The sequence below is a fragment of the Pituophis catenifer genome, unplaced genomic scaffold, assembly GCF_029215685.1.
Source record: "Pituophis catenifer annectens isolate HBS135680 unplaced genomic scaffold, rPitCat1.0.hap2 SCAF_2, whole genome shotgun sequence".
Classification (NCBI taxonomy): domain Eukaryota; kingdom Metazoa; phylum Chordata; class Lepidosauria; order Squamata; family Colubridae; genus Pituophis; species Pituophis catenifer.
Window position 1 is genome coordinate 59,155,569 of NW_027256882.1, and position 144,179 is coordinate 59,299,747.

The 144,179-nt window shown below is 38.2% G+C and overlaps 1 protein-coding gene across 3 annotated transcripts; it reads left to right on the forward strand.

Annotated features, from left to right (window-relative positions):
• Positions 1 to 13,614: 13,614 nt before the first annotated feature.
• On the forward strand, positions 13,615 to 119,052 carry CHL1 (cell adhesion molecule L1 like). 3 transcript variants are annotated; one of them, XM_070933564.1, is made up of 26 exons: positions 13,615 to 13,705; positions 20,770 to 20,875; positions 25,342 to 25,532; positions 38,251 to 38,373; positions 40,092 to 40,262; positions 43,793 to 43,834; positions 45,059 to 45,176; positions 48,470 to 48,651; positions 68,207 to 68,338; positions 69,948 to 70,094; positions 77,262 to 77,373; positions 81,284 to 81,435; positions 82,822 to 82,987; positions 86,124 to 86,248; positions 90,842 to 90,943; positions 91,174 to 91,371; positions 94,482 to 94,552; positions 96,149 to 96,368; positions 101,241 to 101,356; positions 102,020 to 102,224; positions 103,163 to 103,285; positions 104,800 to 104,979; positions 112,740 to 112,898; positions 114,203 to 114,334; positions 116,543 to 116,615; positions 118,832 to 119,052. In XM_070933564.1, the coding sequence occupies exons 1-26, from the start codon at positions 13,615 to 13,617 to the stop codon at positions 119,046 to 119,048; spliced, it is 3,654 nt and encodes a 1,217-aa protein (XP_070789665.1). In that variant the 3' UTR covers positions 119,049 to 119,052. The 3 variants fall into 3 exon arrangements, with proteins under 3 accessions (XP_070789665.1, XP_070789667.1, XP_070789666.1); XM_070933566.1 differs by lacking the exon at positions 112,740 to 112,898; XM_070933565.1 differs by lacking the exon at positions 43,793 to 43,834.
• The last annotated feature ends 25,127 nt before the right edge of the window (positions 119,053 to 144,179 follow it).

Here is a 144,179-nt window from a genome sequence, read left to right on the forward strand (position 1 = left end):
AGGCAGTGAATAGATGGGGGTGGGGCCAGTTGGAGATGGTATTTGCCGGTTCTCTGAACTTCTCAAAATTTCCGCTACCGGTTCTCCAGCAACAACCTTGTGAGAGGAGTTGGACTGAGAGAGAGTGACTAGCTGAAAGTAATCCAAACTGGCTTTAATGGCTAAAGTGGGATTTGAACTCACAGTTTTCTGCTTTCTAGTCTGATGCCTTAACCACTAGACTGAACTGACAAACTAGGCTTTCAGTTTAGTTGTCCTTTTTTTTTTTACATTTTCTAGATTTATAATGCATATCATTTTAAAGATGTGCCAAAACTGTAAACAATGTTCCTTCATAGATTTGTGTAAAGGCGTTATGATATATACAACTCTATTTTTAGCCCCTTCGGCTGCCGACTCTAATTTCAAGATCGCTTTCCTGTCAATCATTATCACTAAAACGTCAAATTTGAAGTTTTCTGCCAAAATGCACCACTTTACACATGTCTGCGTTCACCCGTTTTTGAGATCTTTACCCGCTTATGAGATCACATTCTAACTAGTTTGGTATCATCAGCAAATATATGGTAGTTTTTCCACTGCTCATCCCTAACTCAAGTTCACTTACAGATACGTTAAAGGGCTTCAGTTTCAACAGCAATCCATGAAGGAACCTCCTTTGCATATCCTGTGTAAGCAATGTTCAATCCAATCCAATTTCCAGCTTCTGAACTTGTTCCCAATCTATAAGAACAATTTTTCATTAACCTTGTAGTATTTGTAGTAAATCTGTCTTTGGCCAAATTGTTTAATTTGGTTTTATTCTGTTTTTAAATTTTGTATTTATGTGTTTTATCTTGTGGCTGTTCACCGCCCTGAGTCCTTCGGGAGTAGGGCGGTATATAAATCAACTAAACTAAACTAAACTAAACTAAACTAAACTAAACTAAACTAAACTAAACTAAACTAAACTAAACTAAACTAAACTAAACTAAACTAAACTAACCTGAGTTTGCTCAGGAGCCCTTGGTGAAAGACTTTGCTGCAGCTTTGTAAAAATCAAGGATACAACAACCTAGTGAAACAAGAGAATAAGAACAGTGTTTTCAAATCGATAGATCAAGCTGAGAATTATAACCTGTTCTTCTTCAAAATATTTCCCAGTGCTCTGGGAAAAAAATCCAAATTAAAAAATGGGGACAGGATTCTTTATTTATTTGATAGCTGCAGTAGTAATAAATTTAAAGCCATCTCCCCTGTTTACAAGGCCAGATTTTTCTTTAAAAAAGAAAACAGAAAATATAACACTAATAATTTAATAACACTAAAGAAGAAAGCAAATTATAAATTGAATATGTCTGGCTATAGTAGCAATATGCTGTTGTTAAAGCAAATTACTCTCCTTATGTCAACAAATTTTAGTATTCCATGGCTCTCTGTCTCTATCTATCTATCTATCTATCTATCTATCTATCTATCTATCTATCTATCTATCTACCTTCCTACCTACCCACCTATCTATCTACCTTTCTATCTGTTTATCTACCTATCTACCACCTACCTACCCACCTATCTACCTTCTATCTATCTATCTATCTATCTATCTATCTATCTATCTATCTATCTATCTATCTGTCCATCTATCCATCTACCTACCTACCAGTGGTGGGTTTCAAAAAATTTTACTACTCGTTCTGTGGGTTTGGCTTAGTGGGCGTGGCATGGCTTGATGAGTGTGGCTTGGTGGGCGTGGCAGGGGAAGGTTACTGCAAAATCCCCATTTCCTCCCGATCAGCTGGGACACAAGAGGCAGAGAATAGATGGGGCCAGTCAGAGGTACCAGTCAGAGGTGGGGCCAGTCAGAGGTGGTATTTACCGGTTCTCCAAACTACTCAAAATTTCCTCTACTAGTTCTCCAGAACTGGTCAGAACCTGATGAAACCCACATCTGCTACCTACAAGCTATCTACCTATCTATCTTTCTGTCTACCTACCTACCAGCCTACCTACTATCCACCCATCATCTATCTATCTATCTATCTATCTATCTATCTATCTATCTATCATCTATCTATCTGCCTGCCTGCCTGCCTGCCTGCCTGTCTGCCTACCTACCTACCTACCTACATACCTATCTACCTACATGCTGACCCACCCATCTATTTATCTACCTACCTACCTACCCACCCACCATCCAATCTATCTATCTATTTATCTATCTATCTATCTATCTATCTACCTACATACATACCTACTCACCTATCTACTTATCTACCTACCTACCTACCTACCTACCCACCCATCCCTCCCTCCCTCCATTCATCTACCTACCTACCTATATACATACATGCATACATACATACATACATACTCACCTATCTACCTACATGCCGACCCACCATCTACTTATCTACCTACCTACCCACCCACCATCCATCCTCCATCCATTCATCTATCTATCTATCTATCTATCTATCTATCTATCTATCTATCTATCTATCTATCTATCTATCTACCTACCTACCTACCTACCTACCTACCTACATACATACCTACATACATACCTACTCATCTATCTACCTTTCTACCAACCTACCTACCTTCCGACCCACCCTTCTACTTACCTACCTACCTACCTACCCACCCATCCCTCCCTCCCTCCCTCCCTCCATCCATCCATCCATCCATCCATCCATCCATCCATCCATCTATCTATCTATCTATCTATCTATCTATCTATCTATCTCTCATCTTTCATCTCATACTTTATTGCATTGAGGCCATATACTTGGTGACATGTGCCTATAAATTGAACCATTTCTGTTAACTCATGCTCAGAACTAATTTTCAATTTAATGTATTATGGATTTAGTTCCCTTGGAAGTTTGGATTAGGAGGAGCTACTGAAATAAAACAATAATCTGATAAATGCTAATGTTATCTTACGCGATGCAGTATTAGACTCATCTATTAAAAGAACATATTTCCACTCCACTTAGATCTTAGAAAAATTACACCATTATAACTTTTAGATGAATTTACATGAAAAAAAATCAATATCATCCATTATACATATGAAACATTAATTTATGAGGCATTGCTGTCTACATTTTTCGGCTTAAACATAGTACAGATAATAAATAAAATGTGCATTCAGCATCTGATCTAATGATCAGTGATAGCATCTCTATTCAATGAAATTACATTTCTGAGGGAAAAACATTGAAGACTGTGATCTATAAAAATATAATGTAGTTCAACACTCCCCTTAAGTACCAATTAAATCAAATCTTTATTTGCTTCAATTAGTCAAGTTTTTATTACATGCTTATTCCTATCTTGTCAGATTTGATTGGCAGCCATTTCCAATTCCAGTTTTGCATTCAATTTCTTCTACTATATCAAAATAGAGTAAATAGGTAAATTTGTCTGAAGAGTTGAGTTTTAATAACAGAGTTGAGTTTTAATAACATTAATGAAAAGAAGGATCACCTTTCATCATGTTACATAATGCATATTTCTAACATTACTAATACTTTCTGTGTATTCTTCTTGTACATTGTGATGCGGTGAAGATCCTGAAGTTCTGCAGCTTTTCCAGGAAGGTGCTGGAAAAGGTTTCTAAGGAGCTGACCTAGAAACAGGAGACACTGAATTCTAGTCCCACCTTGGGCATGAAGTGGCTGGAGAACTTTGGGCTAGACATTCTCTCTCAGTCCAACCCTCCTTGCAGGATTGTTGTTCTGGGGAAAATCGGAGGGAAAGTAGTAAAGGCGGGGCGGGGGGTAATCTAATAAATAAATATATAATAAATAAATAATACCCACAGTTTCTCAAAAGAAATCCACCCCTCTACAGTATTTTACACATTTAAAAGTTAATATTATTTTGTGACACATATTTATTTGACTGCATAATTGGCTGGAAAGGAATCCAGCAAGTAAATATTCAGCTCAATCCAGTTGTTCCTGAATTAAGAGATTACAGGATGCTAAAAAAGGGGGGGCTATTTATTTATTTATTTGACTGCACTCAGAGAAAGATAAGGGAGTTATAAACTACTTAAAAAGACAACAAAGAAGCAGAAGTAATTATTTGCATCAGTCCTCACTGCAGAATATGTATGACATATGCTCATATATGAAGTGAAACCATAACAATGAAGTAAAAAAACCCTAAATGTTACAAAATACTGTAAATACAGGTGTTACCCATCTGAACATTTTTAAGAATTCCAATGTGAGATGAGTCATGTTCTAATAAAAATAAATAAGGTATTCATGAAAACCTATGTTCAAAGTGACATAGGTGCTGTTCAATGAAATGAAAGATGTATGGAAATTATCTATTTCACTTTGCTGAGTTAGCTCTATGAAACAATTTGGATAGCCTTGACCCACTTATAGCCAATAACAGAGGTAGATGGACATTATTTTACACTCAGGTCCTGCTTGTAAACTACACAAAGGCATGCATTTGACCATTATGGGATTAGAATGCTGGATTAGAAAGTTTCTTTGGTTTGATTCAATGTGACTTTTCTTAAATCTGGGGGTAGAGATTTATATACAACATAGTTGACAACCAGTTATTCTGGGTCAAAAAAACAGATTTGAAATAAAATTTTAAACAATATAAATGAGCCCTGATATAATTGCTTAAAATTTCATACAGGAAACCCTGGTTATTAGTGTGCATTCTTTTGGACTTGATCGTCTTATGCATATGGATTATATCATAAAATATAAATAGACTATACAATAGTGATTTCTGAAAGCCTTGAATTTCAAAGAGTAGGCTGGATTAATAGGGCTCAGAATTAAACCAGAAAGATTTGCAAAATGTAAGTTCAAGACTACAAGGTCATTATTTTTCCCTTTCTTTTACTGAGAATTATCATCTAATTATTCATATTTTCCTTTAACTACTTGAAAAATAAGCATATTTATATTGAAATCTATGCAAATAAAAATATAATTTATAGCAGTTTCATTTTCTGTCAAATAATGACTGTATGTATCAAGTACAAACATACAGATACGTGTGTATTGTACATGTTTATAGAGAGAGAAACCTCCTTTTTATATTCCACACTATTAACTTTTCTTAACTGAAGAATTTAGTGAATAAAACTATTAAAGAATGAGAAAGCTTTCAATATGCTGTTCTATGCATACATCTTTTAAAAATCTATGTATTACAGGATGTTTTTTATATTCTATCTGCCTTTACCTTTTGTTGTTGCTGTTATTGAGAAATTCCAATAGCTTTTTGCAGACAGCATGCTAAGTAAGTAGCATGTCAAAGTCAATTGCCGAAAAGCTAAAAACTGACATTAGTGACAATTATATATCTTATTTTCTGGGTCAGTTAACAATATTCTAAAACAAGCAAATATGCCTTGAGAAATAGCCCCTTGTAATGTCCTTTCATAGGACAGCTGTTTTGCATCAAATTAGATGCAGAATGGTAAACTGTCACATTCTTTGACAACAAAACAATGGCTTCAGAGAAAATAACAATCTTTTTAATATGCATTTTTTAGAAAAACAAAAAGCACAATTTAAAAGTCATAATAGAACAACATTTTAGATCTGCTGTAGAAAGCTTAAAATGTATACTGGAGAGAAATAAGGATAGACAATCAATTCTGTATATGAATATGCATCAAATGTGAGTTTCTGTTTCTATCCATGCTATATTGTAATTGAGAAGGTAGTTAGCAATGTTGAAGTAATGGATAAAAGGAAAACTTAATTGTGAGTGATGATAATAATATAAAATAATACTAGGCTGAATTGAAATTTTGGTAAAACAGTTTCTGTCACTTTTCTTGGGTAAGAAATTGCCCTGTTCATATCATTAAGGTATATTTGAATTCTCAAATTCTAAAATATTCAGAATTTAAACAATTTAATATGGTTGCAAAATTACAACTGCCACTGAGAAATTCCAGTCAAGTACAACCTAATTACATCTTGTACAACAAAATACTATAACTACGAAATTAATATTTTCCCCACTGATGACAGTAGCAAGACGAGCTGTATCCCAGGCCTATGATTTACTGATCTTAATTATTACAGTAAGAAATAAAACTACCCATTATATTGCACTCAAATCTATTTCAGCACCTGATCTCCAATTTTGTTGATCATGAGAGGTAAGTTAGATGAGTTATTTTTAGATAGGACATCTGGCTTCTCAGTAGGTTTGGCAGTCAGGCTAAATATAAGATATTTAGAGACCTGAAATCAGGGTGAGTGTACCTAAACAGCCACCACACATTGAGTTCAGAACATCTTAAATTGTTCCCCATGGTTGCTGCCTCTATACTGCAAGCTGTTCCTAAGCAATAGTTACACCATCAGAGATGGAAAAAGCAGAGGGAAAGAAGGTTTTTACAGTGCTGTAGAGAAAATTGTACAAGCCATTTTATGAGCCATGTTGTCCTAATGACCCGAACACACAGGAGAAGATACTCTCAGGAAATCTTGTAGTAGCTTCTCCACAGTATCTGTTTCATGTGCACAAACCCATTTTGTTATTGAAATATTGTTCTGATCTAAAATTGGTCTAATGGTCTATTAGCATTATACATTTTATTATTTAAAGACCCTATAAGATTGGAAAATAAGAGCACATCAAGTTCAACCTAGAACTAAGGAGAAATTTCCTGACAGTTAGAACAATTAATCAGTAGAACAACTTGCCTCCAGAAGTTGTGAATGCTCCAACACTGGAAGTTTTTAAGAAGAGATTGGACAACCATTTGCTTCCTGCCTGAGCAGGAGATGGGACTGGAAGTCCTCCAAGGTCCCTTCCAACTCTGTCATTCTATTCTGTTCTGTTCTGCTCTGCTCTATTTTCTGTTCTATTTTCTATTCTAATCCCTAGTTTATTATCAGCACTCTTCACATGAGCAAAAACATTTGCAGAGGAAAATGTTTCTTATCAGTTTAGGCTACCCACAGAGTTTGAATTTTTCAGGATTATAAATCTGGTAATGGGCCTCCATTAACACAACAGGTTCCTTGCTATAGTTTGTTCTGTAGCAAATCTGAGAACAGAGCCACACTTTCCATCGTGCATAATTTGGAATAGGTGATATTATCCTTTTCTACTTCCCTAGCTATTGCAAATGACCTATGTTTTCTGGATTTCATTCAGAGCTGCTGTTTCCTGGCCTGTTTTAATCACTTCAGATTAGGTGAGTCTCCAATATTTTTCTTTATTTAATTCCATCCCCAGCTTTGATTAGCTGCAATGCCTGGCATGACCCTTTCCCTGGGCAGCCATTTCATCCTGGTTTGCCAGGGAACTATGTGTTGTGCTGGTTGGCAGTTGCTTTAAAAATCACCACCACCATCATCATCCAGACAATCCAATGATGGCCTGTGAAGTCAATGAATTATCCTTCAACCAAGGGTGAAATGCTTCCGGTGAAATCGCCTGATCCGGTAGCAATGGTGGCGGGTGGTGCGGAGAACCGGTAGCAAAAATCCCTGCCCCGCCCCCATGCCCAGCTGAGCCACAGAATCATCAGAGGCTTTTTTTTTTTTACTTTTAAAAGCATTTTTTCTACAACCTCTTCTGACGAAAAAATGCTTTTAAAAGTAAAAAAAAAAGCCTCTGATGATCGTGTGGCTCATCTGGGATAGTCAGAGGCTTTTCAAAGCATTTTTTTTTTTTTGCAACCTCTTGGCCGAAGAGGTAGTAAAAAAAATGCTTTGAAAAGTCTCTGACAATCCCAGCTGAGTTGCCCGATTGGCAGAGGCTTTTCAAAGCATTAGAAAAAATGCTTTGAAAAGTTAAAAAAAAAAAGTTGGCCACGCCCACTCAGTCACATTACCCACCACCACCAAGCCACGCCCACAGAACCGGTAGTAACAAATTTTACATTTCACCCCTGCCTTCAACCTAGATTCTCCATTCATTCTCCACTCATCCCTTACATCTCCTAGTGGATATCCTTTCAATTTCTCCTCAGGTGAAATTATAATAAAATGCATAATGCTAATAGGCCAATAGACCAATTTGGACCAAGACACTATTTAAATAACAAGATGGGTTTCTGCACATGAAACAGTCTCTATGAAAAATGTAACACATGAAATTTTCTCTGTTTTCTTACCTCCTGCCCACAGTACTGGAAACCCTCACTCCCCTTTATTTTATTTTTTTAAGCTGAGTCACATTGTAATATAGCATCATTACTATATTGTCCTACAAAGTTGAACTCTCAGTTCTTTCTTTTTATAAATTTTCCATCTACAGAGGAACATGGGGGGAAAAACACCCTGTGCTCTATTGTTTGGATTAGTGTAGCACCAGAGCTTTTCTATAGAGGGAAAAAAATTAAAATAAAGAATAGAAAATATTTGCAATTGCATTAAAATAAATAATTAGGAAACAATATTGAAGGCATTCATGTGTGAGAATACTGATAAAGCAAAAGAAAATCATGGGGTCTAATGAGAAGTGAAGAAGAAAGAAAAGGCAGGATTTGTAGATCAGTCCATAGAGGAGCCTACGAGCCAATGAGGTGAGCTTTTCATGCATGGATAGGAAGGCAAGAAGCAGGGGAGTGACCAATCAGGTCTTTGGTGGTCCTCATTTGGATCAGGCATTGGCCTTGTATAGCCCAACCAAGTTGTGAAGCCACTGCAATATAGACTGCAATTTCTGAACTTAGCTCATGAAATTTAGGATAAGCAGCTTCTACAGCCCTGAAAAATTGTTCTGCAAACTACTTTTGTATCATGGCCGTTATACCACATGGATGTGTCCATGTAGATATCAAGGAGTCTTTAACTTTTAAAAATAAGGTTTATTTCAATCTCCTATTCTGCAACAAACATTTTCTTTGCATTTTTCTTAACACAGTCTCTTCCATTTTTTCATTCTAATTAACTCCCCCCCAAAAAAAATTCTAATTAGGATCACTCTGTAAACTTTTGTAACATTTGTAACATAATTATTTTTATATGTTGCAAGGAATTTCCATATGTTTTTCCATGTGTTCACTTCCTATTTATTCTGTTGCAAGATTTATCTAATACTCTTTCATAGTGAACTCATTCTTCCTCTTCCTTTTCTTCCATTTTCTATTATTCTACTTTCACCTTCATTTACTTCACTTCTTTTCTTCTTTCCCCACATTTTAACACTACTTAAAATGGCCTAACCCACCCTTTCATTAAGTTTATTTATGTATTCTTTATGGTTCTCCTAATATTTTATCATAAACTTTTTTTGCATGAAACTCACCTTTAGCTATTTCATTATCACCATTGTTCCATTTATTGGATTAATATGTGCCCCTCACTTTTCAGTCAGCTATACATAGTAAACTAATACCTTGCATTTTAAAAATCCTAAAGTAAGGACCTTAGGTCCTTCTAACTTTGCATTTGAGAAGACAATTGAAAATTTGCTGTAATGGAGACTATTAAACCATCCAACAGTATATAAAAAGAACATTGTTTCTTAGAATTCTTTACTGTTGTTTTCTATACATCAATTCTTGGCACATGTGGTTATCTTAAATAAGATAAGTATAATTGAGATCTAATGGAATTCCCATAGTTGAGATACATGATGTTTTGGTCTTTACCAATAGATGCAACATGCACTGTGAGTTATGAAGCATTATTCTGCTTTCAAATCCAGCTGGTTGCAAAACTCTATTATTTCTTGACTGGACAGAAGGCCGAGACCTGGAACAAATGAAAACCGAGCATCTACAGTAGACAAATTTAGGTGAGACTGTAGAGGACCAGGGAAGCACATATCCCAGCAAATTTTGAAAAAAGTCAAATGATCTTATTAGCCTTAAAAGAAACATTTTCCAAGCAATTGTAGGGTTATTTAAGGGGCATTTCCACTGTGTGCGTGTATTTTAGATAGGCCAACTTTCCAAAAATGTAATTAAATACAATTTAAAATTTATTACTCTTTCCGCTTCAGACTGTTACAAAATTATCACCCAGCTTTCAGATGACAATTTGAACTATCAGTAAAAGTGAACATTCTCTTTCCCCCTTTGCTTCTATCAAGAATGAAGGCCCTCCTGCTGTCATACCATGTTGCTGCTGTTAAATCACTCTGTTACATGACCTGCTACATTGACCCCTGATGTCAGTCCCGTAACTACTTACTTTCCACTATTCATTCTTACCTTGGAAGAAAGTGCAGGGAAATCATTCCTGTGAACTACTAATAGGTTAACATTTTCTTTGATCTTGTATTGTTCTAAAACTGGTCATCGGTTCTTAGAAATCAAAATAGCATTCGATTGAAGTAAATCTGATTTGAAAGGAGGTATGTTTACTGTGCTTACAAGAGACATAAAATATCTTCTATAGCCTTCTGTGAATAGAAACAGAAAGCTACAAGCCATTTGATAGAACACTATCATTTTCAAGTATGATAAATAGTAAGGCATTGTTGAAACATATTCCTGCAATATATATTTGGGTATAGTTTATCATGTGTTTTTTTGGGGGAAATAGAGGTAGATGATTAGATAGATAGATAGATAGATAGATAGATAGATAGATAGATAGATGATAGATATAGACAGACAGACAGACAGACAGACAGACAGACAGATAGATGATAGAGATAGATAGATAGATGATCGATAGATGATTGATAGATAGATGATCGATCGATCGATAGATAGATAGATAGATAGATAGATAGATAGATAGATAGATGTGTGGTGTGTGTGTGTGTGTGTGTGTGTGTGTGTGTGTGTGTGTGTGAGAGAGAGAGAGAGAGAGAGAGAGAGAGAGAGAGAGAGGGAGGGGTGGAGGGACTATAATGAGACTATGAATGATGGTGTTCAAAGCCTTTGACACCAATGGTGAATTTAGTCCAACAGGTATTAAAACTCATCTATTTGGGAAATTTTATTCTTCTTCTAGAAGAAGTAGAAGAAGAAGAGGAGGAGGAGGAGACAGAACAAAAGGAGAAGGAAAGGTTTAGAGATAAGGTATTCAAGGAACTTGATGTATTGTTATTTAAGCTCTATTTACTAAACTATAGTATTGAATTTCCCATGTGAGCTTTATTAGTAGTACTACTATTACCAGTATACTATAATCAATTTTCTCTGACAATTCAATGTGGTTTTCACTTTATACTCCCCAATGATCAGTTAAGACAGAATAAGAGGTCCAAGATCACCCACTAAGTTCAAAATTTAGGGCTGAATTTGAACCTAGGCTTTCCTAGACCTAGACTCATACCTTAACCATTGTAGCACTATGCCTTCCGGATATTAGGTATGTATCACCATTTTCCAAAGTTGCAGTTGTACTGATATCAGAATATACCACTTTTTTCTTTCTTTTGTATTTTTCATAGTTTTCTGTCATTTTATTAATTCTTATTAAAATTGTTTTTTAAAAAAGAAAAAAATCCTCTGTTTATATGGGAGAATGTGCAATCTAAAATTATATGTGTCAGTATGAATATATCAGCATTGATATAGATAGGAAGAGTGAAAGAGAGAGACAGACAGACTTAAATTCTTTGCAAGAAAAAAAATATCAGTTGTATAGGGATACATGTTAAATTTTCCTTTGGTGTCTTTGTTTAGGTTTGTTTAGGTTTCAAGGATGCTAAAATCTTTTTTAAAGATTTCAGATCAGCAGGAATTGACTCTGGCAACAAGTTCTAAATCTTTTTTTTTTTAATGCATTCTCAATATATATACATATCTCTATGTAAACAAACATTGTTTGTTGGAACCCATCTGGGGGAGGTTGCAAATTCTGATCATGTGACCACAGGATGCTGCAACAGATTGTAAATTCAATCCTGTTGCCCAATGACTGAATTGCAATCACATGACTGTGGGGGAGAAGTAGCAATAATCATAAGGATGAAGACAGGTCATAAATCACTATTTTGTGAGGCACTTGTAACTTTGAACCATCATTAAATGAACATACTGTAAGTTGAAGATTACCTCAGGTTTTCTTTCAAAATGTGTAATGATTAGTCAAAATAATGTACTGTCTTTGTTCGATGCTATAAACTTAGGTTACGACAGAAGAAACAATAATTTAAGACTGTGCACCTTCTATGCTCTTAACTTCTGGCTGCGTAGGCAGAAACTCTAAAGTCCAATGACAGTATAATGAGGATGAGGAACACAGCAACATATACATCAGTACATGGAAAAATTAGAAAATGAAGGGCAGGATGAGGTAGGGGTAGAGCATCTCACTGAATATGGGGTGAGACAACCCTAACACAACAGTTGCTATGTCAGTTGTTTATGATGGATTACATTAGTGATAGAATATAGCAATAGGCTGTGACTTTATGAAGATATCAAGAGCTACCAAAGCCTACCATATTAGCTTTGAGACTGGATGACATTTTTAATGTAACGCTTCCTAAATCTAATCATTTATAGATGTAGTTAATTTGGATTGAAATATTGCTTGAATATGCTCCATCTCCAGTTTAACTTCTATTCATTTTCAGTTTTTATTTAAGAGAGACCAGGGAAAGAAGAGCAACCCTGAATATAAATCGCCATCAAAGCCCCTCTGCTTTAATTCCTGTATTGAGTAAACAAATACACCCCCCCTCCCAAATCTCCATAATTTCTACCCAGTTATAAACCAATGGCCTGTAACACCCTCTGAATAACTGCTGGTCAGCCAGCTGTTTCTCATTGTCTCTCTGGGGTTTTCTAAGTGTCACTTCCTGGCTGACTGCCTCCGCACTGTCAGATATAACTGGAAGATAGCTGGCTTTTCTGAAGTACAAATTACAATCCAGAACATTTCTTCTGAGATAAATGGTCACCTGATTTCCATCAGTGTAGCAGCTGGTTGCCAAACTACTAGTTTCCACCTTGGTCAGTGAGCTGCGGGCAAAATGATATATAGACTTTTGGTTCTTTATTACATTTTATACGTTCCAGCTTCTGTTCTTCCAATGTCTTTTACAATAGCTATAAAAGTAATGGTGTCTTTGTATCAACCTTAAATTATTGACTCTCAGTTTAAGATAACTGTGGTAGACAACATTAACTGTGAATGTGCCTGGAGAGAAAGCACATTTTCTATCCAGAGGTGTTTAATTGTTAATAAAATTCTAAGGCGTGCCTGCCAGAATGTTGGGGGAATAGTAAAATAATTCTAGCCTGTGTTACAAAATAAAATAACTGAACTGCCATGATAAATATCTTATTTTTAAACTGTTTTCACTCTCTACATCTCTATTAAAAAGAAAACAAATAGAAGGTTAGAAGTGTGCCAAATATGTTAGCCATTTTTCCCCCTTGTATACAAGCAGGAAAGTAATTAGATTTGTTTGGGGTAATTGATTTTGTTTTTTTCCCCCTCCCTTTCTGAATATGAGAACAGGAGGCTAAAAGAATACATTACAATCTGTATATTGCTGTGATTTATGCTTCTGCTTATAAATCTTGCCTGTTTCTTCATTTTCTTAATATAATTACAGCTGAACTGTTGCCTTAAGTTTATTTTGGTGACTGTCTCTGCTTCATTTTCAGATTTTGCTCTCCGGGACTGTATTCAGTGTGCAAAACAGGAAGATTGTGAGGCATCTTTCAATCTGTTTGGACTTCATGTTTACAGAAGAGAGATGGAGATGCCATTAGAAACAAAAAGGATTTCTGTGTGCCTGATTCTCTTTGTATTAAATTTGGCAGCAGCTATTGAAATCCCTCTTACTGGTAAGTTATAGCTATTTGCTGAGTGTTCCTCTACTGGTGATTAGATTAGATCTTACAAATGTGTTGTTTCCATTTTGAGCTTTATTTTTTTTTTTCCTAGTGTGGCCTCTTGAGAATTTCTGTGTGACAGAATTGCAAGTTTTGTTTTCTTTCCTTATGATTCATGCAAAAGCATCGAATATATAGCATATAGATAGGTGACTGAAATTCCTTATGAATCAGTCACTAAAGCTGTGATTTTCAAATTTAGACAGGCGTTTCATTTATGTATCATTTGTCTGTGAAGAGAAAGAACTGCAAATAATGGAACAATACAGTTTTTTTAAAGGATTGAAGCAGATATGGGATTGGATTTTCTAAAATAGTAGTGCTTTGTTCACATTACAGATAAAGGATTTTATTTTTCTTTTCAATTATATCATTCATCTCACTTTCTCAATTTTATCTTATTAATGACAGAATATGTAGAAATTCTAGAGCTCTGTTCCATTCCCATCTATTTTTATGTGAAACCCTGCTGTTGCTTGTCATATACTGGATATCTCACAAGTTTCTCTAATGAGAACTTTTGAGATGATTTTTTTCCCCTATAGACTGATGATAAAAATAAGTCTTAATATTTCCTCAGCTTATCCTTCCTTCCTTCCTTCCTTCCTTCCTTCCTTCCTTCCTTCCTTCCTTCCTTCCTTCCTTCCTTCCCTCCCTCCCTCCCTCCCTCCCTCCCTCCTTCCTACATTCTTAATAATTGCATTGTCATTGTCAACCAAAATATGACATACTTCAGATCTGTTGTTATATACAGCCAACACTTATTAATATTTATGCTTATGGTGAAATTGACCCAATCAAAATATCCCAAATCAAGAAGTCAGTGCTGAAGAATAGAAGTTAAAAGTATCTTAGTAAGAAAAAGGTGTCAAAACAATTCTTTTGTGATCCTCATGGTTCCCATCTGTTCTGCTGAGAGAGAACTAATATGCTTAGTTTTCACTAAGCATATTATTGTACTTTTATATGTAGGATGCTTCCCCCCACCCCCAATCTCATATCAGCCAATTTTCTGTCTTAACATTAAGCATCCCATGGTAGCAGGAAACTATTTTGTCTAATTTGACTGTAGACTGCCATTATTAGACAGAGAGGACAAAATGTGAACAAAGAAGAATTATCCCATTGAGAACACTGTTATATGAAAGCTGAAAGTATACAGAAATCTTTTGCTTTGCAATGTGTAGGAGAGCATATGAAGCACCTTGCCTTGAATTGTTAAAGCAGCCATGTCTTTTTTCCAGATTTGTGGACCTTCCAGTTGATACAGCTACTTTAATCATTCATAGAGAGGTGTTTGTTTAGGATTTGCATCCTAAACAATTAGAAAAACAATTTTTTTTGGTGTTGAGTTCGCAGTAAATGAATTACCTTTTTCAGAGCTGGTGGTTGAATTCTCTTATAAATTGCAAATTTGGATTCCAGATCACCCATTATTTAGAATCATCTCCTCAAATTACATGACCTTGCTTTGACCCCATTTTTTCATCTGAATTCTTAATTTCTGTTAATGAAGGTTTTAATGGCTTTAATAAACATGAATCATATTTGGCTATAAACAAGGTAGGCAAGGTCTGGTTCCATTGGCGGTGTAGATGAAGAGGTACCATATGGTGCAGCAAGATACCGCATTCTCTTTGAGCAGTGAGTTTTCCAGTTCACTAGGTTTAAAGACTTTCTAGCCAGTTTTCTAATATTCATTCCTGTAATTTATAACAAAGTGGTAATTCTATTATGGTCAATTACTCTTCAGGGTACAATTTCCATTTTTATAGTTTGGTTATGTGAAGATTCACAACACTTTAATTTCTTCAGCATAATAAAAGAATGTAAATCTATGAAATAGATGATTTGCATAGTTGTGAGTCCATCTATTCTGCTTCTGAGGGTGTATGGTTTTGAATAAAGATGCCACCGTTTGGCCATAGCGGGTGGATTCTATGGAGATATACTAAGTCACATCAAGACTTAGATGTAACATTTCCCATTTTAAAAGTGCGCAAATGTATAATGCATATTTTAAATTTTTAAGCAGTTTAATTCCACTGACAGATTTATTCTCAGTTTCTCTGAGTTATATTACAAATCCAGCGAAAAGACTGTGTAATTTGTAGACAGTCTGAGAGGATTTTGATATATTTGATCTGATTTATACTCATTGCCCAACAGCTTTCATACTTCTGGAAGAATGATCTTTCTTCTTATATATCTTGAAAAAATTCTTGTTTTTTACAAAAATATATTAGTTTAGAAATCTGTACTTAGGGACGTAATCGGTTTTAAAATATGTACTTAAATAATATTTAAATAAAGTAGGGTTTTTTTGGATTCTAAAAATAGATATTCACAAATTAGAGCCGAGAGATGATGGGAAAGGGTTTTTTCCCCCCTCTTTTACTATAGAAATACATACAACAAGGACTTGTATTAGAGGGCATACATGCTTAGTTATGAATAATTTTTGTCTGTATCCAAAAATGCATTACCAGGATTGATCTGAGCCACTAGAAGACTGGCTGAATTTTTTTTCCTCTAGAATTTTAATGTTTATAAAATTGATAGGACATAATAATGGTCTACACCCCTCCCCCAAAGGTCACTTACTGAATGCCCCCCCCCCATAAAGAGCCCATCATCGGAGAGAGGAAGAGGGAGAGGAAGCCCCATCCAAAGTATGGTGGCATTTGGAATTATGATATGGATCATGTGGACATTACAATAATGGGTCCTATGAAACCATGGTATTGAAAACCAAAAAGACCATTGGCTTATTAAAGCTTTAACCATAGAGATCCTCAGTTGAGCTTGAACTCTGACCTCAGAAAGACAAATATAAGGAAGACTTGATAAGTTCCATAGTAATTGGATAAAGCAAGTTCAAATTATAACTTATTTAAAATCAACTTTAAGATTACTGTCCCATGCATCATAGACACCAGAACTTCCCCTGTGAACAGAAGCATAACTGTTTAGACAGCAAAAGCTGATAAAGGGCTCCCCTTCCTACTGTTAGGGTTAGGGTTAGGGTTAGAGTTAAGGTTAGGGTTAGTGTTAGGCTATCCAGAATCAAGGAGAATCCTCAGAATGCAAACTTGTTCCTTAAGGGAAAGTACAACCCTCACTCAGAAAAGGGACAACACCTGAGCCTTGGAGCCAAAACCCCTGGAATCAGCAACAACTCTGCCTTGTCCAAATTCCATTTCAGATCATGTTCTCACATCTGGTCCTTTACAATAAGGAGGCTTACGCTGTCAAAACATTCAAGAAAGGAAACATACAAGTGATTTTCATCAGTACATAGAATGCAGTTAACACCAAACCTTCCTCCAACTCATTGTTTGTGTTCATGTAACATGGGAGACAGAATACAAACTTTGAAACCCCCGAGATAAATCCCAGGAGACCAAACTTAAGTTTCTTCGTATCAACTTCTGTTAGGGCTCAAGTATATAAAAATGGAATAACTGAAAATAACTTTAAAGAAGGATTCAGAAAAACCAGAACAGTTCAGAGTAGAGCAATAAGAATGATCAAGGGACTAGAAAGCTTATTTATTGAACATCGGATATATATATATATATATATATATATATATATATATATATATAGAGAGAGAGAGAGAGAGAGGGAGGGAGGGAGGGAGGGAGGGAGGGAGGGAGGGAGGGAGGGAGGGAGAGAGAGAGAGAGAGAGAGAGAGAGAGAGAGAGAGAGAGAGAGAGAGAGAGAGAGAGTGCAATAAGAATGATCAGAATGATTAGTTGCCCAGAAACTTGTGAATGAGATTTCACAGAACCCAGGGCTGTAGAACAACTAAGTTTACATAGGTAAAACCTGGCTAGAAACAATATGCACATAAAAGCCTACGAAAAAGGAAAAAAGATACATTATACCTTTACAGAGAGGATATTTGAGAAGTGGGTGTGGCTCACCGAAGACGCCTTAAGAGGCAGAAATAGCTATCTGAGTCTCCCAGAGAGCAACACAGAGTTGCAGTTTGTCAGCAGAAAAAAGGCCCAGAAACTTGTGAATGAGATTTCACAGAACCAGGGCTGTAGAACAACTTAGTTTACGTAGGTAAAACCTGGCTAGAAAGAATATGCACATAAAAGCCTACGAAAAAGAAAAAGACACATTGTACCTTTACAGGGAGGATATCTGAGAAGAGGGTGTGGCTCACTGATGACGCCTTAAAAGGCAGAAATAGCTATCTGAGTCTCCCAGAGAGCAACACAGAGTTGCAGTTTGTCAGCAGAAAAAAGGCCCAGAAATTTTTATCTAATGCATGGGTGTCAACCTTGCAGCATCACACTGCTGTCACATGATGTCTTGTGATGTTTTTCCCATTCATGGAGCTGGGGTGGGCGTGGCCTGCACATGATGCCTCCAGCCCACAGGCTGCCAGTTTGACACCCCTGATCTAACGCAAAGGGTATAATTTCCAGAAGCCACATGAATCAATACTGTATTTTGTTTAAATTATTTGATTTAATAGCATGGACAGTCCAAAACATACTGAAATGGTGGATATACATGACCAAAAGAAGGACAAGCTAAATAGCTTGATGTTGGAATCTCTCTCTCTTTCTCTGTGTTTAAAGAATTGCAATAATGCAACACTGATAAAGTTATGGGGAGAAAATGTTGGTTGATGTGGAGTGTATCATACATCAGATCAAAGTTTAAAGCCATAGTACTAAACTCTGAAGTTGATAATTAATGTTCTTTCAGCAGAGAATGTAGTTGCAGTTGAGATATGCAATAAGACTGAATGAAAATGGAAAAGCTAAATGTATTAACCTCACAATTAATGTAAAAATTAATTTCTCAGATTAATGTCTCCATTTTTCTTTTTCTTTTCCTTTTTTCTCAGTTACAAAAGGTTAAGATATAACTCTTGAGCTCATTCCCTTCAGTGAAATTCCTTTTGAATAACACTGCTGGGGAATACTTCTGATCAAGCCCATTCCCTGAATGGAATATATGCAAGATCTCTTAGGAAGCATAGCATATTCATATCTGAAATGGTTGCCAAGAATATCTGTTTTCCAACTTTGTGTCCCTTCCTGAAAGATAATGTGATATCTTATTGTATTATATCTTCTTTTTTTGAATAGCATTGCTGTTATAGTACTTCAGATATTTTGAGCAGCGTATTTATTTCTAATTATTTCTCAGGTTTTATATTCTGTCTCCAAACTAAAAAGTACATAAAAAATCCCATTAAAAATAATGAAGTAAGGCTGCTGCGGACTTCAAATTATAAGGGAACCAACCCTACAAATTCAAATCCTAGATTGCCAGTGGTAATATTGCCATTAATTCTATATTCTACTTTTTTGCTTTATTGTAGAAGCTACAATATGAGAAGTTTAAAATGTCCGACAAAATGGTGGTTGCATTGTATAATAGGGCTACCAGATGTAGGCTGCACAAATCTGGATAACCACTAGATAGAGATTTTAGTATAGTCACTAAAGTCATTTGGGTATTTGCAGTGCTGCCCTAGAAGAACTATTATAAAGACATTTGAGCATGTGCTCATACTTAATAATAGATGATTATTGGAAGGCAGTTGAGATATTATTACAAGATTATCCATGGATATACTATGTTGTTTTTTAGTTTCTCAAAATTCTGGTGTTTACCAAGAAAACTTTTCTGTAGAATTATTTTACCAGAGAATGGAAGTTTAGATAAGTAAACAATGTAGATACTGCAGAGATACCCATCCTTCCATTATTAAACCCTGAACCCCGAGGTTTGCCATACTGGAGCAGGACGGAGCACTGGTGATGGTGGGGGGGGGGGTGTAGAGAGTCAGAAGCTGCAGCGACGGAACACCAGTGATGGGGGGTGTAGGAAGGCTGCAGCAGCATGCCAACAAATGCTGAGGACCAGCTGGTCAGCGTAGGGTGAGCCGTGTATCAGCTGTGCAGCAGGGAGGTGGAGCAATGTGAAGCAAGCGGCCTGCCAGGATTCGGTGCTCCAGCTACTGGTCAACGATCAGCTGTTCCAGCCTGATGATCAGCTGTTCTGGGTCACTGAATGGCCAGGCAGCATCCTACCAGGCAGGCTAACACACAGCTGACAATGGGGCAAAGCCAGTGCCAGTGGAAGGGTGTGAATCACCTAAATAAAATGTGCTGGGAGGCGGATACTCTCAACGCTGACTTTGCATCTTTACATTTTACTGTTTTGCTGTTAGAACTCATTGTGTGCCAGAGTCTGGCTAAATAAAGCCAGTTAGCTTCCAAGCGAGTGGCGTCTTAATACTGGTTTAGGTCTGGAGCTCGGATCCTTGGGATAAGTTCAGATAAGTAAACAATATAGATACTATAGAGATACCTATCCTTCCATTGGAGTTCAAGGCAATATATATAATGACTTCCTGTCATTTTATTTGATAGCAACAACTTTGTCAGTTCAGTTGGGCTGAGATAGAGTGACTGGCCTGAAGTTGCCCAGTGAACAATGAATAAGGTGTCTGACTACAAAGATAGATTTTATCCAGGATAATCTGTCCCCAACCTGATCTTTCAGATCTACAGCATCCACTGCTGTAATTGAGTTCATTCATCATACTGCTATCGGTCCTCTTTTTCTTGTTCTTTCCATCTTTCTTAGCAATATGATTTTCTGAAATGATCTAGGTATTCACATAATGTGCTCAAAATATGCTAATTTAAGCCAGATCATTTGTGCCTCTGGTGGAAACTCAGAATTAATTTGTTTTCTTGGTTATTCATAATGTTTTCAAGAGTCTTCTCCAGAATCAAAGTGTCCCTAGCCTTAATCCCATCTTAACCACTACAGTACCCTCACTCTCCTGTAAAATGATTGCTACTTATCTAATCAAACTTTTGGATCAGTGGAGATATTTTTTACTAGCTGCTCTTTTTCCGGGGGAATTTCCTGTTAAAGTCAGGCTGGTTTTCTCTATGATAAAAAGTCAAGGCATAAGCACATAGGGGTTTCAGGTTTCATTTGTTCAATCATTTTACCTTTGTGTATTTCAGTGCAACAGCTCCCAACAATAACAACACAGCCAACAGATCAGGTTGCTTTTCCTTTTGATGATGAATTTTCAATCAAGTGTGAAGCTAAAGGAAACCCCCAACCAATGTAAGTGTTACTGCACATTTATTTCTCTTTTAGTGCTTTTTTAACCTTTGTTTTTCATTGTTTTCTTTCAAAAAAAGTGTATCTCTCTCCCTCTTGTAATTATTTATTTATATTTATATACAGTCTTTATTTTTATAAATAAAGCAGCAAACATACCTAATACTCCTTCCTCCTCCTAAGACATGCCTCCACAACAAAACCCCTGTGAGATAACTTAGACAGAGAGAGAGTGTGTGACTGGGCCAAAGTCATCCAGCAAGTTTTCATACCTAAAATGGAAATAGAACTCATGGTCTCCCAGTCTCTAGCCTGGTGCTTTAACCATTAGACCAATCAACTACCCTGTATTACTGAATGGCCAATGTTACCTGTCACAAAATCAGCCTAAAAGGCTTTGCTCAGTGTCTTAATTTCATTATCTGTGCTTAACAACATCCATATTAACTTCAGGATTGAAGTGTGTAACAGCATGGCATCCTAATGTAGAATTCTAGTTGCTTGTAACCACTTCCAACCACTTACATTGGAAATGATCAGATTGTAATTAAGTTCCTGTAATCCAAACAATTTTCCATTTTTATCATAGAACATTTTTTCCCACATAGACCTCAAAGTGCAGAAGCAACATAAATTTGGGAAAGGGAAAAACAGTGAGAATCCCATTGTGGCCCATTCAGACCATTCTTAAATGTTCCCCATTCATTTAGGACAATTTTATCAAAACAAGAAGGAACTTGACCTGTCATGAAATGCAAGTCATTACAGGGTGAGATCATGAAATACAGGTCACTTGTTTTATTTATTTATTGGAATATGTCAAACAAAAACGAGAACAAGAATAAGAGAATAAAAATACAATGACAGGGACAATAGGCACATTAGTGCGCTTACCGACCACTTAAGTATGGAGTGAGGTCCATGGAAGTCAATTTGTGACTGAAACTGTGAAAATTTGTAGCTGAGGCAACTGAATCAGGTAGGGCATTCCGGACTTCGACAACTCTATTACAGAAATCATATTTTTTACAGTCAAGTTTAGAACGATTTACATTGAATTTAAAGTGGTTGTTTGCATGCATATTATTGCAATTAAAACAGAAAAAGTCATTTACAGGTAAAGCATTACTACATATAATTTTGTATGCAATACCTAGGTCTGACCACAAGTGATGCAGTTCTACGTTATCCAAACTGAGAATTTCGAGCCTAGTAGCATATGGAATTCTATTGTGTAGAGAAGAGTGCAAGACTTTTCTCGTGAAGTACTTCTGAACTATTGTACTGATGTCAGATATATGATGGGAATTCCAAACAGTTGAACAATACTCTAAAATTGATGTAGCATAAGTTTTATAAACTCTAATTAGCAATACAATGTTTCCAGAAAAAAAAAGCTACACAAAATTAAGTTTATAACTCTTAAAACTTTTTTAGCAACGCTGTTACAGTGAGCTTTGGAGCATAAATCATTACAGGGGTCTCTGAAAAACAGAGAACTTAGTTAGGCAAGGATGAGAATACCTAGATTCTTTGTTCCTTTAGCCTACCATGTGTATAGCTTCAAAGACAGCCCAGTACGTTCTATTTGAGAAAGAACTGATGGATAGTGCAAGACATGATTTACATTATGCAGCTGGCAAATTACATGAAATATGCAACATCTAGGAGATGTATATGTCTTTTGCATGGCTTTGCTTGCATATCCAATCCATACATAAATATAGTCATGTTTATTTTGATATGTACATTTTATTAAAACCATGAAAGGAGTATATATTTTGAATGTATCACATTTTCTAGACTATTGAATGCAGACTTTTTGGCTATCCAGATCTGATTTAAGGAGGACTCAAATTGGCAAGATTTAAGATCAAACCTTTTCATAGGCAGCGCTTTTCCAAGATTTTAATTACAGTAATACAAAATTATACAAACTAAACTCAGGGAAAGGAAGGACAATTAAAAGAGGAAGAAGGAACAAATAAAAAAGAGGGGGGGAAAAAGGATGAATGAGACAAAGAAAAAAGAAATATATAAAGAAGTTACTTCCAAATTTCATCACAAGTATAAACAAGTTTGATAGTTCTTCAGTCCCTATAAGGTATAGATATGGTATACCCCCTATACAAAGAGATATCTCTTCTTTCCATAACTCATTCCTTATCTATAAGCTAGTTCACGAAGCATTAACTTTTTCAATCCTGGTGTCAGCAAAAAGTCTGCAAAGGGTTGCCTGAACTTTATAAAAACATATTTTAATCCTGATTAGATGAACTGTCTTACATATCTTCCTTTTACTTCTGAAAACCTTAACTTATAATTCATTTAAATATTGTATTAGGATTTGATCTCTTTTCAATCGGTTTTATCATATAAGCTTCCTTGAGGCTTTAAAGAGCCTTTCTTGTAAATTCAGTAAAATAGGTAGTCCTCAACATATAAGTATACTCGACCCTGCCCATTACAGTTGTATGCCATAAGGGTCATAAAATGGAAGGTCACATGACCAGTCTGATTTTTGGCACTTTTGTAGCATTCATTAAGTGAATGTGATGATTATAAAGTGGTTGCAGCAGTAAGCAAATGCCATGATCATTAAGCAAATCAATGATTTACTACGGACACAGTTTTGTTGAAAATCAGAGGCCAAAAGCCCTGGTTTTCAATGGTTTTACAAAGCCATTATAAAACATAGTCAAATGACTGTTGGATGCAGCAAACAGCCAATTGCTGCTTTGTCCAATAGCATCTAACCATCAGAATTTTGAATCTGGGTTGTAAATCCCCTTTTTCAGATCAGTCGTAACTTCAAACACTCGCTAAGTAATCAGTTGTAAATTGAGGATTACCTATGTCCAGGTCATTCTCTTGGTTTATTTTCCCTTTAGTTTTTAAAATTTCAGCCAGTTTATTTTGAAACATTCAGTAAAAAGTTCTTATCCATGTTATGCTCTTGGCCTGAAACTTGGATTTCTAATTTAAATGCCTTCTCTATCTTACAATTATTTTTTTTAAAAAAAATCTAATATTTCTGATTCTACTATCTCTGTACCAAACAAGGTTTGCTTCACATATGACATTCTTTCAGGGATTAGGGGGTACATTGATTTGTCCATTACACTCAGTCATGCTCTTTTTCAACATAATGTATTGTTTGCAAAGTGAGGACAATTTCTGAACATTATTTGGTGTGGGTTTTTTTTCAAAAATAAAGATTTGCAAGCTTTTATAAAGAATTTCCACAATTCCCAGATAATTTGGATTAAGATAGAAGAGGAGAGAAGAGGAAGAGGTCCTTGTACAAATATATGTATAAAATTTCAGAAGAAAATAGAAAGGCTGAGATAGATTAGATAAAAAACTGACTCAAAAACTGTGAGAGGGACCTTGGAGTAGTAATTGACTATCACTTAAATATGAGCCAGCAGTGTGTGGCAGCTGTCAAAAAAGCTAATACAATCCTTGGCTGTATAAACAAGAGGCATAGAATAAAAACCATGTCAAGTATTAGTGCTATTTTACAAAGCCTTAGTAAGGCTACAACTGGAATACTGCATCCAGTTTTGGTTACCACATTACAAAAAAAATATTGAGACTTTGGAAAAAGTGCAGAGAAGAGCAACTAAGATGATTAAAGGCCTGGAGACTAAAATATATGAAGAACGATTGCAGGATTTGGGTATGGCTAGTCTAGAGAAAAGAAAGTAGGGCTGACATGATAACATTTTACAGTATTTGAGGGGCTGCCACAAAGGAGACGTATGGCCAACTTATTTTCCAAAGCAGAAGCCAAGATAAGAAACTTTCTAACAGTGAGAACAATTAACCAGTGGAACAGCTTTCCTTCAGAAGTTGTGGGTGCTTTATCACTGGAGGTTTTTAAGACAAGAGTGGACAGCCACTTTTCTGAAATGATATAGGGTCTCCTGCTTGAGAAGGGGTTGGACTAGAAGACCTTTAAAGTCCCTTCCAACTCTGACACCTGGATTTGTACATTGAAATGTTGCAAAGGTAAACAACAGTACTTCTATATTTCACATGGTCATCCAAGGACACTGAGGGAAAGTTTATGAAGGCTACTCGCTAATTCTTAATTTAAAATGTTTGCACTACATAGTCTCTAGATAAGCATCTTCTACATTCTTCTGTATTCTTAGGAATTTTTCTAAATGTTGTATTATATGTAATATGTGCCTCTCAACGCATACACTGAAGAACAACTGAGATATTTATCCTTTAACTTGAGGTTTTGAGTGGCCCAGTATAGAACGCAACATTATATTTCAGTTGATTTTATCAAAATGTATTATATGAAATATATCTAATATGCAGTCAGTCTAATTTATTCATGCATAGATGAGAAAAGGCAAGACAAAAATGATTAAGATCTCTGGTATTTAATGTATACAATATTGATACATTATAACTGTTTCAAAATTATTTAATGCTGTTTAATGTCATTTTAGCTTTAACTGGACAAAAGATGGGAAACCATTTAGTCTGTTGGGTGATTCACGGATAACTGCATTTAATAATTCAGGAACATTTGTAGTTAAAAATCGTGGCAACATAGCCTTTTTCCAAGGAAAATATCGCTGCTATGCATCCAATGAGTTGGGAACTTCTATGTCAGAGGAAATTGAGCTAATAGTTCCAGGTGAGTATTTGTGATGATAATTATTGTTATTTCAATGTACTTTCTCTAAACAGCTAAATTGTAAGATACTGAACATCTTGTTTATCACTATGGTAGTTCATTGCCTTAATTGTACCTGACTTAATGTGGGTTTTATAAGAACCACCCAAGAGATAGACAGGCCTTGAACAACACAGATGTTTTGTTTTGGAGAATTGTGACAAGCATTCCCTGTGTTCTAGTTGAGTCTAAGTATTCCTTCTGGATTCTTTCTTTTCATCCACTTTCTCAATGATACATTTAGGAATACATCAAATGGCAATAAATGTAATGAGACTCCTTCAAAGAATAAAAATAAAGATTTGGGAACGTTAATTATGAATTATTTTTCTTTGAGCAAATCTATTCAGCATTTTTAATTGGAGACGTTAGAATTTAATTTAAATGTAAACCTTAAATGTAAGAAGCCTATAATCCACATTAGTAAAATCTCCTTCAAACCCAGCTTTACTCCTGATGATTTTATGGACATACCAGCTGATGTCCCGGCGTTGTCCTGGTATTTATAGACATTGAAGTGTTCGTTTGATAGGGACCCATTGAGAGAGGCCTTTCTTTCCCCTACTCCCATGCCCATCATCCTTCCCCCTCCCTTCCCCCTCCCATGTGCTCCTATTTCTCGCCCTGTCTATAGCTGTCACAGCTGGCTTTCTAGAGGAAGCTGCAAAGGAACTGACATCACAACAATTGCCACTCTAGGACACCACACTCACTCTCCTGAACGGCCCAGGCATTCTAGAGTTATGCTGGAACACACACACACAGAGACACACCCCCAGGGGTGACTTAGCCAGGGGTGAAATGCTCCCAGTTCGGATCAGATTGCCCGATCCAGTAGCGATGGAGGCGGGTGGTTCGGAGAACTGGTAGCAAAAATCCCTGCCCCCCCCCACTCCATACCCAGCTGAGCTGCACAATCATCAGAGGCTTTTTTTTTACTTTTAAAAGCATTTTTTCTACAACCTCTTTGGCCAAAAAAATGCTTTTAAAAATAAAAAAAAAAGCCTCTGATGATCGCCCAGCTGAGCTGAGATCCTCAAAGGCTTTTAAAAGCATTTTTTTTTACAACCTCTGAAGAGGTTGTAGAAAAAAATTGTCAGAGGCATTTAAAAGAAAAAAAGCCTCTGGCGATCAGGCAACTCAGCTGGGATCATCAGAGCCTTTTGAAAGCATTTTTTTACAACCTCTTCGCCGAAAAAATGGTTTTAAAAGTTTAATTTTTTAAAAAAAAAATTGGCCAGGCCCACCGAGTCACATTAGTTTAGTTTAGTTTAGTTTTATTAAATTTGTATACCGCCCTACTCCCAAAGGACTCAGAGCGGTGAACAGGCACAAGATAAAATACAGAAATACAAAAGTTAAAACAATTTAAAACCAAATTAAATAATATTGGCCCACGACAATTAAAATTAAAATTACCCCACCACCACCAAGCCACCATTACCCCACCACCACCAAGCCATGCCCACAGAACTGGTAGTAACAAATTTTAGATTTCACCACTGGACTTAGCCCCCACAGTATTTGTTTCCGGGGGGGGGCAGAGAGAGAGAGAGAGAGAGAGAGAGAGAGAGAGAGAGAGAGAGAGAGAGAGAAGTTTCCCTTAACATTCATAGCAGCAATTGAGCTTTTCCCATAGCCATTTTTCAGAATGTTTGTCAATTTCACAATCTAAAGTTCCAAGTATGTCTTGGGGGTTTCCCATCCAAACAGTAATCAGGATGGTCAGTTTACAAGCTCAGGTGCTGCCACCAGCTAAAACTGGTGGTATACAGTAGCAGGCTTAATCCCCTGTGCTGGTGCATTATAGACCCATTGCAGCTTTCACCCGGTCCTTAAAGAGCTCATTGCAGTATTCTGTTTGAACCAAGGCATAAGTTATTATGAGTAATGCCTCCCATTCCAGAAAAAGAAGCAATTGGCACACAAGAAGAATATGTGTGAAAGCTGTCTTTGCCATGAACTGAATGATGAATTAAATGATTTGTAATTTAATGACTTTTTAAAAAATGACTTGTAATTAATCTAAGGCAAAAATAATAGATGCTTTTTTTTTTTTTTTGGCTTGGGACCATGTTTTCAATGCTTTTATTTTATAGCAGCCTAGCAATAAGCCAGTAATGTCACTTGGAGGAGGCAAAATATTACAAACAATCAAGGCATGAATGGTGGTTATGTAAAAGAGTGTAAGCAACTGAGAATGTAGAAGAATGTAGGTAACTGAGGTATCCTGGATACCTGAAGGGATGGGCAGCAGGCCAAAGTGAATTGCAGGCAAGCTTAGCAAGACAACCTCATTCTGTGCTGATTAGGAGTTACAGAGATGGAACAAAATGTCTTTGCTGGAACTTAACAGCTGTCAAGGTTATTGCAGCCCAGATCTAGTAGACTCAATGCTGTGACAACCAGCTGTGCTGCTCCTCTATCCTAAAACCTCACCACTGCTGTTTTTTTCTCTAAAAGCAAGTACTGCATGCAAGCCCAGGACATCATTACAGGTCTTCTTCCTTGAACAAAGCCACTAGCTCATTAACTGAAAGATTTGCCCTGTGGCCAAAGAGTACTACTTATCTCCCCTGGGCAGAACGTTTAGCTCTTGAAGGATTTTTGTAGTGCTCTGTTGAATGTTAAAAGAAAATAAAAGTACTAGGCCCTGCTTTTTATCACAAAGGTGCTTTTCCAGGAGGCAACTGCAATTTTTCTCTGGGAATCTATTCCTACTCCCACATCATTCAAAGGGTGTTCATCCCAAATTGTATAGCAAAAGTCTGTAGAGTTTCTCAGTCATCCAGGTCATGGTTGTCGCCAAGGTGCTTTTTCAGGAGGCAACTGGACTTTCTTGTTTTTTCTTCAAAGACATTTCGCTTCTCATCCAAAAAGCTACTTCAGCTCTGACCGGAAAGAACCTCTAACTACAGGAATCAGGAGCATTACTCAGATGACCCTGAGGACACAGATAAACCTCCAAGTGCTTCAACAACCCTCTAAAAGCATGCAAATGACCAGCTGCCTGCAAGGAATATAAATCCTTCCATTCCCCACTATCCTGTCAGAGCTGAAGAAGCTTCTTGGATGAGAAACAAAACGTCTTCAAAGAAAAAACAAGAAAGTCCAGTTGCTTCCAGAAAAAGCACCTTTGGGACAACCATGACCTGGATGACTGAGAATGTCTACAGGCCCTGCTTTTTGGTTTTACTTACACAGAAGAATCCCAATTTGGGATTAGGATAAACTTCAATCTTAAACAAACCTTCAAATCTACTAGACCTCAATTTATGACCACAATTGAACCCAAAATTTCTATTGTTAAGTAAGACCGTTGTTAAGTGAGTTTTCCCCATTTTGCAATCTTTCTTGCCACAGTTATTAAGTGAATCATCGCACTTGTGAAGCTAGAAACATGGTTGTTAAGTGGATTTGGCTTCCCCATTAACTTTGCTTGGCAGAAGGTCACAAAAGGGGATTGCATGACCATCCCAAATATGAGTTAGTTGCCAAGTATCTGAATTTTGATCACCCGATTGACCACGGGGATGCTGCAATGGTCGTAAGTGTGAAAAACAGCACTTTTTTCAGTGCTGTTGCGACTTTGAATGGTTGTAATTCAAGGACTATCTGCACTTCAAAAAATGAGGCTGAGAATTTTGTCACACTTGACCAAATAGAAGAAAAAGCTGTTAGAAGGCAGAAATGCTATCATGTGCTTTAGGCAGGATGGCAAGATAGCAATAGTAATAATCTTAGACTTATATACCGCTTCATAGTGCTTTACAGCCCTCTCTAAACTGTTTACAGAGTCAGCATATTTCACCCAACAATCTGGGTCCTCATTTTACCCGCTTCGGAAGGATGGAAGGCTGAGTCAACCTTGAGCCAGTGAGATTGGAACTGCTGAACTGCAGCTAGCAGTCAGCTGAAGTAGCCTGCAGTACTGCACTCTAACCACTGCACCATCTCGGCTCTAGATAACAGCTTCAGAATCTTCATTGTATAATTAGGTGCTTTCTTAGAGTTAAGTTGGCTTTGAACATGTCACGCAAGGAATTCTATATGAATCTGATGGAAACGTAATTGTCAAAAACTCATTTTGAAATGTGAATGTGAGGTCAGATTCACTCCCATGCTTATAGCCTTCCAAAAAACCCTTGAAGACATGGCTATGACAACTAGCCTGGGCCCCCAGTGGGAGTGTGGCATATTGGAGGTGGCTAATGGACTAGAGAACACTCCACTTCCTCTCTGTGCATGCTTTGCTTCCTCCTTCTCCATCCTGATTATTTATTCAATTGTTTTTTTTTTAAAGTAAGATCTTTATTATTTTTAATATTTTATTTTGTATTTTATTCAATCTGTAAGCCACCTAGAGTCGCGAGATGGGTGGCACACAACTTTGATAAACAAACAAACTCCAAAGTACTTTACCTTAGAGTTAAACCACATATGCTAAACATCAGAGAATAATGACATCTTTTTGATTTTTCCTTAGCCACACATAAGTACATGGAGATTCATTTCTTTCATCCTCCTCTACCTTTGTTTTCTTTAAAAATCCATTCTAAGTATTGGTAGTGAATTTAAGCCTTCCCCACAAACAAAGACCATGTTCTTGCTCTGTTATAAATAAAATCCAAGAAGGCAATCATGCATTACATCTTTAATGTATTGAATAGTTTAGCCCTAAGTTACATGGAATGTGGCTGAATTTATGCATACATATATTATCAGGGCTGTGTAAAATTTATTTGCTGACTTTCACCATGCTTCTTTTTTTTTTCCCAGGAATGAGCTAGCAGGCATATTAATATACAACCAATTTAAAGAGTACTCAGGAGAATAGTGTTATCAGTGTCAGACAGTGATTTGATTTGGGTAGACAGTGTTTAATATTGAATCCCTTCTTTTTCTCTGGAGGTTTATTTTAATGTTCCGCAAACTTTTACATAAAATTATAACTGATCGTTTAAAACATTTTTTAACAAATTTTAATAGATGTTTTTAAAAACAAGAGCAAAAAGTTTCTGGCGGTTAAAAAATCTAGACATCTTAGAAAGAGAAAATGTGCATATAGTTTCCATGTTTTTCCTCTCTTAATTGCCATTAATTTATTATTACAGTAATTATTATTACATATCGTAGATGTATATGCTATTTTGCAAGAGTTCAAGGTAATGTATATAACATTCCCTCATTCAAATTGTTCATACCACAGTTAAGTTTTTCTTTTTCTATTTCGGCTGAAATGTTATTCAAATCCAGGTAACAAAAAAACCCCAAAACATTAACTTAAAATCACGATAAACATATAAACATAATATTCCCTAATATTCCCTCACCCAAACAAATCTACCTTGTTCATCAGTCAGCATTAATTGAGGTTTATATAGAATAACTCCACTTTTTCTGTTTTTGCTGAAAAAAAATATCCCCCAATTTTTTAATCAATCAAGTATTTTATATTTTATTTCAAATATACATTTCTTGTAGGCAAATTATATTTTTTATTTTTTTCAAATATTTTTTTTTTCTCGAGGAGAATTTGCTTAAGTTATATCCCACATTAAGCATTTGTAATCCATAATCAGGCCCAACATTTAGAGAGAGAGAAAGATATCTCTAGTGCCTAGTTCAGTGTAATCCCTTTTAGTTTCCCACATCACCTGTTGGAGTTTTTGTTTAGTCCCAACTAACATTTCTATTTAAATCTCTCCTCTCCAATATTTTGTATAAATTCCCTTGCCTTCTGGACAGCTCAATCAAAATCTCTGCTATTTAAAAGTATAAATCACATCTTTCAATTTTTCCAATTGAAATGGATTTTTTTCTTGCTTTAATTTCTCACTTAAAAAGGGATATTCTTTTGTCTTATAGGATTTTTTTAAAAGATCAATTATGTATGTATTATCAGTCTTCAATAAGGCGGCTGTAAAGACTGTTGTTCACTTTTCTTCTTCCTGACATAATGTACCGAAACATTCCTTCTGGTGAGGATTCATGGTCAACTAGGCATCTCTGAAAGAGTGGGAACACCACTGAAATGAAGATGGGAAGTCAGACAAATAATTCAGGCTGTCCACTCTCTACAAAAAAAAAAAAGAGAGAGAGAGAGAGAGAGAGAGAGAGAGATTGCCCATTTGTACACTGGATAGCTGCCGCCTTTCGGTAGATTATAAGAGCTGAAGTTTTTGTGATTGGTTTGTTGGATGAATGAAAGTTGAGGAATTTCAAAAAAATCTCACAATCACAATGCAACTGACATGGACATATGATTCAAACGAGCATCATTCTTAAACATTTTTCAGATATAATTTAATTTACAGCTAAAGAGAGATTTTCTGAGCAACAGGAAAAGATAATTCCACTTAATAAATTCTTTCAACATTCTTTCTGAATTAGGAAGGGCAAAAAAAGTTTAGCTGTTTAAGTTGTAAGAACTTTTGGCAAAAAGATTATCAATAAATGGCCATAAGAAAATTTAATATGAATAAAAGGGATAGTAATTTTGAAAGATTATTTCTTGGTGTAAGTGCTTTTGAGCAAACTTTTTTCATATAGATAACAGAACCTGTTTTTTGTTTATTTATTTATTTATTTATTTATTTATTTTTATTTTATTAGATTTTTATACCACCCTTCTCCCACTGGACTCAGGACGGTGAACAGCCAAGAATAAAAACATCACAAACAAAATTTAAAATTATTAAAAAGAATTAAACAAATTTTGGCCCAATAAATTTAAAACACCCCAACTAAAATCAATTAACAATTAAAAATATCTAAGGGGGGGGGGATTAAGACAGCTTGGCTTGATGAAATAAAAAAGTTTTAAGGGCACGGCGAAAACCATGGAGATTTGGGATCCTATGTATCTCCGGGGGCAGGTCGTTCCAAAGGACAGGTGCTGCCACAAAGAAGGCCCTCCCCCTGGGGGTCACCAGCTGACTTTGTCTGGCCGACGACATCCTGAGGAGTCCCTCTCTGTGGGAGCGTACTGGCCGGTGGGAGGCTATCGGTGGCAGAAGGGGGTCCCGTAAGCACCCAGGCCCTAAGCCATGGAGCGCTTTAAAGGTGGTAACCAACACCTTGAAGTGCACCCGGAAGACCACTGAAAGCCAGTGCAGCTCCCACAGGAGGGGTGTCACATGGGAGCATCCTATCGTTCCCATAATCCCCCGCGCTGCCGCATTCTGTACCAGTTGGAGCCTCCGGGTGCTCCTCAAGGGGAGCCCCATGTAGAGAGCATTACAGTAGTCCAGGCAGGAGTGATGAATGCCTGAGTGACCATGCGTAAGGAGTCCCGATCCAGAAAGGGACGCAACTGGCGAATTAGGCGGACCTGATAAAAAGCCCCCTGGCCACGGCCGTCATATGCTCTTCTAAAGACAGCCGTGCATCCAGGAGGACGCCCAAGTTGCGAGCCCTCTCCGTGGGGGCCAGTAACTCGCCCCCAATAGCCAGCGATGGCACCAGCTGGCTATATCGGGACACCAGAAGCCACAGCCACTCGGTCTTGGAAGGGTTGAGTCAGAGCCTGTTTCTCCCCATCCAGACCCACACGGCCTCTAGGCACCGGGACATCACTTCAAGGGCATCATTGGGATTGCTTGGGGTGGAGATGTACAGCTGAGTATCATCAGCGTACTGATGGAACTCCACCCCAAAACCACAGATGATCTCACCCAGTGGCTTCACATAAATGTTGAACAGGAGGGGTGAGAGGACCGACCCCTGGAACTTTCAGATTCGGATTTTCCCAGATGTGCCAATATGACATCTCTAATAAAATGGATCTTTGAGGACTTGCTAGCCTCGGAGTCTTCTTTAGTTGGGGGTGTTACTTGGAACCCTGACACACTGCTCTAGAACAACTGCTTTGTTAAGCTTCTGTATACATAAATAAATGAAAAGCCACTTATTTGTCTATAATTGTATATAAATGGCTTTTTGTGCAAAGGAAAAGGAAAATTCCCCTTTATTCATAGTACTTCATGGCCAAATATATATGGCATTTTGAACAACTATACATAAGTGGTATGATATTGATTTATTCCTGATTTCTTCCCTGTATAGTCTTAGCCACAGTATTCTTTGGTGGTTTTCTCATTCAATAATAATCACATACTTAGCTGTTCAAGATCAGCTTAGATGTGAAAGAACAAATAACCCAATTTAATTATTTTATTTATTACTTAAATTTGCACACCACTCACCTCTGTTTAAACCTGATGTGTTTGGGAAGAAATAAAATATACTGTATTTATTCATTTCCAATATCTATATGCTCCATGTATGTTCTTTATGCTCCACCTATTGGATGATCCATCAACTAATACGTGGCTATTTATATATGTTGATAAGTGTATATGCTAAATGTGTATGTGTATATACTAAAAACAAGGAAAATAAAATAAAACAAAATTTCTAACATTTTTAAGGGGATATACTGTATATATGACAGAGTGAAGAAGTGATGAGAGAAAGAGTGAGATTATATTAGATTGTATAAAAAAATAGTGTGGTATTTCTAGTTCATACCTCATCACCCTTCATATCCAAATACATGGACTCTTGATTATCACAGAGAAATCTTAGCATCTTTGAAAGGTCCATCTTTGCTGTCCTACCTCCTCTTTGGCTGAGTTAGTACCTAAACAATGCTATTCTGCATGGCCAAATTTGATAAGTGGGGTTGTAGAGGACCTTAAAATAAATCAATTCCTTTTATGTACAAAGACAATCAAAGCATAGCCTGATAAATATGACATCATGATAATAGCATGGTTCTTGGCAGGCATCTCTCCACAATTTTGAAGGAAGATACTAGGTGCTTGGCAACTCACCATCTGTATAAAAAGTGAACAGAGAAAGAAATTGCACCAAGTCATGCTTTTCAACATCAATTATGCCAAGGAAACCATTGAGTGGTTTACACTTTGCTCAGTGACAGCGGGATTTCAAAGTCAAACAAGGATCCTGCTGAAGGAGAAAATAAAAGTCCTGTTTACACATTCCAGTTATGCCAACAACACAATGAAAATGCAAATGTATAAAAAGGGCTATTACACAAATTTTAAGTCTGAATAGCCCTACAATATTATAGAGATGAAAATAAGGAAGCTGAAATAAATAAGAGTTTATGCACTTTCAACTGAGTGAACATTCAAAATTATTTTACGTAAATATAGAGGGAAGTATTGGATTGTATAATTATATTCTGGTGCATAATGGAAGACTGTTAGGAAACTGAAGGCACTAACTACTAAGCTGTGCAATTGAGAGATCCTGTAACGTTTAATTTTCAATCTATTCCTGTAGCCAAAAGGAGGAGACATTGTTTGGAGTTTGGTGCTGATCATGACATTTGAAGTATACAGAAATGGCAAATGGGTGCAAAATGTGACAGCCAGGCTGCTAGCCAGTATAATAAGTCCAGCTTGTAATAATGAGAGATCTGCATTGGTTGCCAATGGCTTCCTATAGTTTAACATGATGGTCTTTAAATCTATGATACACTTAGAACTCTATTTTCCCCATTAGTCTTAGACCGCATTCCTCCAATTCAGCATTATGGTATGGCTCCTACAATTGTGAGCCAAGGGCTAAATGCACCACTTCTTCTTTTTCCTTCCCAGTCCGAATGTCCTTGAGATCTTTCTCCATACTAAACATTGTTCATTTTGGAAAGGGATCAACAAGAACCAGTCAAGTTATTTTGCTGGCCCCAATGGCAGGTAGTTAAAGATACATGCATACACACGTGCACATATGTACATATGGGCAGAGTATTCTGTGTATGTGTGTGTGTGTATCTCTCTCTGTGCGTGTATGTGGTTGAGGGAGAATTCCTGGTCTTTCAAGCTATGGAACTCGACAGATATAAAGAAAGAAGATTTTTTTTTAATTTATTTAATTTAACTTAATTAATTCAATTTATATGCTGCCCCTCTCTGAAGTCTCAGGGCGGCTCACAATACATTTAAAAAATAACTATAAAAAAAACATTTAAAAATAAAACATTAAAAATATTGAAAACTCATTCACGCCATTCATGGCCGGATCTCGCCAGATCACAAGAGCGAGATCAATGGCCCCAGGCCTGCTGGAAAAGGTCTTCACCGCTTTTCGGAAGGCCAATAGGGTGGGGATGGTCTGGACCTCAGGAGATAACTGGTTCCAGAGAGCTGGGGCAGCCACAGAGAAGGCCCTCCCCCACGGGCCCACCAGCCGGCATTGTTTAGCTGATGGGACCCGGAGGAGACCAACTCTGTGGGATCTTACCAGTCACTGGGAGCTATGCGGTTGAAGGCGGTCTCAAAGATAACCTGGCCCTGAGCCATGTAGGGCTTTAAAGGTAATAATCAACACCTTGAATTGTGACCGGAGACCAATAGGGAGCCAGTGCAGCTTGCGGAGAATTGGTGTAATGTGGGTGTATCTAGGTGCACCCACGACAGCTTGCGCAACTGTGTTCTGGACTAACTGTAGCCTCCGAACACTTTTCAAGGGTAGCCCCATGTAGAGCGTGTTGCAATAATCTAACTGTGAGGTGACAAGGGCATGAGTGACTGTGAGGAGAGCCTCTTGATCCAAGTAGGGTCACAATTGGTGCACCAGGCGAACGTGCAAAGGTCCCCCTAGCCACAGCTGTCAGATGTTGCTCTAATCTTAGGTGTGAGTCTAGGAGGACACCCAAATTGCGAGCCTGTTCTGAAGGGGACAATTTCTCCCTCCCCCCAGAACCAAGGATGGACAATCAACATAGTCTTTAGGAGGCAATACCCACAGCCACTCGGTCTTGTCTGGGTTAAGTTTTAAATTTTAATAGAAGTATTCACAGTACAACCTTCATAAAATTTATTACTAGATTTTGTTTGCTTTCAACATTCTTCTTTTTAAAAAAAATCACTCAACTTGTTGGTAATATGACACTTCAGTTTTAGCCTGTGTTCGTGGGCCAAATTTTCCTGATTAGCTTTCCCTGTCCAGTTCCTTCCCATTTCTGATCCCTTATTGTCTAATTATATTTTAATAAGTTATGTCTCTTCAACATCCAGCTGGTCGGTGAGTCATTGCATTGCATTCCATTCCCAGCCCTTTGAGATGTGTCTCTGGAAGGTATGATGAATAGTTAGCCTTCCCCACTCCCGACCAACTCCCTTTCCCCGTAGTTCATGGAAAACTGGCAGCTAGCCAATGCGAAGCTCAAGCATATTATGGAAGTTGTGGTTGGGAGATTTTCAGCAAAGATGTAAAACAAGGTTTAATTTAAATCTTCATACATAGAGTCTTTTCTTTTTCCTTTTCTTTCCATAAATATTTATGTACAGTGATCCTTAATGACAGGCATATTACTCTGGAAGGTTTTTTTTTAAAAAAAATTAAAACAAGGTAATGTGATTCATCCTTGGTATATCATTATTTGTTTTAATGCTGCTATTAACTCTTTATCTACAGTTAGAGGCTGTATTGAAAATTCAAGGAATTATAGAATGTCAATAAAGGCATACCCTGGAAAGTATTTGATTATTTTGATAAACCTTAGGACTGTAAAAGTGATACTGTATTTGTCTACTTATTTATTTACAAGTCATATTTACACATTTACTAGTTGGGTTTCAATACCAATACAACTTTGAAGTACAATATAACCATCAACCAAAAAACAGCAGACTGAAACAGAATTTAAAAGATTTAAATATTTAGGATAGGAAAAGAAAACATGATGTTAGAGAAAAGAACTCATGAGGATATTTTAGAATTAAGATAATTCTGTCTATCTGCTATAGCAACTTTGGGAAATTTAGAAGGTCAACTCTGAAGATAATCTCAGGATGGTAGTTGCATGAGAATAGGGATTTGTGGGATTAATTATTTTCACATAATTGTTTTCAGGATAAAAGTAATTAGCGGACTTTAAAGTTTAACCAGATTTTAAAGTGGAGATAGATTAGATGTTAGTGATATAAATAAATAATGTAATAAAATTAAATTCCATGAAGATGCTAAAGGACATCATTAGGTCTCTTAGTCCAACCCCTTTCATTTGTAAAGTAAAACTAAATCTATCATCTATATATTGGGAAGGAAGAATGTAAACATGATCAATTAAAAAAATGTACATCACTGTTAGGGCAGGGGTCTGCAACCTTAAACACCTGTTTTCCATAAAAAAGAAAACAGCGAGAGCCACAAAACCCTTCCCATGCCTGACTATTTCTTGAGCGGCCACAAAACTATCATATGTAGTTGAATTAAATGTTCTTTTTTCTTTTGAAGCTTTTCTTTTCTTGGATTTATCCATGGTTGGCCTACCGGGGGATTGAAAAGCTCAATAAATCACGTGCCAGTGGGTGTTACACACTGGTGGTTGTGAGACATATTTTGAGTCACAGGGAGTTGCAGCAGAGGTGTGAAAGAGCCACATGCGGCTCCAGAGCCACAGGTTGCTGACCTCTGTGTTAGGGTCTCTGCTATGCCTGAAATTGCCACTGGATAGTCATCCAGAGAGAGAACATATGTCAAAATAGTTTTCCCTCAATAATTTTTGTTTTACCACCTGAATACAAAGGATACAAGCAAAATCAGAACATGGCAGGTAACAATTAATAAAGAGAATGCCACGAACAGAAAAAGATTAACAAGTGCTATTTAGCTTCTTCTTGTGGTGCTTCTATTACAATAGGTATTCCTAAATTTCCTAAGGAGAAAATTGATCCCATTGATGTAGAACATGGTGATGCAATGGTTTTGAACTGCAATCCTCCCAAAGGCATCCCACCACTGCATATTTATTGGATGAATATTGGTAAGTGTCCGTCGTTTCCTCCTGACATCATTATGAATGGAATCTCTCTGCAAAAGTGTTTCTATAATTTGAATTTAATTAAAATTGCATGCGGTTGATAAATGGCATTTTCTGTGGTTAACAGAATGCAGCAATAAACTGAAAATTACAGATAATGAATTAGAAAATGTTAATGCTTAACTTAAAAAGCAGCTGCAAAGATTAATGCTGTTCATTAAAACACTTACTAATCTTACATCGTGGAAAAGGAAAATATAATGAATTATATTTGGATTTCTTTCCCTGAGTCGTGACATTTCTGTATGTATCCAGTCCTGTCTCGAAGCAAATGAGGTTCTCGGCTTGAGTGTTGATTTTCTCTGAAATTCCTAAGTGGACTTTTTCTAGCTCTTTTGCACTTTATTTTCAAATGGATTCATTTCCTCCCTTCTCCCTGAGAAATAATAAAAAAACCTAGCTTGTGAACATGAAAAAGATTTACTACAAATACTAAAACATTGTGGTAACAAGAATTGTGGTAAAATCAGAAAAGCCTTGATACAGAACCCTTTGACATAGGAATAAGAGTAGTGTGAAAGATGCTCATCTTAGTTGAACTTCCTAAAACCCTTATCTTATAAGCGGCCCATCCAGGTAAGGGAAGCTGTCCCTTCAAATAGGTGTAGCTATTTCAGACTCACTGGAGAAGAGCCTAATGCTGGGAAAGATTGAGGACAAAAGAAGAAGAGGACAAAAGGAGAATGAGGTAGCTGGATAGAGTCACTGAGGCAGTAGGCGTGAGCTTAATGGACTGCAGAGGATAGTAGAGGACAGGAAGACCTGGAGGAATGTTGTCCATGGGGTTGCGGTGGGTTGGACACGACTTCGCAACAGACAACAACAATTTCAATTAAATGGGTTTTGGGTGAGGAAGAAGGAGGAATCAGCATAAGGTGCTATTTGATAGAGCAGAAGAATCAGCACGCAGCAGAGGGATGAAGTCACCAAAGAAGCCATGATAAAACAGGAGGAGCAAGGCCAGACCCCTACTGAATTCAGTGAGGTGACATTTATTTTATCCTTTAGAGAAGTTTGTGCTAAGAATTAGCAGCACGCCATCTGTCTCAAAACACTTCAAGTTTCTCTCCTCTCCAAGTTTTTCCCCCCAAATTTCCTCATTTTCAAACTGAAACATAGAATTAAATTGTGGAATTAAGTATTTGGCTCCATTTAGCACATTGGGCTGGTTTATACATGAGATTAAATCATATAAAATGAGTTCGTCTACACAAATGTAAAGAAAAAAGAAAAAAAAAAGAGAAAGGATAGACACTTTTGAGTTATGTGCCATCCAAGCCTATCCTAAGTGACAGGATAAGTGACTTCTTGACAGCCATGACATGTAGGGTACAGGCCTGACTTGAATAATTCTTTAACAAATGCACAATCAAAACGGTGCATTATTTTGCAAAAAAAAAAAAATGCATTCTGTCACAGAAAAATGTATGCAATGTCAAACTTGCAATACATATGCAGTATATATTTCATGGTTGGGAAAAGGGTATCCAGGCAGTTTGTTCGACTTGTGATTTCTGCCCACTCTACATAGCATAGTGGAAAACTAGCAAATATGCTTTATATTCTTTCAAGTCACATGCATTATTAATACCCAAGAGCTATTTCCTTACCTGGGATCAAGGGTCAGATACTGAATTATTACCATTTTTTTTCCTTTTCAGACTTGCAGCATATCCCACAAGATGAAAGGGTCTCCATGGGCCTTAATGGGGATCTTTACTTTGCAAATGTGGATGAAAATGACAGCCGTAGTGATTACTGCTGCTTTGCTGCATTTCCAAAATTAAGAACTATTGTACAGAAAATGCCGATGACATTGACAGTTACACGTTGTAAGTCTGAGAAATTGGTTCTCTTCTTTCCTTCTTCGTTTCTTCCTCTATCTTCCATCTGCCCTAATGTCTGCTTCCAACCTTTGGTTCTTTTGGTAATTCTTACATGTGACATGGGTTGTGTTTTTTATCATCATTTTTTGCTGAAGAAATTTATGCAAATGTATTCAATTCCACACTGCTGTCTTAGTGATGACAGCTAGGCCCAGCTCATAAAACTGCTGCAGCTGCTAGCTCGCCAAAAGATTTCTCTTGTTTTGTTCTGAACCTCAAAACTATAAAAATCTAACCCTGATTGGGATGGAAATCAAATTCTTTTCAGAGCCACCAAATGATAATTTCCCTTTAATATAAATGGAAACTGAGAGTAATGTGTGCTTTCCTGTTGAACTAGCATGGGGTATATTTACTGGAGGCACTTGTCAGCAATATATTTTATTTTCTCTTGAATGGAAAAAAAAATCCCACCAAAATGAGAAGACAGAATGATTTGCAGGGATGTAGCTACTGAGCACCACTAGCAAATTTGAGGGACTGTCAGGGTTTTTTTGTTTTTGTTTTTGCCTCATAGCTTGCTTAATGTCAAGACTGCCTCTGTTCATTTTCTAGGAAAGAAAATCCTTGTCTCCATAGATTTAGAGAAAAGTACTTTTATTAGGAACAAACCAATAGACAGTTTCAAGTAAGCTATGAGGCCAAAAAAAAAGCAAACATAGCTTCAAATACAGTATACAGCCCAACCCCCTTGTAGCTAGGCAAGAGCATACCAGAGCCAAAGGACTTGGCCTTGAAAATAACAGCAGTTGCAAAGCTGCAATGTAAGCTTTTCCCTATTCCCTCCCCCTTTATTCTATGGCAGCAAGCAACAGGCTGGCTGACAGGGACTTCATTTGCACCTTCCTTCTTTTTCCTTCTTGATTGTAACATATAAATAGATTGGTCTCCTCCTCCTTATGTAATTATTATAGGATAAATACCACCTAAGTTCCTTTCTGAATGATTTTTCATTTGATTAATCACCTTGGGAGGATTGTTAAAGTAATGTCAAATTTTGGTGACCACCTGAATCTCCCCCACCAATATAGAATTAGTTTGTTATTACCTTCTGGGATTATTTTTTTCACTGAATTTTTTTTTAAAAAAAATTCCTTGTCGAGTCCATAACTGGGATTTCCTGATGATACATCATCTGAGCAGTAACCAAGTTTTTCTGCTTATCTTCTATGAGCTCAGTGAAGTTTAGCTGGAGCTACTACCTGTGACTGAGAAACTGTCAGAGTATGCTTTATGTTGTTGAAAAAGACTTCGATTATGCCTGGTGTCTTGCCAAATTGGACTCTGTAGTAATATAATATTGCCTTGGGTGGCAGTTTTAATATTACTACTATGATACCAGCTAGTTTCTTAGATGGTTCATGTCAGCTGACCCATATAATCCACAAATGTTCTTAAGATACTGCCTCACTACATCCTTCAACATTTTATTTATTGCCAAAGCCACACATGAACTTTGCTCACAACCGAGCAAATGTTATATAAATGTTGTATAACCATATTTGAACAATATGATGGGGTAAGATTTTTTGACATGAAACAACTTCTAACTAAACAGAAGAAACTTAAATTTATTATTTCTGGGTGTTTTGTTTTTTTTTTTTTTTTGCATTTACAGTTCTTCCTATCCACACATGTTTAGATTTAGCCAGCTCAACTAGATGGAGTTTTCATCTTAATAATCATCTATAAGATTGTACAAAATGTTGACATATACATAAAGTATTGAAAAGACTAAGCCACTGTGTGAAAATAAATAGGTTCTCCACTTATCTCAAGAAAGATAGCATTAAATTATTTCCCTTGTAATTATTTTTAATGCAGAATAAAATTCATTTTTCCCACAGGAAAAATTCACCTAAGTCAGAAATAATCTTTTTCATTTTATTATAATACATTATAATACATTATTTTATCATTGTCAGCCTTGTTTCTTCTACCCATTACGATTGGAAAAAAATCTAAAAAATAAAGAGACATAGTTTGTTCAACACATCTGTATGTCACTGCAATAGAAAAGGTATTGAATAATTCACATAGGACAAAAACTTATACAAAACAATCCACGTAGAAAAACAATAGCATATAGCAATAGTGAGCCGGTGAGAATTGAACTGCTGACAGTCAGTAGAATTAGCCTGCAATACTGCATTCTAACCACTGCACCACCACGGCTCTTCAAAATAAAACAATTCTATGTTATTAGAAAGAAAATAAACTATGGCAGCATGAAACCAAAACACAATAAAAGCATCATCACCAAAAGCAAAAGAAATTTAACATTAGCATCTCACCAATTAACTGGAGCTTCAATTTTTGCTGTCCCACTACTGATTCCTATGTTGTCAAAGGCAAACTGCCAAATGATAGTATCCTTATATAATAAGTGCAAGGCATGTTATAGAAGAGAATTGGGGAATTCCCCTGGCATTGTTCTCCTTCCCTCCCTTCAAACAATAGTAGGTCATGAAGAAACATCTACTACTTTGTTTCAGGGGTGAAATTCATTTACCTTCGCTACTGGTTCGCAAATGTGAGTGTGCGCGCCTCCTCCACGCATGCGCAGAGCCTTCTGCACATGAGCAGAGGGTAAAAAACGTGATGTAATGACGTCCCGGTGGGTGGGCGGAGCTTCCTGCCGCTGGCGCTACTGGTTTGCCCGAGCTGGATAGAACCGGCTGAATTTCACCATTGCTTTGTCTTCTTAAAATGGATTGGAAGAGGAGAGGTGAGGTGAGATGTGATAGATGGCCAGACTGAAGGTTCATCAAAAGCTTGTAGAATTGTTTCTCTTGCCTGGGCCAAAGGAGCCCACCTAATAATAGCAATAGCATTCAGGCAGACATATTGCCCATTGCCAATGACAACATAAGTAGTGATAAATAGTGGAGCAGCTGCAAAAATTGAAGCTCTAGTTAATACATTGTGAGATGCATATGTTAAATTTGTGATTTTTGGTGATAATGGTTTTATTGTGATTTGGTTTCACAAGAGTCTTCTGAGAGTGGAACAGGCTTTAAGTATTGATCAATCAATCAATACAATCTGCCTGCTGAAGGATTGGCGGAAAGGACCATGATGGAAAAGCATTTTAAAATATTAGCTAAATATGAGATCTTTTGGTATTTATGTTATTTGTACTTGTGTTCATTATCACTATGCATGCTTGCATTGCATCTTCAGCAATTATGGAATTTGTTTTAGGTCGGAATAATACGATCTCAGTCCAGGAGATCAACAGAATAATCTAGTTGTATTCAAACAGCATTCCTCTCCATCCCATTTTTACAGAGGAGGATAATTTTAACAATTTCAGTTTCATGAGGCATGGGTAGAACAAATGAAGTTTACCTTGCAAATGGGTCTATCTCAGCATAATCTGAATTCTTTACTCAGTCTGATTATATCCATCATTTATTTGATAAATTTCATCACCATTCATGTTTCCATTTGGTCTCCATTTCTGTCTGTTGCAGTAAAATATACTAATGATTCCAGTTCATCTAATGCGGCTAAGGGTAAGTTGTTACTGTTTAATCTCAGTTTAGATTAACATGAATAAAATATCCTACTTAAAATATATGGCATTTTACACATAGACATGCAAATGACAGGATATGTATGCGTGTGCACGTGTGTATGTGTGTCAGTTTCCATCCAGATAGATGAAAAGAGTAATTTGCTACTATGATTATCCAATAAAACAGCAATAGAAAACTCCAAATTTTGGATCTAGTCCAACCTGCCAAGATTCCCCATTTAGCCCACCTTTCTCCAATAAGATGGATTAATGATTGGGTGCCACCGAGTTGTTTTGAATTCCTAATGACCACATAGATTTCCTCCAAAATCTTTAACAAGAAACTTAACCCAAAAGATACTATTGAGTTTTCCCAATCACTTCCTGCTTATAATTTCCATGTTTCTTCCATGTTCATAGGAGAAAACAATTTAATCTCTTTTGGGGAAGTGGAACCATAATTATGCTAGCTAATTGGAAAGATGAAGAATATAACTTTTCTTCTTCCTAAAGCCTCTATCTTAATCTTTAGTAGGCCAGATGACACTGAGGGGTAGAGTCTCAGGAAGAGGAAGTCCTTTCTTCTCCACTATCCTCAAACCCTGAAAATTATCCAATATTTCTTCCTCCTTGTAGCCTCCCCATCCAGTAGTGGGTTGCAAAATCCCTCGCTACCAATTCACTCGTGAGTGCTCGCACGCTCGCACAAAGCTTCTGTGCATGTGCAGAAGCTTCTGCGCATGCTCAGAAGCATCCGGCATGGGTGGGCAGAGCCTCCCACCACCACTGCTACCACTTCGCTGATCCGGGTAGAACCGGTAGCAACCCACCACTGTCCCCATCATAGGAGTTTATTTAAATGTTGCCATTTCATCTCACTTTCAAAGCTTGTACCTTGTAATTTGGAACCCACAAATTTTACAATTAATTCTAATTGTACTATTCCTACAATGCCAAAAATATGCTGCACTCATACATTTTGTCCACAAATTGCAATTAATGTACCACATTCTATTGTATAGTGTTTTTTTTGCAAATTTTAGAAGTACATTCTAAAGCAGATGAAAAAATTGGCCTAGCAGGAAAGAATATTTCATTATAATATGTAGAGCATATGTGAATGAATTAGCACTGATATTTTTATTGACCATGACTGATTGAATAAGGAAGAGTTGAATCCATCTTATTTTGAGAATTCTGAAATTACTTTTCTCCCTTTTAGCAAATTTAATCAAAGAAAGAAAACCCAAGCTACTTATCCCTGAATCTTCTGGTTCTAGTTCAGAAGTGACATTTATGAAAGGAATGGATCTTTTTCTGGAATGCATTGCTGAAGGACTGTGAGTATTTGTATTTTAGAACTGACTTTGAAAAATAACAGCAAATTAGTCCTCATCTTATAACAAATCATTGACTGTTTAAAGTTACAACAGCACTGGAAAAAATGGGATATGGCCATTGCGTCAAACCTATGATCACATGATCAAAATTCAGCTGGTTGGCAACCGATTCATATGTATGATGGTTCATAAATATGTGGGGTCTTGTGATCACCTTTTGCACTCTTATGACAAGCAAAGTCTCACTTAGCAACATAAATTTTGATCTAAATTGTGGTTGAGGACTATCTGTAATTACAACAAGGAAGCAAAAGTAATTGATTTTTTTTTTTAAAGTTAGATACCTAAAGTTACAGGAAGATATTGTAAATATTTGGGCTTTGTCCTATAATCAGCCCTATTATATGTTTTAGGAACTTGGAACTGTTAGTAACCTGACCCTTGGCATGCTGCCATCCCAACAGATGGACACAAGAATAAGCTGACATGATTCTGCTCTGCTTATGCCATACACAGTGTTGGCAATAGCAAGGCCAGCTGGAAATGCTAAGCTAGCAGCCTGGCCTTAACGTCTCTCTTTCTTATTATGAGAGTTCACAGTAATTTTGCAAAACACAAAGTTCCTTTTATATTTAATTGTCTGGAGAATTCATGCTGTCTAAGAAGACAAAGAATTGATTATTGCCCTTGCAGCAAAATCTTTAACCCCGTTTATGGTTATAAAGCCATTGTGGATTGGGTGAAATAAGCTCAACTTCTCAGTGGCATTCTAGACTATTTTTAATCTAGAGTAGCCGTTAGATAGTGTTGTATATATTTTTACTTACTTTGCAGAGTACACAATATAGTTTCCAGAAAATACAAATCCCATAGGTTTTTGCAAGAAAATAGGCAGATGATTACTGTATTTTTTAGAGTATAAGACGCACCGGAGTATAAGAAGCACCTTAGATTTTGTGGAGGAAAATAAGAAAAAGCTGATTGGCAGGTTGATCGGCCTTCTGCTGTTCGGCAATCAGCTGTTCTCAGAGGTGAATTTTAGCAACAGGTTCCTTGGTTGTGAGCTCTGTGCCTTGTTTCTTTTTTTGCTTTTTTTCCTGCCTCTGAAAGCCTCCAAAACAGAGCTTCAGAAAAAAAAAAACCCTCTGAATCTCTGTTTGGGGCTTTTTTTTTTTTCTGAATCTCTGTTTGGGGGCTTCTTTTCTGAAGTTCTGTTTGGGGGCTTCTTTTCTGAAGCTTCTTTTCTGATGCTTTTTTCAGCCTCTGAAACCTCTGTTTGAGAAGCTGGGTGGGGCTGCATTCGGAGTATAAGATACATCCAGATATTCACCCTCTTTTTTTTTTTGAGAAAAAGGTGCGTCTTATACTCCAAAAAATATGGTATATGGCTGGTGATTTACTTAGTGTGATAGCCAAACTGAGTCAGTTTGCTTAGAATACAAACATGTTACCATTATGCTACCAGCATGATTCAAAATTCAGATACATATTCATAAAGGGATCTTTAAACATTGGTCCATTTTACTGAACTGAACCCAGTTACCACATATACAACAGTTTCTTCCATTAGTTTTTTTCTTCTTCTTAATATACATAAATCCAAGGGTTTCAGCTATTTCCTCAGAGGAGAGCAAAGATAGCAGATTTTAATTATTTAGCTGGGCAAAATGAGTAATTCTATTCAAAATGCAAAATGAAAACTAGAGTAGAAATTAAATGATGCCTCCAATCAACTGTAACTGTGCATATTTGTTATCTCAGGCTTTGCTGTTCCTGAGATCGTAGAAATAGGAACCACATTTTGCTAGGCGACCTGCTTTAGCTAAAGGGGAGGGGAGATGAGAGAAGATTTAAAAATGAGTATATAGCAATGAAAAGATTGCTGAAAGGAATTTTGGCGGCGGCAGGGGTGGGGAATGGCATCTCAGATAATTAGTGGAGCTTGATTCCTTAACTTAAGTAGAATTTGCAAATAAAAGGAAAAGGAAAACCACAGCAGGAAAGAGGGGAGAAAGAGTCAAGTACACTCTATATTTGGTATTTATTTATTTGTTTGTTTATCAATTTTTAAAGCCACCCATCTCTGTCACAGAGCCTTTGTACAACCTGCCTTGTACCGTTCTCAAGAGAACATTCCCCTCAGTTTTATCTTGAAGAACAAAAAAAGACATAGGGGCTTCACATTTTAGTACTCTTCTCTGCTTGTCCTTTTCTTTGTGGCAGCCATTTTCTCTTAAGTAGAGTAGAAATTTTTGTTGAAAGCAAAACCAGTAACTTTCTGCATTTCCAATATACTTCATTTCTGGTGGTGATTTAAGATTATCTTTTTAAAAAAAGACCGCCATTACTCAACTAAACCCAAGAGGGTACAGTAGTTTGCACTAAAAATGCTGCAACTATCTCTGTGGCCCTCAAGTCTGACAGTGTAGACTTGGACAACAGACCCTGTGGCCCCCAACTCTATGGTTTGACAGTGCAGTTGGACAGTTGGCCTTGTGTCCCTTAACTCTATGGTTTGCAGTGCAGTAAGGATGACATTTTCTTCTTTTAACAAGCTAGCAGAATCCAAATCTTTGCATGCCTAAATACACATGTGTGTTGCACACAGATTCAGTTTATCTCTGATACCCCATGTTCTTCATGACACAAGAGGTGAGCTGACTGTGTTTATTATGATTAGCTTGGAATCAGCAAAACCTTAGCATATTGCAAGGAACATTACTTTCTATAACATGGGTAGATTCAATACCAACTTTTTCAAAGATAGCACTGTTTTCATAAAGCATATTTCTTGACTCCTAATATTCAGCCTTTTTGCCTTTTACTAACCTTTTCCAAAGTCAGATTAGAGAAAAATTCTTTTTAAAATCCAAATCTTTGTGTAAATTCCATACACAACAGAAAAAGAGATACTCTGCAATGCAAATTTAAAATAATGATCTGTTGTTGGCAGATCTGGAATAAGAGGTGGCAAATATGGAATAAGAGATATGTATCGGGAAGCAAGCATGCATTAGTTGTGTTTTCCTGGGTTATTCCTAATCAGTGTTTAAGCTTCCCTTCATGTCCAGGTCTTTGATATACAAGAGAAGAAAAACTAAAATAAGGCAGAAAACAGAATTTTTACTTAATGAAAAGATTAATATGGCCACTCATTTTAAGCAGCATCAATCTATATAAGCATTAGTTGGAATCTACAGTATATAACACAGAACTCTTGAATGTAGGGTAAAGAGCCATGTTACTTTTTAACATAAATATTTTCTTTCTTTTTTTTTTTTAATTCATCCTAGTCCAACACCCCATTTAACATGGAGAAGGATTGACAGAGGCAGCATTTTCAGAGGAGTCACTGAGAATTTTGGAAAAGTTTTGAAGATAGAACAAGTTACTAGAGATGATGAAGGAACCTATGAATGTGTAGCCTCAAATGATTTAGGAGAAACAAAGCATGAGTTCAAAGTTGGTGTTGAAGGTAGGTTCAATGATCCCATAAATGTCTGTATTAGGAAAATGTATGTATGTATGTATGTATGTATGTATGTATGTATGTATGTATGTATCTATCTATCTATCTATCTATCTATCTATCTATCTATCTATCATCTATCATCTATCATCTATCATCTATCTATTTATCTATCTATCCATCCATCCATCCACCCACCCACCCATCTTTTGCATTGGCTCTTCAGGCCTGCCACTATCTATCTATCTATCTATCTATCTATCTATCTATCTATCTATCTATCTATCTATCTATCTATCTATCTATCTATCTATAGATTATATATAATCTTTTGAGATAGATATATAATTCTTATTCATATCCAAATCCCACCTGGTGCTGACTTTGTAACCTGGCATTCCATACTTTTAAGTAGTTTTATTACCTAATAAATAGTATTCTTGCTTTTCAAAAGAATGTTAATAATCAAATAAAACATTTATTTAAAAGCCTGATGACCTAATATGACAATATTTTTAACATGATTGTAAACTATAAGCATTTAAGACTGTTTTGAGTAGAATATATACAGTATAAGAGAATTAAATATTAGAAAATGATTTGTAATTGTTCATTTCTACCAGTGGTTGGTTGCTACCGGTTTGCTGTAGATCGGGCAAACTGGTAGCGGTGGTGGGAGGCTCCGCCCACCCACCCGGACACTTCTGCGCATGTGCAGAAGTATTGCGCATGCCCACGAGCGAAATGGTAGTAGGTTTTGAAACCTGACCCTGTGTCAAGTTTCCAAAAGATGCCCTAATTAATTCATGAGCCATGATCCAAACTTCAAAGGAAATATAGTCATTTATTAGGAGCAACATTCCGGCAATACTCGGATGCAGTTAGGACTGATCCTATGTAGATTTACGTTCCCCTATGACCCTGTCTCTCCCCTCCTCTCTGGCCATGTCATAAATCACATTCTCCAATTAACCTGTGAAACCTGGCTGTGAAACCTAACACCCTCTTTCTGATTGCGGTCAGAAAGAATGTATGGAATTCACTTCAGTTCTCCCTCCCTCCTGCTCATGGCAATTTGAAAGCTTTGCAAGTTGACAATCCTGATTTCTACTGTTATATGAATATTTTTTTACTCCTTACACAATTTTTGATAAAAAATATAATTTAATATAGGGTGTACATTTCCATATGGTTATTTCAGTTTATCTAATATTTAAGATTTTTTTTTTTTACAGAAAACTATTCTGAAAGCTAACAAATTAAAATCTTATGAAATGGTTCCCTATATTGATCAGTATACATCAAATCAAATCTTAATTAAAGTTAAAGACCAACATAATGATCAGTACAGCGTATTTGATTCTTGGCTAAAATCAATCATTTTTTTCCACACATATATCGTTTCTATGGAACAAATCATGCACAACTTATATGTTAAATTACTGCTGTCTCAACTGAAACAAATCATGTTGGCTGTGAAAGTTTTCTCCTCACATCAATTGTTTTGCACACAAATATTTGTTGGGAGAAAACATATGTGCTCTTGCCATATGTTCTGATGCAAAATCAATGATTATGTCTATTCTCCACACATGACTTATTTTAAAAGATCATGGGAAATAGAACTTTGTGAGGATACTTCAAAATAGTTATTAAATATCTATAGTTTCCTCAACTGCAATCAACAAAGGAAGCTGTTATAAAATTTGTTGTGGATATGCAACATCATTACCAAGGAATTTCAAAGGCAATACGGTGACACGTGAATGAACATGCATAGATTTACATTTTGGATATAATGAAATTGAAATAAATAATTCTAGTGAAGAGCTCTTTGTGCTAAAATCATTACAAATTTATGCCTAAAAACCTCACAAATATATTGCATCTTTGTTTTTTCAGTCCTCTTTTCCTGTGACAAGTTGAACTATACTGAAATTTTCTTGTACAGCTTTTTAACCATTCAATTTTTTTTCCTTTCCCCTAAAAAGAATAAAAATGCTTATAATAATGTCCAGGATTGTGGCTTGTATTATAGTTGAAGACATGTAACTATTTCAATACATTGATTTCACTAGAGAGCTTCATGAAACTTTCCATGAAACTTTTTCTGATCAGACATCATAAAGCTATGCCAGATAGGCTTGCAAAAGTGAGAATGAAGTTAGGGGAACTTGGAAATACATGACCTCTTGTCTTGTTATATGTATATGGGGAAAGAAAACTGTTAGGAAAGCCAGATAGATTTTGATACAGTATTGCATTGCTTTATTAAATAGAATAATTTATGATGGTCTGTGATCCGTCATGTTTTATTTTTAAATTCCTCATCTTCTTTCTTTAGTTTTTTTTTCCTGGTGATTCTTTTCTTATAAGGTTAATTCTTTAGAAATGGCCTAGTATTAACTTAAATATATACAGTAGTGGCCAAAATTGTGGAAACCTTTTGGGAAAAGTGTATTTTTTAAAAATAGCTAATCACACCCCCTTTTTTTAGAGTAGTACCGTAAAATTATATATCAATGGAAAGATAATTTAATCAAGAATGTAATGCAATAACTTTTATGAAGGATTTGCTATTAGAATAGCAGTTACACTATAAAGAAGAAAAGTGAAACATGTAGAAAAAAATGAAACATACAAAAATTATCACATCAGTTAATACTTAGTTGGCATGAATACTTTAGCATGAATTATGACCTTATAATATCTTCTTATAGAGTGAATCAAATCTTTTAGTTCTGCAGCTGTTATAATGTGAAACCAAGATTGAATGATTGCTTCTATTAACTGGGTTTTATTGCTGGGTCGCTTCTGACTAACAAGTTTCTTTAGTCAGCTCCATAGATTTTCAATTGACCTAATATTCCCAGGCCATTCCAGCAGTGGAATATGATTATCTTGAAACTCCCCCCAAAAGTGGTGTTATTAGCCATCAAACCTCAAAAATACACTTTTCCCAAAAGGATTCCACTACTGTATTGTAGGATTTTTTAATTCTAATTCTTTCCTTCTTCAATGACCAAACACTGTTTACACATTAATCAAGAAAGCCTTGGCTTCCCCCAATGTTACATTCAATATAATGGACTACTGGGATAATAAGCTTCTAATGAAGCTGAACATCTGTTAAACATGAATGCGACTCTATGTATGCACATTTTACATAATTCTATATGTGCAAAATGATAAATCGGACATATTTTCATTTATTTATTAAACTTCTATATGGCCCATCTCAGATAAGTAACTCTGGGCTGTTATGCCTGAACAGACGGTTATGAATAGACAGTTGTCAGTCACATTTAAAATATATTATACAAGGTTCATTAAATAATTGACTCAGCCTTCCATCCTTTCTAAGGTAGGTAAATTGAGGACCCAGTTTGTGGGGGCAATAAGCTGACTTTGTATAAATATACAAAAGTATGAAGGCTATTGCTTAACGCATTATAAGCTGCCCTGAGTCTCTGGAGAAGGGCGGCATATAAATCAAATTTTTTAAAAATGGAAATATTGCTACATAGCACTGAATAAGTCAATTGCCAGGGTAGGTACATCATCCTAAGACACTTTGTCTAGGTTAGCACAATATGTCCAAACAAAGAAAAACAAATGGTTCAGTGTAATGTGTGAACCCAGTTAGAATCAGCATGCTGAAAAAACAGCTTTTGGAGATAGGGAGTAGGGACAGATAAGGTAGCAGGCATAAGAATGATTAAGCACCTGCACTTTGTCATTATTTTTTCTAGCTTGTGAAGTTTATGGCTGGCCACTGAGGATTGTTTTACACCCATTTGCAGCCATTATGCAGCTGGCATTTTGTGCAAATTTGCCATAATAATTAGAGATACATCTTAGTTTTTCTTGACATAATCAACTGTTTGACCTAAGAAAAATGAGCAAAACATTAAAATGAATATGTATGTTTCTTGTTTGGTTGTGATATATAAGCCTTCTTCTCTTACCCTCTCAGTACTAGAGGGAATTTATAGATTTTTTTAAAAAAAGCTTTTCAAGTAATTTTCTTCTTATTTAAAAAGGCCACTTTTTAAGCACATGTGCAATAAAATTACTTATGCTTATTCATTGGACTATATATATTGGAATATAGCTCCTCCTCCTGAAGTATGTGTGCATGTGTATTTCGGCAGGCATGTATGTGCCCAAGAAAATTAAAGATGCTGCATAGGGCATGAAAATGTCTCTATAATTCAGATTGCTACTAGATATAATTCCAGTTGGCTTAAAATATCTCTACAATAGTTGTCTATTTTAACAATCTTGGAAGAAGTATATACTGAAAATGTAAAGCATTCAAAGTAAATGCAAGAGCTGCAAAATTTATCAAATGGCTAAAGAAATCAGTGTAATTAAGATGTGTTAGAATTATGGTTCCAAATTCAATAAAAAACCATTGCTCTATTAAATAGGATACAGCAGATGTATGTACATCTGCATTTCCATAATGCCAGCATAGGGCAATATCATGAGTAATAAAATCTGCTAAACCAGCTTGGTGTGACTGACAAGATTTCTAGTTATTCTCAGAAGTTTTCTAAGCAACCTCTTTTCCTCCCCACCCCCCCCATGTCCGACTCCTTTCCATTTTTTACATTTGTGGACTGCAAAATGTCAGCGCCATTAATCAGAGGTGACATCTCCATCCCTTTCTCTCATAACCTAAGAGCTAGTGCTCATTTGGTGGAAGTATTTCACATTGTCGACTTTATAGGCTATAATTGAGTCCATTGGACCTCAGTCAAATTACAACCAAGTTTGAATGTTCTTGCTGTTCTTCTCTAAGGATATAGCCCTAGGTAAAATATAAGTCTGCTCAGAAACAACTGGCTGCATAGATGTTCACTATTCTTTTTACTCTATCCTGCTTTCTTTTGGTTGTAGGAAGAGGAAAATATCTATACTGGAGCTTAGGAATTTGTAGGCATGTAAACAGAAAATTTCAACTGGAAATTTATCTAATTTATTGTATGTAGCCTGGAAACGGAAGGGATGCGGTGGCTAAGACGCTGAGTTTGTCGATCGAAAGGTTGGCAGTTCAGCGGTTCGAATCCCTAGTGCCGTGTAATGGTGTGAGCTCCTGTTACTTGTCCCAGTTTCTGCCAACCTAGCAGTTCAAAAGCATGTAAAAAATGCAAATAGAAAAATAGGAACCACCTTTGGTGGGAAGGTAACAGCGTTCTATGCACCTTTGGCATTTAGTCATGCCAGCCACATGACCATGGAGACGTCTTCAGACAGTGCTGGCTCTTCAGCTTTGAAATGGAGATGAGCACCACTAGCACCACTAGCATATATGTGCAAGGGGAACCTTTACCTTTACCTATCCTGGAAACAGAAAGCAATTCCTTCAATATTTCCTAATGTTTTTCCATGCAAATTGATATGGCTGTATTAAGGAACAGCATGAACTAAATAAATGTAAAATCAGGGCAAAAATAAAAATAAACTTGAAATTTGACAGATTTGACAAATCTCTTCTCTGGGATTTGCTTCCTCTTGCAGAGGAAGATTAGAGAATAATTTGAAGATAGAAAATGCTTGACTATGCTTTCAGATAAGGATTGATGACAGATATTTACTTTCTATCATTTATATTCTTATTTAAACACTAACACATACTGGGGCACCTGGGAAAAACTGTCTTACTGTTTTCAGGGGGAAAAAAACCCCGTGTATTACTAATAAGACCATGCTTTTTCTATCAAAGGCCATTTCAAAGAGGAAGGTATATTTAGATCAGAACTGGGTTAATTATAGGGCTAATGAGTTACTATGAACATGTTCTATTGTTTTCTTTGCATTTAGTTGTATATTTCCACTAGCTTTCTATGGGTAGTCCTCGATTTACAACAATTCATTTAGTGACCATTCAAAGTTACAAAGGTACTGAAAAAAGTGACTTATGACTATTTTTCACATGTATGTCTCTTGCAACATCCCCATGGACACGTAATTTACATTTGGATGCTTGACTACTAGTTCATATTTAGGACGGTTGCAATGTCCCGGGGTCATGTGATCCCCTTTTGCGACCTTCTGACAAGCAAAGTCAATGGGAAAGCAAGATTTGCTTAACAACAGTGTTACTAATTTAACAACTGCAGGGATTCACTTAACAAATGTGCTAAGAAAAGTCGTAAAATGGGGCAAAACTCACTTAACAAATTTCTCACTCGGCAACATACATTTTGGGCTCAATTGTGGTCATAAGTCGAAGACTACCTCCACATTTGATACGGTCAAATGACTAATCAATAAAAGTTTCTATTCTGTTTTACCATTTTCAGTTTCCCCACAACTTTTGCTAATGCTATTTAAACTATAGCCTTTGAAGATAATTGTGGACTTTTTTTATCTGAGGGTACAAGGATTATTTTTCTATACTTAATTCCTCTGGAAGCAAAGCGATATTACTGTAGAAAGTGAAAATGCCTGGAAGGCTATAATAAGGAAGGGAGGGAAGGTAAAAGGGGAATGGGGAAAGGATCTTTCTCACTTGTACTGCTAATTAAAATTGCAAAGGATTACTTAACTTTAACCATTGTGTGTGTCCTAGGTGGAGGAAAGCAGTCTCTAGATAAAAGAATTGAAAAGGAAAAATGCCTTCTAGGGAAAATTTAAATTTTGCCCTATCTATCTAATATTGTGAATCTGTAGCCTATCATTCTTTGTCTGTGTGTGTGTTGTGTGTGTGTGTGTGTATCTGTACATGCATGTTTCAATAGGTCCAACAGTTCTAAATTAGAATACCCACATATTAGGGAACAGAAAGAAGAAAATAATTTTTGACATTCATTAGCACTTCTCATTCTGAATTATTCCAAAGTAATTGTGCTTCTTCAAAGAATCAGACTGAGAAGCATAGCCAGATGGCTGCACTGAATTGCTACTGAACAGTCCTTGAGCTAGTCAGAAAGTATGCCAACATAAAATTTTCTGCCCTGATTGTTGAGCCCTATTCTGCTGGAAAAAAAAAATCAGGCTGCTGACACAAGCTGTCCTTGCTATTTTAACATGAGGAAAGTTGAAGAAAGCAACGTCTTCCAATTTAATTTGTCTTTCCATTAATCAACACCTCCCAACAGGAAAGCAGCCGCCGACTGCGCCCTCTAATGGAAGTGGGATGGACAAGGTTAGTTAATGTTTGGAAGAGTGTGTTTTGCCATCTTCAAATTGTCAGACTAACAGCCAGTGGTGAGATTCAGCTGCTTCACATCGGTTTGGGTGAGCCGGTTGTTAAATTACGCCCACCCCCCTATCAAAGTGGATCCTGGGCACTGTGCTGTGCTGCAATGGAGAAATGGGCAACCTAGGCTTCCTCAGAAAGTAAACAGCACAAACTTAGTTCCAGCAAACCTCTTTAATTCATACAGCTGTAAATTACTTTCATTTACAGTCCACAAGGCTTGATGAACAGTCTTTCAGAGGAAGGTTATCAATGCCCACCTATCTCAGGTGGAACGCTGCCAAAGAGCTAATTTCCAGATGTAGGGTAAGGCCAAACTTGGCACAGAGTCACAAACAGAATTTTCAAATCTTGAATCAGCCAGATGAACTAATTGCTTCCTGCAAAAGGTCAATCCCGTTTGCTTCTCTTTTATGTCTTATGGGAGGGGCCAATCATCTCCAAGCCTTACTTCCAACTCGACCCTATTTCCTTAATTGTTCCTGTCTCCTGGCAGCTCTGCACATGCGCACACTGGGAACAGGCTCTCGCTGTTCTTCTGCCTCACTGATGTCAGACTTTGGAGACTCCAGAGGCAGCAAAGAACTACCAGATGGCCTGGGCCCCCTCTCTGCCTCTGACTCAAAGCCATCGTCTGAGCCTTCCCCAGACTCCAGGACTGGCCCACGTTCCTCCCCAACCTTCTCACTGTCTGAATATGCTGCCAGCTCTGCTGGCTGCTGTCGGGCCACCACAGCAACAAAGTGGCTGGTGCAAGGGAAGGAGAAGGCCACTTTCCCTCTTTCTTTTCCCTGTTCCTCCTCCTTCCCTCGTGCCAGTTCACCCAGGGTCACATTGGCCATCTCAGGAAGCTTGTCCCTCATGTGCGGTGGAGCTGGAGGATGAGGATGGGCCATGCCTTCCAACACAGCCAACCTGACCCTAGGCAAACCGGTTGTTAAATTATTTGAATCCCATCACTGCTAGCAGCATATCATGACCTATCAGTTCAGCTATTTCTGATCATGTGCCCAATGGTTTTCTGAAACTCACTACCAAAGTAGACACTAAGAGTGTCTACTCTTAGAGAAGAGAAGTGGTGTACAGAATAAAGTAGGTGGAATAATTGATAATGAGCTAGCTCAGTCTATCATTAGTGCTGCAAAGAAATGAAAATTCCAGCAGCAAATCCAATAATCTGCAAACACCCCAAGATCCAAAATAGAACAATCAAAATTTTAACAACTGCAATAATATAAAATTGCTTATTGGCAAAAGCAGGGGGAGAAAACTATAATGCAATCTGGTGTCTATCATCTTGATGCCCAGGAGCTACTGAATCAGATGCCACCTATTTTGTACTGGTGTGTTCAGTTTTTCTAAATGCTGAACCTTAAATTTCCCACCATTGTATCGCATATTTGAGTATAGGCACAAATTTTCATATCTATCAAGCTTCTAACCTGAAGTGCTCTTCTGAAGTGTTAGCAATCCTTCCCAGTTTTGCATCATGTGCAAATTTGATCAGCACTCCTTGTATCTCCTCATCTACATCATTTATAGAAACATTGAAAAGCAGTGGACCAGGACAAAGCACTAAGGAACCCTCTGCATGCCTCCCTCTATCTAGACCATGGGTGTCAAACTTGCATTATCACGGTGGCGTCACATGATATATCATGATCTTTTTTCCCCTCTTTGCTAAACCGGCCGTGGGTGTGGTCAGCGTGTGACACATCTGGCCCGCAGGCTGCGAGTTTGACAGCCCTGATCTAGACATAGATCTATTAAGATCCTTGTTGAACTCAAACCTGGTAAAGTTCCTCAACCAATCAAGAATCAAGACCAACCATCCCACATTATTCCATTGTATCAACAAAGAGGCTATGATCAATAGAATTCATCCATAGAAATTCAAATGCAGTATATTCACAAATTTCCCTTGGTCTATTAATGTAATCTCTTTGTTGAAAAAGAAAAAAAAAGATGTAAGTTTGTCCAGCATGACTATTTTTTAACAATCCCATGCTGGCTTTTAACTTTGTTCCTTTCTAAATGCTTACAAATCCACTGTTAAGTTATCCTTTACAGGATTTTCCCAAGTGCTGATATCAAGCTGGTTGATCTGTACTTTCCTGGGTTCTCCCCCTACTGTTTTTTAACAAATGGAATAATGTTAACTGTTCTCCAATATTTTGATACATTCCTTGCCCTTCAGAAATTCTCAAATTGACTAAAGATTATAGTCAGTGATTCTGAGATCATATCTACTTGTTCCTTTAGCAATTTGAGATCCACATAATCAAAACAGCAAGGCATTATCTCACCATTTACTTACCTATTTTGGCCTGCATTTCTCTTCAGCTCCCCATGGTGTGATTTCTGACAGGTTGGGGCATTTTTTTTTCTCATTTTGTAATTACATTATCATTAGTGTGACAGCTAAGTGATTAAGATGTCATTCAATTTGTTCTGTGCTGAAGAGTTTTTCAAAAGTTCTTTGTTGCTAATTTTACACCCAGGAAAAAAAAAAGCACACACTTTTAAATATAAGTAATCAAATTAAAGATACATTTTAGCTTTCCACTGCTTTACAATATTAACTCAGGCAGTTAATAACGTGAATGGAATATTTAAAAAGAATGAGATGAGTAACAGGTGGGCAAACATATCCAGCAACTTTCAAGAAAAAAAAAATCTTTGCTGTGTTTTTCTCTTCTGACTTTATCCAAGTATATAATTTATCGGTAAAACTGGGAAGGATAAATTTGCCCTCATTTGACCACTATCACTGCCTTCTTTGGGAAAATCCCTTCAAATTAGATTTATCTTTGCACCAAGTCTATTCTGACTTTCAGAAAACTGTGCTATTTTTTTGTAAAGTTTAAACAACCATAGCCCCAATAGAAGAAAATATCAGTAGTTCAGGGTTGAACTGTGGAATCCTTGATGTTCTCTGAGCTTGGAGTTTTCTTGCAGATGCTTTGTTATCCAGTTAGATAATATCCTCAATGCTAGAAGGTAAGTGGGGATTGCTCTCTGTTTACCTCTGAATCAGTGGTGGGTTGCTCCCGGTTTGGTCCAGTTCTTGTGAACTGGTAGTAAAAGTGGACATCATCATGGATGATATGCACATGCGCAGAGCAAAGCGAGCGAGTGTGCACACTCCCGTTGCGAACTGGTAGTAAAAGTAAGTAGAACCCACCCCTGCTCTGAATGCCACTCATATAAGAGAACAAATCCCATTCTCTTCTAGTAAAGATGAACAACTGGGTAATGAAATATCTAAAAGAAAACAACCAACTCAAACTCCACAATGATAGCCCCCTCCTAATTTTGATCATTTGCGGAGATAGATAGATAGATAGATAGATAGATAGATAGATAGATAGATAGATATGATCAAATGATCAAAATATATAATATATATATATTGTTATTATTTTTAAATATACATCCATATTGTGTGTGAACAAAGTTGGTTCTGGGTATAATTCATATAAATCCAAATCACAGAAACAATATTAATAATCTCTATCACATTTATCAAATTTGAGTAATCTTCATTATATTGTTTAAACAAACATGAAAAGAAATGCCTAACATCTATAAATGTCTAATCTTTCTATTTTTATTTATTCTATTCATATTAATCCAAATTGCAATAACAATATTTATCTTTATAATAATCTTTATCACATTTATCAAATTTAGGTAATCCTCATAATATTATTTAAACAACAAAAATTGCCTAGCGTTTGTAAACCTCTAATCTTTCTACCTATTATTTTTGTTTATTCTGTAAAAATGTACGTTCTAATATTTCCCCTATCTAATTTTATTTTCAGCTCTCTCTCTATCACTGCTTAGTACCCATATTTCTGTACACATGAATCATTTAAACTTCTGTTAAGTTATATTGTACTTCGCAAGGTTACTTTGTGTATTTATAAATACAGAATTACTATCTAGTTCACCTGAAGAAGGAGACTTGATTTGTTCCATCATCTAGTTGTAGAGTGACACCCTATACTTTCCCCCTCTTTTTTAGCGTGCACTTAACATGTCTGAATTCTTCAACTGGAAATGCCTCCCAGTTACACTACTCCAGGTGCAGGTTCAACATCCTTGACTCCCAGAGAAAAGAATGTTGTTATGGATAGATATATCTACAACTCCATGCAATTTCCCCTCCCAATTTCCCACAGCACTAAATGTGGCAGCCCTGAAGATCCAAAGAAAAAGAAGGCCTCCAGGGCTGACATATAATGGATTATTCTTTTAGTTTATCACACAATCAGCTTAGATGCTTAGACTGGATTTGGTATTTTTATCCATCTATTGCAGGAGTGTCAAACTCGTGTCATCACATTGTTGTCATGTGATGTATGATTACTTTTCCCCCCTTTGCCTAAATGGGGGTGGCCATGGCCAGCGCATGATGCATCTGTCCCATGGGCCGCAAGTTTGACACCCTTGATCTATTCCTAGTAGTTCCTAGGACCTGGGATAGGCAGATGCTGTTGTCTGCTGGTGTTAAAGGTACCACAACAGAAAGTAAAGTTGCCTTTTGTGATTGACAGATGGTGATATTGTCAAGTTTGATCAATGGTGTTCAAGTGATGCTCCAGAGGTTTTGGGATCGTACCACGGATGAAATCCAGCAGGTTCTGACAGGTTCTGGAGAACCAGTAGTGGCAATTTTGAGTAGTTTGGAGAACCGGAAAATACCGCCTCTGGCTAGTCCCAGAGTGGGGTGGGAATGGAGATTTTGCAATATCCTTCCCCCAGGAGTGGAGAGGGAATGGGGATTTTGCAGTATCCTTCCCCTGGAGTGGGGTGGGAATGGAGATTTTGCAGTATCCTTCCCCTGCCATGCCCACCAAGTCACACCACACTCATCAAGTCACACCTACAGAACCGGTAGTAAAAAAAAATTGAATTTCACCACTGGATTGTACCCAAGGCATCTATTACTGTACGTGCTATCTTTGCTTTGTTTTCTTTTGCCACAGTCATTCTACTTCTATTTGACAGTCTTTTTATTTTGTGATCCCCCCACCCCATTTCCTTCTGTTCTGTTCTGCTGCTTCCAGGTTCTGCCACAACTATTATCTGGACTTTTTTTTTGTTAAGTCTGGGGTGTTATGCAGTAGATATGTCTCTAATTCTAATTATTATTATGTATGGGTAATTTACAGTTATATTTGTAGAATAAAACTGGTGGAAACTTAATAATTCAAGAACCTAAGAATTATTAAAATAGTATATAAAAATATAGGCAATTTCAAGTAGGATAGTGAAATTTATTGGAACGTTAATTCAATAATCTCTTGTATTGTGTCGATATTGAAGATAGGTATCAATCCCTGGCAAACTATAGTAATCGGTTCACCACAAGGGACTAATCACAAAAGTAATCCAAATTTGCAATAGTGGCAAATCCAAATAGTGGTAATCCAAATCTAGCCTAAGCATTGGCACCACCAGTACAGAAGGAAATCAAACTAGAAATCTAGTCAGCATTTTATCAGGCGTCAAAATGATTAGGCAGATCAAACAATCTGGAGCAACAAGACACAATGTTGCAATCATGAACAACAATTTGCCAAGTAAGCTGTGTTTCTGTTTTCATTCTGGGTGGCAAAACTCCAACCAGTGTACGATTGACTCACATCTGGCACCCATGATTCTCAAGACTGTTGGCTTTATTATCTTGCAGTTCTGCCTTATTTGGCTAACTGGGCTTCCACACAATGGCACTATTATTCCTGTGAGGCTTATAATTTGGGTTCAGATTCCATTGATAGGGAGAAAAATGTTTTACTATATCAGAACGTGGTGGCAGGTGGGATGTGTCCTCTCAGTGGGCTTTCAGGTGTGATTCAAGTTCACCTATAGAGCCCTACCTGGATTAGGGCAGGTTTATTTGTAGGATCACCATCTCCTATCATCTCTGCTCACCTCACCAGTTCCAGCAGGGAGGATATACTCCAGGCATCTTCCATTAAATGACATTTTGTGGCATCCCAGAGTCATGCCTGCATTGTGGCAGCACCTTCCCTATGGAATAGTATTATCTTAAAGATCTTGATGGCCCAAAATTTTTAATCCTAGCCATTAAAGATCTCCAGTAGTGGCCAAAATTGTGGAAACCTTTTGGGAAAAGTGTATTTTTGAGATTTGATGGCTAATAACATCACTTTTTTTTGGACTTTCAAGATAATCATATTCCATCGCTGGAATGGCCTGGGAATAGCCCAGACCTTAACCCAATTGAAAATCTATGGAGCCGACTAAATAAACTTGTTAGTCAGAAGCGACCCAGGAATAAAACCCAGTTAATAAAAGCAATCATTCAATCTTGGTTTCACATTGTAACAGCTGCAGAACTAAAAGACTTGGTTCACTCCATGGGAATATTTGTAAGGCCACAATTCATGCTAAAGGTTACCCAACTAAGTATTAACTGATGTGATAATTTTTGTATATCTCATTTTTTCTATGGTGATAATTTTTATATAGCTTGTTTTTTCTATGTGTTTCACTTTTCTTCTTTATTTTATTTATTTTATTTTATTGAATTTCTATACCGCCCTACTCCCGAAGGACTCAGGGCGGTGCACAGCCATGAAATAAAACACATAGATATACAAAATTTAAAATCGAATAAAATGAATTAAATAAATTTGGCTGAATTAATACCCATAATTTTAAAATACATTAAAAATTTTAAATTTACACTTAAAAGGGAGAAGATTTAGGCGAGGCCAGCTTGATGAAATAAAAGCGTCTTCAACTCGCGGTGGAAGGTGCGCAGATCCGGAATCCTCCGTATCTCTGGGGGGAGCTCATTCCAGATCGTCGGTGCCCCCACAGAGAAGGCTCTCCCCCAGGGGCCGACAGCCGACATTATTTGGCCGACGGCACCTGGAGGAGCCCCTCTCTGTGGGAGCGTACTGGTCGGTGGGAGGCTGTTGATGATAGTAGGCGGTCCCGTAAATAACCAGGTCCTAAGCCATGGAGCGCTTTAAAGGTGGTAACCAGAACCTTGAAGCGCACCCGGAAGACCACCGGGAGCCAGTGCAGCTCACGCAGGACAGGTGTTACATGGGAGCTCCATGTTGCTCCCATAACCACCCGCGCGGCCGCACTCTGCGCCAGTTGGAGCCTCCGGGTGCACCTCAAGGGGAGCCCCATGTAGAGAGCATTACAATAGTCCAGACGAGAGGTGACGAGGGCATGAGTGACTGTGCGTAACGAGTCCCGATCTAAAAAGGGACGCAACTGGTGAATCAGGCAAACCTGATGAAAAATCCTCCCGGTCACGGCCGTCAAGTGCTCTTCTAAAGACAGCCGTGAGTCCAGGAGGACGCCCAAGTTACGAGCCCTTTCCGTGGGGGCCAATGATTCACCCCCAATAGCCAGCGATGGCGCCAGCTGACTATATCGGGACGTCGGAAACCACAGCCACTCGGTCTTGGATGGGTTGAGCCTGAGCCCGTTTCTCCCCATCCAGATCCGTACGGCCTCCAGGCACTGGGACATCACTTCAAGGGCATCGTTGGGGTGGTCCGGGGTGGAGATGTACAGCTGGGTGTCGTCAGCGTACAGATGGTACTTCACCCCGAAACCACGGATGATCTTGCCCAGCGGCTTTACATAAATGTTGAACAGAAGGGGCGAGAGAACCGATCCCTGCGGCACCCCACATATAAGGGGCCTCGGGGTCGATCTCTGCCCCCCTGTCAACACAGACTGCGACCGGTCAGAGAGAAAGGAGGAGAACCACCGTAAAATGGTGCCTCCCACCCCCAACCCTTCCAGCCGGTGCAGCATGATACCATGGTCGATGGTATCAAAAGCCGCTGAGAGGTCTAACAGGACCAGGACAGAGGAACAATCTCTGTCCCGAGCCCTCCAGAGATCATCAACCAACGCGACCAATGCCGTTTCCGTGCTGTACCCAGGTCTGAAGCCCGACTGGAACGGATCTAGATACGATGCTTCATCCAGGTACTGGGGTAGCTGTCGCGCAACCACACTCTCAACAACCATCGCAACGAAGCAAAGGTTGGAGACTGGACGATAATTAGCCAATACTGTCGGGTCCAGGGAAGGCTTCTTGAGGAGAGGCCTTACCACCGCCTCTTTCAGGGCGGCGGGAAAGACACCCTCACCCAACGAAGCATTTATAATCCCCTGGAGCCAGCCTCGCGTCACCTCCCGGGAAGCCAGCACTAACCAGGAGGGACACGGGTCCAACAAACATGTGGTCGCGTTCAATCTACCCAGAATCCTGTCCACATCATCTGGGGTCACAGGATCAAACTCATCCCAGATAACAGTCTCAAGACCTGTCTCCGTTACCCTCGCTGGATCTATCCCGTCAGAGTCCAGACCTGCCCGAATCTGAGTGATTTTGTCATACAGATACTGAACAAAATCCTCGGCTCTTCCCTCCAAGGGGTCCTCCCGCGCTTCCTGGTGGAGCAGGGAGCGGGACACCCTAAACAGGGTGGCTGGGCGATTATCTGATGACGCAATAAGAGCAGTAAAATGAGTACATTTTGCTGCTTTTATCGCCACTAGGTAACTCCTAATATGAGATCTTACCAGTGTTCGGTCAGATTCAGAAAGACTAGCCCTCCAACAGCTCTCTAGGCATCTTTTCTGGCGCTTCATCTCCCTCAGCTCCTCGGTGAACCAAGGAGCCAGGCGAGATCGGCGCCGGGTCAGAGGCCGCAAAGGCACGACTCGATCCAGGGCTCCAGCGGCCGCCCTATCCCAGGCGGCCACTAGGTCCCCAGATGAGGCGTGAGCCAGAACCTCCGGGATTGGCCCAAGCTCCATCTGGAATCTATCAGGTTCCATCAGGCGCCTGGGGCGGTACCATCTTACCGGTTCCGCCTCCCTGTAGCGGGGTGCCGCGGTTCGAAGGTCAAGGCGAAGGAGCGAGTGATCTGACCATGACAAGGGCTCGATGACTATATCCCCTATCTCGAGATCACTCAACCACTGTCCAGAGACAAAAACCAAGTCCAGTGTGTTTCCCCCAGTGTGCGTAGGGCCATGAATTAGTTGGGTCAGGTCCATGGCCGTCATGGAAGCCATGAACTCCCGAGCCACCTCAGACGCCTCACCCACGGATGGCAGGTTGAAATCCCCCATGACCATAAGTCTGGGGGTATCAACCGCCACCGTGGCAATAACGTTGAGTAGCTCGGGCAGGGCTGCCGCCACGTGGCAGGGAGCCAGGTACGTGATCAGCAAACCCCTCTGAACCCCGTGGCCCCACTTCACAAGGAGGGACTCACAACCAGCTGTCTGAGGTACAGTGGTCTCCCTCGGCCTAAGGCCTTCTCTAATAATAACCGCTACTCCCCCGCCCCTCCCCTGTGACCTTGGCTGATGGAATGCGTGGAAACCTGGTGGGCACATTTCTACCAGAGGGACCCCTCCCTCTGGGCCCAACCAGGTCTCCGTAATACCCACCAGGTCCGCTCCCCCCTCGTAAACAAGATCACAGATGAGGGGGGCTTTATTTACTACAGACCTGGTGTTGCACAACATCAGGCGAAGGCCCGGGCCCTGAAGGTCTGTACTACCTGGAGAACGGGTGGAGCCTTGGGGGCCGGAGCACTCTACCGCTTGAAGACAGCGGGTGTGTGCTCCCTTAACATGATATGGCCCCCTGCTCCCGCCATATCTACCTCTCCCACACACAGTACCAATGGTAAAAACACAGTCTGGACCAGCTCGACCCCCTCCGGATCCCCCACCACCCCCGCCGAATGTCCTGGCCAAGACCGACTCTCCCCCTAGTGGGTTATCCCCCAAACCCACAACCCTAATTCCAATCCCACCCCCCTCCCCCCTCCCAGAACTCCTTAAAAGTTTAAACAAGGACAATTTTAAAAAACCCCGCAGCCCCCTCTTTGCGGCATGCAAAGTTATAGTGTAACTGCTATTCTAATAGCAAATCCTTCATAAAAGTTATTGCATTACATTCTTGATTAAATTATCTTTCCATTGATACATAATTTTATGGTAGTACTCCAAAAAAAAAAAAAAAGTGGTGCTATTAGCTAGTTTTAGAAAATACACTTTTCCCAAAAGGTTTCCACAATTTTGGCCACTACTGTAGGTGTTCCTCCAGGCATCTGAGCAAGATGGCTAAGCAAGCTCTGATGTTCTGTTCTTTTTGGGGGTGTCAGGTTATGTTTATGTCCTATGGTTGTAGGTAAATTGTTGTATTTAATCCTTGTATACTATTTAGAGTTACTTCTCCATGATAGGCAACCTTTCCTATTTGTTTGTTTATATCCCACCTTTATTCTATTTATAAATAACTCAAGGCAGTGAATATACCTAATACCTTCCTATTTTTCCCACAAAGAGAGGGAGGGAGGGAGGGAGGGAGGGGGAGAGAGAGAGAGAGAGAGAGAGAGAGAGAGAGAGAGAGAGAGAGAGAGAGAGAGAGAGAGAGAGAGAGAGAGAGAGAATGGTCCAAAATCACTCAGTTGGCTTTCATGACTAAAGCAGAACTAGAACTTACGGTTTCTAATCTTATGCTTCAGCTACTGATAAATCACAGACTAATAGAAAGAATAGGACTCATGTTAAAGTCTTACAAAAAATCCTAATTTTAGTAATTTTAGTAAAAAGGTGGCAATAGTAGCTATTACCGTAATTGAGAGAGAACAATTCCTGTCTATGAACTTGATTATGCACCTGTAATCTCAAACGGCTGTTGGAGGCTGACTTTCTCTTTTCCTTTTCCAGTTTTTATAGAAACCTTGGAAAGATCATCAATAAATTGTAGACATGGTGTAATTAGTGAAGCTCTGAAGAGGGGGTCGTGAGAGAGGGGGATAACAAATAGCCTAGTTAAGCAAAACTGAAGGATTGGTGAATTTGGTGTTGCCAACCTGTTTTTTTTTTTCCCCAATTGCATGAGTGCCATCTGCTGGTTAGTGGAAGTATAGCCACACACCGTATGATGCTGCTTTTGTTTTTCCCTGCTTCTCTTTTACTCTGACAAATTCAGCTATGCTGAACATTTCTTCTGCGGTTTTTGAAATATTCTCATTCAGTTTGATAACATAATTTCTTTTTTAAAAAAGAAATCCCTAAAAATAACATTATCATAATAACAAACTTTTCCATTTCCTTTGTCATACAGTAGTTGATGAAGTGCAACCATTTTTTTGTCATTTGTGGTACATTCCATTCACCAAAGAGCTGCATGGAACCTTCCATGAAACTTTTTCTGATCAGCCCTCATAGGAAAGCTATGCCAGATGTTGCAACATGAGGAAATGAGCATGAAGTTGGAGAAATTGGGATATATAACATCTCTTTGTGAGGGGGAAGAAGGGGGACAAAACTATTAGGAAAGTAGGATAGATTTTAGTACAATGTTGCCAGAGTAGAGTAGAGTAGAGTAGAGTAGAGTAGAGTAGAGTAGAGTAGAGTAGAGTAGAGTAGAGTAGAGTAGAGTAGAATAACTTTATTATGGTTTGGGACCTGGTTTTCTTTCTTTCTTTCTTTCTTTCTTTCTTTCTTTCTTTCTTTCTTTCTTTCTTTCTTTCTTTCCTTCCTTCCTTCCTTCCTTCCTTCCTTCATTCATTCATTCATTCTTGCTTTAGCTCTTTCTCAGTGAAATATTTACAGCCAAGATTTCTAGCCTCTTTCATATTATCTCATTTGTTTCAAATTAAGATATGCACAGAGCTCAGTTTCTGATTTTAAAAAAATATCTTTACAACTCTTTTTCACATTATGTTTTATGTGTTTTATCTAGTTATTAAACATAACATTTATCATTATACCCATTACACATCTAGAGAGAATTTTTAAAAAATACTGTGAAACAGATTTTTTAAAATTAAAATGAAAAACTAAGTATACAACTTTCTATAAAACTGAAACTCTGATGGTATCAAAGATTTTTTACTACTTGCCAAAAGTAGAAAGAAACCAGCTCATTTCCCTTTAGAGTTCTTCAATAGCAATTTTGCTATAAAATATAGGAACAAATAATCTGGTTGCAAATTATCTAGAGCTTTATAGGTCAAAATGAACATTTCCGAACTGTAGACAAACAAACCCTGAAAGAAAGTAAAATAATCTACAAAGTACAATTGTACAAAAGCCTAGCCCCTGGCATTTTGCATTCTTTCTAGTTTCCAATAGTCTAATTTATAGTGTATTAATAGGAGATGATTAAATCATGATTCATCTTTCTTCAAGGAAAAGTGCAGTTAGCACGCCATATCGACATTGTTGCATCAATGTTACGGGTGTGCAGGTATGTGTTTACGGTAGTTGTCCCAATAGTGATTAAAATGGCAATTACTTTTTCAACAGAGCCACCCACCTGGGTAAGCAAACCAAAAAGTGGAGTTTTCAGTGTTGGTGGAAGTTTTGTACTGTTTTGTGAAGCTATTGGTTTTCCTGAGCCAACTATAAAATGGAAAAAGAATGGCATTCCTCTTGAAGGTAAGCATAGGATATAAACCTAACGTTCAATAATAGTAAACAGCTATAAACTGGCTGTTTCCAATGTGATGCCTCCAGATGCGTAAGATTTAAATTTCCATTATCCCTAGTTATTGGTCCTATGGATTGGGTATGTGTCTTAAAATCCAACACCACCAAATTAGACAATGCTAATATGAAAGAAACACAGTGAGATTGCTTAAATTTAATCAGTTTTATTTATTAACTTCCCAGTAATAGAGATATTGTGATTGATTGATTATTTGATAAAGTTGTCCGGATTCCTTTCGTTCTTAAAGATAATAAGCTACGTCACTTCAGCCATAATGCACATAATACCAACTGAGTCTGCAAATTTAGAATCCAATTCCATCTAATCATTGACTACAGCTATGGATTCCCATATTTTTTGGCATGATGGGCTTGTTTAGATGGATGTCGTTGCATAATAGCCATCAAGGAGATGTCCATTCAAAAAATAGCTTGCACAACCATTTTGAAATATTTGTTCTTTGTACTCCCCTATAAACAAAACAAATAATACAAAGAAAACGCTACTAAAAAAAGCTACCATATAAAGTGGTGAAGTCTCCTTCATCAGTGGTCTTCCAAAAGATACTGAATGGTCCTTGTTCAGAGACGCTCTACTACATATTGCCATAAGCAAGGGATGGACTTGATAACCTGAAAGGTAACTTCCAACTCTCTAGTTGCATAATTCTAAGAATCTTGGTTAAAAGGATTATTGTATTTAGCATAGGAATTAATCATGCCCTATGGAAGATGCCTGACTAGTTCGAGATAAAAAGTGAAATGCAGGTCGTCCACAATTTACAACTGCAATTGGAAACTTAATTTCTATTCTAAGCAAGACGGTTGTTAAATAAGTTGGGCGTAATTTTATAAACTTTTTATGCCATGGCTATTAGGTGAATCAATATAATTATTACATGAATCATGCAGTTGTCAAGATCATTTTGGCTTTCCTGAATTTTTTTGTGGGAATTTTATACTTTCAAGTGGAGTTTATAATGCCTGTTACTCGTTAGTGGTCTTCTATTTTGGTATTAGCCAGGGCTGGTCATATTTAGCTTCCAAGTTCAGATAGGTTGAGATAATTGAAATGTTGGACTAGACAACCTCCAAGGTCCCTTCCAACTTCGTTATTCTATTCCATTCTAACTAGATTTGAAATTGAAGGTTAATACTTCATAACTTACTACTAGGGCAAAAACAACAATGAGTTTAGACAGTTTGTCATTATGCTATGTTACTAGGAAAATAGATATCTGCAGTTTGTTTTCAGCTTTAAAGAGTAACCATGTGTCACCAGCATGGTATTTATAGGTACAGCTAACTCATAAACAAATCATGCATCCAGAAATGTTAAGCTTAAAGCAAAATAAGTCTTGTTCATGATGTCATTGTTTAACGCTAATTGTTATTTGCATAATTCAATTTGTTTTAATGCAGCACATAATAGCAAGATTAATGAATGTTTTCTACACATTCTCACTTTTTCTGTATGACTAAGGTTTTGCCAGAGGAAGTGGTAGGGAAGAATTGGCAGTCTCTTATTGTAAGTAACATTTTCTTCTCTTATTGACAGATAACGAAATAAAATCCAGCAGAGCTGTTTTTTCAACAAGAGAGATCAGCATCACTGACTTGGAGCTGAGTGACACTGCAGTGTACCAGTGTGAGGCTACCAACAAGCATGGGACTATCCTGGCCACAGCAAACATTGATGTCCTCAGTAAGATATTTTTACAGGGAATAGGTTTTTGCCCATACCTGCCATGCACAAGGATCAGAAAAGACTTTGGTTTGAAGAGAGCTACTGCCTCTCACAGGGGAAAATGCTGAACTTCATGGATCTAATTACATCTGTCTTTGTATGTAAGAAATGATATTAATTATTATCAATTAACAAGGAGGCTAAAACATATGAAGAAGGTTTACAGGAACTGGGCATGGCTAGTTTAGTCTAGTGAAGAGAAGGACCAGGGGAGACATGATAGCAATGTTCCAATATTTTAGGGGCTGTCACAGAGAAGAGGGGATCAACAGTGGTGAAATCCAATTTTTTTTTACTACCGGTTCTGTGGGCTTGGTGGCCGTGGCTTGGTGGCTGTGGCAGGAGAAGGATATTGCAAAATCTCCATTCCCACCCCACTCTGAGGCCAGCCAGAGGTGGTATTTGCCAGTTCTCTGAACTACTCAAAATTTCCGCTACCGGTTTTCCAAACTGCTCAAAATTTTTGCTAGCGGTTCTCCAGAACCTTTCAGAACCTGCTGGATTTCATCCCTGGGGTCAACCTGTTTTCCAAGGCACCTGAAGGCCAGACAAGGAATAATGGATGGAAACTGATCAAGGAGAAATTCAACCTAGAAATAAGGAGAAATTTTCCGACAGTGAAAGCAATCAAACAGTGGAACAGCTTGCCTTCGGAAGTTGTGGGAGCTTCATCACTGGAGGCTTTCAAGAAGAGACTGGACTGCTATCTGTCAGAAATAGCGTAGGGTCTCCTGCTTGGGTGAGGGTTGGACTAGATGATCTACAAGTCCCTTCCAACTCTGTTAATCTGTTAAGAGTAAGGTAACTAAGTATCTGGGGGATAGTATTAGGGTATATTATATTTAAGATGGTAGTTTGAATCGATCCATTTTTTTAGATTAGAATGATCCATGTGTCATCATAGTTAGCCAACAAAACTTTTTAATGTCTATATTTCTGCTTAGAATGGCATTTGTACAAATAATGCTAATCTAGAAAAAAAAAAGGACTATTCATACAGCTGAGAGAAATAAAGGGTAGATGGAAATAAAAGATATCCTTCAGTGTCAGGTTTTAAAAGCTAATTATTGCTGAACCAATTTTTCAACCAAAAGTTTTCCACAATTTTAAATCCCATCAATCCACTAAAAGATGTGTTTCATTTTCTATCATTTTACAATAAGAATCCTAGCTGCTAAGAATATCTTTTTATGTGCTTAGGAAAAATGGAAAATAGAAAACAAAGCAAAGCAAAAATAAAAGCAACTTTGCCACCAAAGGCGACATATCAGTAAAGTTCCTTATAACATTGCCCAACAAAACCTGGAAGAGCTACAATTAATATAGTGTAATTTTGATGGAGCGTGAATCCATCTCTGAATTCATGGTTTATTTGTTTGTATCCTAATCAATAGCATAAATCAGGGTTAAATACTGTTGCAAGGTGCAGGTGCTTTCCAAACTTCTGTTTTGTGATCAGAGCTTCCTCTTATGATTATGTCCCTGAAATTTGTTAATGAATTACTAAATATAGATGGAAATTGGAAAGTAAAAAAACATGTATTAAATCTCAGAAAAGCTTTAGCATATCTTAAACTGTCAAAAGTTCCTTCAGGATCCAGACTTTTCAGAGTCTGAAAGATCAGTAGTGTTCCCCTTCACCTCTTTTCTACTAAAATTCCATTTGCATTGTTTACGATTGTGAAAAAGTAGATTCTTTTTTAAAGGGATAAAATACAGCAGTGGCCAAAATTGTGGAAACCTTATCTGCGTATGCTCCAAGATGGCGGTGACCAGATGAGCTCCGTTTCGGGGATGGGAGAGTTGCCAGTCATCAGGGTCTTCAGGAGCCTTCCTGTCCATCTCCGGCTCCAGTCCCAGTGAGGGGAGCATCCGCCCTGCCTGTTGAGGGCTTTTTCGCCCTCCGGAACGTCAGGGCAGGGCTGGACGGCACCGCGGGAGATGGGGTGATGGGCCTGGCTGTGGCAGCTGTTTCCGGTGTTGGAGGGAAGCGGAGGCCAAGGCATCCGGCAGCGGGCGGCGTTTGTGTGGCGGCGGCTTGGAAGTGGCCCCCCCTCGCTCCCTATAGCCCTCTGGATCCCTGGGGCGCTCTTTTCTGGCATTTTCGGGGGCTCCGGTGCACCTTGGGAGCTTGGGGTGCCTGGTTGCGGGCTGGCGATGGCAGCGGCGATGGTGGAGGCAATGGCTGACATGGACCGGCCGGCCAGAGAAACAGCCAGGCAGCAGGTTGATGGGGGAGAAGCTGACAGCCCCACCCCTAGGACTACCATCTGGCTCACAGTAGATTTTTACTGTGATGGGGTGTTTTTAGAACAAAGCTGTGACGGGGGGTTGTGGAAATTGGGGCTGGAGAGGCGGGAGGCTGACCATGGTTTGGTTGGTTGGTCGCCTCGGGTGGCCTCTCCTCCCCCCCCTTTCCCCCCAGGTAAGGGTGGGTGTTGGCCTTAATGGCCAACCACCCCTGGATTGGGCTTTCCTGTCTCGCTACTCCTACTCTCACCTCAAGGAAGATCTTGTGCCCATGGGTCTATTATCATCTTTATTAACATCTTTATTATTACCATCGTTATTAACATCTACACTTTGGACACTTTGGACCCTTATTATGCTCCACTCACGCCCTCGCTGGTAGGAGAGACTGTGCACCATTTGAGAGAGCCGAGGGATTTTCCACATCCCAATGGAGAGGATAGAACATTGCTCCCGTCAACTTTGTAACGGGACCGGCCGTCGTGAGAGGATGGTTGGCCATTAGCCTCTGTTGGAGAAAAAGAACATTGGACCCTCTCCCTGTCGTGAGAGGACAGTGGAGTCCAGCCCTATAAATGGATATTTTGTGACCTTTATGCTCAGTTATCCCTTGGACTATGATAGATTCCCGGACTGGCTTTTCTTTTCCCATCTTTGGTTCGGTTGATGCTCCAAAAAACCGACCTTCTTGCGCTGCGAGACTCCCCCCTCTCGCAGGCCTGGCCCTCCACGTTATCGAGGGCCTATCTTGATGACGGGCTTTGGGATCCCGAGAGATGGCATGCAGCAAAGAGGGGGCTGAGGGGTTTTTTAGCTAAATTTTTAAGGAAAATTTTAAGGGGACCCGGGAGGACGGGTGGGGGTTGTAAAAGTGGACCTGGGGGGGTCCAGATAGCGACTGTGTGGGATGATGGGTTGGTTAGCTGCAGCAGAGGGGTCGTGAAAGGAAATTTAACCGGGGGGCAGGGGGACGATAGAAAGGGCTGTGTAATTGAAATCATGAGTGGGAGGGGCAGGTATGACGGCCGCAGGGGGTCATATCAAGTGTCAGGGGTGCGCACGCGCTGTCTCCGAGCGATTGCGCACTCCGGCCCCCAATGCGTGACTCGTGTCCTGGGTTGTGTAGAGCCTCAGGCCCAGGGTCCGCGGCTGATGTTATGTAATGCCAGGTCAGTGGTTAATAAGGCCCCCCTCATCTGTGATCTTATTTTGGAGGGGGGTGCAGACCTGGCAGGTATTCGGAGACCTGGTTGGGCCAAGAGGGGGGGGTCCCCCTTGTAGAGATGTGCCCGCCAGGTTTCCATGCATTTCATCAGCCAAGGGCCCAGGGGAGGGGTGGGGGAGTGGCGGTGATCATTAGGGAGAGTCTTTGTCCGAGGGAGACCACTGTTCCTCAGATAGCCGGATGTGAGTCCCTTTGTGTGAAGTGGGGCCGTGCGGTGCAGATGGGTTTGCTGACTACGTACCTGGCTCCCTGCCACGTGGCAGCGACCCTGCCCGAGCTACTCGACGTCATTGCCGGGGTGGCGGTCGATACCCCCAGACTTATTGTCATGGGGGATTTCAACCTCCCATCCGCAGGTGAGGCGTCAGAGGTGGCTCGGGAGTTCATGGCTTCCATGACGGCCTTGGACCTGACCCAGTTAGTTCAAGGCCCCACTCACATAGGGGGACACACTCTGGACCTGATTTTTATCTCTGGACAGTGGTTGAATGATCTTGGTAGAGGGGACCTAGATATTAAACCCTTGTCATGGACAGATCATTCACTCCTTCAACTAGACTTTCCTACCGCCTGCCCCCACCGCAGGGAGACGGAACCGACCAGATGGTTCCATCCCAGGCGCCTGATGGATCCCGAAAGGTTCCTGACGGAGCTTGGGCCGTTTCCTGAGACTCTAACACATGACTCAACTGAAGAGCTGGTCGCCGCCTGGGAAAGAGCGGCCACTGGAGCTTTGGACCGCGTCTTGCCTTTGCGGCCTCTGACCCGATGCCGATCTCAATTAGCTCCTTGGTTCTCTGAGGAGCTGAGAGAGATGAAGCGTCGGAAAAGACGCCTAGAGAGCATTTGGAGGACTAGTCAATCCGACCGGACACAGGTGAGGTCTTATATCAAGACCTACCTAGTGGCGATAAAAGCAGCAAAATCTAACCATTTTTCTGCTCTTATCGCATCTGCAGAGAACCGCCCAGCCGCCCTGTTTAGGGTGACCCACTCCCTTCTTCGGGGGGGAGTGCGGGAAGATCCCTTGCAGGGTCGTGCTGAGGATTTTGTGCAATTCCTGCACGATAAAGTCGCTCGGATTCGGGATGGCTTGGACTCCGATTGGATGAGTCCACGGGAGGAGACCGGGGCAGGTCTTGAGAATGTTATCTGGGAGGAGTTTGATCCTGTGACTCCCGAGGATGTGGACAGGGTTCTGGGTAAGATTAGTGCCGCCACGTGTTTATTGGACCCGTGTCCCTCCTGGTTGGTACTGGCCTCCCGGGAGGTTACACGAGGCTGGCTCCAGGGGATTATAGGTGCTTCTTTGGGTGAGGGTGCCTTTCCTGCTGCCTTGAAAGAGGCGGTAGTGAGGCCCCTCCTCAAGAAGCCTTCCCTGGACCCGGCTGAATTAGCCAACTATCGTCCAGTCTCCAACCTTCGTTTTGTGGTGAAGGTTGTTGAGAGCGTGGTGGCATGACAACTTCCCCGGCACCTGGATGAAGCTATCTATCTAGACCCGTACCAGTCGGGCTTCAGGCAGGGGTACAGCACAGAAACGGCATTGGTCGCGTTGGTGGATGATCTCTGGAGGGCTCGGGACAGGGGTTGCTCCTCTGTCCTAGTCCTATTAGATCTCGGCTTTTGATACCATCGACCATGGTATCATGCTGCAGCGGTTGAGGGGGTTAGGAATAGGGGGCACCGTTTTGCGGTGGTTCTCCTCCTTCCTCTCTGACCGCTCGCAGTTCGTGTTGGCAGGGGGACAGAGGTCGACCTCGAGGCGTCTCTTATGGGGAGTGCCGCAAGGGTCGGTCCTCTCGCCCCTCGCAACATTTATGTGAAGCCGCTGGGTGAGATCATCCGTGGTTTTGGGGTGAAGTGCCATCTGTACGCTGATGATACTCAGCTGTACATCTCCACCCCAGACCACCCCAACGATGCCCTTGATGTGATGTCTCGCTGCCTGGAGGCCGTGCGGATCTGGATGGGGAGGAACAGGCTCAGACTCAACCCCTCCAAGACCGAGTGGCTGTGGCTTCCGGCGCCCCGATATAGTCAGCAGGTGCCATCACTGACTATTGGGGGTGAATCTTTGCCCCCCACGGAGAGGGCTCGCAATCTGGGTGTCCTCCTGGACGTGTGGCTGTCTTTAGAAGAGCATATGACGGCCGTGGCCAGGGGGCCTTTTATCAGGTTCGCCTGATTCGCCAGTTGCAGCCCTTTCTGGATCGGGATGCCCTGCGCACGGTCACTCATGCCCTTGTTACTTCCCGGTTGGACTATTGCAATGCTCTCTACATGGGGCTCCCCTTGAAGAGCACTCGGAGGCTCCAACTGGTCCAGAATGCGGCCGCGTGGGTGGTTATGGGCGCAACCCGTTATGCCCATGTGACACCCCTCCTGTGCGAGCTGCACTGGCTCCCAGTGGTCTTCCGGGTGCGATTCAAGGTGTTGGTTACCACCTTTAAAGCGCTCCATGGCATAGGACCCGGGTACTTCCGAGACCGTCTTCTGCCACCAATAGCCTCCCACCGACCAGTCCGTTCCCACAGAGAGGGTCTCCTCAGGGTGCCATCAGCCAAGTTATGTCGGCTGGCGACGCCCAGGGGGAGGGCCTTCTCTGTGGGAGCCCCAGCCCTGTGGAACAAACTGCCCCCGGAAATTCGTAAGATCTCCGACCTCCGGGTGTTTCGCTGTGCATTGAAGACCCTGTTGTTCCACCAGGCCGGACTATCAACACAATAGTTTTAAATTGGGGTATTTAAATTTATTGGGGTTTTAAATCTGAGCCACTTATTTAATTATTTTAAATTTTATATTGTTGTTTTGTCTGTGTTTTTAAATAGGCTGTACACCGCCCTGAGTCCTTCGGGAGAAGGGTGGTATAGAAATAAAAGTATTATTATTATTATTATTATTATTATTATTATTATTATTATTATTATTATTATTATTATTATTATTATTTTGGGGAAAGTGTATTTTTGAGGTTTGATGGCTAATAACACCACTTTTTTGGGGGGGGGAGTTTCAAGATAATCATATTCCACTGCTGGAATGGCCTGGGAATAGCCCAGACCTTAACCCAGTTGAAAATCTATGGAGCCGACTAAAGAAACTTATTAGTCAGAAGCGATCCAGCAATAAAATCCAGTTAATAAAACCAATCATTCAATCTTGGTTTCACATTATAACAGCTGCAGAACTAAAAGATTTGGTTCACTCCATGAGAAGACATTGTAAGGCCATAATTCATGCTAAAGGTTACCCAACTAAGTATTAACTGATGTGATAATTTTTGTATATATCATTTATTTCTCTGGCGGTAATTTCTATATCTCATTTTTTCTACAAGTTTCACTTTTCTTCTTTATACTGTAACTGCTATTCTAATAGCAAATCCTTCATAAAAGTTATTGCATTACATTCTTGATTAAATTATCTTTCCATTGATATATAATTTTATGGGACTACTCCAAAAAAAGATGGTGTTATTAGCTAGTTTTAGAAAATACACTTTTCCCAAAAGGTTTCCACAATTTTGGCCACTACTGTATAGCTCAAAATCACAAAATTTGCCCTAGGATTAAGGCTACTTCTTTTTTTATCACTGCTGGTTGTCCTACTTGGACTCTTTCTTTGCTAATTTACACTTGCTTTTTCAGATATTCCCCCAGAAATATTAACTCCAGATGGTGAAGAATATGTGGCAGTGATGGGTTATTCAAGTCACTTGTTTTGTCAGTTTTTTGCAATACCCACACCAGATATTTCTTGGTAAGCTTTATTTCACTTCCTTGGTAAGCTCTTTTGTCATAAATTGTTGTTGATGTCTTATAATCCATTTATATTTGATTGTCAGGAAAAAAAAAAGCATTTTTGCACCACAAAAGTGCACTTTAGAAAAAGCTGTACAATAACAACTGCTGATTATAGAATACTCATAAGCTACCTTTCTTTTAAATATTCCAAGCGTTAACATGACAGTGTTAATGATGCTGTGCATTGTTAGTCATGAAATGTTCTCATTTGCTCAGTGGGTTTCCTTTGTCAGTAATAAATTAGATGAATTCCAATGTAATTTTGAAAAGATACCATTGTATTCCAATCCTCCTTAAAGTGTCCTACAAATTTCCTCAGTTGGCAAAGAAACTTGTCTCGGATTTAGCTTTATCTGTTGGACAATATATCTAAAGTTAAACTAGATTGCCCTCTGCATATTGTCTCACTATTCTTTATCCATTTCTGTGATCAAGTAATTTTAAACACTCATGTTCTGCATCTTTTTTTGCCTTATAACAGTAGCCAGCATTTCTGAGCATTACATAGAAAGAACATTCCAGAAACTGTAAGCAAATAATTGTCAGTTACCAAATCTCTACAATCTGCAAGATATTTCCTTATTTTTCCCTTACACAAACACACACACACACACACACACACACACACATTGCAGAAGCAACTTTACATAATCAAATCAGTATTATCAATTGCAATTGATTTTGTAGGAATTGTGGTTGCGTACTGGTTAGAATGCAGCATTACAGGCTAACACTGCCCACTGTCAGGAGTTTTTTCCTGACCTGCTCAAGGTTGACTCAGCCTGACGAGATCAGGAAAATGAAGACCCAGATTGTTGGGAGCAATATTCTGACTCTGTAAATCATTCAGAGAGTTCTGTAAAGTACTGTGGCGCAGTATATACCAGTCTATTGCTATTATCCAGTCTTAGTAAATTGTTTGACAATATTGTGGGAATTAGTTGTTAAGCAGAGTGATGGCATTTGGGGAAAAATGTCTTCAAGAAAAACAATGAAAGTCCAGTTGCCTTTTGAAAAGGCACCTTTGGGACAATCATGATCTGGATAATTGAGTATCTCCATAGACAATGAGCTGAGAATGTACAGTATCACCTATGCTTGAGGATATCTACCTGATCTCCTAGTTGTTACAGAATGGACAAGTTGCAAGTCCTTTCTTTAAATGTTGTCATCTATCAGAACCTAGAAGGTGTGCCTTTTCCATAACTTCCCTACCTCCTCTCTGAGATCCAGTAAGCCTCTACCCTCTGAGCCGTCAAAAAAGCTTTAAAGATCTGACTTTTCCCATAAGACATGGGCTAGTGAGAGGCTAGAGCCCAGCAAAGCTCTACGGTTGGTTTAGATATGTTGTATTTGAAACAGGGGTCACCAAACTTTCAGACTTCAGGGACCACTAAATTCATAATTTTAAATCCCATGGACCACTAATATGATCTGCCTAATGACTGGCTGGGTGGGCATGGCTAGGTTGTCATGTGACTGGGTGGGTGTGGCCAACTCAATGTCTCTCACATTGAGAGGCACCTCTCCAGCCTCTACTCACCTCTCACCTCCCAGCCACTCCTCGCCTCCCCACCCAGTCTTCTTAGGGCCCCAACAGGAAGCAGTTGTTGGAGCTAAGCAGTCACCACGAGAAAGAGTTGGCAGTTCAGTTCAAATTGGATCTGACCGAGAAGGAGGCTCAGTAGAAGCACCACACTGAGGACTACGAGCATAGGCTTTCCAAGCAGAAGGAAGACCTGTGGGAGTGCAAGGCCAGGTACAGGTGCCTGGAGGATCAACAGGCTGAGATGGTCAGCCAGTTCCAGGCCATGATGCAATCTCACTGGAACAAGGTCCTCCGGCTCTTCACCACCAGTGGCACTTCCCTCCAGCCTTCACCAAAGCCCCACACCAGGAGGCCAAAGCAGATCCCATGTTGGAATTTCTGTCTCCCTCCAATCCACACAAAAAGACCCCAAAAGGGGAGACTCTCTGCAGCAACACAAACATTCATTGTACATATCTGTCCCAGGGGCCATAGTTTGAGGGCCCCTGATTTAGTGCAATATAAAAAATGCAAATAATTTTTCTGCGGACCACCAAAATTTGCTCACAGACCATCAATTGGTGACCGCTGATTTTGAACACTGGGGAGGTTCTTGCTGATGTTTGTATTTTGTGTTTGTTTTTTTACTGTTTGATTTTATTGTTTGATATTACCCAGAGATGTGCCATGTAAGATTGATGACTACATAAATTCCCACCTTCCCTTTTTCAGTCCCACAAAAACTTGTGGAGGTCAAAGGGAAGGGACACATCCTCCATTCTACCAAAAACCAAATCCTTGTCTCCAGTCCAATCCCTTTGTGATTTGTTGCACAGTTTGTCATAAATTAAAACTAAAACTAATTTAATTAGTTTAATTAAAACTAAAACTAAAATAATCTTTCTATAATGGTCAAGTAGAAGACTAAGAGCCTATCTGCAATGGCTTAATGGAGGTTAAGACAAAGCAGAGCTATCACTGCAAACAGGATGGTGTTCTGTGCATAGTCTGATCTGTGGGGTCTTTGGTGTTCTCTGAGCTTGGTGATTTTCTTGCAGACGTTGCATTGCCAAAGTAGGCAATCATCATTTCACTGTTGATGTTACCTAGCTTGATAATGGAATGCCTGCCAAGTTTAGAAAATACCAAGGACTGCAAACTTCAACTCTGCTTTGATCAATATTCTCTTCTATCAGACTGATCTGTGGGTGCAGATCATGACTGTTGAGGTTTTGATTGGCCATGATAATAGGCCTTAAAATGAGGGTGAGCTGAATGTACTTTGGATCTATCAGTTTTAAAGACTCTTCATTTTCTCAGAGTATCAGGATTACCTCCAGTGGTGGGATTCAGCCGGTTTGGGTGAGCCGGTAGTTAAATTGATGGCTGGTCCCACCCGTTCCTGCCCCGCCCCTTCCAGGAGTCCCCATGCGTCCCTTTTTGGCTCCCAGGTAAATGCAGGGAGTCCTCCTACGGTCAAAATGGGGCATGAGGGGAGGTGGTGCACCCCCTGTGGCCCTTTCTTGCTCCCACGAGGCTTCAGGGAGACTTTCTAGGCCTGTTTTCGCTTCCTAAGAGGCTTCAGGGAGGCTTCCTAGGCCTGTTTTTGCTTCCCATGAGGCTCCTATGCCCAAAATGGGGCACGCCCCCCATGGCCCATTTTTGCTCCCATGGGGGTGCAGGTGGCCGAGTGCTGCCTGTCACACCCTCTGGCCATGCCCACCATGGCCATGCCCACCCAGCCAGTCATTAGGGCAGAGAACCGGTTGTTAAATTATATGAATCCCACCACTGATTACCTCCTCTATTCAAGCTTGGTAAAAAAAAAAACCATCCCTAATTTTATTTCACTCTGAGAGCAAAGGAGAGAGAGCAATGAGACATATAAAGAAAAGCCTCATATCTTCTGCCTGGGTTTCCCTCTATCCCCCTTTAGAATGGCACAAAATTTAGATGTCTGAAGGAAAGTGTATTCTTAATTCTATGCAATATCCTTGTTTTGCTATTTTTTTCCTTCAGCTGTCAAATTAAAATGAGCTTGCCATTATTTTCCTCTAGCCACTAACAACAGGACTGAAAATAACTTTTCTATAAAACAGTTTGAAAAAGATACCACAGAACACTTTTGATCTTGGAAATCAGTCTTACTGCTTCTGGGTTAATGCTGTTAAATTATTTCTCAATCCTATGCCTGTTTTTTATAGGCTGTGTTTCCAACATGGCTTGTTCCAGGATTTTCTTTTTCTCCCTCAGATGAATTACTGTTAAAGGAAAGTTTAAAAATCAGGTTTATTAATAAGTAATAATTGCATGCTTCTGATTTCAAATTCCTTGCTAGGACTAAAGATGACAGCATGCAACTCCTTGAGGTGGATCAAAATGGAACCCTGGAGATTAGAGAAACACGGAAGGAAGATGCTGGATTTTATACCTGCCTGGTGAAAAATTCTGTTGGGAAGCGTGCCCTCACTGCTACTCTCACTGTCAGAGGTGATATAAAAGGGGACATAAACAATAGTTAAAGATTCAGTTAATTTTACTGCATGCAATAAAACACTTACATTTGGCTGTAAGGGCAGGAATAAGAATTGCTTTTTGCCATTTACACATCTGATGTAACAGATTAACAGTTGGAAAGGACCTTGTAGGTCATCTAGTCCAACCCCCGCCCAAGCAGGAGACCCTACACCAGCGATGGCTAACCTTTTTGCCGTCGCGTGCCAAAAGTGGGGGAAGCGTGTGCGTGTATGCCCACACCCATAATTAAATGCGCCCTGCCCCTCCGCGCATGCACACGTGACCCCTCCGTACTCCCTCCGCTTTTGGCACGCGATGGCACAGTGGGCCTGGTAGACCCATTTTTCTCCCTCCAGAGGCTCCAGAGGCTTTCTTGGAGCCTGGGGAGGACGAAAACGGCCTTTCCCACCTCCCCAGAGGCCCTCGAGAGGCTGGAAATGGCCTTTTTCCTGACTTCCAGTGGGACCGGAAGGCCCAAAAATCAGCGCTAGAGCTGAGCTAGGGCAATGCTCGCGTGTCCACAGATATGGCTCCACATGCCACCTCTGGCACATGTGCCATAGGTTCGCCATCACGGCCCTACACCATTTCTGACAAATGGCAGTCCAGACTCTTCTTGAAAGCTTTCGGTGATGAAGCTCCCACAACTTCTAAAGGCAAGCTGTTCCATTGGTTGATTGCGCTTACTGTCAGAAAATTCCTCCTTATTTCCAGGTTGAATCTCTCTGACCTTGCTTGTTTTCTTGCAGACATTCCATTACCCAAACTAGGTAACATCATCAGTGCTAGTGCCACTGATGATGTTACCTAGTTTGGTAATGAAACATCTGCAAGAAAACAAGCAAGGTCAGAGAGCACTAAGGACCTCTCATTTCAACCCTGAGTGACAAATATTCTTATTTATTGATTTACACATGTCTCAAATGAGTAAGATGGCCAGGAATCATAACTGTAAGGAGCTCCTTAGGTACCCTGGTAAAAAGTAGAGGGGAGAAAGAGGGTGATAATGATGAAGATGATTAATTTTTGTGCATACCTTACCATGTGGAAGTGTCAATGTATAGTAAAAAGTATTTTGAAATGTGTGTACTGTTCTCCAATAATATTTTGTTAAATGCACAATTTGTATTTAACAACATATATTTTAAAAATGGATATGTACATTTCCATCACATGAAAAAACAGGAATACTAGTTCATTATATTATATAAATTCCAATAAATATTCCTTATCTATAGGAAAAAATAAGACAAAACGTGTAAATCAATTTTCAAAAGAACCTGCTATATTTTGCCATTGAAATGTAATTTTACAACAAAATGATATATGGCCATGCATTTTTTTTTCTCAATTCTTTAGATGCTACCAAAATTTCAATTATACCTAAGAATCCACAAGTTTTGAAATCACATTCAGTTTTATTGAAATGTCATTCTGAATGTGACCCACATTTGAAACACCAGTTTAAAATTTCTTGGAAAAAGGATGGAGAGGAACTGGAGATGAATGACACTGAGGATGGAAGGTAACAACATAATGCTTTGTCTTTATTCTTTCCTTTTAATCAATTTGCATTTCACAGAAATAATATTGTATCTTATGGGCAGTGCCCAATAGTGAATCACTTTCATTTTTAGAAAGATACATAATTAAAAGTAAATACGTTTATGTCTTATTTGCTGAGAGTATCTCTAATGGAAGGATGATGTTCATTTGGCTTCTTTAGAAAATATCAAATACATATGAAGTTCATAGATGTTGGTGTAAAAATGATACGAGAGGTATAACATTGTAAAGTATTATACAAACAATAAAGTATGTATTTCAAAACCAAAAGAGCTTTAATTTATTTCAGGTCTAACAGAGAACTTAGTAAGAATAAGAAACACTCAATTTTTAATGAGAAAAAATAAAATATTTTCCCTTTCAGCATGATTAGAAATAGTGATAATAATGGAAGACCTTGAATATACCAGTAATTTCTCCCACCTACTCCCTTCTTGGTAATACTTTAAAGCAGGGGTCCCCAAACTTGGCAGCTTAAGACTTGTGGACTTCAACTCCCAGAACTCTCCAGCCAGCTATGAATTCTGGGAGTTGAAGTCCACAAGTCTTAAAGCTGCCAAGTTTGAAGACCTCTGCTTTAAAGTAACTTTTGTTCTGGAATAGAATAGGAAATTCCTCTGTGATCCTAGAAGGACCTCTAGTGGTCAAATGTTAGAATTCATATATCAAAGTGGGAATTTGGGAAAATTGAAAAATTTTAAAGTTACATAACTTGATTATCAGGAAATTAAATTATATTACACATTTTTTTTTAAGTATTAGGTTTGAAAAAAATTATTTAAAGAATTAAAAAAAAGATTCTCAACTGGCAACCATTCATGTTCCCTGAAATAAAAATAATTCTATGAAAGTTCTCCATCAAAACTGTTTAAAAAAGGAAATTCTACTCCAATTTTATAACCGTTTTGTTTATATAAAAGTATATACTTCTGTGCAAATCATGTATGAGCTCACATGTCTTGTATATGTGAAGCAACCGCAGAATCATTCCAGTATTGACATGTATGTCTGACATTTGACTTTTAAAATGCTATTTTCAGGATCTTGGATCTGGTTGATCTTTTTAAACCATGATAATTATTTTCAGTTTCTATAAATGGAGTGTTATTTATTTCTCTTATCGTTTTAAAGCTTCCCATCTTTCTCATTGTGGGATTCGGGATGGGGTGCAGATAAAATATTAAAACATCAAAACAGTATATAAAGTTTGAAACTTAAAAAGGCAACAATGAATACTTCACACAGTTTGAGTCACTCTGATACAAAAAGATGTTGAGACTCTGGAAAAGTGCAGAGAAAAGCAACAAAGATGATTAGGGACTGGAGGCTAAAAAAACAAGTTGGAGAAATAAATGTCTATGGAGATTCTCAGTCATCCAGGTCATGGTTATTCTAAAGATGCTTTTTCAAGAGGCAACTGGATTTTCTTGGTTTTTTTGGGTTTTTTTGGTTTTTTTTTTTTGAAGGCATTTCGCTTCTCATCCAAGAAGCTTCTTCAGCTTCTTCAGAGCTGAAGAAGCTTCTTGGATGAGGAGTGGAATGTCTTCAAAGAAAAACCAGAAACTCCTGTTGCCTCTTGAAAAAGCCCATTTGGGACTAATTGGAAGAACTGAATATGTCTAGTCTAATGAAAAGAAAGACTAGAGGTGACACCATTCAATAGCTAAAGGGCTGCCATAAAGCACCTGAAAATTGGACAAGAAACAATGGATGGAAACTACAATAGTGGCCAAAAGTGTGGAAACCTTTTGAGAAAAGTGTATTATCTAAAGCTAGCTAATAACACCACTTTTTTGGGGTGTAGTACCATAACATTATATATCAATGGAAAGATAATTTAATCAAGAATGTAATGCAATAACTTTTATGAAGGATTTGCTATTAGAATAGCAGTTACAGTATAAAGAAGAAAAGTGAAACTTGTAGAAAAAAACGAGATACACCATGTCATTTAATAGTTGGGTAACCTTTAGCATGAATTATGGCCTTACAATGTCTTCCCATGGAGTGAACCAAGTCTTTTAGTTCTGCAGCTGTTATAATGTGAAACCAAGATTGAATGATTGGTTCTATTAACTGGGTTTTATTGCTGGGTCGCTTCTGACTAACAAGTTTCTTTAGTCGGTTCCATAGATTTTCAACTGGGTTAAGGTCTGGGCTATTCCCAGGCCATTCCAGCAGTGGAATATGATTATCTTGAAACTCCAAAAAAAAAAAAAAAAAAAAAAAGTGGTGTTATTAGCCATCAAACCTCAAAAATACACTTTCCCCAAAAGGTTTCCACAATTTTGGCCACTACTGTAATCAAGGGGAGAACCAACCTAAAAATAAGAACAGAGAACAAAGAACAACTTGCCTCCAAAAATTGTGTGTGTTCCATCACAGAAGATGTTTAAGAAGAGATTGGACAGCAATTTGTCTAGAATGATATAGTGTCTCTTGCTTGAGCATGGGGTTGGACTAGAAGACCTCCAATGTCCCTTTTAACTCTACTATTCTGTTTTTCTGTTAATTAAAAATCAATGTGAAAACCAATTAAAAGGCAGGGAGTTGACTTTCAAATTCAAATTCAAATCTTTATTGTCAGTGCACAACATACGTGCAATGAGATTGGTTGAACTCCCTCAACCAATCTCATTGCAGCGTGCTAACCTGCTTGCTCTGATATAAGCCGCAGGCAAGGATCAAACCTGATAGATCCATATTTTTACACATTTCTAAAAAGGCCAGGAGATTGGATGCCTGTTTCACCTATGAGGTAAAAAATTAGTTCTGTATTGTAGTTTTACATAACAGTGTATTATTTCTATATTAACATAAATTGACAAATTCCACTTTGCAAAGCTTTTAAATTCTCTTGGTAAGTAACAATGGTAATATCTCTCTATGTTTCTTCCTCCTTTCCATCATCCACTCCTCTTCCCTCTGCATATACATTGGATTTATATATAATATGCAAATTGGATGAAAGATGAACTGATTCTTGAAAGACTACTTCACAAGCAAAAACCTGCATATCTAAATCTTTCAAAAAAGCGCAAAATGCGTAGTTCTGGTATATACTGTAGATGTACAATTTGTATTTTCCCTGACAGAATTATGATTAAAAAGGATACATTGGTTATACAAAATGTGGGCCCAGAAGATGAGGGGGTGTACACATGTGAAGGAACTTCATTGCTTGATAGCGCCACGGATGATTCCCGCCTAATTGTCCTGGGTAAGTGAATTTTGTTCTTCTGTTCACAAACTAATTAATATTGCCAGTTTAAATCCCTTTGGATTTTTTGGGGAACCTATTCTTAGTGCATCTCTGCAAATTAATGGACTCAATTCCCAATTCTGTGCCCAATAACAATATTAGTTTGATTCATTAGAGTGAAATTCCCTAAATTCTCACATAAACTTCAGATTTTTCCAAACCCCCTTTTTTGACTGGATGTAAAAATAATGAAGGTGTCAAGGTTACATGCATTACATAAATAGAGATATTAAAACACTTTCATTTTTGAATTTACTGTAATTCTTTAGCCAGTTCCTAGATGTAATTATATTTCTTTAGTCATGTAATTCAAGGCAGTGCACATAATGTCTCCATCTGTCAGCTCACCAGGGTAAACCAGACAGGAGACATGACTAAATGAGCTAAATCTAATTTATTGTGAGGCTACATTAACAGAATCTTGAAAATCTGAAAGTACGACTTCCCCCATCACTTTTTATTGCTTTATTCCCAGGACGGGTGCTTTCTAAGTTTCTTTCTCTGATAGTTAAGCCATTGGGAGTTCCTGCCTCCCTTGCAGCATCTCTTCCCCTTGTTCCACAAGGGACAATTCCAACATGCCATTACACTATCCAAGGCATTTACCAGACCCAGACTGTCTTAGCTTCAGCAAATTGAATCTTCACAATAGAGGCATGACATAATGTTTTCAATTGAATTGAGATTTTAAGGAGGTGATTGAGCATGAAGAAAATATTGCAGACAATTATAATTATAATTATAATAGTTAATAATTGCAAATGCAGCATGGAAAAAAAGTCAAACATCCCTTGCAAATATTTGACAGGAGATAAACAGTGTATAAATTGATTAAACACAATGTGTTAAATGAAATGTATGCCACTAAGTTCAAAGCTGACCTCCAGGGAGAAGCAAGATAGAAAAAAATAATAATAGCTTAATTAAATATATTAAACAAAGCTGTTTGGCTATAATTCCAGTAGCTCCATTTAATATTACAATGACGCAGTATACTGAACTTAAAATTATTTTACCTTGAACGTGGAAATCCTGGCTTTTCCAGTTGTTAAAGCATTGTTCTCTATTAAATTTGAACACTTTTTCAGATATTTTTGATAAAGAGCCTCATGTAATTTTGATTCATTTGTAGCTGGGTGAAATTAGTCTTTTCCTTTTACCTCCCTTGAAGTGCATTAAATTAATATTTAGCAGGACTGAATATGCTGTATCTATTCTTTTAGCATTAGCAGCAAACCATGTCTTACCATTTTTTTAAAAAAGATTTTGAATGTCTATTTTTAACAATCTTTAATAATCAGGTATTTATGTAGCATTCTTCTCTACATCTATTTCATTTCTTTCCTATTACTAGGACAGTTGCTTAATAAGAATCCCATTGTGGCTGAGACAAGAAATAAAATTTGACCTTTGTTGGGAACATTTCTAGCTATTACGGCAGAAATATATATATATATCTCCCTTGGAGCAGAAAGAAATATGTCATACATAAAAAGAAATACATTCAAATTACTACTAGAATAGAAATATTTTTTTGCTTGAAGTCAGTATTGAGCCTGAAAAAAGATTCCCTCACCTTAAAACTAGAAGTGTATTTGAAATTATCTCATTCTAAGGCTCCCCAGTGCTCTAAATAGTCTGACAATCCTCAGAAGTGAATTTTCAGAACTGATGCCTACTGTGTACTGTTTTTGTTGCTATTTTGTTCTACGGTTCACATTTGCAGCTTTCTAGATAAATTTGCCTGTTTCTACAATATCTGCCAATCTTTAAAGCATTGCAGGGGTAGATACAATTATGTTCCTTTGATGTAAGGATAAAGAACATCAGACAGAGCTTTCTGAGGGTGAGCTTTCTTCCCTCTACGCTATTAGGAAACATAAAAAGCTATGCGTACAGCCAGTAATATCAGAAATGGCTCCATGGTTTGTGCTATATTTTCTTATGGAAGACACATGCACGTTGGAAGAGGAAGCAAGACAGATAATCAGCCAGTCTGACCAAGTGACTCTGTCACCTGCAAACATTGGGAATTGTGCTCTTCTGCCACTGAAGAACACCAAATTGAAGATGGGCTGCCTAGTGCTTTTTTATTCTGATGGTTTCAGAGGTGGGTTGCCCCCTTCGGACTGGTTCTATAGAACCGGTAGTAAAACCGGCGGGAGGCTCCGCTCACCAATCCTGACGTCATCAGAACGCTTCTGCGCATGTGCAGAAGAGTGTGCATGCGGCCCCATTGCGAACCGGTAGTAAAGGTAGGTAGAACCCACCCCTGGATGGTTTGTGTGGTTTCTTCTGAAAAAAGATGTACCAACTGTTTTAAAGCACAGCTTCTTCTGAGTTTGAGAAGCTAGCTTCTCTGAGATTCTTAAGATGAACTTGTCAAGCCCTTTTGAAGTTTATTCTAAATCAAACCTAGTGCCAGGGCTTCAGTTAGTAGTAAAGAGGGACCTAGTGGCAGTTATTGTGAACAACCTTACTACTTTACCACTGGTAGTAAATAACAGCTTTTGTACTTGAAACAAAGAAGCAGCATCCATAAAGTTTGACAGATAGCATCATAGAAGCCCAAGTTATTCAACTTTGTGGGATGAATCATCTTTTTTCTTGTAGAGACTCTTGCTGAGAGCTAGCAATCCATTTTTTTTATATATATAACAGGCTAACCAATCAGTTTTAAAGACATAGCATATATTTAGATAATCCAAATGCCACCCCCACCCCACCAGAGCAACAGCTAGGGGATGTTAGAGGTTTTCTAACTCATGTCCATTTGCTCCTGGGTTGAATTCCTTCTAGCCATTTGATCTGTTCTGAATCTTCCGCTGCTCTTTTTTTTTTTTTTTTAGCCTTACAAACCTTGATCCTATCCTGATTTGTTTACTTGGTAATTTTTTGAAAGGTGAAGCATATAGACTCTCTGACCTTCATTGGGCAAATCTCCTTTGTACCCCAAAGTTGACCCCATTTTCTGTTAGCTGTACATAATGGAACCCCAGCTGGGCAAAGTGAATCAGCAAAAGAAGGACTGCTGAGATATAACTACTTTTAGATAGCTTCAATCAAGTAAATCAAAGTATTTTAGACTTTTATGTCTTTATTTTCATTTCTTCCTTGGGAATACAAGCTCTCCTACTTATGAAGCCTCTGTTCCACTATGTCTATCAAGTCTAAGAGCAGGTAGCCTAAACCTAACTCTGATCATGCTATTTTGAATCATAGGGCTAGAAGGGATTTTGGAGGCAGGGGTGAAATCTAAACTTTGTTACTACCGGTTCTTGGGCGTGGCTTGGTGGGGGGATAATGTGACTGGGTGGGCATGGCCAACTTTGGTTTTTTTTTTATTTTTAAAAGCATTTTTTCTACAACCTTAAGAGGTTGCAGAAAAAATGCTTTTAGAAATCTCTGACAATCAGGCAACTCAGTTGGGATCGCCAGAGGCTTTTAAAGGCATTTTTTTTCCTACAATCTCTTCAGCCAAATAAAAAATGGTTTTAAAAGCCTCTGATGATCCCAACTGAGCCGCACGATCATCAGAGGCTTTTTTTTTTAACTTTTAAAAGCATTTTTTCAGCCGAAGAGGTTGTAGAAAAAATGCTTTTAAAAATAAATAAAAAAGCCTCTGATGATCGCGCAGCTCAGCTGGGCATGGGGGGGGGGGGGGCGGCGCACAGGGATTTTTGTTACCAGTTCTTTGAACCACCCGCCGCCATCGCTACTGGATCGGGCGATCCGGTCCGAACTGGGAGCATTTCACCCCTGCTTGGAGGTCTTCTAGGCAGGGGTGGGCTGTTGGGGGTTCGCAGGGGTTCGGGAGAACCTCTAGCTAAGATTCTGTGCAGTTTGGAGAACCCCCAAATCCCACTCCTGGATGGCTCTGCCCACCTTACCCCACCCCTCCCAGGGATCCCCACGCGGCCTGTTTTGGATGCAGGTAAGTGCAGGGTGCGTGTGGAGGCTTGGGGAGGGTGAAAAATGGGCCTCTGGAAGTTTGGGAAGACTGGAAATGGGTTCATTTCTGCCCTCCTGAGGACCATCGGAGCCTGGGAAGGCCATTTTCGCCCTCCTGGAGGCTCAAAAATATCCTCCGAACCCAGGAAGGGCAAAAATGCCCCTCCACCATGGTGCAGGAGGCTGACGAGGCCATGCTCAGCATGCCCACGCTCACTCAGCAACTGGGCAGAAAACCCCTTGCTAAAATTTTTGAAGCCCACCCTGCTTCTAGGTATCCTGATTTCTTCTGGTTCTTAATAAGCTAGTTATAGGACTATGAAACAAGGGCTGGAAGGGATCTTGGAGATCTTGTACTCCAATCCCCTAATTTCCTCTGTTTTTTAAAGATAAACTAGTTACAGGCCTCTGAAATCAGGAGCTAACTTTGGTACTTCTACCAGTTGTGTCAGATTTTAATTTCTTGAATTGTTTCTCAACTTTAATGCAGCCTTCTGGGTTGCACAGAACTTTTGTTGATAAATATCATTACGGTTTGCTGAGTTCAAAATTGCATACTGTAGTTAGAAGTCATTCTTGCTTTTCTTTCCTATTTTTTAGATGTCCCTGACCCACCAGGGGACCTGCAGCTCTCCGAAAAACAGGCAAGAAATATTAGATTATCTTGGAGTCCTGGAAGCATTAACAATAGCCCAATTAACGGTAAGAAGAATTATTCTGCCACAGTCTGGCTTTTATAAACTGACAGTAAATAATTAGCCTTGAATTAACCATATATCCTAAATGAAAGCACCGCTGAATTAATTTATTGTTGAAGATCTTTGTTGCGAATCATCTTTTTCAGTTCTCATCCACCTTATTCCAGGGTAGTTTGTTCTTTAATTCACAGGCTTTCCTTATTGTGTTTTTTTTCCTCTTCTTGTCCTTTCTAGAATCCATTGTGGAATTTGAAGAAAACCGATGGGAGCCTGGAAAGTGGCAGGAATTAATTAGGCTTCCAGGAAACGATACTATGGTTGTTTTACCACTGATCCCTTATGTAAATTACCAGTTCCGTGTTATATCTGTCAATGTAGTTGGGAGAAGTAAGCCCAGCGAACCATCAGAACGATATGAGACACCTCCAGCTGGTATGTATTGTTAATTGCTTTTTTTGGGTACATAATTATATACTGCAAATGGGGAAGAAGGTATACTGATATGCAATGCACCTAATGTATTATCAGAATCGTTATCTTGCATTTTAAAATTTGATTTTTGGAGGGGGGTCGGCAGTAAGCTAAATACACAATAGAAGATTATAACCACTTTGGTTTGTTTGTTTTCAAACCTTTTATTTTTTATTTTCTTGTGTATTCTCTTAATTATGAATCTAGGGTTGAATGTGTTTGATTTTTTTTTTTTAATTCTGGTTGTCATTCTTGGAAAAAACTATAATTGAGCTGGAAGGGAGCATTAAAAGTAAGTACACTCAAGTAAGTACAAATGAAAGACTAGTCCTTCCTGGATGATCTAAGGAAGGATGTCATATAAATCAAGATCACGTGAAGTGTTAATACCACTTTATAATGCCTTGGTAAGGCCACACTTGGAATATTGCATTCAGTTTTGGTCACCACTATGTAAAAAAGATGTTGAGACTCTAGAAAGAGTGCAGAGAAAAGCAACAAAGATGATTACGGGATTGGAGGCTAAAACATATGAAGAATGGTTACGGGTACTGGGTATGTCTAGTTCAGGGGTCAGCAACCCGTGGCTCTGGAGTCGCATGTGGCTCTTTCATCCCTCTGCTGCAGCTCCCTGTCGCCAGTCGGCTCCACAATTGATAGGGCTTCTGGTTAGGACAGGTAGAGGAAAAAGGACGCCGTGCTAGGAGGAGACTCTATGGTGGGGGAACCAGACTTTAGTCGGCTCCAGAATTGAATGGGGGGCTTCCGGTTAGGACCTTTGTGGCACTTTAAGTGTTTAAAGTTGCCGACCCCTGGTCTAGTTTAATGAAAAGAAGGACTAGGGGAGACATGACAGCAGTGTTCCAATATCTCAGGGGCTGCCTGAGAAGAAGGAGTCAAACTATTCTCCAAAGCACCTGAGGGCAGGACAAGAAGTGATGGGTGGAAACTAATCAAGGAGAGAAGCAACCTATAACTAAGGAGACATTTTCTGACAGTTAGAACAATTAATCAGTGGAATAACTTGCCTCCTGAAGTTGTGAATGCTCCAACACTGGAAATTTTTAAGAAGATGTTGGATAACCATTTGTCTGAAGTGGTGTAGGGTTTCCTGCCTGGACAGGGGGTTGGACCAGAAGACGTCCAAGGTCCCTTCCAACTCTGTTATTCTATTTCTATTTCTAAAACATAATTGTACCAGAAAGCAGTAGGAAACCTTTTATAGACTCAATGACTATGGAGATTCTCAGTCATTCAGGTTATGGTTGTCCCAAAAGTGTTTTTTTCAAGAAGCAACCGGACTGTCTTTGTTTTTCCTTGAAGACTTTTTGCCTCTCATCCAAGAAACTTCAGTCAGAACTGAAGAAGCTTCTTGGATGAGAAGCGAAATGTCTTCAAGGAAAAACAAAGAAAGTCCAGCTGTATCTTGAAAAATCACCTTTGGGATCTTATAGACTACATATCCAACCACAGTAAATTTATTACAATTTTTAAAGTTTAGAGAAAGGCATATAATTTAGAAAGTGACTCAGCTTTTTCTGGAAAAAGGTAATTCCTAGGTAGACTTAATTACTGCTACTATTCACCCTGCTATGAACCTGAAGAAGCAAACCATACTAAAAATTCATTTCCATTAGGATTGTGACATAATTTACTTTAATCTCCACTTGAGACTCTTGTTTTATACATATAAAGAATTCTAATGAAATGAACAAGAAACTGTTCTTTTCTTTCTGTTCTATACATTTTCATGAACTGATCTGCTTTGAAGGGGTCCTAGGTTGTTATAGAATTCTCAATTAACTTAAACTTCCTGCAAAATTTAATGTGATATATTTCAAATTCAGTCCCACCTTTCTTTATAGAGGCATGATTTTTTAATAGGAGTTATCAGAACATAAATAATTTTTATTAAATCACAAGTCTCCAAAGAATTTCTGTTCACAACCAATTTTTCTTGTTATAACATGAAAAAACTGGTTGCTGAAATAAATGTTTTGAATGACTTATTGATTTATATTCCCCTGATAATTGTTAGTGTTGGTTTTGTATTTTCCCAGCTTTCCAGTTCCATGCCTTACATTAATGATGATATACTTTCTGTTTCTCCAGTTCCACTGAGCCATCTCTTTAGAATAATTCCATTAACATCTGCTGCTTTGTGAAAATTACTATTTGGTTCTAATCCTATCATTTTAATGAAAATGACTAAATCCATATTGTTTGCATGTTTTTTTTCTTTCCATTGTCCTTTTCAGAATTTTGTGACATGATTTCCAATTATAAATGATGTGTGTGTGTGTGTGTGTATTATGGGTGGTATTCAGTTACCTTCGCTACCGGTTTGCAAATGTGAGCGCGTGCAACACCTCTGCACATGTGCAGGACTTTCTGCGCATGCGCAGAGCGTCAAAAATGGGATGTGATGATGTCCGAACGGATGGGCAGAGCCTCCTGCAGCCGCCACTACCAGCTGAATACCACCACTGATATATAGTGGAAGGTAGACAAGTAAACATATTGGAAAAATCACTTGTAGAAATACCTTCTCTAGAAAAAGAAAGTTCAACAAAATGTAACTGTTAGAAGAAAATCAAATTAGTATAGATGTTGATATTGAAGGTTTGGGAATTATAATTTACAAATTGATTTCTTGAAGAAGGAATCTCTCTCTCTCTCTCTCTCTCTCTCTCTCTCTCTCTCTCTCTCTCTCTCTCTCTCTCTCTCTCTCTCATCAGTATCTTAAAGGTAATTAATTTTAGTTATTAATTTCATTTTTCTCCTAGCCCTGACCAATTCTGAACATGGTATGCTTGTTTGTCACAAATATATTTATAAGATGAGGGAAGGCAGTCTTCAAGATTAGTTTTCACTGGAGTTGTCAAATCAATTATGATGCATCATAAAGACAATAAATAAAATAGGGACATATAGCTGAACATTATGCAGGATTTTGTCTGTCAAAATCTTCATTTTGACAGGGTCATCTTAAATATTGCACTGCTCTTGGATATATTTGTAATAGGGAGATTAAGTAAAAATTGCTTAATTGAATTATTCTTGCATTGCAGCTCCAGACAAGAACCCAGAAAACATCAGAATTGAGGCTTCCAAACCACATGAAATGAACATGACATGGGAGGTAACAACCTTATATAAATGTTATGGACCCATTTGTTATGATATGTCACACAACTTTTGAAGAAGCTCCAGTGTACACAATGGGGTAGCATTTGATTGAATATATAAGTTGTGATTGAAGACAATACTTTGAAACTGCACTGATTGTGTAGTGAGTATAAAATACGAAATTTGTCACATTTTAAAATTCATGCTAAAATTCTACCTTGCCTTTTCCTGGTTTTTATCTTCTGGCCTACAATTATAAATGGTAAATTTCTCTTAAAATTATCTAGAGGTCACTAGGAATAAGTGAAAAGAATGCTGCTTTGGATTATCTCTTCCCCCAATAATAATTTTACAAAATGCCTCATTAAATATAACAAATCCTGGCTGAAAATTTAGAAAGAGAACTCATAATATAGTGCTGTGTGCATTATTAGTATGGTTCCTGAACTGTCCTGCCAGCCATGTACATGCCTTCTAGCCTATGAATTGCAAAACTAGGTTAACTATATTGCGTTTATTTTTCTGAATTTTCTGAATGAAGTTACAATGCTGGTTATTCATACAAAGTTCCAAAGAATCTGTAAAAGCCTGATTTGGTCTCAGGCATAGGTAGTTTATTATGTTATTATAATTGTACTTTGCCATTTATTGAGTAAGCCAAACAAACACTAATAGGCTTTGGATAATGAGATGGACAACATATAGATAAATAAATACATTTGCCTCATTACAGTATCTCTTTTCCAAATTCACGTTTGGAAGAATTTAGGAAAGTGAGAAGTTAATTACATTTCATTCTTTGATATATAGAAAGATGTTTTTTTTTTTTAAAAAAAAATAGCTTTATAGATTTTTTTTCAAGACATATAGGTGTCCTTGAAAGTCTGGACAATGTCAAAAGGGTGATTGCAACCAGGTAATTTAAGCCCTCCTCCTTTTTGCATATGTGCACTAAGTACATTGTGCATTTAAAAAGCTGGGGTTTCATTCACCAACCTCCCACCTATTGCAGATAATTTACTTACAGTCAGTTTTATTATATAAGTTAAGGTTTCTTCCCAGGGGTGAAATCCAGCAGGTTCTGACAGGTTCTGAAGAACTGGTAGCGGAAATTTTGAGCAGTTCGGAGAAATGGTAGCGGAAATTTTGAATAGTTTGGAGAACTGACAAATACCACCTTTAGCTGGCCCCAGAGTGTGGTGGGAATGGAGATTTTGCAATATCCTTCCCCCAGGAGTGGAGAGGGAATGGGGATTTTGCAGTATCCTTCCCCTGCCACGCCCACCACGCCACACCATGCCCACCATGCCACACCCACAGAACTGGTAGCAAAAAGTTTTGGATTTCACCACTGTTTCTTCCTTGAAGAACTGTGCTGTTGGTAGTATCGGTGTTGCAATATCTGATTCATTTTAACAGAATCATAGAGTTGGAAGGGACCTTGGAGGCCTTCTAATATAACTTCCTGCTCAGTCAGAAAATCCTATACCATTTCAGACAAGTGGCTGTCCCAGTCTCTTCTTAAAACCCTCCAGGGTTGGAGCACCCACAATTTCTGGAGGCAAGTCATTCCACTGATTAATTGTTCTAATTTTGACTTCATTTGCAGCCACTGAAGCCCATGGAGCATCATGGACCTGGTCTGGAATACAAAGTGAACTGGAAACAGCAGGATACCAATGAATGGGAAGAAGAAACAGTGCAAAAACATTTCCTAGTATTGCAGAACACCCCTACTTTTGTGCCTTATGATATCAAAGTCCAGGCAGTGAACAAATATGGATCTGGCCCTGAACCTAATATACTAACTGGATATTCAAGTGAGGACAGTAAGTAATGGGAAGTGGGGAGAGATACAAACAATCTCATATATATGGTTTTTCAAATTCAAAGGTGCTGAAAAGTGATCTGGCTGGTGGAATTATATTATAGATAAATATTCTGCTATACATTTTCACGGATCAGAGCTCTGATAATATTAGTAACCTTGGGGTGTTGTTTGAAATCCTGTATTTTTCTGGGTTTATCATCAGAACTGCCAGACGTTGATCTTTGGAACATAAAGCATAACAAGAGACCTGATGAGTCAGGAAATAGGCCCATCTAATGCAGTATTCTGGGTCTGTCTATGGAGATTCTCAGTCATCCAGGTCGTGGTTGTCCCAAAGGTCCTTTTTCAAGAGGCAATTGGACTTTTTGGTTCTTCTTTGAAGACGTTTTGTTTCTCATCTTGGATGAGAAGCAAAACATCTTCAAAGGCAAACAAGAAAGTCCAGTTGCCTCTTGAAAAAGCACTTTTGGGAGTATTCTGAGTCACACTACTATAACGCTCTCTACATGGGGCTCCCCTTGAGGACCACTCGGAGGCTTCAGTTGGTGCAAAATCCGGCCGCGCGGGTTGTGATAGGAGAATCCCGATACTCCCATGTAACATCCCTCCTGCACGACCTGCATTGGTTGCCGGTTGCCCTCCGGGTGAGATTCAAGGTGCTGGTGATGACCTATAAAGCCTTACATGGCTTAGGCCCAGGATATTTGGCGGACCACCTGCAGCCAGCAACAACATCCCATCACCCGGTTCACGCCCATAGGGAGGGCCTGCTCAGGGTGCTGTCGGCGAGACAATGTTGGCTGGCAGCCCCTAGGGGCAGAGCCTTCTCTGTGGGCCGCCCACCCTCTGGAATCAACTCCCCTTGGGGCTTTGGCTGGCCCCTGACCTTCGCACCTTTCGCCTTGAATTAAAAACTTGGTTATTCGAGTCCGAACTTGTCTAGCCTGTTGTAAAACTGTCATTTATACAATTTCCTTCTCCTTTCATTACACATATACCCATGCACACAAACACCTATACTCCTACAAGAGCTGGAAGAAATGGCAAAGATCCTGAAGGTATATAAGATATAGATATATGTAGGATATCCCATACAATGTCATAGACTGACTCGGAGAAATAACATTAGATATTCTAACATAGTTTACCTACCAAGGATTTTTGAGAAATAAAAAAATGCCTGCCTTCTTTTCTTTCCATCATGAGACATAAAAGAAGATGGCTGTAAAGAGATTAAATTAATATGCAACCAATAACCTGAAAGATGTTTGTACAGCATTTTTATTTATTTTCATTTCATTTATTTATTTGCATTTATTTTTAGAAATAATTCAAGGCAACCCACATATTCAACACACCTTTCTCCTCCTATTTTCCCCACAACAACAACAACAACAACCCTGTCAGATGGGTTCGGCTGAGAGAGAATGACTAGGCTAAATTCACCCAGCTGACTTTTGTGGCTAAGGCGGGATTTGAACTCACAGACTCCTACTTTCTAGCCTAGTGCGGTCTGACAAAAGGGTGAACATATTAAAACACAATATTAATGACTTTGCTATTTTCAAGAGTATGGGCAATAGTTAGAAACAAGAAATATAGTGCATCTGGAGAATGACTGTACCTGCTTAGAAAATGCATAAATCTGATTAGCGAATGGAAAAGAAAGGGACTGGAAGAGTAAGGTGACCAGACGTCCCGCTTTTGGCGGGACAGTCCCGCTTTTGAGCAATTTGTCCCGCGTCCCGCGGCGTTTCAAAAAAGTCCCGATTTTTCTTGAGCCCCAGCTGATGGCTAGAAGAAAAAAAAACTGTTTAAACTCTTGCCCGGGGCTTCAAAGGGCCGCCCTACAGGCAATCAGTGTAAAGCAGTTTTTTTTTCCCCTAGCTAAGCTTCAGAAACGAAACCGAAACCAGGGTCTTTGGTGCAGCGTGACAAAATGAGGCAGAGAGAGATTTATTTTTATTTTTATTTTTCCTCCCCAAAAAAGGTAGGTGAAAAACTGCAAACAATGGGAAATTTAGGAGGAGAGTTCAAGATTTTAAAACACAAAGGAAAAAAAGCTGTATTTAACTAGGGAATTGTAATAATTGAGATACTATTAATTGTATATTGTGTTGAAAGCAGAAATGGTTAAGTTGTGGTTCGGAGGAATATATGGGAGAAATTATTTGGTTTATTATTATTGGTAAATATAATTAATTGATTTGTAAGAAATTGGATTGCATGGAAATAATTGGAATATTCATGTTCATATTGATTAATATACAAAAAAGATAGTTTTATAACTAATTGATTTATATTAAAATGTTGAATTTGTATTAAACAACTGTATTACATAATTACATAATTAAACAATGTGAGGATGGATATAAAAATAGATGACAATGGGAAGGGGTATAATATAGAATAGAAGGGAAAAATTGAATTTGATTAAGATTAGAGATGAGGATGAAGGGTAATATTGTTTTTTTAAAAAAATAGATGAGGAATAAATATGGCAAAAAGGAAATATAGAAATTGTAAATTTAATTGAAATGACTAAACGCTGTTTAAATTTGTGAACCAGCCAAATATTCTGTTCAAAGAAAATACATTGTATGTTTGTATGTGTGTTTCTAATTATTGCTATTTATTCATATTTGTTCTCTTTTATTCTTTAAAGTTTAACAATTCATTCTTTATCTTAATATCTTTATATTTGCTTGGGGTTGGCTTTCTTCCCTTTCATCTTTTTTATTGTACAGCAATCTTTCTCCTCAAACCTACCACCTCTCTCTTTTCTTTCCTTCTTACTTTCTCTTCCCCCACCCTCTTTTTCTCCTCCCTACTTCCTCTTTCTTTCTCCTTCTCCTCCTCTCTTCCTCCCTCTCTTACCCTCACTCCTACTCTAATTTCCATTCCTTCATCCCTCTCTATTGCTGTAATCCTTTAATGCATATGGACTACTCAGAGGGCTGAAAAAGTTATTTTTGACTGGTCCTCACACTTTTGACCAGTCCTCGAACTTATGACTGTCCTCACATTTTACATTTTTGCCCTATCTTGTCATCATGGTGAAGAGAAGCAGTTGTGAAATGAGTGACATGGTTGTTAAGAATGCTGCATGGGCATAAATGTGAGGATGGTCATAAGTGTGAGGACCAGTCAAAAGTGCGAGGACCTGTCAGAAATGACTTTTTTCAGCTCTCTGGTTAGTCCTTTTGTGCATATGGACTACTCAGAGGGCTGAAAAAGTTATTTTTGACTGGTCCTCACACTTTTGACCAGTCCTCGAACTTACGACTGTCCTCACATTTTACATTTTTGCCCTATCTTGTCACCATGTTGAAGAGAAGCAGTTGTGAAATGAGTGACATGGTTGTTAAGAATGCTGCACGGGCATAAATGTGAGGATGGTCATAAGTGTGAGGACCAGTCAAAAGTGCGAGGACCTGTCAGAAATGACTTTTTTCAGCCCTCTGGTTAGTCCTTTTGTGCATATGGACTACTCAGAGGGCTGAAAAAGTTATTTTTGACTGGTCCTCACACTTTTGACCAGTCCTCGAACTTACGACTGTCCTCACATTTTACATTTTTGCCCTATCTTGTCACCATGTTGAAGAGAAGCAGTTGTGAAATGAGTGACATGGTTGTTAAGAATGCTGCATGGGCATAAATGTGAGGATGGTCATAAGTGTGAGGACCAGTCAAAAGTGCGAGGACCTGTCAGAAATGACTTTTTTCAGCTCTCTGGTTAGTCCTTTTGTGCATATGGACTACTCAGAGGGCTGAAAAAGTTATTTTTGACTGGTCCTCACACTTTTGACCAGTCCTCGAACTTACGACTGTCCTCACATTTTACATTTTTGCCCTATCTTGTCACCTTGTTGAAGAGAAGCAGTTGTGAAATGAGTGACATGGTTGTTAAGAATGCTGCACGGGCATAAATGTGAGGATGGTCATAAGTGTGAGGACCAGTCAAAAGTGTGAGGACCTGTCAGAAATGACTTTTCAGCCCTCTGAGTAGTCCCTATACACATAGCCATGGCCACCCGGTCACATGACCAGGTAGCCACGCCCACCCAGTCACATGGCCTCCAAGCCACGCCCACACAATAAGCCACGCCCACAATGGTGTCCTTCTTACCAATGTTAAAATCTGTTCACCTTACCCTATAGACATAGCCATGGCCACCCGGTCACATGATGAGCTAGCCACGCCCACCCAGTCACATGACCAGCTAGCCACGCCCACAAAATAAGCCACGCCCACAATGTCCCTCTTTACCAATGTTAAAATCTGGTCACCTTATGGAAGAGACAAAAGTTGGCTGACTTGAACTGAATTCCAGACTTGGATTTCTTGTTGCAGGTTCTATTTGTAGTTCATAAAGCCCAATTCTGTTTGGATTTGTTCCAAGATATGTCCCGTTAACTTCAATTGGAGTAAATCCCATTTTAATGCGCCTAGCTCAAATATATGCCCATGGATTAAGGCTTAGGCGAGATGCTATCAGTTATATTACACTACTATTACTGACATATGATTATGTGTGTGGCTTTTCATTATACTGCCCCATCATTTTAAATCCAGGTTATCAAATGGCTGTCACGGGCCTAAATCTAAACTCAGAGGAATCCCTGCTCCATTTATTAATGTGCTAATGAAGTGTGAGAAAGATGCCATATCTGTCATCTCAGAATTGCCTGGAGTACTATTTGAAATTCTAGTTCATTAACTCTCATTCACTTCCAAAAGAGATCCTCTGAGATTGAGGATGGTTGAATGTTATACTAAACTTACAGTTCATATAAGCACAAAGTAAAAACCTACTACTATCTGTTGAATATAGGCTATCGTATAAATGTTTTCTTCCTCTTTGTTCAGTTCCAGAAGCAGCTCCTTCAAATGTAATTGTGCAAGTCATGAATAGCAGTCTGGCGAAAGTCATCTGGTCCACAATTCCAAAAGATCGGGTTCGTGGACATCTTAGAGGATATAAGGTAGATATTGTTCTCCCTGTTTTCCCACAGTTGACCTTGATCCTTGAATTATTAATACGCTTTTGTAAAATGCTTGTTAAACATTAGTTTAACCAGCTCAGCAAAAGAACTAGATGAAGACTTTCTACAAAATGCAAGCCTATTTATCTAATTTTAATTTTTGGCTAGGTTGTCTATAAGGGACGCGGTGGCTCAGTGGCTAAGCCGCTGAGCTTGTCGATCAAAAGGTTGGCAATTCAGCAGTTCAAATCCCTAGTGCTGCGTAACGGGGTGAGCTCCAGTTACTTGTCCCAGCTTCTGCCAATCTAGCAGTTCGAAAGCACGTAAAAAATGCAAGTAGAAAAATAGGGACCATCTTTGGTGGGAAGGTAACAGCGTTATGTGCTCCTTTGGCATTTAGTCATGCTGGCCACATGACCATGGAGACATCTTCGGACAGCACTGGCTCTTTGGCTTTGAAACGGAGATGAGCACCACCCCCTAGAGTTGGGAACGACTAGAACATATGTGTGAGGGAAACTTTACCTTAGGTTGTCTATGGGTGTGTTTGTATTTCTCTCTCTGTGTGTGTGCATGCGTGTTGCTGATTTAGTGATGTGAATGCTGTCAAAGAGTCAGATCTGGTCTCTGCTTCAAAACTTCAAGCAAATATCCCTTCTGCAGGTCAACTGGTGGAAAATCCGAAACCGTCTGGATGAAAAAAATCATCACCCAGAGAAACACTCCTTGACATTTAAGGCAGACCGAAATGATGGAATGATTCCTGGTTTAGAGCCTTTTAGCATCTACCACTTAACCGTCTTGGCTTTTAATTCCAAAGGAAATGGACCTGAAAGCATTGCGTATGAATTCCAAACTCCAGAGGGAGGTAAAGTTGGAGAATGGGAAGGGGGAGGGTAATAGAAAGAAAAGAATAGATAACTTTTGTCACCGTATTTTTTCCCTTTGCTGCTGTCTTGGTTGTGAGTCATTGTTCCCTTATCTGGGCATTCTCACAGTTGGCGATATCAAATTAATATCTCATTATTAAAAGGGAGTTTTTATAGTTGGTCACTGCAACTATATATACATACTAGAGTTGTTATTATTGTGCTTGATAAAGGTGTATTGTTTTATTATTCTTCCTTGGAATGTTCTAAGAACCCAATGGGTTCATATCAATTAGAAATTAGATAAGAGCTCCAATGAGTTACAAAAACTGTCACTGGAGTCAAATATTTACTGTTAGAAGCAGGGAGGTACTACTGAAAGCATATGCCCTACCTTCTTGCACTTTACTTAATATCTTTAATATAACACATTCCTTTTCAAGTGCAGATTCAAGAGCCCATAAGGCCATGCTGACTGATGGCAGGATTTAGAAAGAATGACTAAGTTCATTTCAAATGGGAGAATTGAGGAAAGAGAAAATTACATATCTCTCCTGTTTTCTTCATTTCTTAGATTTCCCCAAAACTACATACATTCTATAAAAACGGGTGAATGAAATCCTCTGATAAAATAGTATTTATTTTTCCAAAGCTGAATACTTAGCTACTGTAACTTTTAAACAACAGGCAAACTATTAAAATGTTCCAAGCTAGTCCAATTGAGTTTTGGAAACCTGAAAAAAAAGTCATGTTCATTTTAGGGAATTAGTTTACAGAATTTAACCAATAAGATATATTTTGAAAAGTCATCTGTATTTTTGGTAATCTATATCTGTATCTATATCTTTATTCCTATATTGCCCAACTGGATAAATTTTATAAGAACAAATGAATAAAAGTGTATTCATGATCATTTTTTTACATATGTATTTTACAGTCCCAGAAAAACTACACTTTCTAAAAATACTAAATTTTGAAAAAGACTCTGTAACACTGTCATGGGGGCCACCAAAGAAACCTAATGGATTCATTACTGGATACACATTGCAGTACCAAATGAGTAAGTATATAAATATTCTACTTTGGGTTTAGAGTTTTTTAAAAAACATCTCCTTAAGGGAGATCATTCTTAGCTGACTTCAAAATATGACGGAAAGGATTTCCTCCTTTATTTTTTCAATATTGTTTCTTTAAAAAAAAAAACATACATAAACCATGATTAAATTCTAATTGGGCAGAGACATTAAGTTGTCCTAATATTCCTACTGTATTTAAGGATTAGCAGGCTTACTGTTTGAAGTCATGAGCTAGGTATTTTTTTAAATACTGCATTAAAATTATCTTACTGCAGCCCCATACCAGTGGTGGGTTTCAAAAATTTTTATTACTGGTTCTGTGGGTGTGGCTTGGTAGGCGTGGCATGGCTTGGTGGGGGTGGCTTGGTGGGCATGGCAGGGGAAGGATACTGTAAAATCTCCATTTCCTCCCAATCAGCTGGGACTTGGGAGGCAGAGAATAGATGGGGGTGGGGCCAATCAGAATTTTACTATCGGTTCTCCAAACTACTTAAAATTTCCGCTACCAGTTCTCTAGAACTGGTCAGAACCTGCTGAAACCCACCTCTGCCCCACACCATCTTTATAGGGTTAATTTTATTAGTCACGAAGATTTTCTTTTTTTCTTCCAAATCCACAGTTTGATGATTGGGGAAGATGCAAGCAGATAGTTAACAGTGAGATTTGAGGGAAGAATGATAGAATATAGTGTTAAATGTATTAACTATGCTTAGAATAAACCTTATTCTAAAGCCTGTATTGTGGTAACCTTCCAAGAGTTCCCAAAATTACGTGATCTCATTCTTAATGATAGAACATTGACTGACAGATCAAATTAATCTGATTTTTTAAAATGGAATATAGTTGCATCTCCATGACTGGAAAAAATGCATTGATGTGCTTTCCTTTTGTATTAGCTGCTGGAAGTTTATTGAATATAAATTAAAATATAAACAAACTGTGAGGAGCTAAGTAGATCATGGCCTTGGATTCTGATTACCTATTATTTTCGGCAAATATTCCAGGTTCAATATTCAAGTTGGTAGAATTATTTGCTACAAGATTATCAGCAAATACATTCAATAAATAAATGTTCCCAGAACTGTATCATGATTTTTAATAACATTTTTACATGTAAATTTTACTTAGATTCATGTTCTGTTTACAGCAAAAGTTTCACTAGATATTTTGTTTCACAGTAATTAACTGCATGACACAATGCGTTCCTGTGTGTACGTGTACACACACACACACACACACAGAGAGAGAGAGAGAGAGAGAGAGAGAGAGAGAGAGAGAGAGAGATGAAAATAAGACCCTGTCTTAATTTTTTTTGAACCCTGAAATAAGCACTTGGTTTTATTTTTGGGGAAACAGGGTATATATTACAGTTAAAGTGCTTTATGTTGTACATTGGTGAAATATAAAATTGGCATATGAGATACATTTTTAATAAATAAACTGATTTCTAATGTTGATGTCTGACTAAATAGTGTCTGCTCCTTCTTTTGTTTTTCAGTTAATGAGACTGATAACATTGGGCCTTTGCATGAAATCAGTATTACCAATGCATCATCATTAAGCTTCAGATTGTCTAATCTAAGCCTCAGCACAAAGTATAAATTCTATGCAAGGGCCTGTACAGTGCAAGGATGTGGAAAACCTATTACAGAGGAAGGAGTAACAGTAAACCATGGCAGTAAGTTAAAAGCAGGGTTGAATGCCTGCAAATCTGATCTTAATCGTAACATCTGGGTATTGGACCTAAGGAAAATTAATCGGAAGGAAAGAGAACAGTGCTTATCATTAAAAGGCTGATACTTAAGGTTTCATATCATGATCTGCTAAAAATATTCCTCACCAACCATTTTGTCTTTTTCTTGTCTCTGAATATACTGTACATTTGCAAAATAGCTACCTATGATAATGCTGTGAAGACATGGATTTATTTTGCAAACTTGTTAATATAAGTAGCTCAATACCACGAATATTAGGCTGTGCAAAACTTCAGAGCAGTGTTTCATTTCAGCAAAATGACAAATGAAACACTCCTCAAAGATCCTTCATACAGTAATGATCTTGTCCCTTACGTAAGATCCAAGAGAAGCATCCTGATGTTTCACTATATCTGTAGCATCCTACTACTAAAGTCCAGGTAAGTGCCTATATTGCATCACTGGTTTCTGTTTCATTCTTCCTCCACATGTTAAAGGAGAAGGCTGAGAACAGCCTTCTTCAGCAAATGCTACAGGAGAGGTCTGAAGGAGCTTTTTCCTGAAGAGTTAGCCACAGGGCTTCCAAGGTTGAAAAGTTCTGGCCGAACTTGAATTTTTCTGGAAACTGCAGAAAATTGCATACCAAAGATTTCCAGAATGGGTGGCTCCAGTGCAGACTGCAGGAAGTCCCATGGTACATGCTGAAAGTGGCCCACTCAAAATTTTCACGGCCTCATATAGGAATCTTTCCGCTGATCACTTCTACAATGGGTTACAAGGTATACTCCACAGACCATTTACCCATTTGAGAATAGTCAATGGTGCAGAGAAGCTCTTTTGGGGGCACTCAGTTGTTGCTAGGTGATGAGCAATTGAGGGAAACTAGCAGCATGACAGAATACATGTTTTCATGATATTTTCTTTCTTTCTTTCAACCATAGAAAATCCAGTAGTCTGGAAAAACTCTTTTGATTCAGGAGGTTTTGATCCAGCAAATTAGACTAGGGCATCTCCACAATTCAGATCACTTCTTTAAGCAAACCTATGTAACTTTTATGCCATTTTACTGAACCCAAGAATCTTGGTTATAAAGGCAGAAAAGATATCACATAGGTTTATTATTATAATAAACAAAAATATAATTATATTTAATTTGACAATGTTTGCTGCAACAGAGCACCACTTTTAATATACACATGGACAAATTTGAAGCCCATATTTAATTGCAACTCTTTAAACTGTAACATTCAGAGGGTTCACTAGATGAACCATTTAATTTCCAATTAAAGTCCCCATTAGCCCAGTTACATCCATCATTCAGCTGAAATATGATCAGATGGGTGACTTACAACTCTGTCTCTATAGCTGTAGAACCAACTAAATATTAATTGGTAAAATTAAGTGAGATTGGCACACCAATTTGCCAGACGGAATGAGCTAAGTAGAAAATGCCCAAGTTCATCAGTGTGAATAACATACAATAACAGTGTTGACAGGGAACAGTCAAATATTTTTCTTGCACTTAATAGGTTATTTTATTAGAATAGGAGTGCATTCCATTTAAATCAGAAACTGGGACAGTGGAAGACCCACTGACATTGCTTTTAAAAAAAAAAGAGAGAATGCCTTTGAAGCGCTGTTGAAAAACACAATACTTCTTTTTTTTTTTCCCCCGTGGAAGATGTTAGTTGATTCTTTCAAGCAGAATCAGAATATCAATATTAGCACATAACAATGGTTGCTTTTTGGTTTGGCTGATTTGACTGGACTATGATTCGTTTGTTCTATAGCCCAGACAAGCATGTGATATTCTGAACTGGGTAGATTAATTTGTAGTATAATAAGCCAATAGTGTGGCAATAGTGTAATGCAGCCGCTAGTAAGACAAATGCCACTTTAAGATGTTTTAACAGGGACACAGTAATTCTTGAAACCACACATACTGTGTCCAATTCTTGACACCACAGCTTTAACAGGCTATTGACAACGCGGAACAAATTCAGAGCAGGCTACATGAAGGGACTGAAAACCAAATCATGTGAGGAATGGTTAAAGGTACTGAATTTATTTAGCCTTCAAAAGAGAAGTTCAAGAGGAGGTACAATCTCTGTCTTCACACATTTGAGCCGGCAGTTAGTTGGTAAGCTCTGTTGGAGATGTGGCTTTTGTTTTGAGGGTTACCGTTTAACTGAGCACGATGGGTATATATTGTTATGATAGTTTTAATTTCTGTACACCACACAGAGTCATTGATGTGAAATGGGAGTCTTCATATATCGGATGGATGGATGGATGGATGGATGGATAGTAGATAAATGATATATTTCCATTTGTTGTATTAAGTTGTTACTCAAAACATTATGTAATAAAGATGAATCTTAACCGACATACCTTGGGGAAATAGTAAAATTGTTCATTGTTGGGTTATTCAATTGTCTCCAAAGTATCATTCATTTTTGTAAGGCTCCAAACTCAAGAGAAATTTGGACTTACAATTTAGTATTTAATGTTTATATGGGTTCTTTAATATAAAAGAAGAAGAAAGCTGAGGGCCTGTTGATTTTATTCTTAGTTCTCACCTTCTGGATATTAAAAACAAAAATTAACCCAACTGCTTGTGGATTTCTTAAACTAATAACTATACTTCAGTGACCTTTAATATATTCCCTAAAATATTTTGTTACTAATGTATTATGTATTTTCCTTTATTTCTTAAAGTTCTTCATTTTTTATCTTTTCAAACTATTATTGCATACTGCAATGTATACATAGGCACATTATTAATCTCCCTCAGGTACCAAGTATAGCTCTAAAATGAACTCCCAGACTATCCTTAGTGGATTTCTATCTAACCAAATCTTTGCAGAGATCTTACAGAGGGAAATATGTCTGAATATTAATGTGAATTTTTTATAAAAACCCAAAACCTGTATCAAAATCTCCTTATCAAGCAGTTAATATTAATTGGATATCTGTGATGCAGCATACTCATTTCTATTTTATTAAGTCTTTAAACAGCTTTATGATATCCTTTTATTTGCTTTTTGTTTGACTTCATTATGACTTTAGTGAAAGTGAGGCAGGGAAAGTTCAATTCATTGTGGCTTTTTTTTTTTTTTGAGACATTTCAAACCAAGCACTTCACTGACACTGATGGATGATAGATGGATAGTTGGATAGATGATAGATAGATAGATAGATAGATAGATAGATAGATAGATAGATAGATAGATAATGGATGGATGGATGGATGGATGGATGGATGGATGGATGGATGATGGGTTCTCCTCCAAACCTGCAAAAGAGGTTTGCTGGAATATAATAGCATAAATATTATGCAGCATGCAAATACACAAATGCATCCCAAAGCATCACAATATTTGTTTCTTGAAAATTCAACATCAACAAGGTAAAAAAAAATTAAAATGTACAAAATGTACATGCCTTACTAAAGCTCAGCAAATGTTCCATAATCAAAATACTTTTTTGCAAACTAATTATAAGAGTGTGCGGATAATAGCTTGCAACATCACACCAGTAGGCTTTAGATTTTCATGCACTGGGAAAACAGTTTTTAGATTTGCAGATCTGTAGTGAAGCCTTAAAAAAAAAAGAGAGAAAGAAAAAGCAATAACTGCCAGGTATGCAGATATAAGATATCTTCTACTGCAGGGGTGTCAAACTGAATTTCTTCGATGGCCAGATCAGCACTGTTGTTCTCCTCCATGGACCAGCCAGGAGGGGGGGAGATGAGACGGACGCCTCCTGCAGGATTTTTCCGGTCAAAATGGGGTGTGGGGGGGCATGCAGGTTTTGGCTCCCAGAGGCACCATAGGCCTGTCCTTTGCTATTTCCAGGCCCACCCCATGGGCCAGATTTAAGCACCCTGCAGGCTGGATCTGGCCCATGGGCCTTGAGCTTGGCCCCCTGTTCTACAGGTAGACTTATGTTCATGCATTCAGCAAATTAAGATAGCACTGAAAAAATGCCCTTGAAGATCCACCCCATGATCACGTAATCATGATCTGGGTATTTGGCAACCACTTCACATTTTTTTTTTTAATTTGATTTATATGCCGCCCTTCTCCGAAGACTCAGGGCGGCTTACAATGTGCTCAGCAATTTAACAACCAATTGCAGTGATCTGCGGCTATGTTATCTCCATTTGTAACCTTCTCTCCTGGCTTCCCAGAAAGTCAATTGGGAAGCTGGTAAGGAAGGTCACAAGTCACTAGGGTATGTCCTTCTGTGCTTGTGCCACACCAGCCACTCATATCTTGACCATCACTGTGAATCCTTCATACCCTTACACCTCTGTGCACATCCCTAATCTACACTGCACCTTCATGAAGTGTTCTTGCAACCTTATGCTCCCTCTCTGACTGTTCCTTGTTCCCTCATACACCCACAGGGCCTACTGGGCACCCCTGTAGCAGCAACAACTAAGCCCCAACTGCCATTATCATTGAGGATTAGCTGCTCTTCCCAGTTTCCTTCATCCCCACATCAGCTCCTCAACATCAGTAGAGTCTCTGCTATAATGGCTAAACTAGAAAACATCTCAACAGATTAAAAGTAACTCAATCATAAAAAGACAACCATTGCTCAATCTTAGTGCTTAGGCCAGTAAGAAAAAATTGAAATAGCAATCTTCTAAATCTGTAGCATTGGTTCTAAGATTGAAACAAAACAGTCCATTTTACCTTGACCATGAAACTATCTTGAATTGCAGAAAAGAGTAAAAATGTTTCAAGGTCAAAATGCTTTGAACATCTGTAAGGAATGTTATAACAGAAACATTATTATTAGAAATGCCTGTTGAAACTTGACATCTAAACCTATTGATGGAACATGCTTAATTTGCAGGTATTTCAGCAGCTGAAATATGCCTGACACAGTGGTTTCAGAACTGAAGGGAGCCTCCTGTTCCTTTCAATTTGCAATCCTGTGTATCTGACAGCTTTAAATAGTTTGGATTATTTGAAATGACAGAAATTGACATAATATATTTTTCCCTTGTTACCTTTCAGAAAACATTTATGTTAAGTGTACTACTTTGTGCATTTAAGGGAAAAAAATAACTTGTAATGACCTGCTGTTTAATTTGTAGTTTGATTAGAAAATGTAGTTTCTGCTTCATGGAATTAATTTAGCAATATCAATTCTGCCAGATAGTTTTAATTATGTTAAACCTTCTCATCAAATGTTGGTTTAATGCACCCATCAACATACGGTATTCCCTTTAATTCTCTCTGGCACTATTATAATTAAAGCACAGGCTGTAATTGATAAATAATTGTTTTGGAAAAACCTTGTCATATTTTGCTGTTTTTGTCTATATCCAACCATTTTTAATCTTTTCTCTTTTTCCCTTTCAGTTATCTTCTGAGTGTTAATCTCTTGAAGCTGCTATTTGCTTGCTTGCTTATTCCAGAACTAATAAATAATTGCTTCTGCATTGCACATGCAAATTATCTAAGAGTTTGCAAGCTCCACTATGTCTATGAACTAATAACTATCTGTTATGATAGATACATTGTACTTCAAGTTGTAATATTAGATAGACTGCGCAAATAAAGCATAATAAATTATTACTTAAAAAAAGAATATTTAAAATATTTTGGAAATCTTATTTAAGAGAAGATTAAAGAGTTAAATAATATTCAGGTTTCCTATCTAGGATTTAAATATTCATCTTTTTTGTTTCTTCTTAAAGAATTATACTATCTCAATATAGTATAAAATAGTTTAAAAGAATCAAAAGAATAAAATTACATCATCGCTTTTCATTTGATTCATGAAACAGAAGTAAAATAATTATTTAGTGAGGTAACCACTACTCTGTTAGAGCAGAAACCAGAAAGTGCCTTATAATACTTTAAAAATTAATGAATATATTATGACATAAATCAAAGGTTCCCAATGCTTCTTGGTTTGATGACTGAGTTCCACCTTTGAACAGTGTATCGGGACCAGACAGCAGGAGATGTAACCAAGGCAAAAATGTAGGCAAGGTTAAGAGAAAGAATTTGATTTAATTTACATTACATTAGAATCTAATTTGTATCAAATTAAATGAAAAAATTCTCTTGCATTTTCCTTTTCCTCCACATTAATAAGACAATTTTTGAAGGGCTTTTAGTCATGCCCTAGGCCAGTGATGGTGAATCTTTTCGGCACCAAGTGCCAAAAAGGAAGCATCTGTGTGCACACCTGGAAGAGGAGCTGCCCAAGGGTGCATGTGCACACCCGAAAATGAACTTCCAGTTTCAGCTACTAAACTTCTGATTTCAGGCAGCTATTCTTCCTGGGTAATCGCAGACATGCACACGCGACGATCAGCTGGCCGGCTCACATGCTCACACAGGAAAACGGAAGACCAGCTCTTCTAGTTTCTGGCATTGCCGCATGCAAAAAGGCCAGCTGATTGTCATGCATGCATGCATGCCAAAAACCCAGAAGAGGAATGGGTGACCCCGCGTGTGCCAGGCGACATGGCTCTGTGTGCCACTTCAGGCATGCATGCCATAGGTTCACCATCACGGCCCTAGGATGAAATGTAGTCCTGAAATTTCAGTTATGTACTCTAATAAAGAAGAATATTTATAGTCCAAAGTTGACACAAGAGGTTCTTGGTGCTCTCTGAGCTTCTTTGTTTTCTTGCAGATGTTTCATTACCAAAACTAGGTAACATCAAGCACCGATGATGTTATCTAGTTTGGGTAATAGAGCTTCTGCAAGAAAACAAGCAAGTTCCGAGAGCACCAAGAACCCCTCAGTTATGAACTGTGCTATAAAAGGTTACCTTAGTCTTAAGAACCCAGAAGACACTGGCCTTTGTTCAAATGATGATAATTTTATTAGAAGGATTTCTGACTCATTATTTGGATACTTGTTTTAATAGAGAATTTTAGTTCAGTTTACTAAGATGAACCAAACCTTATAACATTTTAATTCTAATTTATAATATAATAAATATAATATAATATAATATAATATAATATAATATAATATAATATAATATAGTAATGTAATGTAATGTAATGTAATAATATAATATAATATAATATAATATAATATAATATAATATAATATAATATAATATAATATAATATAATATAATATAATATAATATAATATATATTTCGGTAAAGCACTATCATATAATTATGTTAATTTGACTTCTTTCCTGTAAAATATTTTATAATACTCAATTATAGATTTGATTTTGGTAGTAATTCTATATCAATCATTTGATCTTTTTTTTTATTTCAACAAAGTTGGAACAATTTGGATAGTTGAGTTTTTAAAGGAAAAAATGCATATTCTAGCATTTATTCACTAGAATATAGGTTTAAATTTAACTGTTTTATTGAAATTTTGTGCAACATTAAATTTTCCATTTATTTATATTTATAACATAATTTATTTATTTGGATATTTAATTAAAATTAATAAATCAGTGAATTTGTTATTAAATTCAAGGTGGTCTCCTTGAATTTTTAGAAACGAGGCTAAATTATCCAGTATTATAAATGTACAATAAATACAATTTAGAACATACATTATATGAATATTAATGTGTCATATGATCATTACCCTAAATGATTCTTTGTCACAATTTCAAAATTCTCTAAGGATAAATCCTCAACCTATTAATATTAACTGGTACTGATTCTGTAATTTTATATCCTGAGGCCTTCACCCAATTCCCCTATTTGACTTGACTCTGTGCATTCCATAGGTAAAGCTGTCGGGAAGATTACTGAAGTTAAGCCCACCCCAAAGAGTCAGCCTGTTGAGGCACTTGATCCTGGAACTGCAAATACAATTCGACTAATGACTAAGAATTGGGTTGATAATAATAGCATTTCTGCAGATGTAATTGAGACCAGGGGGAGAGGTGAGAAATTCTTAAGGCCTCTAAGATGACCATGATTCTCACAAAAACAAAACTTTAGCAACTGCATATTAAGATTATATACGGCACAATTGTAACATGAAACAGTTATATATTCAGAACTTACTGCACCTATTATAATTTGATTTTTATTGTTGATTTCAACAGAAAAAAGGTAGTTTTCCAGTTCATAATCATCAAACACCACAATTTTCAGAAGTACTGTTGGGGCAAATCTGGTACAGGAAATGTAGACTTCTCTTAATATTTTAAATGTTAAACTGACAATTGCAAATTATCTTTGCAATAAATGTTAGTGTTAAAGTAATCAGACCCATCTCACCACCACAAGTTTTTCTGGTTTACGTTCAGTAGCAAGTTTCCATTAATAATTCCAAATCTATATATGCAGAAAAAATATGCCAGGAATATGTTGTGTTCTTAGTTTCTGCAAGTGCTGTTGGCCAAAATTAAAATTTTGTGGGAGATTAAAATAATAAAGAGGGAAAATATTTTTCCCAATACAATTCTGGAGTGAAAGGTGGATATCAGACAATATGTCAGATTTCTAAACAGGTTTTCATTTTTCTCCAAAGAGGCAGCTTGAAAGTCTTTGGCTTTAAGCATTATCCCATATCAGTGGAAGTTGCAGCTCACAAATCTGCCCTTTTTCTTTGTGCTTGGCTAGTTCTTTATCCTAGACACATTCCTTCTATTTCTGGGATTATGCTGCTGATGTCCCATTAGGACATTGGCACATTCCTCTTCAAAATTCCCCACTTTCTCTGTATTGGAAGCTCCTGTTAAGGAACTGCCTTTATTGCATAATCTCCTGCAGAACTTGAGCTATTATAGGTGAGCCTGATACCGAGATATCTCTCCATTTTTGCTCTATAATCGAAATTTAAAATTCAGCTTCCAAGGCAAAAATGAAACCAGTTCAAAAAGGCCAGTTGGTATTACTTAGATATTAATTACCTTGCCAGTCCCTTTCTTCTTGCATTTTATACGCAGTAAGCTATGCATTTGCCACTATTCTATACACTTTTTAACCCTCTCTTTCTTACTTTTGCATGACAAGCTGGTTTAAGTGCTGTATTCCTGTTTGCTTAATTAAAATCTGCAATGAAATGTTCTAAATCTTAATAACGTGTCTTGCAGACTTGATATTAATATAGTACCCCCCCTCCCCCAATGCAGATTGCTAGCCCCTGATAATCTAAACGTTCTAAAACATTCTTTAAAACACCAAATTTTTATTTTTATTTTCTTATACCTCCATATATGTATATGTTTTCCATTCAAAGCATACACTGGAATTTATGAACGAATCTCTACACAAGGTTGGTTTATTGGACTGATGGGTGCCGTCGCTTTGCTTACCTTACTGTTGCTTACTATCTGCTTTGTTAAAAGGAACAAAGGAGGAAAATATTCAGGTAAGAAAATATGTGTTCTCCAAATCGAATATACTTTTCTAATGATGTACAAGCCTTTCCCAGGTTATCACCAAATTAGAGTTTTAAGTCTCCTTGGAGGTCGGAAAGTTACATAAACCCCGTGATCCACAGCAACCAATGATGTTCCCCATGTTATCAACAGCTGATAACAGACCTTTGGGAGCTTCCAAAAATTACCTCTTGCTATCCCTTATGAAGATAAAAAAAGCTTCTTTGCATTGGGAAAATGCAGTGAAGTAGCATAGAAATGACAAGACTACCAATTCTGTTTTAAGTTAGAATCGGCTGAAAGAAAACAGAATCCTTTCTAAAACAGAGCCATACTTGAAAAAAAAAATGGAAAAAATCTCCAGAAAGACACACACAACTCAGAAGTTTCTAATTGATAGTGTCAGCTAATTGCCTTAATAGCCAGTAAGGTGATGCCTTCACCATGGCATCTTTGAGAATAGCATTATAAATGAACAAAAATGCACACTGCATAGTCAGAACTTCTATTTTTGAAAAATAAAGATCCTGTAAAGAAAGCTGTCACTTTCTCTTTCATCATTTTAAATTTAGGATTTACTTCAGGGGTGCTATTCAGCAGGTTTGCCACAGATAAGGCAGTTGTAATTAAAAAAAAAAAACAGCAAATCACATTGGCTAATTTGTTTCCAAAATTTACATAATTTAGGAAACTGGGATTACACCGCCAAGTGTAATCTTTATCGAACTAAGTTAATCAATTGCAATTCAATTAGAGGTATTAACCACATGATACTATAGTGAATAATTCAGCACTGGCAACAAAAATGATGAGGGGCCTGGAGGCTCACACATATGAAGAATGGTTGCAGGAACTGGGCATGGCTAGTCTAGTGAAGGGAAGGATCAGGGGTGACATAATAGCAGCATTCCAATATTTGAGGGGCTCTAACAGAGAGAAGGCCAGACAAAAAAAAAATGGAAACTAATGAAGGAGAGATTCAACCTAGAAATAAGGAGAAATTTTCTGACTGTGAGAGCAATCAGCCAATCAGCTTGCCTTCAGAAGTTGTGGATTTCCCATTACTGGAGGCTTTCAAGCCATTTGTCAGAAATGTACAGGATCTCCTGCTTAAGCAGGAGGTTGGACTAGATGACCTCTTACATCTCTTCCAACTCTGTTATTCTGTTAGTACTAGAGCTTTAAACGATGGTTGTGTTGTTGTTGTTGTTGTTATCATATGATGTTGTTACAGAGTCAGGAGACCACAGTGCTATTGCAGAATAGTAGTTTGGCAACCAACCCTGTTATAGGACATGCTTGCATGCTTCCCAAGGTGTGCCACGGGAGATGAGCTGACTTTGCACCAGAGAGAAAGACGAGCGGCCCTTCCTACAGTGTTACCCAAGATCTGCTCCCTTCCTGGAGCTGCTCGAAAATAGCAGTGCAATCGGGAAGGTTCAGAGCCATCAGGAATCTGACTGCCTGCACAGAGCGCCAGCTCGTTTCCCCACCAAACTGCTACTCAGGGGTGGGCTTCATAAATTTTAGCAAGATATTCTCTGCCCAGTCTCTGGGCATGGCATGGTGGGAGTTGCCTATTTGGCCTCCTGCACCATGGTGGGGGGTGTTTTTTCCCTCCCTGGACTCTTGAGCCTCCGGAAGGGCAAAAATGGCCTCCCCAGGCTCCAGAGGCTCTCTGGAGGCCAGAAACAGGCCCATTTCTGGCCTTTCTGAACTTCCGGTAGGCCCATTCTTCCCCGAGCCTCCGCGCATGCCCTGTACTTACCTGCATCCAAAACGGGCCGTGTGGGGACTCCTGGGAGGGGCGGGGTAGGTGGGGCCAGCCAGGAGTGGGATTTGGGGGTTCTCCAAATTGCACAGAATCTTAGCTAAAGGTTCTCACAAACCCCTGCAAACCCCCAATAGCCCACCCCTGCTGCTACCTATCTATCTATTTGTATAGAACATGCTTTCAAACTCTTAGATGGACAGAAGCTGATGTGAATGACAGGAGCTCACTCTGCCACACAGTGCTTGGTCTTGAACTGCTGGAGCTGAGACCATTCCAACATCATTAACCCACTGAATCATTGCACCTCTTTTAAAAGATGGTCATACAATAAGATAACTAATTTTAAGTGGAGTTCTTTGTTTCCTATTACATGAAAGCAAATGCCTAAAAATATCTGAACAAGCAACTTTTTATGTATGTGCAGTAAAAGAAAAAGAGGACCTGCATCCAGATCCTGAAGGCCAGTCCATAAAAGATGAAATCTTTGGTGAATATAGGTTAGTGAGACATATCCTTCATTGCAATGTTTGGGGTAGATAATGATCTTGTAAGATGTTCTAATAATATTACAAGCAACAATACTTTCCCATTGCCAAATGAAATTTCAAGGGGATGATAAGAAGTATTATATAGAACACTTTAGTGGGATGCATTCCATTTTTATTAGTTTCTTGTGAATGGTTTTATAAATATTTTGGTAAAATAAGAATAAATTCTTAGGCAGTTATTTCATTAAATAGTCAGATTGGTCATCTAATCTGGAGTGTAATGGCACCCACACACATGCAGGCATTATTTTTCTGAAAATGCAGAAATAATTCATATAGAACTATATAATCAATGCACTCCAAATATAAATGAATGAAATATCCTTTTTGACTGGAAATATGTTATAAATAAAACAATTTCAAAACATTTCCCCATATTTCTCAAACATCTTTCTGGGTCCTTAGTCAGTTTTAATAATAATATTATAATATGTGTATGTGAGAGATATTTGGACATAGATAGCAATAGCTATTAGACTAATATACCACTTCATAGTGCTTTACAGCCCTCTCTAAGTGGTTTACAAAATCAGCGTACTGCCCCCAACAATCTGGGTCCTCATTTTACTAACCTTGGAAGGATGAAAGGTTGAATCAACCTTGAGCCGGTGAAGATCAAACTCCTGGCAGTGAGCTGAATTAGCTGCAATACTGCTGCATTCTAACCACTGCACCACCATGGCTCCTAGATATCCCCCCCCCAAATGCTAATAACCCATAAAGTGGTATGAAATTACTTGTCTGAAGTTCAAGGTTGAAGCCATTTTTAAAAGTTTGGGATTGCTTCCTAGAAACTTTCATTCTCATTCCCACCTGTAAAAGAATCATCTGAAAAGGGGGGAAACTCTAAATTATGTTTGGGTGGGGGAAACAGTTTCTTTTTGGTGATTAGATATTGCAAGTTATTCCTATTTTCATACCTGGTTTTTTTGTACAATAATGTGCATATTTTTGTGCATCCTTTCTCTAATATATTCCATACTGAGAGAAGTGTGAATTAATTTATATCAGAGATTGAATTTGTAAGAGTACCCTGAAATCCAAATGGAATGAATTTCTCTCACACTCCTGATCCCTACTAATCTGTTTGTAGAAGTTCCTCCAATAAATGAAATTAGCATAATGCAAGCTTTTGCTACAACATTTGCCAGTAGACTATACTACATATACTTGCTTGCAATGGATGTCTTCAAATTTGGAAAAGAATTACCCGCTCTTTGCCTTTAAGTCTGTAATTTACACCATGTAATTCATTTCAGAAGTGAAGCAAATAAATGGAAAAGTATATTTTAAACAAGATAGATATAAATAATATTTCCCATTGCTATTTCTACCCTGACCTAAAAGTAATATTAAACTGTTTATAGATGTATCCTCCATGAATTTATTCAACCCCCTTTTTAGACCCATCCAAGATTTGAATGTAACCCATCTACACTTTAATCAACCACTGTATGAAAAAGTGCAGCCTTTTGTTTGATCTAAATCTTTTTCCAGTCAGATTCATTGTGTGATTCCAGTGTGGTTGCTTTGAAGCAGGGAGAAAAACATGCCCCGTCACTTTCATATTGGCCTCAATTATGTGTATTCTCAGCTAACAAACATCAAAACACCACTCACCAAGGGATTTGGTCCCAGTATCACTTTATAGGTATTTAATTGAACTGCATTTGCCATTGAGTAAACCATTTACCATCTTTAAAAAAAATACTTTTCTGGAGTATTTTCCTGTTACTTTGATTTTTCCCCTTCCAACTCTACTAGTAGGCTTACTGAACTGCTAGGAGATTTTGTTCCTGTCAATATGGCTATCAGAAGCTCTAAAACAGAGGTCTTCAAACTTGGCAGCTTTAAGACTTGTGGACTTCAACTTCCAGAATTCTCCAGCCAGCTATGCTGCCAAGTTTGAAGACCTCTGCTCTAAAACTTCTGAGCCTCCCACTCCAAGATGGTAATTGGCTTAGTATCAAATGTTTTGGAATATTATATATTTTCACTGTGGAAGTACTTCTATCAGAAGTCCTAAAATCTCTGGAGCCTCTTACTCCAAGGTAGTAATTGGCTTAGAATCAAATGTCATCCCTAAATAGAATTTCCAGTCTCTTTTTCTTAATTTTCTCAGAATGTGCCCTTCTACTCCTCACAAGTGTTTTTCCCTCTTTCAGTGACAGCGATGAAAAGCCGCTCAAAGGAAGCTTGCGATCTCTTAACATGGACATTAAAGGTGCCGAAAGTGCTGATAGTTTAGTGGATTACGGAGAGGGGGACCACAGGATGTTCAACGAAGACGGCTCGTTTATTGGTGCTTACGCTGGATGTAAAGAAAAAGCCTCGGTTGAAAGCATTGGGAGTTCCACAGCAACCTTTCCTCTCCATGCATAAAATATTAAGCATGAATTATTCATTTCAGATCATCATATTTATCTTTACTTCTCATCAAATATTATACAAGGCAGAAATAGGCTGCAGAAAAGTTAAAGACCTGGACATGCAGCAGGTACAGAAGCAGGCAGATGACTTAAAAAGCTGATTTTTGGAAACTCTTAACTCTTTTTTCAAGACATGGACATTTTCAATTCATTAAAAAAAGAAAGAATGACTCCGAACTAAAGTTTCATCATACACATGTCATTTAGTCTGACCAAAACCATACCTTCTTCAGTGTTATAAATGTATTTTGGGATCTAATTTCCTCCAGGTCTTTTACAACCCAGTTTTATAAATATCTCTTAACTGGAACAGCAGTCAAAGAGTTGACATTAAATGAGTAAACTGCTACAACTCTGTCTTTGATTTGGGTCTGGCAGGCTGTAGAAAGTTATAACCAAATATTATGGCGAGAAGGTTATGCTGGCATGACTGACACTGTGCTGGCCAATGGTGCTGGAAAGCTTCAAAAGCCAAGTAGCTCCTTATGTCTCTACAGTATCCTTTTTCTTGGTCAGTTCTGTGTTGCACAAGGATACAATGCTAAGCCAACGCATCATGTCTGCCAATGGTCATTTTTTGCTGGTGTGCTTAGTCAGCGATAATAGTACATTATCTTTCTGTTTGGGAATAACAGACGGTGTGATATATTCTCCTGCATGTACTACATTCTGTACTACATTCTTGTTATGTTGTAACTAGTAGCAATGGGCCCTAGGTTAGCGTTTCCACTTTCTTACATGTTTCTGCTTCTCTGTGTATGTTTCAAACCTCATTTCATAGGAATCCCATCTTTTCGGTGTTACAGGGATCTCTTCCAGGCAAAAACTGGGTAGCAGCAACAAAAACATTAGCTAGTGATAATAGTGCAAAGAGTGCACTCCGCGATATGTCTTATTTTGAAAAGATATGGAAAATGTGCCAGTGATATGAGAATTTGTATTCTGTGCAGATAGCAAGGCCTTCAAATGTAGTACAGTTAGATGATATTTTATATTTTGCCCACTAGCTGGCACTCTTTCTTTATGCAAGCAAATTCAAAACTTTCTTTGGGTTATAGAAAATACCTGTATATGGCTCTTTAAAAATCATGGAGTTTTACTCAATCCAAAAAAGGAAAAAAAAATCAGGAAAGAGCTGGCTTTTAAAGGAAATAGGATTTTTCACCACTTCATATTTGAATGCCCACATATCTTTTCCAAATGTTTGTATATATTAAGTTTATACTGATACTTTCAGGGGAAGTCATGCTAATTTTTATTTTGTCAAGGTGTAATGGCAGCTTGTCATTACATTATGGAACTTGGTGGCAATTTAATTCTTCCCAGGAAGTTACATTTATGTGGATACTATTCATTTTTCCAAGTGAAGCGTATTCAGAAACATTTCTGAATCTTCAACTATGAATATTGGTGTCTCACTTGTTAAATCAAAACAAATGTAATTATTGAAAAGGGTTTCTATCAATGCTTTTTTGGTCCCTTTGAGTGTATAATAGAGTTGCTACCCAAAGTTTAAACTTTTCTGGTGTACATTATAAGAAGGAAGACATATTCATTATAACAATATAGATACTATTGTATGCAAAACTATCTTGGAATAATATGCTTCCCCATTTTGTTATATGTTATTTGCCTTGTTACTCAGTTCTCTTTCTTATCTTGGTAGGTTTTCATATGCCCATTTTGTTAATTTTGAGACATGCAGGTTATCTATTATTTACATTATTCAATGTTCCTTTTTCCCAACCCCAGATAACAAGGATGCAAGCACTGATCTTCAGCTCAGATCCATTCATTTTGGCTAGGACATTTTGTCAAACAGCATGTTATATAGAAAGTAACCATTGTCTGCTCATCAGAGTCCTAATTATTTATTGCAGCATTTGGACCCAGCACTGTGTAAAAAGATAATTTCACATCTTAGTCCATACTAATGGCTGCTAGGCAAGATACCACTGCTCAAGTGGTCAGGTGCTAATACAGTCTTTTATAAGCTGTATAAACTTGACATATATCAAAGGAACTTGTTTTCTTCCCTTTGGGGCTTTGGTAGTAATAGGTATAAGTACTTCTTGGAGACAAAGCAGTCCTATTATCACCTTCCATCTTCCCAAACCCCACTAAAATTAGCCACTTAGCTTCCAAAGTTTGATGGCATGATTTCAGTCTTGGGGGGGATGGGGAGGCAGGATTTCAAGAGGCCATGGGCAGGGAACATTTTTCCTCCTCAATATTCAGCTCTAACTCTATTTGAAATATAATTTTCTTACCTTTTTTTAAAAAAAAAAGCTGCTAAAAGAAAGACCAACTCTCCTTTGAGTCAGAGTTGGCACTGGAGACTGACAAACTTGGGCATCCTTCTTCAGTCCCTTTTCTTCAACTGTTGTTTTTATACCTTCCTGACATTTCCATTCAAAAGGGATAAAAACACCAAAGAAAGATGACCTAGAACAGGAGTCTCCAACCTTGGCAACTTTACGACTTGTGGACTTCAACTCCCAGAATTCCTCAGCTAGCACATGCTGATCTAGAACATCTCATTTGAAGAGTACTTCTGAAGGTTTCTTCCTTTGCACTTTTTTGTGTGTGTGCAAATAATTGAATCAGCAGTGTCACAATTTGCTAGTAGGACAATCCTCCTTTAAAATAAGTCCTTGCTTTATGTGGAGATTTGTTGACAAAATTGACCAGATTTTTATTCCTAGAATCACACTATCTCTCCATTTCTTTTATAAAGTCCAGCCTAGGAAATCATCATATAATGAGTGTTCCTGGATGAACTGAGAATGAAAGAAGGAGAATGAACAGTTCAATGTAGGTAGTCAACTAGTCATCATGGAGAGATTTTTGTTCCTGATAGCTCCATAGGCAACCATTTAAAAAAAAAAAAAATCAATAGAATTTCTTCTAAATTGTGAGGAAGACAAAATATGACTTTTTGTGCCAAATCAGAAGTATTGCAGCTACCTTGCATTTTTCCCCCTATTATGTGATAATGGGCTGTTTGTCTAATTTAGATGTACATGAATATTAGATGTTTAATGTTTCATAGTCTGAGGAGATATTATTCCAGTGGACTGTGAAAATCTACTAGTGAATCTTTAGATTCAGCATGAAGGATTTCTGAAGAAAAGTGTCTTCTTAAGAAACAATGTTGATTGATACACACAGAGAGACACACAAAAACACACACCAACATCTACACTAGAACAAAGACCACTGAGGACATTGTGATACTCAACACCTGAAAGTATCTATGAACCTGTGAAAGAACTGCTTTCTGACAGATCTACAGCATTCTCTTATTTATCACTAAATTTCTTTTACCTATAGCAATTTCTCCTTCAGAAGATGTAGTAGAGTTGATATGACAGCTCCCAACTTTTAAACCGTGCATTGAAAAATACAATCTAGATTTTAAAGTCTGCATTGGATTCTAAATTAGATGATCTGAGACATTAATGGTTTTATCCCAAAAGGAACATCATCTTTGAACTGATCGCTTCCAACATAAAATATCTGCATATTCCTACAGAAGTAATTAGTTACATTGTTGTTTTTGGAGAGAGAGGTGAAAAAAGTTTATATTATAAATTTAATTGTTCACACCAGGATATGTATTTTTATTTCAGCAGAGATGCTCCATTTTTCCATTAATGCGAATTTTAGACAGCAATATGATCATAAAAATGGGAATAGTGCCAAAGCTTTTTGTCAATGTGGAGCAGAAAAAGTCTAATAATATTTGTCACTTTATAAACTGAGTTGATAAATTGTCTATCAGGAATTTGAACTCACATTCTAGTTTCCTCAAGTTCAAATGATTTCTTGAGGTACCTCTGAAGAAGGATCTGTTAAAGAAAAAAAGGTCAAAGTAAATTCAATTATATCTAGTTTACAGCCAAAATGATCAAGTTACGATTGTTGATACTGTACACAACCAGGTATTTCCTGGCATAGCAGAAAATATGACTAGCTGCTGCTGTCTATCAACAATCTGCACTGACCTCTGAACTTGTAATCAATTAAAGAGAATCATTTCAAAGACTGTAGGAAGCATGTGAAATATGTCACCAGAAGATCTAATAGATAAGTTCTATGTCTACAACTCTGTAAACTTACCAGGGAGGAAATCCTATTTCATGTAATTTTGATCGTGTTTCAGTAGACAGATGGCAGATAGAAGAAATTATTTGAAAGTTACAATGACAGCTCTGAGAAATGATTAGAAGACAGAGAGAAAAAAAAGAGGAGCAATTTGTCAAGGAGACAAGAGTATGCTGTCAATCATACTAGTGGTAACCTAAAAACGTTGGGTTAGTATGACTGCAGATTGCAGGAGAACCTAAGGGTAAAACAGGAACTAAAGCACTATGGCAAACTAGAGGTGGGATGAGCCTTCTACTACATCCCCAAATGTCAGAGGTGGTCTAGGCCCACCCTGGACACTTCCACTTTCTATAAAGTTATATAACTGCATGGTGATGAAATAGTAGCTATATTAATAGCTCTCAGTGCCTCCTATCAGTCCTTTGTGACATTTCTCATTCATGGCATTGAATCTTCTCATTCAGCGATCTGTTCACTATCTAAAGGAAAGAGCAACCAGTTGCATGTTCAGTTTCCACTATTTGTACTGACATTGATTTGTTAGTCTAACCTAGACTTTCTCAACCTGGGCAACTTGAAGACGTGTGGACTTCATGGCTGGATTGAGAATTCTGAGAGTTGAAGTTGACACATCTTCAAGTTGCCAAGGTATATTAGGTTGGTCTAACCTAATACAGATTTGTGAATGAAGTTGCCAAATTTACATATAACACCAGATCAATCCGAGTCTCATTTAAGGGACAAATAATATGTGAATATTGCTGCAAATCATTTCAGTCAATTCAATTTTCTTTGCAAGGAATTAGCAGGTGCTCAGAACTTGACCATCTCCTGTACTCTTCCCCATCCTAAACCTCATGGTGTAGGATTTCTTGTCTGAGCAGGGGATTGGACTAGAAGACCTCTAAGTCCCTTCCAACTCTGTTATTCTGGTATCCTTCTTCAGTTTGTGGCATGGTGTACCAGATCACAGCTATGGTTTTAGGTTGGAATAATGTTTAGCTTCCACATAATCTGGTATTCCACAGATCTGGTATTTAAACTGCAATTTTTTTTGTTGCATTACTGATAACACATTTGAATAATACGCTTCAAATGTTGTATATTCTACATGGAAAGAAATATGCTCATTTAATTGAGTTTAAACAATTGGGGATGAGATTCTTGATCCCTTTCATTAAATTAGACAAAAATAAGATACATAATACAGGGAAAATCTATTCTTCTGCTGATAAAACTTCTATTGATTTAGCAGAAGAGCCAGTGTTTGCTAATCAGAACATCAAACCCTTCCCTCCTTCCAAATTAAATATTTAATTTAAAAATGTCAGTCCTACCAAACTCTACTTAATAAGTGGGACTTACTCCTTATTAAGCATGCATACCACTGTCCTGTTAATCTGCCTTTCCAAATCTTAAATAGCTTGTTTACATGTTAGCACCATTCATAACCTATCAAGTATTCATCTTTGTAATCTTACATAAATTTCAGCTTTTGCACAGAATTGGTCAGAGCCAAAGCATTTTTTAAAATGTTACTTCATGGAAGAAGAAAAAAAAAAAAAACATGGGACATGAGTACTAGGTTCTGGCTATTCCTTTTTGAAATGAATGTCCATGAAAATTTCTTAAGGTTTAGAAAAATGTGTTTGTATGTAGTTTGCTGTTTGTATCATGCCTATGTATATGTATGGTTTTTTAAAAAATATTTTCATTCTACATGAATTTCAACTTTGCTAATAAAAGTTTGACTTGATGTAATCTTCACAAGCCTAAATTGAAATGAAAGAATATTTTTGTTTCCTTTTGCCATACAAATCATGAGAACGGAAGAGAGAGTAACTGTGCTTATTATATTTCAACTGCAACACACAATTCTATTTATGATAAAGAATCACTATGCAGAACTTTTTTAGGATGATGTACAGTATCTTCTAAATTAAACACTGGCCTCACAACAGTCAACCACTATGCCTAGAATTTATACTACCTTTAAAAAAAAAAAAACATACTCGGGGAGTTTCGTATCTTGATCTAATCCAGATTTTGTGCCTCATAAAAGCTGCCAGTGTCAGTGAAAAATAGTCATTATCTCTATATGCAGGGCAAAAATGGTTTGAATGAACATAGTCAATTAAAATGGAGAACATTACAAGAATGGACATTTGTAAATTCAGCAATTGGATGGATAAAAAAATCAAGAGGTAGAATATTTAAACTGGATAGCAAAACAAGAGATTATGGTTGGCAGTTACTTTTTTCTCCACAGGATATTTTTTTTTATCATTGTTCATGTTAGGAGCCTATTCATCCAAGTTATCCAATCCTTTATATTACACCAATGTTTCTCTGCTTTGGCAACTTTAAGATTATAGACTTTAAACTTCAGAAATCTTCAGCCAGAAAACTTAAGAGTTGAGGTCCACACATCTTATAGTTGCCAAGGCTGAAAAACATTTTATTGAACCAATCTCCTAATAACTTTCTTACCTTTCTAACGTAAGCATGTCTCTAATTGTATGGTGCAAATTCAAATGCACCCTGCAAAGGTACTACACTTTCAGGGAGGATTCAAGGATACCTGAAATGTTACCATTATTATTCATGATGCATATATGATAAGGAGCAGGGTAACTTTCACAATCATGTGCTCCATTGGTCTGAAAATCAAGATGCTTCTGCCACCTCTAGATACAGAAGGTAGTGACATTCATTTCAGTTATATAAGCCAAGAGTTGGGTCAGTGAAGGCTAAAATGCAAGGTGAAAGCTTAAGTTAGATGTGCCATCTGGAAAGGGAAGGTCCAAAAGAAGGGAATGAGAAAGAAAGAAAAAAATCCAGAAGGTTGCTTTTTTTAGCAAAGGAATCCAGTACAACTTTTTTCAAACATTATAATAAATTACTAAGAAGGCTAAACACAACTTTAATGAGATACTTTTTTTTTCTACCCATACCCCTATTTTTAAGTTGTCCTAATATCTATCTATCTATCTATCTATCTATCTATCTATCTATCTATCTATCTATCTATCTATCTATCTATTTATTTATTTATTTATTTATTCAAATTTATATCCTGCCCTTCTCCTAGTGGACTCAGGGTGGTGCACAGCCAGAACTAAAACACATATCAATACAAAATTTAAAATTATTAAAAGAATTAAATAACTGTGGCCCAAAAATTTAAAACATTGAAAACTAAAACCCATTTGACAATTTAAAAAGCTAAAAAGACTAAAAAAGGGGGGGGTTCACGCCAGCCCTGCTTGATGGAAAAGAAAAGTTTTTAGGGCACAGCGAAAAACCTGGAGATCCGATATCCTTCGTATCTCCGGGGGCAAATCGTTCCAGAGGGCAGGAGCTGCCACAGAGAAGGCCCTCTCCCTGGGGGTCGCCAGCCGACATTGCCTGGCTGACGGCACCCTGAGGAATCCCTCTCTGTGGGAGCGTACTGCAATTGATTTGCTAGGAGAGAGAGAGAGACAGAGAGAGAGACAGACAGATACAGAGAGAGAGAGACACACACACACACACACACACACACAGAGAGAGACAGAGAAAGAGACAGTGAGTGAGTGAGAGAGAGAAAGAGACAGAGAGAGAGACAGAGAGACACAGAGAGAGACACAAAGACAAAGAGACAGAGAGACAGAGAGACAGAGACAGAGACAGAGACAGAGACACTCTGGTCAGCTGCCTAAGGCCAGGCTAAAAGTCCTAATCTCCAAGTTTCTAACATGGTACCTTAACCACCAATAATTTAGCAAGTTAAAAAATAGTACTTTGTTTCATTCTCATAAAATATGCAATTTTATCTTCTGATATCTAATAGATGGAAAGAGAGAGAGAGATACCCTGATTGTGATCAATATGATTCTCTTACCCCTGATATGACTGAAATAGTGATGTAACTGACCTCAGTAGCAATAAGTTCATGGATATTGGGTTTTCCCCCTCTTTTTCTTTTGGTCACTAGACTCCCTGGGGGAAACCCCCCCCCCATTTTAAAAAAAGGTGGAGTGGAGAAATTGGCATACTGCAAACACCCAGCCTCTGGCATATTCATTATTTCCAAAACTATCATTGGTCATAAATAGTCCCTTGATGTTTGTTGAAAATAAAGGATGATCAGTGTACATGTGTGTAGATATGTGCATGTTTCAAACTACAAAGGTGCCCTTTATTTGGCAATGTGTGCAGTGATTCAGAATAAAAAGACGAAGCAGGTGCGAGAGAGTACAATTTATGGGAGGTGAGAGTTAAGTGGATTAAACAGTTAACAAAGTATAGTAAAACTTTTTTTTTTCGATTTCAACCACAGGGCAGCCATATTGCTAAGCATTCATAATAGATTTCTTTTTTTTATAAAAGTTTTTTATTTTTATTTCTCATAAAACATGCATAAATGTACAATCTCTTTAACCATTCTTATCACACATATTATCTTTTGGTTTCCATATTGGTTCATTCTCCATCCTAAAACTTAAAAATATATTCAGAGTTGCTCTTCTACCACTCCATATCTCCCTTCTTCCACAACAACCATTCCTCTCCTTCTCCCCTCTTACCCTTCCTTCCCTTCTTCTATTCTTTTCAACTTTCTTCTTTCCTCCTCTCCTTCCCCTCCTCTCCTTCCCCTTCCTTTCCCCCACTCCTCCCCTCTTCCTTTTTTCTAACCCTCTCTCCTACTCTTATTTCCTCTCCCTTTCTCCATCTCCTTTTCCCTTTCTTCTCTCTCTCTTTTCCTCCCTTCTCCTCTCTACTTCCTACCTGTCCCTCTATTCCTCTCTCCCTTCCCTCTCTGTTGTTGTCATTTTCAATTCAATATTTTATCAAGATGGTATTCGAACAACCCCGATCTTATATTTACCCACATTTTCCTTTCAATTTCTCTTCTATTTTGCTGGTTACACTTATATCATCCTAAATGTATTATATTAATAAAATACAATATAAATCTATTACATAAATGTACATAATAGATTTCAATGTACCCATCAACCCCACATTTGGGAGGGAGGCATTTCTAGTATCACAATTCATATTTTATTATGCACATATAATATGTACATACCTGGTAATATGTACCTATCAGAATCTTAATATGATTTGCTTTCCCTTAATCATGCAGCGAGAAGATGCCATGATGTCATATCCTCATTTATGAAGTTTCACATGTCTTCCACCCTTCAACTCTACTATTTGGGGAGCAGGAATTTCTCTGTTTTGCATAGTATATAATCTTGTGTGGTATTTTCACTGATGTTGACCAATTAGGGAATGATGGGTCCCTAATTTTCCATTTGGATCATCAGATAACATGTTAGAATGGAGGATCATACTCTCATATATGCAAATTACCTTGCAGCATGTAAGCAGATAACAATAAGCTTGAAATCAGAATACAACTTCTTTTCTAAGACATCCTGCAAATAAAAACAAATAGTTTTGAAATTATGTACAGTATGATAACATTCATGGAAATTCTTCATTTCCTGCAATATCCTATGCTCTGCAAAGTAACTCCCAAATCTGATTTTATCATATTATTTTTGCATTTCATCACACAAATAGATAAATTGCAGTGTGCTTATTATTTTGGCAATGGTACTGTCCATGAATCAACTGAGTTAAATAAATGTGCCATCTTTTTCACTTTCTACAACTTTTCACAATTAACATCTTCTAGTTCTATAGATTGCATAGCTGTAGTTCAGTGGTGGGTTTCTATAGAACCGGTAGTAAAACTGGCAGGAGGCTCTGCCCAACTGCCACGACGTCATCATGGGTGATCTGTGCATGCGCAGAAGCTCCTGCACATGTGTAGAAGCGCGCACGCTCCCGCTGCGAACCGGTAGTAAAGGTAAGTAGAATCCATCCCTGCTGTAGTTGTACCAGCTTCTGGTAATTAAAAATTAGAAAATAGCCCACACTACGAAAATCCACATCCCAGAATTCATTGCAGTGTTTGCATGAAACTGTAATCTATGCAAATCAAATTATTTCAATAAAACAACTATACACACACATTATAATTCCAATGCCAAAACTATTTCATCATTTTATATATTTATCAAATTTATATGGCTGCCCATCACACACATGGTGATTCTGAGTGGCATACAATAAAACCAGCAATTTACATATATTATAAAATCAATTAAATTAATTGTTAAGATCCAAAGATAGTACGGATGTGAAAATTATTATTCTACAACAATGTGAAATCACAGCTGCCAGTCCTTTAGCTGGTATTGGCCCTCATATACATTGAGTTCTTCCTAAGAAGATAGGATATTGTAAGCTATTGTAGTATATATGTAGATCTCAGCCATGTGGTAATTTGTAGATAGATGGAAATTTTGTCAATGTGCAATTTTATGCTGTCCAATATATTTGGTATTGCCAATTTATGCCATTAACTTTCAACATACTATTATGCTTGGTCACACAGTAAGACAGATATTTAGACTGGATTTGGCATTTTTATCCATCTATTGAGTCTTTTCACAAGACTTGGGAAAGGCAAGTTCCATTGCTGGATGGTGTTAAAAGTCACAGATGTCTTTAGTACTATGAAATAACATTATTGTCATTTCCACAATAACCATATTTATATATATATATATATATATATATATATATATATATATATATATATATATATATATATATATATATATATATCATTTCAGTAATTCAGTAATATAAGAGGTGCAATACAGTATACAAATATCAGTTTTTATCTGTTTTGTTTATTTTTTCTTAACATAATATACATGTTACCTTTTGAACTCTGTATCCCCTGGAATATGAAAGTCCAATGAAATTAGACTTTCATTGACCTAACATTTCAGAATTCTTGCACCATTACCAAGTAGCAAAGAACTCTCTTTTTCCTTGACTTTCCACAAATATTGCTCATGAATGCAATTATGAATTTTTACTTGCAAAGTATTTTAAATACAATGGTTACAAGGTTGTCTGCAGTGGTGAAATCCCAATTTTTTTACTACTGGTTCTGTGGGTGGGGCTTGGTGGGTGTGGTGTGACTTGGTGGGTGTGGCTTGGTGGGCATGGCAGGGGAAGGATACTGCAAAATCCCCATTCCATCTCCACTCCTGGGGGAACAATATTGCAAAATCTCCATTCCCACCCCACTCTGGAGCCAGCCAGAGGTGGTATTCTCCGAACTGCTCAAAATTTCCTCTACCAGTTTTCCAGAACCTGTCAGAACTTGCTGGATTTCACCCCTGGTTGTCTGGCAAGAGACTGTTATTAAAGAAAGTATAGGATTGATGGTGAAAAGACACAGGAAAAGCCCATCTTTTACTCTCAATAGAAATGGAAAAAGTGTATAACTTGTGGAAATCCAAACTTGTGGGGAAATGCATCACTTGTGAAATTTCATGCTTGTGAAAATATGTAGAGTTATCTACACCATAAAGTATAAAGACTATAACAACTACTATGTTACAAGCAAGCAGAGGACTAGCAGTTCACCTCCATGAGCACCTACTACAGTGTTTCCCCAAAAATAAGACCCTGTCTTGTATTTTTTTTTTGAACCCTGAAATAAGTGCTTGGCCTTATTGCCATGCGCTCAAAAGCCCAATTGGGCTTATTATCAGGGGATGTCTTATTTTGGGGGAAATAGAGTAGTTATCAGAAAACATGTTGAAAATTCCTTAATCTCCACACATGGTCAGAGTGTTTCAAGTGGGGAACTGTCAGCATTGTAGACTAAGCTAAATTCAAAAACATTAGGGAAATTCTGGAAGCTTGGCAATCAGACTAATCAGCCATCACTAGACATATAGAGATAAATCACATTTACAAACCATTGGGAGGAAAAACAATAAAAACCTAAGAAGAAACAAAAAGGCCAAAACACCTTCTCTCCAGCTACCAAAACCCAAGTAATCAGGGATTAACACCTGGCAAAACAATCAATCTGAAAACCATACCCTAATCAAGAAATTATCAAGATAAAAACCACACTCCAACCAACACTGGCAAGGCAAGCTACTGTATATAAATAGTCAGCAAACTAATATTCAGCTGCATTGATGATATTACCTAGTTGAGGAATGAAACACCTGCAACTAAACATCAAGCTCAGAGATTGTCACAAGTAAATGCCTTATTCTCAAATGGGGAAAATGTATATACATGGGGTATCAGGGGTTAATTTATTCTTCCTTCCTTAATGTATTCATATGTAACCACTCCCATCTCTTACTCCTCCCTATTGATATAAAAGGGGATGCATGCACCTCCTTCCTTGCTTCTATCTACAATCAGCAGAGAATATAGAATGCCTACTGTAAATAAACAGTGCTTTGTTTGAATACTTCGTTCCTGAATTATTTATTGAGTCTGATCCTCAAAATTACGCAACAGAGATCACCAAGGATTCCACAGTTGTGAAAATTTACATCATGATTTATTTTTCTTAAAGATGGTTTCAAAGAGCTAGGAGGGTTCAAAATTTTTATCTGACCAAATAAATGGATCCTTTTCACCCTTCCAGAGAAAGAAAGAGAATGTGAGAGAGGCAGGCAAGCAAGAATGATGCCTTTTCTAAAGCAACCTGAAAGATGTCATGTTCACATCTCTGCGGAGTTGTGGACCAGTGATCACATGATGGATTATATGCCAGTTTCACAACAGTGCAGAAAATGTTTGCCTGTTCAATCTGAGGTCTCTGGAGCTAAAGACAGAGTTTTATTTTCTCTCTTTTGTTGTTAGCATTATGCATCTGTGTTTTGTTTTGTTTTGTTTTTGTTTTTTTAGTCTGAAGTAGAAGTAGGGTTATTTTCAACCATACATACATATACTTACAACATTATTACAGATTCAAATAATGTACGTGTATATGTATGCATGCATACATACATATACAATTAAATACAGTATACATATATGGTAGATTTCTATCAAAAATAATTACAGGCACTAAAGATAAGTACCCTCACTTGAATATTGTTTAGCAAGGAGGAAAAGATCATAGTTACTTTTTCACTCCTGTCATATTCTGACTACAGTTATAACTCCCTTTTTCTCTTGTTCCACATTATAAAGCTTGGAGTTTTAGGAGAAACATTTCTATTGCCTTCAAGTGCACTTATTTCTTTTATAGCTCTATGGATTCTCCTCTCAACGCAGAATGAAGAACTAAAGTAAGAATTGTGTTTCATACATTGAGACATACAGAAATGAACAAACCCATTTCACAACAACGTGCCTTCTACCTCTTCAAGTCATAGAAGAAGGCTAGATCTATGTCCCACTGAACATGGGCTGAAAATAGAATAGTGGCCTTGAGTTAGTAGAAAACAGATTCTGATTGAACATTAGCAAAAGTTCCCTATTGGGGATCCCATTCATTGGATGTCCTTAAACAGAGATCCGTTTAAGAGGATACTTAATAACAATAACAGTAACAGAGTTGGAGGGGACCTTGGAACAGGGGTGGGTTCTAAATTTTTTTACTACCGGTTCTGTGGGCGTGGCTTATTTTGTGGGCATGGCTTGGTGGGAGTAATGTGACTGGGTGGGCGTGGTCAACTTTTTTTTTTTACTTTTAAAAGCATTTTTTCTACAACCTTAAGAGGTTGCAGGAAAAAATGCTTTGAAAAGCCTCTGCCGATCAGGCAACTCAGCTGAGATCATCAGAGGCTTTTCAAAGCATTTTTTTTAACCACCTTTTTGGCCGAAGAGGTTGCAGAAAACAATGCTTTGAAAAGCCTCTGCCAATCAGGCAACTCAGATGAGATTGTCAGAGGCTTTTCAAAGCATTTTTTAAACCATCTCTTCAGCTGAAGAGGTTGTAGAAAAAATGCTTTGAAAAGCCTCTGACGATCCCAGCTGAGCCACAGGATCATCAGAGGCTTCTTTTTTTTTTAAAGCATTTTTTCAGCCAAAGCGGTTGTAGAAAAAATGCTTTTAAAAGTTAAAAAAAAAAGCCTCTGATGAGGTGGGTGGGGTAAGTGAGCGGCCGGGGATGTGGCCAGCCAATGTTATTACTGGTTCTCGGAACTACTACAACTTTTTACTACCAGTTCTTGCGAACCGGTACGAACCAGGAGCAGCCCACCACTGCCTTGGAAGTCATCTAGTCCAACTCCCTGCTCATGCAGGAGACCTATATTAGGGATTTGAACCGCCGAACTGCCAACCTTTCTGACAGACAAGCTCAGTGTCTTAGTCACTGAGCCACCTAGCCAGGCAGCCTGAGCAATTAAGATTCCTGCACTGAACTGAACATGATGGTCTAAACACTCCCTTCTTATTAAATTAACCTTTAGAATATAGTCATTTGCAATGATATTCAAACTTACCAAGCAGTATTTTGTTTTACAATGATAGTACTTAATGTCTTCATATAAGTAATGAAATTCTAATGTAGATGGTTTATGAGAATGTTGGATATCAAAAGCATTGTTAGTTTTGGACCTTTAAATTCATAAGTTCAAAGAAAATAAATATTTTGGTAGCAATTGCAATAGTAGCAGCAGTAGAAGTTTTAGTAGTATAATTGTTTATTTCTATTCCTCCCATGGGTTCTTAGAGCAGGATACAAAAAAGAACAATTCAGAAAACTTCCATGAACATAATTAAAACATTCAAACTACAACTATCTATAAAACAATGAAAACAATAAGATTATAGGTATTAAGCTATATATGTACATACCTAGGTAAAGTAGTTCTTTCCTTTGATGGCTTTTTTAAATTAAATCTTGGCCCTTTAGAAATTAGCATTAAACAATCTAGAGAAATTGGTGATATTACATCAATGGGTTCTGAGTATAATTTTTATGCACTGATATTATTTATTATTATTATTTTGGCAATAGTGGGTAATTATTCTACTTTGTTGCTTAACGTGATATGGATGGCTCAATAACTGGCAAATATCCAGTTAATAGGTTTAGTTGGGAAAAAGTCTAATTTATTAACTTTAGGATGTAATATTTCAACAGAACACTATAAAATGTTGCAATATGGGAATAATCCACTAAGGATATTATTAAGATTGAGATTATCTTTTGTTGTAGGTGGTTTTAATTTATCAGACTTTCAAAAATATTATTGTACATTTATTTTATAATCTATATTTATGTAGAATGATCATTATGAATTTTACTAGAAACTTACTACTTGGTCTTTTTTTGTTAAGTTCTTGGAAATACTCGGATCATCATCATCTTATATTTTCTGGTTTGGGAGCACCTATATATATATATATATATATATATATATATATATATATATATATATATATATATATATATATATGAAATCGGGACTGGATTTTGATGCTTATTCTCACGAGCACTTAACTTAATGGAAGAAATTTACTTCAAAAGTAGACGGTAAGATGTTCTGTTGGAAAACATGCAGAAACTTTAAATGAATTGTTTCATAATGATTATTTTAAGGAATTCCAATTATTGGGCAGATAATGTCAGATAACATTTACATCAATAGTGGCAGTATAATCAACTTAAGTGTGTTTTGATAGCTCTATATGGATCAGCCATCACAGAGTCACCACAGATGCCTGAAAGAAGCCTATGATGCTATCATTTATGATTTTGTCTGCTTTTGAAATCAATTTGACTTCATCTTTATATCAGAAGTTTAAAAATAAGTTCAAACCCGAACTTATTTCATCTTCTCTATTCTTGTTTTCTTTTAATATTAATATTGTAATATTGTTTCTATTAATATTGTAAAATATAATACATTAGTGAATTCAAAGGTACATTTTTTTATATTAAAGATGAGCAAATATTTGTTGAGGATGATGATAAATTTACATTGCTGTACATTTAGTAAATTTTACTAAGAAGATGCTTGAAAAATATTCTTTTGCTTTATGATTTTCAGGAAAAAAAGACATTTGAAAAAAGTATCTGTTTTGATCCAGAATCTAGCAGGATTTTTAATTTGGGATTGGAGGGCGGGGGGAGAAAAAAGAAAGGACAAGATGAATAGGAGATTCAAGCAGCAAAAGAATATATTTTCTCCCCTCCCCCCATGAAACCCTAATGAAATAACTTTTTAAAAGTTTTGAATCAAGCTGAGCAGCAGCCTCTGTAAATTTGCCAGCTGCGTAGGAGCTAAACATCACTTGAAGTAAGGATGCTTTAAAGCTAATAATGAAGGTTCATGCCTGTATTTCCAAGACAATGCAGTGAATAACTAAAATAAACCTGACAGCAGGGAGATTATAATTGTGTGCAATTATTCTTTAAAAATTCAATTATGCCAACAATTTAAGGATATTTTCCATTGTGATGTAAGCTATCAATTTTTAAGAATTCTTATCTTGATTATAAGAAGAAAAGATTCACCTTTCATTTGTCAAGCTGTCTAACATCCTGAAATATACTTGAAAAACAGGTTGAATCAGTCAAAGAGGAAAGCTCATTTACCAAGGAAGGAGTTACGGTATATTAGAAGTATGAGAATGTCCAAATATGCAGATTGCGATACAAAAATCTTGCTAAGAGCAAATCCCATTGATCTACAGATGGATAATTTCTGAGTAAGTATACACTTCTAGTAAAATGAGGGAAATAAAAGGGAAGAATCTTTCTCTCCTTTTTTTCCCTCTCCTTTTCTCCATTTGTATTGGAGTTCGGTCTAGGAGACATGGCAAGGAAGCAATATAGACAGCAGCGACACTTCACTGTGACCTACAGAGCTTGTGCGTATTTATCTTCTTTCTTGAAGAGGACTCTGTCAGAGTATAAATATTCATAGACTGGAATAGATCAGCCAATGGGGACTGAATAGAGACACGGTAACAAGGTGAGCCAATGAATAGGCATAGCAACTAAGTCAGCCAATGGGAGCTGATTGGTGAATTGAAAGTGAAACTAGAAAAAGCCTGGGCGTGGCTCTGTATTAAGCTCTGAGCTCTGAAGCTGCAAACTTGTCTGTCTGCTGTACTCTGCTTGTGTTTTGCTTGCAACTGCTATGTTGAAAGAATCTGCTGTTGGTATTGTAAATTTACTTCATGCGTTATTATGTATATAAAGAAGTTAATGAATCCTGCTGCATCAGTCTGCCTGTGTGTGCTTTCTGGATTTGATTTTTGCAACAAACTCTGACAGACTCTACTTACACCTACTATATTTGCAAGTTTCTTTCCTTATTGGAAGGAAAAGTGAAGGGGATTAAAGAGAAAGTTGCTACTTTGAAATGAATCAGGAAGGTAAAACACTCCTGGAAAAGACATCTGAAATTGTCTAGAAGGGCAGTGAAGTGAAGGGAAACCAAAGAGCAAGGGAAAAACATCATTTGGTGTTCACATGGAAGAATGTGACCTAAAGATGCCAAAGGTTTAGGAGGCCCTCAATGAATTCCATCATAACTCAGGAAGCGGTGCCAGGTTCTTCCTCTAGAGGACAATTTAGTGCCCTCCCCCCGAGCAAACCATGCTATAAACACTGCAGAAGATACATGAGCCTCCTTAGATTTAAGAAATCCAAGAGTTCTCCTAAGTAAGAAGAGACAGGTCATTATAGAAATGGGTGAATCCTTGTTAAGAGGTACTAAGACTACTATCTGCAGATTCAACATGCTGCTATGGAGGGGTGCTGTCTTCCAAGTATCCCTATAGAGGACGTAATAGTGAGGATACTAAGATTATTAAAACCTACTGGCAACTAGCCTTTCCTCTTGAGATTTAAAATGCTGTTTAACAATTTATCAATAACTTGGCTGAGGGAGGTGAGGAGACATGTCTTAAATTTTCAGATGGCACAGTGTTGGGAGGATTGGCTAATACTTTAGATGAAAAAGGAAAGCTTTAAAAAGGACTGAGTAGTGGGCTGAAATGAATCAGTTGGAAATTAACAAGAAGAAATGTGAAGTAATCAAACTAGACATTATACTCTATTATTCCTTGATGAGACCTGTTTGGAATACTGTGTCCAGTTGCGGATTCCACAGCATCAAAAAAGGATGAACAAAATGGAACACGTTTAGAGAAGACAAGTTACCAAAATGGTTAAATGTTTATAAACCAATTCTTATTCAAAGGGATTAAAGGATAGGAATATATGATGTGAAGATTCCTGGTGTCCCATTTCCATTCTCTAAGGAATATACTCCCTCCCTCCCCGTCTCCCTCCCTCCCTCCCTCCCTCTCTCCTTCTCTCTCTCTCTCTGTAAAATTGTTCCTACAACTCATTTATTTATTTTATTTCAAAAAAAAAAAATCCATGTGTGTGTGTATTCCTGTTGTCTTACTGCAAATAAATAATAATATAATATAATATAATATAATGTAAGGTAAGGTAAGGTAAGGTAAGGTAAGGTAAGGTAAGGTAAGGTAAGGTAAGGTAAGGTATGGTATGGTATGGTATGGTATGGTATGGTATGGTATGGTATCGTATCGTATCGTATCGTATCGTATCGTATCGTATCGTATCGTATTGTATCAGTGGTGGGTTCCTCCCGGTTCGGTCCGGTTCGGCCGAGCCGGTAGTGGTAACGATATGACGTCACCGAACCGGTTCTCCCCCCCTGCCCTCCCCCCCCACGTTATTCTTACCTTTTATTTGGTCCCACCCCCAATCTATTGCTGCCTCCTGAGTCCCAGCTGATGACTAGAGGGAAAAAACTCTTTAAACTCTTGCCGCGGGGCTTCAACGGGCCATCCTACAGCTGATCAGTGTTAAAAGCAAACAAATGAGTCAGGTTGTAAGTGCGAGGACCTTCCAGAAATGACTCTGACCAGCTAGCCATGCCCACCTAGTCACATGACCTCCAAGCCACACCCACAAAATAAGCCACGCCCACAGAACCGGTAGTAAAAAAATTTAGAACCCACCCCTGTATAGTATAGTATAGTAGCGTAGCGTAGCGTAACGTAGCGTAGTATAGTACAGTGATGTGAACCTTTTAGACACCAAGTGCCCAAAGTGTGTGCGTGCGCATGCCCAAACTGAAAGTGGCGCACGTGTGCAAATGGGCAGACATGCCCATGTGAATGTGCAGACAAGCTCACGCGAATGTGCAGACATGCGTGCATGCACAATAGAGATCCGAAGACCACCTGGCCAGTGGGAGGCAGGGCATCCCAACCCCGGCAGAGAGGCAAGAAGTAAGATGGTTTTCTTTCATAAGCTGTTTTGTCATTTGCAGGGAAACAGAAGTTCACGAAAGAAACGCCACGGAGATCTGACCTGGGGCAATGGCACGCGTGCCAGCAGAGAGGGCTCTGCATGCCATCTCTGGCATGGGTGCCATAGGTTTGCCATCATGGTCCTAGAGGAAAGAGGGCATAAGTATGTTACAGAACAGCATAAATAGGAAAAGGTTTCTTGTGCCAATGAGTTGTTTGTGCATTTTCCAGGAGTGTTTTCTGAGTTGTTCTGGGAAATAAGGATGCTGGAAAAATTAGTTTGATTCCACAAACTTTTAAATTACCTAATTTCAGAATAATTACACAAGCTAAACTTAAAACTAACATTTTTTTCTGAATTGACAAACTAAATTTAATACATCTCTAAATTTGTATATATATAGAGAGACACTGTAGAAAAGTCAGCCAAATAATGAATTACATTGGAATTTGAATGGGGGAAAGGGATCAGATCAAACTTAAGGCTGAAATAAGAAAAACTGAAATTGACAGATTCATCCCATGAGAAATTAAAGAAAAGAAAATTCTGAAAATTTTGCTCATCTCTATAATGAGGTATGACCCTGGATTTTGGTTTGATCTATGTAAGTATTACTTACCTAAAAACCTAATTTATAGATTTTTTTTACCTATTTACCTATTTTACCTATATAATTTACCCACTTATATAGATCTAACCAAAATCCAGGGTAATGGTCCATGAAAAGGATATCCCCTCCTCCATTCAGAATATATTTGAGATGCACATCAATGAGAAAGAAGTACATTAAAAGATCTTCACTATGGTTTAAGAACTGTTCTGTTTTATTTATCAGGCTTTGTTGTGGTTATTTAATTGGGAAGGTAATTGTCTTTAGCCACATGTGTATGTGTGTGAACACACACACATAATTAAAGCACCAACTATCTTATTTCACCGTATTGTCAGATGAGTCATTTGCTTAATGTTCTCTTTATTCCAAGCTGGGCTTGCATTAACTTAACATGTTTATCAGCAATAATTAGCTAAAGTGGAGACTTTGTTGTAACTGGCTTACAGTATATACTGTGATAATTTGAATAACTTAGGAAATGTTAATTTTTTTAAAAAAACTAAATTGCTAATAAATGCGCAGAGAGATAAGCACCTGAGGTTAATTTTTACACATAAAGCAATCGCTTTATAACTATGACTCTTAACAGATACAGTGTAGACATTTGTAATTGTTTAATGAATGGTTTCATAACATGTTAATATAATATGCAGCTATGAGTTAATTACTATGTTCCTGACCATTTTCAGAAAGTAGTAAAATTTTACAGTTTACCTACCTTGCTACCTATCTACCTACCTGCCTATGTCAATCTATCAGTTCCTTGATCAATCTAAATCAGTGGTTCTCAACCTTCCTAATGCCGCGACCCTTTAATACAGTTCCTCATGTTGTGATGACCCCCAATCAGGGTTGGGTTCTAAATTTTTTTACTACCGGTTCTGTGGGCGTGGCTTATTTTGTGGGCGAGGCTTGGAGGTCATGTGACTGGGTGAGCGTGGCTAGCTGGTCATGTGACCGGGTGGCCATGGCTATGTGTATAGGGACTACTCAGAGGGCTGAAAAAAGTCATTTCTGACAGGTCCTCGCACTTTTGACTGGTCCTCACACTTATGACCATCCTCACATTTATGCCCGTGCAGCATTCTTAACAACCATGTCACTCATTTCACAACTGCTTCTCTTCACCATGGTAATAAGATAGGGCAAAAAACATAAAATGTGAGGACAGTCGTAAATTTGAGGACTGGTCAAAAGTGCGAGGACCAGTCAAAAATAACTTTTTCAGCCCTCTGAGTAGTCCATATGCACAAAAGGACTAACCAGAGGGCTGAAAAAAGTCATTTCTGACAGGTCTTCGCACTTTTGACTGGTCCTCACACTTACGACCATCTTCACATTTATGCCCGTGCAGCATTCTTAACAACTCATTTCACAACTGCTTCTCTTCACCATGATGACAAGATAGGGCAAAAATGTAAAATGTGAGGACAGTTGTAAGTTTGAGGACTGGTCAAAAGTGTAAGGACCAGTCAAAAATAACTTTTTCAGCCCTCTGAGTAGTCCATATGCACAAAAGGACTACCCAGAGGGCTGAAAAAAGTGATTTTTGACACTTTTGACTGGTCTTCGCACTTATGACTGGTCATCATTTATGCCCATTGTAGCATTCTTAACAACCGTGTCACTCATTTCACAACTGCTTCTCTTCCCCATAGTGACAAGATAGGGCAAAAACATAAAATGTGAGGACAGTCGTAAGTTCGAGGACTGGTCAAAAGTGCGAGGACCAGTCAGAAATAACTTTTTCAGCCCTCTGAGTAGTCCATATGCATAAAAGGAAGGGAAGGGAAATTAGAGTAGGAGTGAGGGTAAGAGAGGGAGGAAGAGAGGAGGAGAAGGAGAAAGGAAGAGGAAGTAGGGAGGAGAAGAAGAGGGAGAGGAAGAGAAAGTAAGAAGGAAAGAAAAGAGAGAGGTGGTAGGTTTGAGGAGAAAGATTGCTGTACAATAAAAAAGATGAAAGGGAAGAAAGCCAACCCCAAACAAATATAAAGCTATTAAGATAAAGAATGAATTGTTAACTTTAAAGAATAAAAGAGAACTAATATGAATAAATAACAATAATTAGAAACATGCATACAAACATACAACATATTTTCTTTGAACAGAGTATTTGGCCGGTTCATAAATTTAAACAGTGTTTAGTCATTTCAATTAAATTTACAATTTCTATATTTCCTTTTTGCCATATTTATTCCTCATCTATTTTTGTAAAAAACCAATATTACCCTTCATCCTCATCTCTAATCTTAATCAAATTCAATTTTTCCCTTCTATTCTATATTATACCCCTTCCCATTGTCATCTATTTTTATATCCATCCTCACATTGGTTAATTATGTAATATTACAGTTGTTTAATACAAATTCAACATTTTAATATAAATCAATTAGTTATAACTACCTTTTTTGTATATTAATCAATATGAACATGAATATTCCAATTATTTCCATGCAATCCAATTTCTTACAAATCAATTAATTATATTTACCAATAATAATAAACCAAATAATTTCCCCCATATATTCCTCCAAACCACAACTTAACCATTTCTGCTTTCAACACAATATACAATTAATAGTATCTCAATTATTACAATTCCCTATTTAAATAGAGCTTTTTTTCTTTTGTGTTTTAAAATCTTGAACTCTCCTCTTTTTCCCTAAATTTCCCATTGTTTGCACCTACCTTTTTTGGTGAGGAAAAAGAAAAGAAATCTGCCTGCCTAATTTTCCAACTTGCAGCAACAACAAAGCCAACAGCCTCTTTACTTCCAGTTTCGTTTTTCAGCATAGCTGGGGGAAAAAAATCTGCAGTCTTTGCAAGCAAGCACCAGAGCCCTGAGCAAAACAGCTGAGAGCAAATCAACTGCGGGTCGGGAGCCGATCTAATCAAGGGCTAATTAGCCTATGCTGAAGCTCCGCGGGCCAATAAAATTACAAAAAAACACCAAACCATTTGTTAAATTGCTGGCTTCCCCGCCCCTCGCCCACCACTATTTATTGGCAATAAATAGTGGTGCGGAGGGGCGGGGCAAGCCAGCAATTTAACAAACGGTTCGGCTGCACCACTGGCTATAGGGCGGCCCTTTGAAGCTCTGCGGCAAGAATTTAAACCGTTTTTGTTCCTCTAGCCATCGGAGGCAGCAATAGATTGGGAGTGGGTGGGGTAAGCGAACGGCCGGCGATCCAACAGAGCAGAGAGTGAGGGTGAGAGAAGGTATGGGGGGGCAAGAGTGTGGTTGCACGACAGCTCCCACAGTTCCTGGATGAAACCGTCTATCTAGATCCGTGCCAGTCCGGCTTCAGGCCTGGGTACAGCACGGAGACGGCATTGGTCGCATTGGTGGATGATCTCTGGAGGGCTCGGGACAGGGGTTGTTCCTCTGTTCTGGTCCTGTTAGACCTCTCAGCGGCTTTTGATATCATCGACCATGGTATCATGCTGCGCCGGCTGGAGGGACTGGGGGTGGGAGGCACCGTGCTGCGGTGGTTCTCCTCCTATCTCTCTGACCGGTCGCAGTCTGTGTTGGCAGGGGGGCAGAGGTCGACCTCGAGGCGCCTTGCTTGTGGGGTGCCGCAAGGGTCAGTCCTCTCGCTGCTCCTGTTCAACATTTATGTGAAGCCGCTGGGTGAGATCATCCGTGGTTTTGGGGTGCGATGCCATCTGTACGCTGATGACACTCAGCTGTACATTTCCACCCCAGACCACCCCAATGATGCCCTCGAAGTGATGTCCCAGTGTCTGGAGGCCGTGCGTGTCTGGATGGGGAGGAACAGGCTTCGGCTCAACCCTTCCAAGACCGAGTGGCTGTGGATGCCGGCGTCCCGGTATAGCCAGCTGGTGCCATCGCTGGCTATTGGGGGCGAGTCACTGACCCCCACAGAGGGGGCTCGCAACTTGGGCGTCCTCCTGGACACATGGCTGTCTTTAGAAGAGCATATGACGGCGGTGGCCAGGGGGGATTTTTATCAGGTTCGCCTGATACGCCAGTTGCGCCCCTTTCTGGATCGGGACTACTTGTGCACAGTCACTCATGCCTTGGTTATGTCACGCCTGGACTACTGTAACGCTCTCTACATGGGGCTCCCCCTGAGGAGCACCCGGAGGCTCCAGCTGGTGCAGAATGCGGCCGTGCGGGTGATTATAGGAGCGACGTGGCGCTCCCACGTAACACCTCTCCTGCGCGAGCTGCATTGGCTCCCGGTGGTCTTCCGGGTGCGCTTTAAGGTATTGGTTCTCATCTTTAAAGTGCTCCATGGCTTAGGGCCAGGGTATTTGCGAGACCGCCTGCTGCTACCGATAACCTCCCACCGGCCAATACGCTCTCACAGAGAGGGCCTCCTCAGGGTGCCATCGGTCAGGCAATGTCGGCTGGCGGCCCCCAGGGGGCGAGCCTTCTCTGTGGGGGCACCCGCCCTGTGGAATGAGCTGCCTCCCGGAATACGATTGATCCCGGACCTCCGGACCTTCCGTAAAGCCCTGAAGACGTTTTTATTTCATCAAGCCGGCCTAGCCTAAATGGTTTTTAATTGGGATTTTAAATTTTATGGATTTGGGGTTTTAAATTGGGTAGCCAATAATTTAATTCTTTTAATTATCTTAACTTTTGCATTTGTATGTTTTTTAATTTGGCTGTTCACCGCCCTGAGTCCCTTCTGGGAGAAGGGCGGTATACAAATTAAATTAATAAATAAATAAATTAATAAATTAGACATGAAAGCCTACACCATGGGTGAAATGCTCCCAGTTCAGACCAGATCGCCTGATCCGGTAGCGATGGCGGCGGATGGTTCGGAGAACCGGTAGCAAAAATCCCTGTCCCCCCCATGCCCAGTTGAGCCACGCGATCATCAGAGGCTGTATTTTTTTTACTTTTAAAAGCATTTTTTCCTGCAACCTCTTCAGCTGAAAAAATGCTTTTAAAAGTAAAAAAAAAAAAAAGCCTCTGATGATCGTGCAGTTCAGCTGGGATCGTCAGAGGCTTCTAAAAGCATTTTTTTCTGCAACCTCTTAAGGTTGTAGAAAAAATTCTTTTAAAAGTAAAAAAAAAAAAAAAGTTGGCCATTGCCACCCAGTCACATTACCTGTCACCAAGCCACGCCCATAGAACTCGTAGTAACAAATTTTACATTTCACCACTGGCCTACACCAGTATATTTCCAAATATTGCTTGCCAGGGATTGAGGCCTTCAAACATTGCTCATAAGTAA

Coding starts and splice junctions, on each gene's coding strand:
- CHL1 (XM_070933564.1), top strand. CDS start 13,615: ATGGAGATGCCATTAGAAACAAAAAGGATTTCTGTGTGCCTGATTCTC. Junction 81,436..82,821: donor TGCTACTCTCACTGTCAGAG/GTGATATAAAAG, acceptor TCAATTCTTTAG/ATGCTACCAAAATTTCAATT. Junction 96,369..101,240: donor TGGATATTCAAGTGAGGACA/GTAAGTAATGGG, acceptor CTCTTTGTTCAG/TTCCAGAAGCAGCTCCTTCA.